This window comes from Marmota monax, unplaced genomic scaffold (genome assembly GCF_021218885.2).
Source record: "Marmota monax isolate L192 unplaced genomic scaffold, Marmota_monax_Labrador192_F-V1.1 WCK01_AAM20220418_F8-fsc00033, whole genome shotgun sequence".
NCBI lineage: Eukaryota > Metazoa > Chordata > Mammalia > Rodentia > Sciuridae > Marmota > Marmota monax.
In genome coordinates this window covers 1,612-145,790 of record NW_026694282.1, presented here as the reverse complement: position 1 = coordinate 145,790, position 144,179 = coordinate 1,612, and the positions used below count along the sequence as shown (strand labels likewise).

General features: G+C 35.2%; 1 protein-coding gene across 7 annotated transcripts; it reads left to right on the top strand.

The window, feature by feature from the left end:
• The first annotated feature begins 75,823 nt into the window (after positions 1-75,823).
• On the top strand, positions 75,824-139,906 carry LOC124108802 (multiple PDZ domain protein-like). Of its 7 annotated transcripts, none has more exons than XM_058586337.1 (11): positions 75,824-76,089; positions 99,284-99,353; positions 105,078-105,146; positions 106,587-106,753; positions 132,266-132,475; positions 132,867-133,006; positions 134,113-134,326; positions 135,039-135,167; positions 136,396-136,605; positions 139,297-139,411; positions 139,725-139,906. In XM_058586337.1, exons 3-11 carry the CDS (start codon positions 105,131-105,133, stop codon positions 139,889-139,891), a joined length of 1,368 nt encoding a protein of 455 aa, XP_058442320.1. In that variant the 5' UTR covers positions 75,824-76,089; positions 99,284-99,353; positions 105,078-105,130; the 3' UTR covers positions 139,892-139,906. The 7 variants fall into 7 exon arrangements, with proteins under 7 accessions (XP_058442320.1, XP_058442318.1, XP_058442323.1 ...); XM_058586336.1 differs by lacking the exons at positions 75,824-76,089; positions 99,284-99,353 and adding exons at positions 99,719-99,806; positions 102,146-102,192; XM_058586335.1 differs by lacking the exon at positions 99,284-99,353.
• The last annotated feature ends 4,273 nt before the right edge of the window (positions 139,907-144,179 follow it).

Here is a 144,179-nt window from a genome sequence, read left to right as displayed (position 1 = left end):
ACACACCTTATACTGTCTTGCTATCATGTATATGAATACTATCTATGAGTGCTCAATAAATCCTAATTCCACTTTTCTTCTCCTACACCATGTTTGCTGTCTTCAAGCAAACTCTACATATAACATAAAATTTAGAAACTGATACCGTTGTTTCATATGTGCTTTTCACCACAATCCTCTCTTGTGGACTTTTCTTTAGCTAGAGGAAGCCTTTGGTGTTTAGAGATTTGCATGAATTGCTACTGTTGACAGAAGGAATTGCTTTGATCTCTCTTGCATTATTACTTGATCCATTTGTTTCTTTTCTTTCTAGAAGTGCCAAAAAAAAAAAAAAAGAGAGAGTCTGCAATAGATAGAAAAGAACATTTGCTACAACTGTAATCTTATAACTGTACCCTGCCTTTAGCAAAACACAAATCTAGATTTATTAAATATAAAATGGTGGTAGGTCATTTTTAACAGACTTACTGAAATCTCTTTTTAAATAGTAAGCTCTCTGACATTTAAAAAAAATTATTAAAAATAACCCTTTTTAAAAAGTGTCACTATCATGTTAAACATTGGAAGCTATAGCAAAAATACTTTACATACACTGGTTTGCAGATAAACTGGTTCTATCATGAGAAGACTTATACAGGAAAAATAAGTGAATGAAAATTATTATATCATACATACTAGTACAATAGATTGCTTCAAAATTAATTTTATATTTAAATTTAATTAGGAACATACCCCAAAATGTTAAATTGTCTCCCCTTTTATTTTATTTCTGCCTATTATAATTCTCTTTCTGACATCCATGCTGACAAGGGTTGTAGCACTTCTGATATAGAACTTAGCCTATATGTCTGGAATATCACATGCTAGAGTTGTTTTGTTTCTTGTTTCTCCACAATTCATTTACCTCTTGCTATCATTTGCTAACTACACTCTGGATTTGAATTCCTGGTCCTTTATAGTAAACATATTACAGGTAATTGTTTATGTGATGAAGAAGAGATGATGAGGGTGAATCAGTCTATCCTATTATTTCATTGGCCCTAGAGGAAAGGGTGGAAAATAATAAATAATTTGTCTTTTAAGAGAGTAAGGAAGGATGATGACAGGCTAGAGCCTGGCAATACCTGATTTAAAATATATGTTTTCTAAATTCTCAGTGATTCAAACGGGATGATGCTAATGGCATGACTGAACAGCCAGATATTGGGGTAAATGGAGAGCCCACTGATAAGTTAAAATACACAAAGGAATCTGGAGTAGGACCATCTCAATCTAGTTGAGAAAATACACATCATTCAACAAATAAAATTGGAACAACTGAGTTCGAAAATAAATTGGACCTATAGTGGACACCTTACACCAAGTGGAAATTTCTAATTAGTCAAAGATTTAAATGTAAAACAAACAAACAAGAAATCCATAACATGTAAGGAGAAAATAATGGAGAAGTCATTAATACACTTGGCATAGGAATAAAGCATGGCGACCTTGTGATTTATGAGAAAGGACATCACTCCCTTTACACGCTCGGCTTCACTATCGTCCCACTCCCACCCCACTACACCAGTGGGTTAGAGGGCTTCAAGAGCAGATATTGCAGTCTTTCAATACCATTCCCGAATCAGTCTCAACCTAAGCACAATATATTAAAAAGGCCTGTCTTCAGCTCTAACTGGTTATATATAGAATAAACACTGATTTTCCCAGGCCCTCCCAAATGTAGCTTTTCATTTAACTGTGTTGCATTTGACAGCCTTCTGTATTTATTCTGCTAGCCTTTCTAGGTGAAGTCCTTTCTTAGAATATTTTTTTTAAAAAGTAAACAAATATTCATCATCACTATCATTAGCACATATAAACAGAATAAGAATTTGAATACTTATCTGATTTTCTAGGTCAATGTTAGTCTTACTCATCTTTGTTTCCAGAAAGGAATGGACTTTTCACAACAACAAAATAATTGTCCATCTTAATAAGTTTAATCAGAAGACCACAAACTGCAGCTGGGTATTCACTTGTTCATACAAATGATGTTTGTGCAAATATTTGGGTGATTACAACATGGGCTGTTTGATAATGATATATAGATAGTTATGAGGTTGCACACAGAATTCTTCTACCTTTTTGTTTTCCAGAAAATAAAATTTCAGTCCAAATAATCCTTAGTTTTCTTAATGAGTTCCCTATGAGAGTCACTCTTTGATTAAAAGAACTAAATTGGGGTGCTTGAAATTTCAGAGGCATTTCTTACTGTAAATTAAATAAAGCAGTCTTGGACTAGTGGACAATTCTAATAAAGTTTATAATGGGATTAGAAAAGGTTTCTTGAGTGAACCCAAACCCACCAACTATCTAAAATGTTTATATAGGACTAAACACCACTGATAAAATGTACACTTTTTTCAAGAGTAAACATGTATGGGCTAGAGAGTACTTGAAAAATTTTTTTTTAAAAAAAGCATATCCAAAATTAAAATTTAGAAAAATAGTAAAAGAAGTTATTGGTTTGGAAAAAAAATCACTGTACACATTAAAAAAAAAAGAAAGAAAAGAAAAAAAAATCTCCACAATTCATAGTAAGTCTAAATTACAGTTGGAAGGCTGCCAGCTAGTTACAGAGCACAGAAAAGGTGAAAATCTCCCAAACTAGAGTACAATTAATGCTGCCTGGGCTCTCTGGAATCCTTTCCAAATGTATTTCCAAATAAAAGTACTCTGCTTCTCTGTTGGACGCCAATAAATGGTAAAACTTAAACTTGGGAACTTACAACCCAGCAATAGCCAAGAGCTCATTTACAAAACACTATGGAAGGATCCATTTCTTCACATAACGTGAGAGAGAAAAAAGTTCTCTTTCTTAAAAGGGTCTTCCACTCATTAGACATTCTGCCCTTTACCATCCACAACATTTTGCCTTCACTGCATTGTAGCAGAATGAATATATTTGGTTATGAAACTGCATGATAAAGTTTCCACTTTGCCTGACTAAATTGTGTTTCCTCTTTGGTAGGTTTTAGACTCCCCCCACCACCACCTTTTTTTCAAACCACTGCAGCATGCTCAGGGATAAGTAATAAGCAAAGATAGGAGTCTGAACTTTAAAGCTGCAAGCAAATGTAGATTCTAGCACATCTGCCTCCTTAAACACAGGAAGTTAGAGTATCTAGTATCTAGAGTATCTAGACCCAGGAAGTTGAGTATCTTAACAAAAATCCTGCAACTAACTAGCTGGTGAAAAAAAGTAGGCTTTAATTCAAATTAATCAACATATTTAGTTATTAATAACTCACATTTGTTGGATGGTTTATTTGAGTGACACTGCTCTACATCCTTTACACGATTTCTACATTTTATTTCCACAAACACAAATAATCATGCATAACCTTCAGACAATTATTGGCCAAGTCAAACTAGTCCTAAATAGTGGAGAAAGAATATGAATCTATGTCTTAGGGGAGATATAATAAAACTAACATACCTGCCCTAAAGGGGAAATCCAGAAAAAAAATACTTTCTAATAATTCTAGCCTAAGTCATGTAGGATTATTCCTATCCTTTACTCTGGGAAGGAAACTGACCCATAGCTGGCAACGAACCTATAGAGGAGCAAAAATATATTTCTCTTGCCCTTCTTGGTCCATGGCTAAGTCCTCTATAACAAAAGACAGACTAACAAGAAACTTGTTTAGGTTTTATGTGACATAGGAGCCTTCGTAAGGAAATGAAGACCCAAAGAAACAGTTTAATTTATGTATTTTTATGCTAAGTCTGAAAAAGAAGTGAATAGTTGGAGAAATAAGATTGGATAAGGAAGACATGACCTAATGATAACAAACTGGGGGTAACTTATCAAGGCCTGTTTGTTCAGCATCTCTGTGTCCTTATATCTTAAGAGATGAAATTTTTTTTTTTTTTTTACTGTGGGCTGAAGGAGAGCACCTCTCACATGAGGATCTTATGACCTGCTTCAGAGGAAGGTCAAAAAATTCTTCCTAGGTTTTAGAAGCTGCTTCAGGGGAAAGAGTTGGGGAAAGATGAGAGTGACCTTCCTTCTAATGCAGTTTTTCCCAAATATCCAGCTTAAAATATTTGGGGGAAGCATGTTCTGAGCCCATCACACCTTTAAATTTAGCTTTATTAATAGTGAGCATATAATAATCGCAGAATCACACACAGATGCTCTGTGGGTAACCGAAACCCTAAACACACAACTACAAATTATTTTGTTATAACATCTGACACAACCATCTAATTCTTCAGTTGATACTTGGAAATTATCTTCAGTGTCAATTGGCTTAAATTGAAAATTAATTGTTAATTAATTCAAAAGAGGAATGAACGTTTCTTCAAGCTTGTTGTGTTACCTACAATAGCCTTGGCAAGAGAAAGAAGTTGGAAAGAAATTATACTATCTATAATTTACCTAATAAACATTAAGTAGAACATGTTATATAGAATTTACATGTGTAGAACTAAAGGAATTGTTACCATAGCATTATAATAGTCTTTAGTTGGTACCTTAAACTATATCTAGGGTTCCAGATACTGTAGGTTCACATTTCCATATAGACATATAATAGAGCTTAAAATTTTCAGGTACTCATTTTCCAATCTCTTTGCATGTAGAGAAGCCACATGAATTCTGGGTAACAAGACTAGGTCAGATGACCAAGGACAGGTCCAAGTCAAAAGATGGATGGGAAGAATGATTTGGACTTGTGTTAGCATTCTGTAACTACTGCAAATACTATGAATTAAATTATAAGGTAGAAAAGTTTATCTTGACTCACAGTTTCAGAGGATTTAGTCCATGGTTCCACGGGCCTATTGCCTTTGGGGCCTGGGGTGACACAGTACATCATGGTGAGAGGGTGTGGTGTAGGATCCGCTCACCTCAGAAAGGCCAACAAGCAAAGAGAAAAGAAGAGGTAGGGCCAGGTACCCAGCATCCCCTTCAAGGGAACACTCTCAACAACCTCACTTCCTTCCACCTGGCCCCACCTCCTAAAAGTTCCATCATCACCTAACAGAGATCAAGCCTTCGGGATTAGAAATCAAGCTTTTAACACATGGACCTTGAAGGCACACTTATCCAAATTATAGTAAACAGGTGGCATAATGATATTCACCTGAGAAGTATGTAAGAAAATGAACGCTGCAACTTTCTGTAGTCTATATGAAAGATCAGTGCTCAGTGCAATCCAGATATTATGAGAAACCTACCAGTTCTTAGGAGCCAAGAAACTGCAGGCTTGAGCTCTTCATGTGATCATACTGGGAAAGAAACCACATTGGTCTTAGAAGCTCTGCCTGTTACCCTGAAAGGCAATTCCCTGCTCCATTATTGTAACATACCTCAGGGTTCTATTTTTAACTGCATCATATAGCCTATAAAAGATCAGGTGATGGTCTTCCACAGAAAGGGAAATATTCTTAGGGACAACTGAGTAGAGAATGAATTGCTTCTGGGAATTTTTTTTCCCCCTAATGAAAAGAGATTCATGTTAAGTGAACTCTACTCTCCATTTCCTTCCTTCCTTCTTTGGAAGTAGAACATAAATCCTAAATTCAAGCAGAAATCTTATGACTGTATAGATCCAAAGAGGAATGAGCATGATTGAGAAGGATAAAAGATCCTTGATCCTGAATCACTTTGGTAAACTGTTAAGATCATCAATCCTGAGATCTCCCACTTCTAAACTTCTCAAGAGAATAAAAGCTACATTTGCATGCATTAATTCTGACATTTGTGTTTAAAACATGTTAAGTGATGCTAGTGACATGCTAATGCATGAAGAAAATCAGAAATCAGAAAGGAAAAAAATATTTCAGGGAAATAATCTCTAAAACAAATGTCCTCTAAAAAGTTTATGTCAGGCACTACCTTCTTTACCTTATAAACAGCACTTCTTCCAAAAATCTTCTGTAGTTAGGATTCTTAACGAAGGTCCTATCTGCATATGTGTCCTTTCAGCACTCATTGAATCTATAATTATCTCTTAACTGTCTGTGTTCTGTGACAAGCAATGCAATAGCAAGCTCCAGAAAAGCAGAAGCTCTGACTCAATCTACACTATATTTGTCATACCATACCCAGCATATAGCTTTAGTTGAATTAATACTCCAATTGGATTACTTGAATCTCTAAAAACCAACCTTAAGTATAAGCCATTAATTATGTGAAACTGTCTTCAGTGGTTTCTTCATTTCAGCTCTGTGACTTCCCCTTATAAAACTCTGTTGCTTCCTTTTATTTCAGTCTATCTTTGACTTCCTTAAAATTTTATGCTGCCCAAGGATTATAATTCTGATTTCTAAACCATGCCTGGTGCTGAAGAAAGGTATATGAGCCTTTGAGCTTCCGTTAATTATTTATATGTGGTGGATAATAGGTGCTTAATAACTATTGAACAAATATATACACAATGAGTCAATTGTGTGACTGTTGTAAAGTGGATGATATTTGAGCTTTATTTATTTAATATGTCAAATTGGGATTTAACCAACAAATCTTCATTTAGAAGCTCATATGTTCAAGGCAACTGATAATTAACTTTATCTTTCCACATCAATTTAGAGTTTTTATTTTAATGGTAGACTTACATGTGCTTTTTGTCATTACTTGAAAAATGTCCTAAATTTATGAGATAAAACTAATTAGCACATTAGTATATACTCATTTATTATAGCAATTAGGTGGAATCTTGGTCTCTGAAGGGCCTAAGATAACAATTTTGTCCCTGGAAAAGAGCTCCAAAACCTTACATTCCAATGTCCTCAATTTATGGTCATTTTAGTAAACTCTGGAATTTGAACAGAGGTATATTATTTTCTACTGCTGCTCTAACAATTTATCAAAAGTTTAGTAGTTTAAACAACACACATTTATTACCTGACAGTTGTGTAGACCAGAGGTCAGACAGATGTCACTGGAATAAAATCAAGATGTCACCTAGGCTTTGCTCCTGACTAAAGTGGGTTGGAAGAGGAGCCATTTGGGACTTTCAGAGATCAAGTTTCTCATTACAGATTTTCTCAGCTTTAAAACCACAAAGTTACATCTCTCTGACTTTTCTTTTTTTTTTTTTCCTGTCATTCTATCACTTTCTCTTTGCTGCTGGAAAAGATTCTTCACTTTTAAGAACCTATAAAATTAGATTGGACCCACCCCGATAATTCAACATGATCCCTCCATCTCAAAGATCTCCTTCTCCTCCTCCTCCTCCTTGTCCTCCTCCTCCTCCTTCTTCTCCTCCTCCTCCTCTTCCTCCTCCTCCTCCTTCTTCTCCTCCTCCTCCTCTTCCTCCTCCTCCTCCTCCTTCCCTTCTCCCTTCCCTTCCTCTTCTCCTTTTTCTCCTTCTCTTCCTCCTCCTCCTCCTTCTTGCTTGATATATTTGAGTCTTTCTTTTTATTTTTAAATTTGTTTTAATTAGCTATACATGATAATAGAATGTATTCTTAATCACATCTACAAAGTCCCTTTGCCATGTAAGGTAACGTATTCCTAGATTCCAAGGATTACGATGTGCACATCATTGGAGGGTCATTATTCTGTTTACTACAGCAGGATATACCTAACCATATATTAATTTGCATGCATGAATGGTTTACAGAGAGACAGAATTAGTTGTTGTGAAGGTACTGGAAAGAATATATTGGAGGTAGACAGGCAATCTAGAGACACACCTACTGAGAGAAAGGTTCAGGGTAGTGGTGGTGAACACAGCAGGAATGGGATGGAGGATGAATTAATAGAACTAAGTGGTCCTTACAGTTAGATTTAAGACAGCTAAATTCGTGAAAACTCAGCTTTGTGGTGAGGAGCATCTCTAGAGCATGAAATTGACAGTTCACATCTGAATGTAATCTGTGTATGCAATATTTTGGGGGAAAATAATATAGAATATATATATATATATATATATATATATATATATATATATATATATATATATATATATACCTATCATGTTCTTTAGCTCCCAGGTAATTTGGGTTTGGAGACCTGTGTTCATGACAGGAGAAATGAGGTCCAAACAACTGTGGGTAAGAAACTGAGCCATAGGGAAAACTTTATAGCTGGGAGCTCTATCAATGTGAAGCATCATCTGGAGGAGTATCCTGTGATCTTTGGGGGTAAAAGAATGGTCTACAGTCGGGAATAAAATGAATACCATAGACAAAAGAGGAGATGAGAGATTGGTAGACTGGTCAAACACAAATGCCATTTTCTAAAATTAAGAAAAGGTCGGGCTGGGGATGTGGCTCAAGCGGTAGCGCGCTCGCCTGGCATGCGTGCGGCCCGGGTTCGATCCTCAGCACCACATACAAAGATGTTGTGTCCGCTGAGAACTAAAAAAAATAAATATTAAAATTCTCTCTCTCTCTCTCTCTCTCTCTCAAATAAATAAATAAAATAAAATTAAGAAAAGGTTCTTAAAACCAATCTGCAAGTAGAAAAACAGAACCCAGAATAAAGATGCCCTCTGTTGAAAGAGGTTACATGAATTAGATTGCCTGCAAAAAAATTAGTTTAGCAAAGACCGGGGCCTCTATGGCACTGCTTCTAACTGGGACCCTAGAATATGATTATATCTTAGAGTCCTCAGTTCTCTGGAATATGTTCTGACATCTTGTTACTCTCCTGACTTGATATTTCAGAGTTAATTTATCCAGAGAAAAGCTGGCCTGGCTCTTCTTTGTAAGCCTTGGCAAGTTCTTAGTCTGTTGGTGGTATGGCTGTAGGCCCAATTCTCATCCAGCGAATGTAGTCAGTGACTACATGTTTTTGGTATGCAGGCCTGTTTATGTGTACCAGAAAAAGAACTTCGACATACATAAAGGAAAAAGCCTTTAAGGTATTTGAGCCTTATAACTACTGTTAAGTGTGAGGTGGCCTACCTCCTTATTACTGCACAGGTTTCTCTAATTTTGTTAATAAAAGCCAGATTCCTATTTCTATAGTTAGGTTATGACAATGATGAGTAAGAAGTGAAGAGAGCAGATGTGCAGAAATTCAACACCAGATAATGATATTTATCCTACAGTATCAGCATTAGATATTTGCAGTGAAAACATAATAAAAAGTGACTGAAAAAAATTTCCATTTGTTAATTCGGCAAGACTCAGGTTAAATAGTATTGTTCGGAATGCGGTCGATATTGACATTCTACCTTTCTAGAATGAAATCAGATCAGATGTAGACAGTATCTTCAACAGAATTAAGCACCTTTAAAAATGGAAAAAAATTTTAGTTCAACTATCCAGATGTTTGACCATATGGTGCCAAACATCTGCATATTCATTCTACACTGATTCAACTTTTGTTGAAATGTTTGAAAAATTATGTATAGGTGAACCAACTCAAAAAGATTAAACTTGGAAGGAGGTCTAGAGGTCATCTAGTTTCTACATTTTAGAGCTGACAGGAGAGTGAAAGAGCACCCTTCAGTGGTGGAAGAAAAGAGTTGTGTTGGTTTGCTGGGGATGAAGCCCCAAGAAGTGACCTTTACTGAATTTTGTTCATTTTCATCATGTTTGTTGTTAGGTAGGTAGTTGCTTGATTTTTAATAGTTGACTGGCTAGATCTTTGGAGGTGAGTGAAAAAATAAAAAGACACTGACCTAAGTTCCCAGAGTCAACAGTTTGCCTCAGAAAGGAAAAGATAAAAGTCTTTTTTTCATTTGCCACTAAAGTTCTACCCCTTTCCAAGGGCAAACGCTCATTTCCATAGGGTACATATAAAAGCAATTTAGAGTGCCTATCAATGGAAAATGTATTAGCTAAATTCCTTGGGCTTGAAATTAATAGGAGAGCTTTAAAATTAATGGGACTAGAAATATCATTGCTTTCACTTGCCATGATCTTTATGGCATCTTTATATTCTTAAAATACAATCTGTTATTATGAATCTCCTGTCTCTTCTCTTCAGATGATTTTGTGAATTCTCAAGATCATGAAAATACAAAAACTAAGGAATGATTCTTGTCCTCTGTGCCATACAAATGAAACTGTATCTAATCATATTCAGTTAAGCATCTGAGAAGCTAGAAGGCAATGTTTATGGAAGTTATAAATAGAGATGTTTCTTAAATTTTCAAAACAGAATCAAGTAATCTAGAAAAATATATGCTGTTCTTCTAAATATACTATCAGCTTTAATGCTGATAGCTTTAATTTAAGAGTTTAATAATTAAATTTTTATATAATTAGTAATCAGGGATTTGTTGAGGATAAATATAACTATAAATCCTTTGAAGGATGTGAAAGAAATATATTATTTTCCCCCTTTAACTGTAGTCTAGAAAAGCTAGATTCCAATGAAATTAAGAACAATAAAAAGTCTTATAATTATGTTCTAAATTGTATATTTGAATTTAAGAAAACTTTAGTTTTTCAACCAAAATAAAATACTGTGGGTGTATTTTTCATTCCAAGTTTGTAAATGTTCGATGAATCTCAATTTAAAATGGAAGGTTCACTGCGGGAATTATAGTTGGAAAAGTAACAGAAAAAAATGACTACTGTTTTACCATTTAAAATTACCAGGCCTTCCCCATAAGTTTTTCTCATTTGCTTCTCACAATAGCCTGTGAAGAGATAACTGAAATCCAGAGGAAAAAAGTAATTTTGTCAATATTACTAAGTGGAGGGTCAAAATTCAAATCCAGATTTGTCTAATTCCAGATCCTGTGTTCTATCATAGCTAACTCATAGTTAATTTTCATGCATCATGTTGTAGACACATCAGTGTTTAAAAGCATAATCACCCTGTAGTTGAAATGAGATGGTGAGACTGAGAGCTGAGATGAGTAGAACAAGCTTAACTTGGCCAATGATTCAGTGAATAATTGTGTCTTGGCCACTTAACTAGAATGGAGTCCACTTTCTCATTTATGAAACAGAAAATTTAGGTTGATCATTTGGAAAACGCATAGCTTCCAAATCAAATGAGTGCTTGCCTCGCCTCTAAGATGACAAATTGTAATGACTAACCCCATCCATATGCCAAAGGGATAAACATATTTCAAGCCAAACCTAATTTTAAAATAATATATTTGTCCTTTATGCATTTGATATCTAACTCTAAATAACAAATATGTGTTTTTGTCCATATTCAACCATACTACATCTAGGAAATTAAACACGTAGGGTCATCTTATTTCAGAAGGAATTCTCAAATCTTCACATAGACTCTTTTTCTTAATTGTTGTTTTAGAATTTAATTTGAGTTTTTAAAGGTGCATTTAAATTTTTCTTTTACTTTTTTATAAAGAAATGTATATAGGCTGTGTTAAAGATTTTGAGGGAATTTATAAAATAAGGCAAAAAGAATAAAAAACTGTGTAATACTATTGGATTTAGGAAATAATATAAATTCTTCTATGGAATGAAGACCTCTATCAATCAACCATTCAATGTGTCAAAGGAGTCATGAATATTAGATGAGGATTCAGTTTTAAGAGCTCACTTACTTATTGTTCTTACTATTTATTTTATTACTCAAATGAAAGAAATCTTTTAATTCTATTTTTAAAATATCTTTCCCATTTCAAACACTGTCCAAATGCTTTATAAATTAAGACTAATTTCCTGTCTGAGCTCTACAAAATTTTGCCAAAATACCCTGAGTCCAAAATCAAATAGCAAAACCATGAATCTGAAGGGGATACCAATGAGTCACCTTTCCTTACACTAACTCTATGTCCTTACCCTAACTCTATGTCTCTCATTCTTCTCCCAGGTCAGTTTTCCTCTCCCCAATTCAGTGGTTCTCCCAATTCACCAGTAAGCCATAATCTGAGCCTAGCAAATAAGCTCTTTCTGGTTCAATAATGTTCTTTGCTTTTATAATTCAAAGATGGCTCAAATTCCAGTCCTAATCACCATTTCTGTTCATTGGTGTCAAATTCATTTAAGTATCTATGCCTACTTCTTGAATGCCTACAATGGATTATTATTCCCATCTCAAGAGCTCCCTTGCTAGTTTAACCCATGCTCTTGTTTTGAATTGAGAAGTTCCTAATGCTATCTCTTTTAAATCACCAGGAAAATATAATTATTGTATAGTATCATTTTCTTAGCATATCTACAAATTTTAGTCTTACCATAATGTTCTATAGCATCAAAATATGTTTGGTAGTTGATCTAAGAATCATTTATTCTTCCTTTAATGAACAAGGCAGTATCTCCTCATACTTTTGTTATCAACAGTAGGGGTTAGGATGTGACTAGCTATGTAAATTTTAAGTATGTATGGATCTATTTGGAAAATTTGTTCTTTTTAATTTTATTTTGTATCTTAATTCATTTATACTCCTCCTTATTTTGTCCCTCAAAGTCCCAGAGCCTGCAAAGATATATAACATAAAACAATGCCAGAATAAAAGTGAGAGAGAAGAAAACAAACCAAGAAAGTTTAGTAGTGAGGTTATCATAAAAATGTAAACCCTAAAACCATTATTCACTATTGGACCAAAATTTTGATTTTATGTTTTCCTAGGAGCCAAAGTTGGAGGGCATTAGAAGGGAGAGAGATCTGATCCGGGTGTAAAAAAAAAAAAAAAAAAAAAAAGGAAAAGAAAAAGAAATGCAAGATCTCAGAAGAGGCGAGCCATAGTTAAAACAAAGATTGAAATTTGGAAGCTGTGAAGTATAACAATCACTTTTAACAAAATCCTTACTCTGAATACATTGAGTTCCCCAAAAAACTATTTCCTATGGTGGTCCACAATAAAGGCCAAAGGCCTTCTAACAGAATTAATTAAAGTAAAAAGAATGGTAGTAAGTGCAACACTGTGACAATAATGTAAATTGATTTTTGAATTTCCATTTAATACACGTATTACTCTGGCCTTTGACAACTACTGTCTGCATCAGGCTTCACATGTAAGTACTATACAAAAACTATAAACACAGTAATTTCTGCCTGCTGTTATTGATAAATGTTTGTCTATTTCTTATTTCTCCATTATATGTCTATTTGTTGCTTCTCCATTATAAGATTTATAGCAGTGTCTACATCTTGCAATCAATGCAAACATTGTTTTGTATGAAGAGGATATACACATTTGAAATTGCTGTTTTTAATCATCTTGACTTTTTGCCCACAATATTATGTCTTTTTAAAAAACCTTTTTCACATTATGACAGTTCATGAAACTAACAGTACAAAAGGGTCTCCTAGATGAGTCTATATACACAGGCAAAGGTAAAGGGCTCACACAGTTCCTGACATGTTTGTAGCATGCACAGGTAAAAAGGCAAAGTAATGTTCCTAAAATACTTGAGATGTTAGAGAGACATGTCAAAACACAGAGCATCTGGGATTGTCTCCTCTTTCCTGGTGAAATCAATGGAGGTAGGCCAGAACAGAACAACCCTCATGGCCTCCAGATATGTAATGTGTGCTATTTCTGATTTGAAAACTGAAATAGATTTTTAATTTATGATTGAAAAGATTGAGTTCACCTTTGAACAGCTTAGGTAAATTAGATTGCCCCCAAGTCACCCTTGAAAAGCTCCATCACCACCACCATCAGTTTCAATTTGCAAAACGGAGCCAATGAAAGATTCGCTAGGGGCACATTCACACACCTTGCCCTTAAATTATGCATAAATAAGAACCACTAACACCTCCAGCAGGCAAATGAATTTCAAAGTGCAGGGATTTCTATCGAGAATACCTTGTGCAAAAGTTCAGCTCAGCAGTGCCAGCAGGACTGTACTAATGAATCAACTCTGAACCCACCATAGAAATGGAACGAAGATCACTGCTTTGTTATGACCAATATTTTTCTGTGGTAGTAACTAGGATGCCATTAAAGTGTGCTTCTCTAAAAGACCTAGTGAACTTAACTTCCTGATACTAGATACTACATGTTTAAAAAGCCAGACAACCCCCCCCCCAAAAAAAAAGGGTAGATAATGCAATCTCAGCTAAAGTTCTTAATTTCCTTCCCTTCTCCAACAAAACTTATAAGGTTATAATGAAAAATGTCAATTTGCACAAAGATTTAGAAGGTAGCATTTGGGTCTATGAATTCTCATTAAATTAGTCCTATAAATCAGATTCTATTGAATAACTCTGAAAAGCAAACCTTATCTTATCCAGGAAAACTCACTGCATATATTTAAAACCTTATAAGTTTCTATTACTTATGCTATATATTGTATTAAGTAAGCCCATTTAAAGCATACACTTCAGCTTCCTTAAGCCAATGTTTTTACAAGTTCATGACCATGATAAAATGTATTGCTTTTCAGAATAAATATCCTTTATGCCTATCATAACTATGTTCTACCAATTAAATTACACCAACATTTATGGGACAAGTTCCCTAGAAACAGACTGTGTTTAATGCCTGCAGTGACACCTACTGGTAATGAAGGACACCTAATTTTTGAAGGTATTTGAAAATAATAGTATCCTGAGTTCAGACTTTGATTCTCAAGTCCTGAATTTACTACCTACACCATATTCTTTCCTTTTATTTCCTTTTTAGATGATTCAGTGAAGTCTATTTTTTTGGCCACAACATACATACATAATGTTTTATTTTAGTAAATAAGTATTTGTCATGTAGTAGTTTGCATTATTATATAGAGTATGGTAAAGAAATGCCTTTTCGGTTGGTAACAGATTGTTACAAATCATTTCATTTACACTTATGCAAAAGCAGATGTCTCTTCCTAACCAAGATGCCCATGAAAGATTGTGGTTCTAACAAAATGAGGAGAAAAAGAAGGAGAAAGAAACCTTTTGCAGCAATTGCAGATTTATAAAATGATCACCACTACTATTATCTTTGAAAGCCCCTGGATATATTCTCATTGATAATGTGGAATTATTTGAGGATTCTGTTCACCTAAATGCAAACTTCCTTTATTAATCTTCAGGACTACCCTCCTCAAATATGCCACATACCCCTTCTCTGACCATATTAAAATCCTGCTTCCTGTGACTATGCCTTCCATAATATATGCTTTCCTCAAATTAGCCAATCACATCCTCTTCTCCCTTACTCCTCTATAAAGTTACAGAAATTATTAGAAATCCTATGAAGCTTTTCCTGACCACTCCACTACCCATGAATTAGAATTCTCATTATTCATTGGTCTTTATGACATCATTAAAAACTGTTTCTGTCCTCTTTTTTAGTCTCTAATAACAGCAATTACGAATCATCCACAAAATGCTGGGAATATGTTAACCTGGATGTAATGGATTTCATTCTCATTATGACCTCTCAAGTTAGATGCTATCATCTCTACTTCACAGACAAAGAAGCTGACAGGAAGGTAATAGACTGACAAAAGTTAAGATTCTAAACCAAATCCATCTTGAATTCCAAATAACTTCTACTTCCACTATGGCACATAATTGTGTTTCAGTGAGATGTTTCCATCTGAATTCCAGATCTAGTGGCTGTTGGGAACATTTCATCTCCAAAGGCTACGGCTATCCCTCCCCTCAAACAATGACAGCTTTCTAGAAAGTTAGCACTTCCTCTACTAAACAGCATAGTTTCAGACTTTTCTGGTGTTGCCTAAAAGTTAGTTTCTGGAGGAGGAGACCTAAGGTAGTTTTTGTAAACAATATTATTCACTAGGTTCTGGATATCATCCTAGTGCAATGGTTCACCAGGTAACATTTAAAAAATATGACTGTTGTTCTGTATACTACAATGCTGTATGCATGTCATTAGGCATGTGTGCAACCCCACAAAATGTACGATTCCAAGAGTGAAACCTCATCTCAACCATGGACTTGGGGTGACAATGATATGCCAATATAGATTCATCAACTGTAACAAATGCATAGTTCATTCTAATGCTAGAGTTGACAGTAGGGGAGGTTGTACATGTGTGAGGATGAGGGTATATGGGATTCTATGTATTAATTAAGTTTATTAAGTTTATTAATTTCAAAACACTGCCAGTGCCTGGACCCCACTCCAGGAAAGTAATTTAGGATCTCCAGAGATCAGATCTTTGCATTAGTATGTATTCGGTTTCCCCCAGGTAACTTTTTTTTTTTGGTATTAAGGATTAAACCCAGGGATGCTTAACTACTGAGCCAGCCCCACCCCACCCCACCCCCCTTTTTTTTTTCAATTTTGAGACAGGGTCTCACTAAGTTGCTTAGGGCCTTGCTAAATTGCTGAGGCTGGCTTTGAACTTGTGATACTCCTGCCTCAGCCTCCGGAGTTGCTGGGATTACAGGCATAAACCACCACGCCCAGTCCCCTCAGGAAACTTTACTATGTGCAGCTGGAGTTGAAAACTGCTGTGCTAGTATCTCTTGTATATCTGGAGTGCCTATGGGCCTCAGGTTGCCTGAGAATAGAAGGCAACTAAGTCAGCTGAATTTGCCCATCCTGTAAACACTCTGGAGTTATCTCCATGGAGAGCCCTCAGCTTCTGTCTCCCTTATTATAATATTAATTGTAGTTTATGTTATATATATAATGTTTATAAAATAATCCATGTTGCTGTAAACAGACCATATCTGCACCTTATACAGCATACCACCACCTAACTCATTTGAATCTTTGTCCCAGAATCTGACTTCTGCGAAAACACTAGAATTGCTAACTGCTCCTGTGATTTTGATATCTGCCCCCAGATTCAGCTCTGAACTCTTTTTTTTATTTTTTATTTTTTTTAGATGAAGATGGACACAACACCTTTATTTATTTATTTATTTTTATGTGATGCTGAGGATTGAACCCAGAGCCTCATGGGTGCTAGACAAGCACTCTGCCACTGAACTACAGTCCCAGTCCTCAGCACTGAATCTTATATCTCTCTCCTTCTCTCTGCCATCATCTTTCATTAAGTAAAGATCCAGCTGTGTTTATTGAGATCATGAACTTTTCCAACATTATTTTCCTGCCCATGGGCAACACTGGCATACAGCTACTGTTAACCTGACAAAGGTTACATCCAGTTCAACATTCATGAACTTTTAACAGATCCTAATACCAAACGCATCCCAAGACCTCTTCCATACATGTGCATGCAATGCAGTTCCTAGGTTTGAATGAGTGTATTCAATCACAATTCACTTTATTAGATAGCAAGGTCTTTGAGGGCAGGAAATTGATCTCATTCATATTTACCAGCTACCATAGAACTTGATAAACCTTGGTAGATAACATTGTAAATGAATAAATCAACTTTTCACTTATCTTCCTGAGGCTATGAAATATGTCTAGAGAGTTAACAGTATCTACTGCCCTTATTAAAATATGTACTTGAAAGGTTGAGGTTGTGGCTCAGTGGTAGCACACTCGTCTGTCATGTGTGAGACACTGGGTTTGATTCTCAGCTCCACATAAAAATAAATAAATAAAGTAAAGGTATTGTGTCCATCTACAATTCAAAGAATATTTTAAAAAGTATATGCACTTGAACTACTTTCCCATATATGGCAGTGAGAGCTTCTACTAAATCATTCAAGTACTTCTTCAGAACACTCTTACAAGAGAATTATTATAAACTATTTACCAACTTTGTGGTCATTTGCACCTCATTCTAAGAAATCAAAAGGTGTACGTAAGGGTCATACATATCATTTTATTAAGCATTTTATTCAAATTTGGAATAATAAGTTACTTTCCAGTTGGAAAACGAGTTCAGTTTCTTAAGGCAAAACACAAAACCTACTATTAAGTCCCAAATACTTAGTATTCTGACCAACACCAAGTTACTTAAAGATGCAAACTACTTGTGGGGTTTATTATTATGTATATTTTGTAATAACATTTTTGTGCCAGATATGGGGCACATAATAAAGATAATAATTTTTGTTATTATCACTATTGACATTTTCATTACTTCCCCATAAAAAAATTTTTAAAGAGGATTTAGCCTGCAATTGAAATACGGTATCTGTCATCAATCTGCATTTATCTGGAAAAGTTTACAGTTTTCTAGATTATCCAATGGTCTTAAAATACAGTCTTTCATTCTTAAGAATACATTATTTAAAAGTGCATTGGCCACCATAGTTCAAAAAATGTTTTGATCATGTCAGGGAAGTTTTAATAAGGCAAATTATTTATATTTATCACCTATGTCAATCAACTAATATCTAAATGTTCTACAGATGTTTTATGAGGAATGGACAATCTTTTTTTTTGTGAGTGTGTGTGTGTGTGTGTGTGTGTTGCTGGGGATTGAACCCAGGGCCTTATGCATTCATGCAAAGCAAGCACTCTACCAACTGAGCTATATCCCCAACCCCAGAATGGAATATCTTAGTTTAGCTTGGCTACTAGGTCTCTATAATTGACACCTACATCCTAATTCTCAAAGAGATTTCTAATACCTGCCTTAGCAGTAGAGAAGGATCAGGCCAGCTCTACTTGATATAGAAATATTCAGACTTTGGATCAAATTCTGGCATATTTAATAAGCCCAAGATTGTTTTGATGCCCTGAAAGTAGAATATTAATATTTTGGAAAAGGGATGAGGCAGCCAGACAGACCAGATGTTTATATCTGTCTGTTTTTGGCTGTGATTATCTAAGTACAACCTCAAGAAAGGTCTGATGAATACTTGCTGTGGTGATGAAAGTTCCTGCAGTGCTTCCAGGGTTTCGACAGTTGATTTGCATCCCTGCCTGATGTTAGGATGCTGGTGGGGCCTATTAGTGCTATTTTATAATACATTTTCTATGTGCCTTATTTGGTATACATTTGAATGTGTATATGTACACACATAAATGTTTGTGCTTGTTATTTAAGATATTCCAAGTAAGGTTTAAAACACCGAAACCATCTGATTTGCATTTTTCAACAAGAACCAACATTTGTATGTATTTATGGAAACATTTTTGGCATAAGACTTTCTACTAAATTATAATAAAAAGCTTTCTTTATCACCCTGGGGAATCTGGCAATCAGCCTACCTCCTACCCAGATCAGTCTTCTCCACCTACTCCTGCTTTCTCCCACCCACTGTATGCATAACTCAAAGCTGTGGTCTTGCCTGGAGCAGGAGTTGGGGGAAAACAGAAATTAAGTGAGGAAGTCTGTGGTAACATGACTGTGAGTCCACAGTTCTCTGGGTACCTAGGAACCCAGAGAGTCACGAGCTATCATTTAGGTTGCTCGATTTTCACTGTCTGCAAAATGGACATGAAATTATTTCACATTTATGTTTTATATTTCAAAATTTAGTTATACCCCAGAAATTAATTGAATACAATTATGCCTATGGCCTAAGGCTGGGAGAACCACATTCCTGTCAATTTTCAAATTTTTCAACAACATTCAACCTATCTTTCCAGTCTAAAATGTATTATTACTGTTCCCCCAATTAAACAAGATGATTTTAAAATGTATAATATCATGGATTACTACCATTAAGATAATAATAATAACAATACACTTTCTTGAGTGCTTGTTGTTTTCCAGGTAGCAAAATTATTTAGATGTACACATTTTTATATACACGATTTCATTTAATTATCAAAATTCTATGATGTCCAGTATGTAGATGATAAATTTGAAAATCCAAGAGGTTAAAGTGACTTTTCTAAATTCACACAATTAGAAAGTGTAATAAAGACAGAAAGAAAGAAAGAAAGAAAGAAAGGAAGGAAGGAAGGAAGGAAGGAAGGAAGGAAGGAAGGAAGGAAGAAAGAAACTTAATCTAGTTGTGTCTTATTTAATTTACTTAACTTTAACATATACTCATTTTATTCAAATAAATAAATAAATCCCAAAGTATGTCTGTATTCTTAGCTACTATCCAGCCTCCTATGCTTCTGATGTTTTATTAATAATAATGAACACAAAAGTGTATGTTTTTCCCTGTTAGTTGAACATTTATTGTTTCCCTGTTATTTTATTAAGTGCTTTAATTTCTGAATTAATCTTTACATTCCTGGGAGTTGAGCATTGTTAACTGCAATAGGGCCTTGTCTCTGCCCATACTGGAATACTTTGGAAGTATTTTTGTCTTGTTTTGTTTCTATTTATTTATTTATTGTAGATGGACACAATGCTTTTACTTTTTTTATTTATTTATGTGATGTTGAAGATGGAACCCAGTGCTTCACATGTGCCAGGTAAGTGCTCTACCACTGAGCCACAACCCTAGCCTACAGTTGGAAGTTTCATTTCAATGTACTTCTTTGTTTAATTATATCCATCTATTTTAGAAATGGTTACAAATGGAACCTGTAGAGAAGGGAACTAAGTATCTGAAAGAATGATACATATATACAAAGGTGTTTTTAAAACAATAAGAGGAAAATACCTTGGATCTTTGGTTTAAGAGGTCATTTATTAAATAAGATATCAAAAAAGACCAAACCATAAAGGGGAAAAAAAAATATATATATATATATATATATATATATATATATATACACTTAAACATCTGAAGAGAAAAAATGCGCAGCAAACAAAGATACAGCTCCCTCTAAAAAGGATCAGATAAAATATATAGCAACATAATCAACATACAAAAGAGTTGTGGCTAGAATACATATGGACTACAATAAGAAGATTTTTTAAACCCAGTAGTAAAATTCAGAGAAAAGAATACCTATAAATATACAGATATTCTCATCTTCACTAGTAATGATGCTTGCCATACTCATCAGATAAATATTCAATAAATATTAAATATTAAAAATAAATATTAAAAAGTCAACACTACTTAGTGTTGAAGAAGACGAGGAAAATTGGAAGTATACTTCAGTAACAGCACAAATGGTCCAATCATTTTAAACGTACCACTATTTGGTAAAAGTGAAAAACAAATTCCTTATGACCTAACAAGTTGGATTCTACACAAATATGCTCCAGAAACATACAAGTATATCAAATAAAAATGATTACAACATTGTTTGTAGCGGTAAAATGTGGAGACTACTTAAACTTCTAATAGTATAAAGTATAAATGAATTTAATAGGATAAATTATAAATGAATTTAATAACAATTAAAAAGAGAAACTATTCTACATAGATCTCTAAATTTATGTTTTATCCAAAAAAATTTACAAAATTAGATATACATGAATATATATTTTTAAAAAGCCTGGATTTCTCTAAAATCATAATGGGGGTTGACTTTGGGTTAGAACAGAAATTGTGTCAATGGGGAAAACAAACTTCATTCAAGAATAATATTGAATTATTTAATACATATAAAAGGTAAAGCAAAATGACAAAAGTATCATGATTTGGTAATTCTGGTACAACTACAAAAATCTAGATTGAACCTTTTTAAAAAGGAGAAAAATTGATCTTTTATGAGTTTATCTTTTTATTTTTCAGTGGGCTCTGCTTCTGGGTAAGTAATTTTAGCAATTTGCTTTTCAAATCAATGAATGGAAGTCAATTCTGTTGATGCTAAACTCAGGGATAATTGGAGAAATAGAGGCTAGATCTCACCAGTTTAGATATTATATTATGTTTTTGATTAAGCTGTTGGTATGTCAGTACAAGAAATTTAAATATTCTATGCATATTTTTTAGGGCAGTACCGGGGATTGAACTCAGGGGCATTCAACCACTGAGCCACACCTCCAACACTATTTTGTATTTTATTTAGAGACAAAGTCTCACTGAGTTGCTTAGCACTTCGCAGTTTCTGAGGTTGGCTTTGAACTCAGTATCCTCCTGTCTCAGCCTCCCAAGCAGCTGGGATTACAGGTATACACCACCATGCTCGGCTCTATGCATATTTTTAAAGATATATATTTCTATCTATAATAATAAAGCTTTTCTAGTGCCTTGTTTAAAAATATAACAATAATAATGTATATGGAATTACTGCCAAACATCATGCCAATTATTGTAATTTTACTTTATCATTTGTATAACATCTTATAAAATGGTGCCCACATCTCAATTTAAAAGATATGAAAACTATTTTTCACATCTGTGAAGATACTAGTAGCTAGTTTATAGGGTTGTTCTAAAGAGTCAGTCAACATATGTAATGTTACACATATATAGTAAGCTAATAGTATTGATTTGAAATTAAGGGAACTAAGGCTCAGAGTGGTAAAATAGCCAGCCTGAAATCACAGATCCAATGACGCTTTGGTTAACTACTGTCTGAAATATCAGTTTGTTCTCTTAGAGCATAACCGTGAAATACCAATTTTCATCTACTAGAGTCTCAGAAATCTAAATTTTTCATTAAAAAAATATAGATAATATTGTTGAGATTGAGAGAAGCCAGGCACTCTAATACATGATTGTGAGGAGAATTAATAGAATTTCTTCAGGCAAAAACAATCTTTATCAAAATTTAAAATATGCATATCTTTTGATCTAGGAACTTCCCTTCTAATTTTATGCTTTCATTGCATAGACAAATGCTCAACAATACCTACCACATCACTTTAGCAAGCAAGACTGGAAACAACAAGTGTGATTATCAAATGTGGATTGTTTTTAAAATGTATGTTCATCCAAGAAAATACTCAGAAGCCATTAAAAAGAATAAGATAGATCCATGATATTGCTATGGAATTGTTTGTATTATATTTCACTAATTTTTTTTAAAAAAAGTGAGACAGAGATGAGTACATATAGCATGCTAGCCTTTATATAAAAATAATCATAAATGTCTATGCTTGAATATGAGTATCTTCTTATCTCTCTGGAAAGTTGCCCAGGAAACCAAGAGCAAGAGCTTTCTTTGAGGTGAAGAACAAGAAAACAGAAATCAAAGAAGGGAGGAAAATAAAATTTTAACTCTGCACCTTTTTGTACCACTTTTGGTTTTTCCCATATGTATTTACTAACATTCTAAAATTTCAAAAAATATATTTTTTAATTATGCATGTCTCTCCTGTTAAATGCTACATGAAAACATCATCTAAAGTCAATGTCTGCTGTATTATCTTCTTTCCCAAAGGAAGATAAGAGCTGGGAAAACTTAGCAAGAAGGAGACTGGAGCTGGGGTATGCTGGGAGGAAGTAATGGGGGAAAAAATAAAACAAAGGGGACTTATGAAAGAGAAGATAAGAATGGCTGAAACATTGAAATTCTGCAAAAGTTTAATCTCAACCCCTGGCCAGAGTCTATGCCTCAAAAATGGCAGCACAGATGCCAGCATTGGAACTTGCCACTGGAAAGGCAGAAGGCATGGAAACAGCATCTGCAAAAAAGTGAACCGAGTAGAGGTGTCCACACAAAAAGCTGCCTCTCATGGCTTGAAGGTTTTTGTATTTATGTTTCCAGATGGTTTCCACAAAAATACCAGACACACTTGATAAATCTCTATCTGGGAGCTCAAAAAAACAGATGGCTTACAACTGGACACCAGACACTCTTATTTGCAGTATCTGATAACATGGAGAATTAAAAAAAAGGTCAAGGAGAATTTTGTAAGCATCCCTCTAACCTTGAGCACTCTACTAGACCTGAAAGTATAGTGATAAGGTTGGGTAGATGTGGAGCTGATATTTCAGGACCCCAGCTTGTGGGGACAAGCCATACAGATATACAACTTATGCTGGTGCGGCTTATGCAAGCGGCAGCTTCAGTAATGGAATTGCATTGCCTAACATACAGAACTGATCGTAATTTTTTTCCTTAATCTTTTTAAATTTACTGCCATATGAAAAAGTAAGAATTTCTTGATTGGGGTGATAAAGAAATCACACTTCTATTTGGATGCTATAGAGAGAACATTGATAAATAACTATAACAGGAGAATTAGGAATTTAGCCATTCCTAGGCAGTAAGAGTTAAATATTCTGCTTACAGCAACCTTGGAATAAATGATGTTTTTAGATGTGCATCTTGTATATTCTATAGATATGTGGCATTTTTGATAAACCTTACCAACATTTCATTTTGCTATTTTGAGAACAAAATCAACTGCAAAAGCAATTTTTAAAGAAAAGGAAAGAAAAAAGAGAGAGAGAAAAGAAGAAAAAACAATTTCTTGAGGCCACTGGGGAAAACGCTTCTTAAGAAATGAAGTTTAAGTAAATAAATTAGTTTAAATACAGTTAAAAACAAACTTTTAACTTTCTTGATAATAAAATATTTGCTGATAAATTCATGCCAGGTGACTTTCTTTTCTTCACAAATAAGTTAGTTGGTTTTAGTTACTTTCTGTCTCACACTATGAATAAGTGTAATTCCTCAGTTTCACCATATAGTTGCTTGGGAATTTACTTTTCAAAATACATTAAAGAAAGTTTCCAAGAATTGTCCCAGACTCGAACTTATTGAACCATCTGCCAGATTAATTTTGCTTATCAAGCTTCTTTGTTTATTCTTTTGAGATGCTACACCAAGACTCAATCAGATTTACTTTTTTTTTTTCAAAGAAGAAACATAGATTGAGTTTTAACAGATGATCACATGTTTTAATTTTTGGAGTCTGAAATTCCCATTTGACTTTAATGAGTTCATTCAATAATGCTGGCTTTTACTAGACACTATACATTCTCACGCTTGCTTTTTTAGCTCTAAACCACAAAAGAATACTGGAAAGGAGAGGCTGTACAGCAAGCTTATTGTGGGAATGGAATTCTCACATGCCAGTGGGGCTGCAGTGAGGGAGCATCCTTAGATGGGAAGTAGGAAATGATGACAAATAAGAAGCACTTCAAAAAGCATATTCTTCACCATGGAATAAGCAACTTGCCTCTTAAATTCTAAATCTTTAATATGTGTAACTACCTTTGATAATAAACAAAATGTTATCTTTGCTAGATAGTGTCTGTCAGCATTTTGAATGAAAATGTAAAATTTAATATTTTCAGATTTTGTCTGTAAATCACATCCAATCAAGTAGAATTTCATTGAAAAGTTCCAGATCTTTGTAATCTTACTTCTGTTTATAATACCAGAGTCTTCAATGAGAAAGCTAAATAGTGTTTATTTTCATATGTCAATGTCTCAGCAATTATATGTTATGATTCTAACATTTGAAGTACTTCGAACTAAATATATAATCACTCATAAAAATATTAAATAAGATTATCCTCATCCTTAGGGGATATTGTGCTCAGGATTCTACTCTGATGGAACTGAATCATGAGAATCAAAATGAAAATCCAAGCTTGATATAATATAGTATTGCATTGTATGATGGGTATAAAATACTGGAATTACCAATTGATATAAATTGATGTCCTAGGCTTTAAGATCTAATATACATTATAATCACATAGGAAAGATTTTTATTGTGCAGGCTTCAAGCTATTGCCAGTTCTAAATCCAAGATTGATTGAATTGGAATTAGAAAAAAAGGGAGTAATTTTTTTCATAAAAAATCAGGGAACAGACATCCCATTCATTTTCCATTTTCTCTCCTCCAGCTCAAACATAATTCTTAGACATTATTCTGTGTTTTGCTTTATTTTTTGCTTTCTGTTCCTTTTTCTCTCACCCTTCCCTGACAAAACATTACTTCTTTTTTTTTAAAAGAGATTCCTTTATTGTTTTTAAATGGGCCTTTACTTTGTTCATTTATTTGTATGTGGTGCTGAGAATCGAACCCAGTGCCTCACACATGCCAGGCAAGCGCTCTAACACTGATGGTAAATTGCAGTAAACAGCACACAGGAACTCTGAGTGATAAAAATATACTAAGATTTCTCATTGTTCAAAGTGATTCATGCTTAAGCAATGTCAGGTTAAAGGTGTTACTTTTCCAGTATAAGTCTATTGGTTTAGATGCCTTCAAGTTATCTGCCATTTGGTTGAAAGCAATCTTGAAATTTTTAACATTAAATATTAGCAAAGTGAATTTAATTTGGGTTTGTCCAAGATTGAAAGGATAGTTTGTAGATAGCAAACTTCAAAAGACAATAAATCCAATTTAAAAACAAACATATATTAAAATGCAGAAGATAAAATTCATCAAACTTTCCTAATAAAATTCAGAAGATCACAAAGAGAATAATACTTCCTGAGCATAATGTAGAATATCAATGTTAAATAAATTGTCCAAAGCAAAATTATAGAGAAAGCCAAGAGGCATTCTCAGTAATATGAGAAAAATGACAAGAATATGTGCAATTCCTGTGTGCTATTTGCTTTCAGGCAAGATCCTGGTGGGAAACAGATGATACACATGCTGAGAGTGAGGAGCATTGCTCAGGCATGGGTAAGAGAATCCTCAGAGGATCCTGCAGCACCCTAGATTAGCGCAGGGAAACTATACTCAGGCCTGAAGGGCAGCTCTGTGGAGAGGATCCCAACAGGAATAGCAGCTTTTGGACACAGCCCACAGTACCAAGTAAGCAGGGAGGGACTCCTAGAAAGAAACTTCCTCTCTTGCTCTTTGCTTCCTGCCAGTGCCCTCATTGGCTGGCTTAGAGCAAGGTACAAACCAGGAAGAAAGCAGGAAGCAAACCAGCTTGCCCAAACACTGCTAAAAGTTAAATTCAGGTACAGATGGGAAAGCCTGCCTACAGAACCTGAGCTTTTAATTACCACATTATACTACTTCTCCCTAATCTTGAATTCCTGTTTAGATTAGATTTGAAGGGAAAGGACATTTTAATATCAGTGACAGCTAAAATCATAGAATGCCTCATTTCATAAGAATACCAAAATCATAAAATACATAGGAAACCTTAACAATATATAGGGGCTATGTAAAGAAAATATTTACTAAGGAATGTAAAATATTGTTTGAATAAATGGCAAGGAATAATATGCTCATTAGTGAAAACATGAAATATTATCAGGACACCATTTTCTCTCACTTAACCTAGTCCTTTTTTTTTGTTTTGTTTTGTTTTTATTAGGTACTGGAGATTGAATCCAGAGGCATTTTACCACTGAGCTACACCTCCAGCCCTATTTATTTATTTTAATTTTAAGACAGGGTCTCATTAGATTGGTTAGGGCCTCACTAAGTTGCTGAGGCTGGCCTTGAACTCACAATTCTTCAGCCTCAGCTTTCACAGTCACTGGGATTATGGGTGTGCATTGCCATGCCCAACTCCCAATTGAGTTCTTTGTAATATTTTTAAATTAAGTTTCTTTCAAGGTTGAATTGAAAGAAAACTAGCAAAAAAGAAAGCTAATTTTGTTTTCCTGAAGGTTATTGAGGGGGTATTTGCACATTCAATTGAAGAACTTAATAATGTTTCGATTATAAAGTATACTTTTTATCAGTAAAATTGGCAGATTTATTATTCTCTCTATTTTGCTTAGGACATCCACTGCAGAGTAGGATGTGATGAAAAGGACATTCTCACTGCTGTTGGGAAGCATAAATTAGTGGAAACTCATGGGATACAAACTAGTAATATGGATAAGAATGCAAAGTATGTTCATACTCTTTGCCTACTAAATCAATTTTTAATATTTTTTTAAGCAGGTGATTAGACTCCATAACAGTGTAGCTAGACAAGTATTCATAACATTATAATAAGTTTTTAAAGTAAACAACATAAATGTTTAATATATGGAATTCATTAAATAATTGAAAAGTGATGTGCTAAAATACCACATAGACTTTAAGGGCATTTGTTTGAATTTTTTGAATAGCATAAAAGTACTCTATATGTTTATGTGCATATGTAAGTATTTAAAAGAAAAAAATGCAAACTCTGTATAAATTTATTTCTAAAAATTACATCTTCCTCAGCCTGCACATGTAAATGGGGAAATATACAACAAAATGTTAACATGATTTTCCTTGGTGATCTATTTAGAATGATGTTAAATTTCTTCTATCTCTATATTCTGTAGACTTTCTTTGATTGAGAATAATCTCTAGGGGTTGGGGCTGTAGCTCTGTGGCAAAGCATTTACCTAGCATGCATGAGGCACTGGGTTTGATCCCTAGCACCACTTAAAAATAATCAAATAAAATAAAGACATACTGTCCATCTACAAATGCAAAAATATTTTTTAAAAAAGAATAACCTCTAAAACCAGAAGGAGAGCTATGTGCATATATATGTGTATGTATGTATGTACATAAGTGTGTATATGATTTAGGAAATGTTGAATTTTTAAAAATCACACAAAATTGCTAAAATTGATACTGAGTCAGTCTCAAGTACAGTGTACTTTATACACTGCTATTATTATCCAAGATATATTTTTTCATTAATTGAAAAATAATTATGTATATTTGTGGGTTCATTTCAGCATTATTCGCAATAACTGAAATATAAAACCAACTTAAATGTCCATCAATGGATGAATGGATAAAGAAAATGTGGATTGTATATACCATGGAATACTACATAACCTTTAAAAAGAAGAAAGTTCTGTCATTTGTGACAACATGGATGGAATGAGAGGACATTATACTAACTGAAACAAACTAGATACATAAAGATAAAAGCTATGACCTCACTAATATGTGGACTCTAAAATAGTCTATCAGAAACAGAGAGTAGAATAATAGAGGACATAGGGACTAACCCACAAAATTACTGTTATATTAGACAAAGGTGCCAAAAACATGCATTGGAGAAAAGATAGCGTCTTCAACAAATGGTGCTGGAAAAACTGGAAATCCATATGCAACAAAATGAAATTAAATCCCTAACTCTCACCATGCATAAAACTCAAAGTGGATCAAGGACCTAGGAATTAAACCAGAGACTCTGGGTCTAATAGAAGAAAAAGTAGGCCCTAATCTTCATCATGTGAGATTAGGCCCCAATTTTCTTAATAAGATTCCTATAGTGTAAGAATTAAAACCAATACTCAATAAATGGTATGGATGCAAACTAAAAAGTTTCTTCTCAGCAAAAGAAACAATTTGTGAGGTGAACAGAGAGCCTACATCCTGGAACCAAATTTTTACCCCTCACACATAAGATACTATCTGAGTACTAATATCTAGAGTATATAAAGAACTCAAAAAGCTAAGCACCAAAATAAATAAATAAATAAATAACCCAATCAATAAGTGGGCCAGCGATCTGAAGAGACACTTCTCAGAAGAGGATATACAATCAGTCAACAAAATATATGAAAAAGCCTCATCATCTCTAGCAATCAGAGAAATACAAATCAAAACTACTCTAAGATATCATCTCACTCCAGTCAGAATGGCAGCTATTATGAAGACAAACAACAATAAGTGTTGGCAAGAATGTGGGGAAAAAGGTACACTCATACATTGCTGGTGGGACTATAAATTGGTGCAGCTATTATGGAAAGCAGTATGGAGATTCCTTGGAAATCTGGGAATGGAATCACACTTTGACCGAGCTATCCCTCTCAGCGGTCTATATCCAAAGGACTTAAAATCAGCATACTACAGGGACACAGCCACATCAATGTTTATAGCAGCACAATTCACAATAGCTAAACTGTGGAGCCAACTTAGATGCCCTTCAGTAGATGAATGGATAAAAAAATGTGGCATATATACACAATGAAATTTTACTTAGCAATAAAAGAGAATAAAATCATGGCATTTGCAGGTAAATGGATGGCACTGGAGAAGATAATGCTAAGTCAAGTTAGCTAATGCCAAAAAAAAAAAAATGCTGAATGTTTTCTCTGATATAAGGAGGCTGATTCATAGCGGGGTAGGGAGGGGGAGCATGGGAAGAATAGATGAACTCTACATAGGGCAGAGGGGTGGGAGGGAAAGGGAGAGACAGGGGATTACAAGGATGGTGAGATGTGATAGACATCATTTTCCAAAGTACATGTATAAAGACACACATTGGTGTCAACATAATTTATATACAAACAGAGATATGAAAAATTGTGCTGTATATGTGCAATAAGAATTGTAATGCATTTCAGTGTCATTTATTTTTTTTTAATCAAAAAAAAAAAGAAAGAAACAGAGAGTAGAGAGGTACTTGAAACTGGGAGCAAGGGAGATGAATGGAAAAAGGGGAGATGTTGAGTGAAGAGGAAAAAGATTCAGCTACATTGGAGGAATAAATTTTAGTGGTATCTTGCACTGCATGGTAACCACGATTCATAATAATATATCGTGTAGTTCAAAATTACTAAAATAATGGATTTTTTATGTTCTCATCAAGAAAAAGTGATGTCACTGAGATGATGGATATTTCAATTATTTTCATTAACTCTTTCTACAATATATACATAGATAAAAACATTGCAGTTGGGCAAGGTGTGCACCTGTAGTCCCAGCCATACTAGAGGCTGAGGCAGGAGGGTTGCTTGAGTCCAAGAGTTTTAGGACAGCCTGAACAACATAGGGAGACCTAAAATAAAATAAAATCACATTTTACCATGAGATGTTGCTTCACACCTGCTTTTATCAAAAGTACAAATGATAAGTGTTGGAGAAGATGTGGGGAAAAAGGAAACTCTTGCATACTGTTGGTGGGAATGTAATATAAAGTTTCCCCAAAAAACTTAAAATACCATATAATCCAGCAATCCACTTCTGGGCATATATTTGAAGAAATTGAAATCATATATTCAAAAGCTATCATCACTCCTGACTTCATGTCAACACATATGTTTTTGTAGAAGCAGGAAATTAAAGTGGATCTCTAAGTGAAGAAAAATTATAAGGATAAAAATGACACAGAAGACAAATTTTCAGTATTTTTCCAAATTAGGTCAGTTGTTTTAAGTAGCACCTAAGTAACAGAACAGTTTTTTTATCAAACAAAATTTTGGAAATGTAGGACTATAACACCTGCAAATATTTTTTCAATAGATAATATAGAATTGAATAGTTAATAAGGGGGAATTTTGTAATGAGAAGTACCACCCTCCTGATACATGAACCTGGGACAAGTAATAAAACAGTATTTTCTGAGGATTTAGGAAGATGGCGGCGAGGGGAGTGCATTGCCCCCGTGTGCTGCTTCACTGTGTGGGAGTATGACAAGTCAGGAGGGCTAAAGGCTATCTTGTTAGGAATTTCCAGCAATAGTGGGGTGCTCCGGAACCTGGAGGAAGGATTTCCATCGCACGAGGATCGGCTACGGGGACTCAAACGCGAGAGGTTTGTCGCACGGAGGGTAACACTGCTTATTCAGCAAATCGCCCGCGGCTAGAGTCTGCAGCGCGCGCTGGGAAACGAGGAGATAGCGACGCAGGGATACAGCGCTGCAGTTTCTGCCAGCCGTGCAAGCACCGTACTCAGGGCTGAATTCTGGGTTCGAGATGGGGGAAGGAAGCGGTCCATCTCGGTTCTCCACACCGGTCAGACCACAGAGGAGGCCAGCAGCCACCATGTTGGAAAGCTGACATCACCATCCCTGTTTTCGACTGACCACAGCTCATTCAGCCATAGAACAGGTAATTTCAGGCTGCCATTCGCCTGCGGCTTGCAGACAGATTGCTAGGGTTCAGTGCCTGGGTGCTTCTTAGAACCTGATCTTATCGGAGCGAACACCGAGCGCAGGGCGGCCGAGTTCCGGCTCCCGGAACCGCCCTGGCCCAGGGCTGCGGAGCCTGCGGAGGCTGCTTCTTGGACCCTGCTCCTATCAGAGCATACACCAAACACTAAGCGGCCGAATTCCGGCTCCCAGAACTGAGCCCGCGGGGACTGCTTCTTGGAGCCTACTCTTATAGGAGCTTACACCGAGCACGGAGCGGCCGAGTTCCGGCTCCCGGAACTTCCCTGGCCCTGGGCTAGGAGCCCGCGGAAACTGCTTCTCAGTCTGGGTCCTGCTGAGGGCCGGTCAGGACTCACCCGTTGCTTTGGTTGCCCGGCAAGGGGAACGAAATGCTGCCATTCGCATAGGATACCAACATGGCAGAGATCTGATGTCATCAGAAAGCGGCAGAGGAGAGAACTTCATCAATACCAGCGGCGACATAAACAGTTGGTCTCCTGGTAGGGGGGGTGAGGCACAGACATCCGAGTCTCCTCAATTTGTCATCGAGCCAGAGGGGAGGAGCCGGGCCGCCGCCAGCGCCCAGAGCAGGCCCAGCAGCTCGCCAGTGTGGTGACCGCATGACCCCAATTGGAGAGGGGGCGGAGCGGAGCTGCCACCCGCACCCGCAAGGTGGGCAGACCCGTGACCCAGTGGTACATGGGCATGGTAGGAGGGGCAGGGCAGAGCCACCGTTCGTGCTTGCAAGGTAAACAGACCTGTGACAGCCTGGCGGGTCAGGCCCAGTGGCCTGCCAGTGTGGTACACACGTCACCCCAACTGGAGTAGGGGCAGAGCAGATCCTTCTCCCACGCCCGGATCAGGCCCTGCCGGTGTGGTGGCCACATGACCCCAATTGGAGTGGGGGCGGAGCGGAACCGCCACCCATGCCCACAGGGTGAGCAGACCTGTGACCAACCTGCAGATCAGGCCCAGGGGTCCGCAGGCGTGGTAGGAGGGGCAGGCCGCCCCCGCCTCCAAGGTAGGCAGACCTGCAAAAGACCAGCGGATCAGGCCCAGGAGCCTGCCGGCGTGGTACACACACCACCCTAATTGGAGTAGGGGCAGAGCAGAGTCACCGCCCGTGCCAGGAACAGGCCCAGCGACCTGCAGGCGGGGTAGTCACGACACCCCAATTGGAGTAGGGGCAGAGCAGAGCCGCCACCCGTGCCCGAAAGGTGGGCAGATCTGCGACCGACCAGCGGGACAGGCCCAGTGGCCTGCCGGTACGACAGACACGTCACCCCATTTGGAGTAGGGGCAGAGTAGAGCCGCTGCCCGCGCCTGCAGGGTAGGCAAACCTGCAATCGACCGGCGGATCAGGCCCGGTGGCCTGCCGGCGTGGTACACTCGTCACCCCAATTGGAGTAGGGGCAGAACAGAGCCGCCGCCAGCGCCCAGAACAGGCCCAGTGACCTGCCTGCGTGGTAGCCACGACACCCCAATTGGAATAAGGAGAGAGCAGAGCCGCCGCCCGCGCCTGCAGGAAAGATACGCAAGCAGTATGAAAAGACAAGGAAAGAAAGGACCACAAGCAATGCAGGTCAACGCAACTTTAGAAGAGGTAACAGCTGCAGCACATGGAATGTCAGATAAAGAATTCAGGATATACATGCTTCAGATGATCTGGAGTATCAAGGAAGACATTAAACAGCAAAATCAGACAATGAAAGATCACTTCGACAATGAATTACGCAAACAAATCCAGGAAGCAAAGGATCAACTATACAGGGAGATAGAGGTTATAAAAAACAAACAAACAGAAATCCTAGAAATGCAGGAAACAATAAACCAACTTAAAAACTCAATGGAGAATACTACCAGCAGAGTAGAACACTTAGAAGATTGAACATCAGACAATGAAGACAAAGTATTTCGACTGGAAAAGAACATAGACAGCTCAGCAAGACTGTTAAGAAACCATGAGCAGAACATCCAAGAAATATGGGATAACATTAAGAGACCAAACTTAAGAGTCATTGGGATACAGGAAGGTACAGAGCTCCAAACCAAAGGAATGAGCAGTCTATTCAATGAAATAATATGAGAAAACTTCCCAGACTTGAAGAATGAGACAGAATCCCAAATCCCAGAAGCCTACAGGATGCCGAATGTGCAAAATCATAAGAGATCCACACCTAGACACATTATAATGAAGATGCCCAACATACAGAATAAGGAGAGAATTTTAAAAGCTACAAGAGAAAGGAAGCAGATTACATTTAGGGGTAAGCCAATCAGGATAACAGCTGATCTTTCAACACAGACTCTGAAAGCTAGAAGATCCTGGAATAACATATTTCAAACACTGAAAGAAAATGGGTTCCAACCAAGAATTGTGTACCCAGCGAAACTAAGCTTCAGGATGGAAGATGAAATTAAAACCTTCCACGATAAACAAAAGTTAAAAGAATTTGCAGCTAGAAAACCATCTCTTCAAAACATCCTTGCCAAAGCATTACAGGAAGAGGAAATGGAAAATAACAATGAAAACCAACAATGGGAGGTAGGACAGTAAGGGGGGGAAAATAATCAAAGAGGAAAACAAACCATGTTTAGTAACAGAAATAAACAAATATGGCTGGAAGAACAACCCATATCTCAATAATAACCCTAAATGTTAATGGCTTAAACTCACCAATTAAGAGACACAGGCTAGTAGAATGGATCACAAAACAAGACCCAACAATATGCTGCATACATGAGACGCATTTGATAGGAAAAGACATACATAGGCTGAAGGTGAAAGGTTGGGAAAAATCATATCACTCACATGGACTTCGGAAACAAGCAGGAGTGTCCATACTCATATCAAATAAAATAGATTTCAAGCCAAAGTTAATCAAAAGGGATAAAGAGGGACACTACATACTGCTTAAGGGAACCATACACCAACAAGACATAACAATCATAAATATTTATGCCCCAAACAATGGTGCAGCTATGTTCGACAAACAAACTCTTCTCAAGTTCAAGAGTCTAATAGACCACCATACCATAATCATGGGAGACTTCAACACACCTCTCTCGCCACTGGACAGATCTTCCAAACAAAAGTTGAATAAGGAAACTATAGAACTCAATAACACTATTAATAACCTAGACCTAATTGACATATATAGAGTATACCACCTAACATCAAGCAGTTACACTTTTTTCTCAGCAGCACATGGATCCTTCTCAAAAATAGATCATATATTATGTCACAGGGCAACTCTTAGACAATATAAAGGAGTAGAGATAATACCATGCATCTTATCTGATCATAATGGAATGAAACTGAAAATCAACGATAAAAGAAGGAAGGAAAAAGCATACATCACTTGGAGAATGAACAATAGGTTACTGAATGATCAATGGGTTATAGAAGACATCAAGGAGGAAATTAAAAAATTCTTAGAGATAAATGAAAACACAGACACAACATATCGGAATCTATGGGACACATTGAAAGCAGTTCTAAGAGGAAAATTCATTGCTTGGAGTTCATTCCTTAAAAAAAGAAAAAACCAACAAATAAATGATCTCATACTTCATCTCAAAATCCTTGAAAAAGAAGAGCAAAACAACAGCAAAAGAAGTAGAAGGCAAGAAATAATTAAAATCAGAGCTGAAATTAATGAAATCGAAACAAAAGAAACAATTGAAAAAATTGACAAAACTAAAAGTTGGTTCTTTGAAAAAATAAACAAAATCGACAGACCCTTAGCCATGCTAGCGAAGAGAAGAAGAGAGAGAACTCAAATTACTAGCATACGGGATGAAAAAGGCAATATCACAACAGACACTTCAGAAATACAGAAGATAATCAAAAACTATTTTGAATCCTTATACTCCAATAAATTAGAAGATAGTGAAGGCATAGATAAATTTCTTAAGTCATATGATCTGCCCAGATTGAGTCAGGAGGATATAGAAAACCTAAACAGACCAATATCAATTGAGGAAATAGAAGAAACCATAAAAAGACTACCAACTAAGAAAATCCCAGGTCCGGATGGGTATACAGCAGAATTTTACAAAACCTTTAAAGAAGAACTAATACCAATACTTTTCAAGCTACTTCAGGAAATAGAAAAAGAGGGAGAACTTCCAAATTCATTCTATGAGGCCAACATCACCCTGATACCTAAACCAGACAAAGACACTTCAAAGAAAGAAAACTACAGACCAATATCTCTAATGAACCTAGATGCAAAATCCTCAATAAAATTCTGGTGAATCGGATACAAAAACATATCAAAAAAATTGTACACCATGATCAAGCAGGATTCATCCCTGGGATGCAAGGCTGGTTCAATATACGGAAATCAATAAATGTTATTCACCACATCAATAGACTTAAACATAAGAACCATATGATCATCTCGATAGATGCGGAAAAAGCATTCGACAAAGTACAGCATCCCTTTATGTTCAAAACTCTAGAAAAACTAGGGATAACAGGAACATACCTCAATATTGTAAAAGCAATCTATGCTAAGCCTCAGGCTAGCATCATTCTGAATGGAGAAAAACTGAAGTCATTCCCTCTAAAATCTGGAACAAGACAGGGATGCCCTCTCTCTCCACTTCTGTTCAACATAGTTCTCGAAACACTGGCCAGAGCAATTAGACAGACGAAAGAAATTAAAGGCATAAAAATAGGAAAAGAAGAACTTAAATTATCACTATTTGCAGATGATATGATTCTATACCTAGCAGACCCAAAAGGCTCTACAAAGAAACTATTAGAGCTAATAAATGAATTCAGCAAAGTGGCAGGATATAAAATCAACACGCATAAATCAAAGGCATTCCTGTATATCAGCGACAAATCCTCTGAAATGGAAATGAGGACAACCACTCCATTCAAAATATCTTCAAAAAAAATGAAATACTTGGGAATCAACCTAACAAAAGAGGTGAAAGACTTATACAATGAAAACTGCAGAACCCTAAAGAGAGAAATAGAAGAAGATCTTAGAAGATGGAAAAATATACCCCGTTCATGGATAGGCAGAACTAACATCATCAAAATGGCGATATTACCAAAAGTTCTCTATAGGTTTAATGCAATGCCAATCAAAATCCCAACGGCATTTCTTGTAGAAATAGAGAAAGCAATCATGAAATTCATATGGAAAAATAAAAGACCCAGAATAGCAAAAACAATGCTAAGCAGGAAGTGTGAATCAGGCAGTATAGCGATACCAGACTTCAAACTATACTACAGAGCAATAGTAACAAAAACAGCATGGTACTGGTACCAAAACAGGCGGGTGGACCAATGGTACAGAATAGAGGACACAGAAACCAATCCACAAAACTACAACTATCTTATATTTGATAAAGGGGCTAAAAGCATGCAATGGAGGAAGGATGGCATCTTCAACAAATGGTGCTGGGAAAACTGGAAATCCATATGCAACAAAATGAAACTGAATCCCTTTCTCTCGCCATGCACAAAAGTGAATTCAAAATGGATCAAGGAGCTTGATATCAAATCAGAGACACAGCGTCTGATAGAAGAAAAAGTTGGCTACGATCTACAGTCGGTGGGGTTGTGCTCCAAATTCCTCAATAGGACACCCATAGCACAAAAGTTAATAACTAGAATCAACAAATGGGACTTACTCAAACTAAAAAGTTTTTTCTCAGCAAAAGAAACAATAAGAGAGGTAAATAGGGAGCCTACACCCTGGGAACAAATCTTTACTCCTCACACTTCAGATAGAGCCCTAATATCCAGAGTATACAAAGAACTCAAAAAATTAGACAATAAGAGAACAAACAACCCAATTAACAAATGGGCCAAGGACCTGAACAGACACTTCTCAGAGGAGGACATACAGTCAATCAACAAGTACATGAAAAAATGCTCAACATCTCTAGCTGTCAGAGAAATGCAAATCAAAAACCACCCTAAGATACCATCTCACTCCAGTAAGATTGGCAGCCATTAGGAAGTCAAACAACAACAAGTGCTGGCGAGGATGTGGGGAAAAGGGTACACTTGTACATTGCTGGTGGGACTGCAAATTGGTGCAGCCAATTTGGAAAGCAGTATGGAGATTTCTTGGAAAGCTGGGAATGGAGCCACCATTTGACCCAGCTATTCCCCTTCTTGGTCTATTCCCTAAAGACCTAAAAAGAGCATGCTACAGGGACACTGCTACATCGATGTTCATAGCAGCACAATTCAGAATAGCAAGACTGTGGAACCAACCTAGATGCCCTTCAATAGACGAGTGGATAAAAAAAAATGTGGCATTTATACACAATGGAGTATTACTCTGCATTAAAAAATGACAAAATCATAGAATTTACAGGGAAATGGATGGCATTAGAGCAGATTATGCTAAGTGAAGCTAGCCAATCCCTAAAAAAACAAATGCCAAATGTCTTCTTTGATATAAGGAGAGTAACTAAGATCAGAGTAGGGACGAAGAGCAGGAGAAGAAGATTAACATTTAACAGGGATGAGAGGTGGGAGGTAAAGGGAGAGTGAAGGGAAATTGCATGGTAATGGAAGGAGACCCTCAGGGTTATACAGTGGAGGGGGTAGAGAGAGAGGAGGGGAGGGGAGGGGAGAGGTGGGGAGGGGGGAGGGTGGAGGATGGGAAAGGCAGTGGAGCACAACAGACACTAGTATGGCAATATGTAAATCAATGGATGTGTAACTGATGTGATTCTGTAATCTGTGTATGTGGTGAAGGTGGGAGTTCATAACCCACTTGAATCAAAGTGTGGAATATGACATGTCAAGAAATTTGTAATGTTTTGAACAACCCACAATAAAAAATTTAAAAAAAAAACAGTATTTTCCTAAAGTATATTTTTAAACTCATGAATTAGCTAAAATTTAGCAAATGGCACAAAGAAGCAGGATATGAATGATTAAGGGAATACCAGTCGGAAAATAAGATTACTAAACAAATAACAAGGGATAGTCTTTTTAAAAATATCTAATTACTGTTATTAATGTATACTTTATGTGTGCAAGTACTACATAGATACAATACAAAATTAATAGCTATATTGAACAAATTTATGGAAAGGAGCTTGAAAGTTTTCTTTTAAATGACATCTCAACTCCTATTTATCTCCATCAAGATAATGACTATTAATAGTAGATTGAAGCCCATTTATTTTTTTTTTGAGGGGGTGAGTACAGGGGATTGAACTCAGGGGCACTAGACCACTGAGCCACATCCCAAGCCCTATTTTGTATTGTATTTAGAGACAGGGTCTCCCTGAGTTGCTTAGTGCCTCGCTTTTGCTGAGGCTGGCTTTGAATTCATGATCCTCCTCTCTCAGCCTCCCATGCCCATTAATTTTTAAAAAGCAAAAATATGATCAAAATGAAAGTTATTCTATGCTTTAACTATTTACCTAAATGTCATAGAGATCTTTTCATGTCAGTATATGGAACTTTGTCTCATTTATTTTAATAGCAACACAGTACTCCATATAAAGGTAATGTTCTGAAAGGCAGCGGAGCACAACAGACACTAGTATGGCAATTTGTAAATCAATGGATGTGTAACTGATGTGAATCTGCAATCTGTGTATGGGGTGAAGGTGGGAGTTCATAACCCACTAGAATCAAAGTGTGGAATATGATATGTCAAGAAATTTGTAATGTTTTGAACAACCCACAATAAAAAATTAAAAAAAAAAAAAAAAAAAAAAAAAAAAAAAAGGTAATGTTCTATAGTTTTTTTTAACCATACCTTCCTCTTTCTACCCATACCCCAGCTGAAGGACTTTTAATTTGTATAGACTTTTCTTGTTTGAAACTTCTTGCCTCTGAATGTCATCATAAAGAAACTTAAGGCATATATAAAAATATTAATTTGGGAAAGAATAAAAAAATAAAATGGCTAGATGAAGGCATATGATCGCTTGAAACTGTAACAGATACTACCAAATTTGGCCTACAAAGTAAGTAATTCACTTGCTTACATTTCAATAGCAAATGCTATTTTCTTATACACCTTCACCAATGTTTAAAGTAAGCCTTTAATTGACAATTAAAATTTTATGTATTTATGGTGCATAACATGATGTTTTGAACATGTATACATAGTGGAATGGCTGAATTTAACTAATTAATATATGAATTACTTCACTTCATTACCATTTTTTGTGCTGAGGACATTTAAAATCTACTCTCAGCAATTTTCAAGTACACAATACATCCTTATTAACTATAGTCATCATTTTGTAAAATAGAGTTCCTAAACTTAATCTCCTGGCTAACTGAAATTTTTTATACTTTGGCCAACATCTTCACAATCCCTCTTTCTTGCCCCCACCCCCTGATAACTACCATTCTATTCTCTGCTTCTGTAAGTTTTCCTTTTTTTTAGTTTTGGGCAAGGGTGAAAGTTGTTTTGCTTTGGTTTTCTATTTTTGCAGTGCTAGGGATGGAACTCAGGGTCTCACTCATGTTAGGCAAGTTCTCTACCATTGAATTAACATCCCTCGATTCCATATGTGAGAACATACAGTATTTTTCTTTCTGTGCTTGGATTATTTCACTTAACATAATGTCATCCAGCTATCACAAATGACAGGATTTCCTCCGCTTTTTAAAAACACTGTTTAGTGTTCCATTGTGTCTCTGAACCACATTTTCTTTATCCATTCATGCATTGATGGATACAGGTTGCTTCCTTATCTTTGCTATTGTGAATAATCCTGCAATGGATATGGAGTGCAGATATCTCTTTGTCGTACCAATTTCATTTCCTTTAGGCATATACCCAAAAGTAGGATTGTTGGAACATACTGTAGTTCTGTACTGAACTTTTTTTTTTGAGGAACTTTTATACTGTTTTCCATATGGCTCTACCAATTTACATTCCCATTAACAGTGTACAAACATTCCTTCTATGGCCTCCACATCCTCTCAACACTTACTTTTTGGCTTTTTTTTTCCCCCAGGCTTTTTGATAGTAGTTTTTCTAACAGGTTAGAGGTGATATCTCATTGTGGCATTATTCTGCATTTCCCTGATAATTAATAATGCATTTTTTACATACCCCTTGGTCATTTGTATCTATTCTTTTATCTATTTATCTATCTGTAACTACTCAGGACTTTTGTTTATCTTTTAATGGGTTTATTGCTTTGGAGTAGTTTGAGTACATTATATATTTTGGATATTGATTCCTTATCAAATGTGTACTATGGAAATATTTCCTTCCAATCCAGAAGCTTTTTTGGTGTTTTACTCTGTTGTTTTCTTTTTTGTAGAAGATTTTCAGTTTGATTTAATTCCATTTATCTATTTTTACTTTTGTTGCCTGTATTTTGGGGTTCATATCCAAAAAGCAGAGCAGTGGGTTTTCCTGTATGTTTCTTCTATAAGTTTTACAACATCAGATTTCACATTTAAAGTTGTTAATCCATTTCAAGGTGATTCTTATGTACAGTGTGAGATAGTACTCTCATTTTATTTTTCTTTGTGTTGATATTGTTCCTCAGATCATTTACGAAAGAGATTGTCCTTTTCCCACTGAATATTCTTAAGTTTTTGTTGAAAATCAATTGACACAAATGCATGGGTTTATTTTGGGGTTCTCTATTCAGTTTCACTGTTCTATGTGTCTAGTTTGAAGATAGTAGCATGGTTTTTTGATTACTACAGTAGATTTTTTTAATTTTAATTTTTAAATTTGTTTTAATTAGTTACACATGACAGTACAATGATCTTGACATATCATACATTTGAATCAGAGGGAGTATAATTTCTCATTTTTCTGAGTGTACAGGTTGTAGAATCACATTGGTCATGCAGTCACATATATACAGACAGCAATAATAATGTCTATTTCATTCCACTATCCTTCCTTCCCCCCCCTACCCCTCCTCTCCCCTCCCATAACTACAGTAGATTTTGAAATCAAGAAGTGTGATGGCTCTAGTTTTTGTGTGCTTGTTTCTTAGGATTACTTTGGCTGTTTGATATATTTTATCTTCCCATATGAATTTTAGGACTGACTTTTCTATTTCTTGGAAAAACATCATTGAGATTTAATGGGGATTGCATAGAATTTGTAGATTGCTTTAAACAGTAAGGGCATTTTAACAATATTAATTATTCTAACCCATGGACACTGGATACCCACCCATTTTTTCATTTATTTGTGTCTTCAATCACTTACATGAATGTTTTATAGTTTTCAGCATACAGACCTTTTAACTTCTTGACTAAATTTATTCTTATTTTATTTTTTATTCTACTATACATGGAATTGCTTTCTTAATTTCTTTTTCAGTTAATTTGTTGTTTGTATCTAGAAACCTTCCTGATTTTTATGTTGATTTGTATCCTGCAATCTTACAAAATAAGTCTATTAATTCTAACAGCTTTTTTGGTGAGGTCATTAGGGTTTTCTGTAAATATATGCATATATATATTATGCATATGCATATATATATATATATATATATATATATATATATATATATAATCTGCAAACAAAATAATTTAACCTCTTCCTTTATTTCTTTCTTCTGCCTAATTGCTCTGAATAGGTCTTCTAGCACTATGTTGAATAAAAATGACAACATGGTATCCTTGTCTGTTCCTGATCTTAGAGGAAAAGCCTTTAACTTTTCATCATGAAGTACAATGTTGGTCTTTGGTTTCTCCTATATGGCATTTCATGTATTAAGGAACATTTCTTTTATAACTATAATTTCTTGAAAGTTCTTGTCATGAGAGGGTATTGAATTTTATCACATGCTTTTTCTGTAACTATTGAGATGATCATATGGTTATTGTCCTTCATTTTATTAATTTGATACATCATATTTATGGGCTTGCATATATTGAACTATCCCTGGTATCAGAGTAATTTTGTCTTCATAAAATGAATTTGAAAGTGTTTTCTCCCCTTCAATTTTTGGAAGAGGTCGAGAAAGGCTGAAATTAATTCTTTAAATGTTTGGTAGGATTCAGTATTGAAGCCAGCAGATCCTGTTTCAGTCAACTTTTATGCTGCTGTGGCCAAAAGCCCTGACAAGGACAATTTTAAGGAGGAGAAGTGTATTTGGGGCTCATGGTTTCAGAGGTCTCAGTCCATAGATGGCTGATTCCATTCCTTGATCCCTGAGATGAGGCAGAACATCATGGCACAGATGTGTGGTAGCAGAAAGCAGCTAGGAACATGGCACCAGGGAGCAGTGAGAGAGATTCCCCTTACCACAGACAAATTACATAACAAAGGCATATCCCAGGGACCTACCTCCTCCAGCCACAACTGACCTGCCTACAGTTACCACCTAGTCAATCTCTATGAGGGCATTAATGAACTAATTAGGTTTAACAAAACAAAAAGAATTTTGTTTTGTTAATATCCAATATCCAATCATTTCACTTCTTACCTTTCCCATTGTCTCACTCATGAGTTTTTGGGGGACACTGCATATCTAAACCATAAACCATAACAGCTCCTTTTTTTTTAGAAATTAACTTATTAGACTGAAATTAGTAATGATTTAAAATATATTCAACAATGTAACAGCTAAATGAATTATTGTATTTTCACAGAGTAGATAATTATGTAGACATTAAATTAAACCAATTCTATCAATAATTTTTTTTTGGGGGGGGGTACTGGGGATTGATCAGGTGCACTTAACCACTGAGCCACATCCCCAGCCCTTTTTTATATTTTATTTAGAGACAGGGTCTTCCTGTGTTAGGTCTTGCCTAATGCCTCACTAAGTTGCTGAGACTGGCTGTGAAATCACAGTTCTCCTGCCTCAGCCTCCCGGGTCTATGGGATTACAGGCGAGCACCACCACACCCAACTATACCAAGAATTTTTTATGTCATAAAATGTTAAGTTAAAATGTTGGAGTTTAGGGTGAAAAATATGTGTGCAGCAGAGGTGGTTTCATTTTACACATTTGTGTGCATGCACATGTGATTTAAATATTAGAGCTACCAGATTTAGAGCACACACTATAACCCAGAACTCTTTTTAAGTGTTTCACAAGATCTGTCATTTTTTTTCCTCTCTCCAAATTCACCCTTTTTGCCTGAACTGTGAAAATGGAATTAGGCCCTTTAAATATTTTTCATTTGTCATCTAATGCATTGTTAAACTGTAGAGAGTGCTGTCAGTAGAGAGTGCTGGAGAGAGATTGCAGAAGGAAAGAATTTTACTTCCTGTTTCTGTGGCTTTTCCAACACCTGACTCCAGCAATACTAAATGCCCAGCAGCTTCTCTGGTCACAGCCAGATCATCTTTAGAAAGATTCAGATGAGGAGAGGAGAAGGACTCTTTGTTGGGTTCTCTAATGAGGATGACATTTAATGCCCATGAGAACTCTGATACCTAGGGTAATCTATTAGATTATAGATTATAATCTCTGTTATAAATGGGGAAACCTATGAAATCACATAGATAGAAGGTGATGAAGTCAAATTTAATCTAAGCACATTGGCTCCAAAGTACATACTTGCAACCACTGTTATATTGAATTCTGAAATATTGAGTATGTACCCACAGATAACATAAAAAGACAATGGGAAGAAAAAGCAGGTACATGTAAATTGTTGTTGGTTGGATGTGGTGAAAATTAGAGGAGGCTCCTGTTATTGTTATGCAATTTCCAAATTTCTTTCAATATGCAAATATTCATTTTAACATCAGAAATGCATATATATTTAAGCTAAGAAAGAAATTCTGAGGAATCCTCTGTAGATGATGTACTCACATGCATCCGTGCTGCCAATTTAATAAAGTGCAAACTCACCAAAGCCTCCTTTCATTTCTAAAGCCTTTACTTCAAGTCCTTCCCTGATATACAGGTGCAATATACATCGCTGAGAGCTTAATTCCAAATTTCAATAAGAGCTCTGCCTACAATCCATTCAACACTGAAGCAAGAATAACTACATCTAAATTTTAATTTACATAATTACAATCCCACACAAATAAAAAGCATTCATTATCATTGTGTCTGGCTCCAGTTTGTATCAGTCCCCAGACTATACAGCTAATATTATTAACAGTGCAAATGTAAAAAAAAAAAAAAATCAAGAAGCTAAACTATGAACATTGTTTCCCAATTTCTAGTTTGTAAAGTTCTCCAACATTTGTCTCTTTCTTTCTCTTTTACAATCTATTCGCCATGAATTCTTTATATCGCACTAACATAACTTGCTCTGTTTTTCCATTGATTATAGTATAAGCTGTAATATTTTTTCATTTTTCTTCTTGAAAAATAATTCTTTTATGAGATGCCCTGACAGTCTGGGGAAAATGAATTTTCTAACATTACTGAGATTTCTAACCCCAGAAATTTCAGTATCAACAGCAAGACAATTTTTTTTTTTTTAATTTTACAAGAGGGGGAAGAAAATTGAATCTACTTTCTCTCTCTCTCTCTCTCTCTCTCTCTCTCTCTCTCTCTCTCTCTCTCTCCTATAGTGAACTGAACCCAGGGCCTTGTATCTGCTAAACACATACTCCATCACTGACCTGCATCCTCAGCCCCATCTGTATACTTCTATACACTTTCTATAACACTTTTGGCATAATTACCTCTAAGTTAAAACCAAAACATAAGCAGACAACTTAAAGAAATCTGCAACTACTTGAAAGAACTTCAGGTCAAAGCCTGAAACAGTGGGGGGTTTTAACTTGTAAATTATGTATCCCAAAACAGAAATTTTAGCTTTTTCTTTTCTAATTTAGAATGTTTTTAAGCTGTCCCACAGACTACAAAGTTTACAAGAATCATATCATCATAGGGCATCCTACTGTTACTCATGGCTATTCTTTCTGTTATTAATTTTTTATTTATATCAGTATCAGACATTCCATTCAATAAATATTTACTGAGTCACAATTGATGCCCAGAAAAGAGCAATATATATTTTATTAGATGGTTAATACCAGCATAATTTGTTTCCAACAAACATGAAAACAATACAATATGCTTTTTAATGGCAAAAGCTTATCCTCCATACTAAAAAACTGCTCAAACCATGTAATTATACATGGCTAAGAGGATTGACTTATTTCTTGCCCTATTCACACTTCTTTTCTGTTTTCATTCTTTGGGTTCTACTTTTGTGAGATCCTCATTGCACTTGACTTTCACCACCTGACCTGGGAAGTTTTTCATATATAATGACCTCACTACTCTGCAGAAAATTCTTACCACTCACTATATCTGCAATTACTTATGTGTAAATTTAAAGTATTTTTCAATTATATTAGTACAACGATGTTTTCCTTTTTTGAAATGCTCTTTGCTAACACTAGATTCTGGGTGTGTGTGTGTGTGTATGTGTGTGTGTACCAGAGATTGAACTCAGGGGCACTTAACCACTGAGCCACATCCCCAGCCCTGTTTTGTATTTTATTTAGAGACAGGATCATATTGAATTGCTTAGCACCTCAGTTTGCTGAGACTGTCTTTGAACTGGCGATCCTCCTGCCTTAGCTTCCAGAGCTGCTGGGATTACAGGTGCATGCCTCCTCACCTGGCAACACTAGATTCTTATTACTAGTAAAAACTTTGTTTTGTAATTGCTATTTTTATTATAGGCCTCTGTGTATCTTGCTTATGTCTTCTTTGTTTTCCTTCTGCTACGGTTTTCAAAGGTGTGTTATTATTCTACTTATCTATAGGAAGGTGGTCACAAATTCTTTGCTAGAATCTTTTTATTAAAAAATGACAATTCTGACTCCCCTCTTCTTTTTCTTTTCTTTTCTTTTGACTCCCCTCATTTTAACCACTTTCATACAGAAGTGACATTCTAGGACTTCTGAAGCTAAGTCATAAAGAGCCCTTCATCTGTATCCCAGATCTCTTGGAGCATTCTATCTGGGAACCCAAGCTGGGCACATGATCAATTCAGCTAGCCTGAGGCCAGCCACTGTTGAGACACTGTGGGTAAGTGCTCTGGTCAACAGTCCCTGTTAATCTCACTGTCCATTCATCCCTGCTGAGGGGGCAGACAGGCCAGTGAAAGTACCGACCCTCTAAACCAGCCTATGCATTAGAGTAATACCACAGAGTAACTTCTATGTGTGCCACACAGAATGAAATAATCATCCAGAAAAGGTCAAATCCCTGACTTACAAAATCATAAGACATTAAACATCGGTTGTTGTTTAAGCCACAAAGTTTGGGAGCATTTTGTTCTGCAGCAGTCGATAACTGGAATTTTCCTGCCTGATTGTAGAAATTTGGTGATTTTATTCATTAAGTACTTCATACCAACTTTTATGTCAGCAACACTAATATGGTAGGGTTATCATAAAAATCCTGCTTTTAGCAGAATAAAGTGAAATGCAGAAACATTACTTCATCCAGCAAAATAGTATTAAAGAATGTCCACTTGATCACTTTATTAAAGGAATTTACAAATTCAGTTCAATTAGAAAAATATGTCCTGGGCTGGGATTGTGGCTCAGCGTTAGGGTGCTTGCCTAGCATGTGCAAGGCCCTGGGTTCGATCCTCAGCACCATATAAAAAAAATAAATAAATAAAATAAAGATATTGTGTCCAACTACAACTAAATATATATTTATATTACAAAAAAAGAAAGAAAGAAAACTATGTCCTGGCAGAAGAAATTGATTCTTTATGGAATAAAGGTGTTCCCTTTGCTCAGTTTTACTTTTAAAGGATAAAACATTTTCCCCAAGCAAACCAGAGGAGATGAAGGAACAGTAGAACAGCAGAGAGGTTCAAAGCACATGTGGTTTATCAGATAACAGAATTCCTGATTTCTAGAAGCCCTTTGTTTCTGGTATCTCTGTGTGTGTGTGTGTGTGTGTGTGTGTTTTCCCTCCAGGCAAGAAATGTCTTTCTTCCTGCCTAATCATCACTATTTCATACTTGCATGTGAAGGATAAAATCTTCCCTCCTAAACTGAAGATAAGAAGAAAACTGAGGAGGTACACTAGAAACTGCACTGTCATCTCATCTAAGTTGAAAGATGAGCTCTTTAGAATCCTATAGAAGAAGAACACAGCTCACTAAGTTCATTGCTCCTCATTGTGATTCCCAGACCAGGGTAAGCATTAGAATCACCATCAAAATACTTTTTTCAAAAAATTTTGGTGTGAGATCTGAGAACATTTATGTCTAATTTTAACAAAATTATTTCAGTGTAAAAAAAAAAAACACCTCAAATTGACAAGCAAAAAAATTTATTAATTCACTTAACTGAATAGCCTACTTTTGAACACCCTCCACAGTCCATTTTGTGCTGTTATAACAGGATACCTGGGACTAGGTGATGTATTAAATTAAATATATATATAACAAACCTCTGTGTGTGTGTGTGTGTGTGTGTGTGTACACACAAAGAAGTTTGTTTCATACAATTTGGGTAGCTGGAAGTACAAAATCCAGAGGCCTGAATCTGGAAGAGGCTTTCTTGCTGTGTTATCCCATGATAGAAAGCTGAAAGGCAGAAAGCACAGGCTTGAGAGAGAGAGAGAATGGAAGGGGATGAACTCATCCTTTTATCAGGACCCAGTCCCTAGACAACTGACTCACTTCCACTATAACAATACAATCATGAGAGCAGATCCCTGAACATTTAGGCACTTTTTAAAGGTTACACTTTTCAACATTGCATTGGGAATTAAGTTTCCAACAGTGAACACTGGGAGACATATTCGAACCATAGCACTGTCTATGTTCCCTCTCCCATACTTTCCAACATAGCTCAGTATTCAAGTTTACATTTCTACAAGTGTTTATGTGCCATTGATAGATGAGCCATGTAAATATTCATATTTTTAATTCAAATAGAAACTCTCTTTCCAGAGGTTTTCAACTTCTCTCAGTCTTTTTCAACTATATAAAGACTTCATTTCCTCTTTTTTCATCTGGACCACATTGAACTTTGAACATAGTTATCATCCTGGGAGATCCTTTCTTCACTCTCTTGCAGTCTCTCTGGCTTGCATGTCTTCCTCTTTCCTGATTAACTCCCTTCTTTTGGTAAATGATAGATAATATTCTGAGATACTCCCTGCCTGAAAAACATTGTTAGACACTCTTAGTGATGATACATAGATAACTGGGCTCAGAATTATTAACTGGAAATCTTATGTGCTTAAAATGTAAAAGCAGATCTCCTTTGTCATCTAACTCCCAGGATTGTTAATGCTAAATCCAATAACATTGTGATACATTATCTTTTATGTGAAATCATCTTTTCCCTTTAGTGGCTTATAAACTCTTATCTTTTCTTCCAAATGTTCAAAATGTCATGATTATGTTCCTTAGTTTAGATCTATTTTGATCTATTTTGCTATCAGGAGACTTTGAAGTCTGTCAATTAATGACCTTTAGTTCTGAAAATTTTCTGACATTATTTACCCAGCAATTTTCTTCACTGTTTCCTTTGTTCTGTCTCTGAAAATTGGAACTTCCCAGACTGATCCTCTTTTCTCTTTTCTAGTATAGCTCATATTTTGTAATGTGCCTTATCTCTTAGTAGATTTCAACATAATAATCTAAGTTTTTTAAAACTTAAAAAAATTATACCATTTCTTTTATTTTCAAGACTTTTTTCCCTCTTTTTTAAAAGTCATGTTATTTTTTAAGGAATTGAATCTATTTTATTTTTCTTTTGAAACATGTTTTGTGGGGTTTTGTTTTATTTTACTGGCATGTCCTTCTCCTTACTTGGTTTCTTCCAATTCACTTCTTATTCTGGATAATTATGTTTCTTTTACATGTTTATGACTTTCCCCAAACACCAAATGTTTCTTGACTTCCCAGTAGTAGAATATATGATCATTCACCCCAAATCCTATTTTCCCTCCTTAATTGAGAATGATAGATACCTTCCATATAGAGCTATCAGCAATTCCTACCATCCTAGTTATTTCTCCTGCCTTAAATATGCACCAGCTTCACAATTAGCTTTGACCAATAAAATTCATCAAAAGTGATGCTATGCCAGTTCTAAGCATTGGCCATAAGAGCCCTTCCTGACAACTAGATTTTAACTCTCTTAAGGTGCTCTCACTACCACGAAAGAAAGCCCAGACTAGACCATTAAATAATGGGGAGACTACATGGAGAGATAAGCCACGTGGAGAAGAACCAAAGTAACCAAATTAAGAGCCAACATCAGCTGTCATATATAGGAAAGAGGCCATATCTTGCATGTTTAAGCCTGGTTGAGCTCTAGGCTGAATGTACCCATCTTGGTGACTATGGTTGACACCAAAGAGAGCAGAAGAATAGCCAGCCAACCTTTAGACACCATGAAAAATAATATATCAACACACATTGTGGTAGGTCACTAAACATTAGAGAAATAGATAACTGATATAAGGGTTATTATATATCCCCACTTCATGATATTAGGCTTAACCATGTAACATATTTTACAAGTTGTATCTTTGCTTCCATTATATTTACTATGGTTGATTATAAATAAGGAAGAAATTGAGTTTGGATTATTCATTTTGAAATTATATATTACTGATCAGGATTTGTTCCATAACTGGAGTGTTTATATTTGAAAAATGGGAGAATCTCCTATTTTGGGGAGAATATAAGTGACATCTAAAGAGGCACAGACAATTCACTGGGGTTGCATTAGAAGTTTTCCTGCGTGCTACTCCTTCAACACCTTACCTAAGATACTAGACTCAATCACAGGTTTATACTGTGGTCCCTCAATCTTTATTGACTCAAGTGACTGTGGTCTGGGACTTTTTGGATCTTTGTGGGCCGTCTTACTAAAGCTCAAGTGGAATCTTATGAGATGTATTACATCTACCAAAGGGGGGAAAAATGGAAAGAAAAGTATTTGCTTTCTCCTCCTAACGTACCCATAAGAGACTTCTTCTAATCCTGAAATATGAACCAATTGGAGCAACTAGAAATAATAAAGAAATTTTAGATTTTTTTTCTGAAGGTGGCCACAAACATCCCTCTAATATAACATGACTTAATACCTGGTGACTTTTCCATTCTTCTCATAAAAAGGATCTCTTTACCACCTCTCCCAAGTACCTATGCCTTCCAGTTGTAAATATTTGTAACAGGACGCTGCTCAAACTACTGTTCCTCTCATTCAGAGGTGATTCTGGGTCATTGTGCTACATAATCTTACTTTACTGCAAGGAAATTGAACCACTGGAACTGGCTCATGAAAGTATCTATTCTGGTAGCTACAAAGATAATAAATAACATTATCACTACTAAAGAATTCTAACAAAGTAACTTTGAAACATCTTTATAATTTTGAAAAACATCTGTTACTCAGAAGACATCTAGATGCTCTAAGTTTAAGACCAGTTAGTATATTATATAACTGTTTCACACTTGTCATTACTACATTTTAGATCTGAATTAAAAGGAAATAGATATTTGACTATTTAAAAGCAAAATAGAACCAAGCCACATTTTACTATAGAAAGTTATATAAAAAATCTTTTGTGTTTGTTTAGCCTCTGTATATTTTATCAGAAGTTTTGTTGTACTTACTATGGTAAAACCTAAAGCAATTGTTTTAAGATCATTTTTGCATAATAGTAAAAAGTATTTTAATGGTTGTAATTGCAGCATCCTCTTAGTAGTTGTTAAAAAAAATCTCAAAGATGATAACAGTGTAATCCCTGCTTCTACATTAAGGAGCATATTTTCCCCAAGATACTAATACATAAAGTAGAATAGTAATAATAGGTATGTGGAAATGTGTACTCAGGGAAAGATATAACCTTTTAAAATTACTTACAAATGGAAATTCATGCACTAGGCCTGCCAAAATACATTTCATCACAACTAAAACTAATTTTATTCTTGCAAATACAATTACAAAAATATCAAATGAATTCCAAGTAGTAAACTTAAGATAAAGTTTCCTAATTTCAAGTTCACATACTAACATTAATCATGTTTCATAAACTATTTCTCTAACACAGTAGTTTTCAAACTATCTTATAGAAGTGGAGTATTTCTTCAAAGGAAATTTTATCCAGAACACCAACTGACACAAAACAGAATAAAAAAGAAGCATCTCTATATTAGAGTGATGGGGGGGAAGTACAAAAGTACCCAACAGACCTACTGACCCCAAATTTCACCAACTGGTTTTTCAGAGGAATCAATTAGGCACTTCTGAGAAACTACTAATGCTCTGTTACCTCATTTAATAGACATTTATAATATACAAAAATTATTAAATTATTCTGAAAATAAGAAGCCCTAAGGACTATTGCCAAAATGTAACAGTTTAATCTTTCACCAAAAATACTCATCTACAGACAGGCAAGTAGACAAACATAAGTATAAAAACCCCACAATGTTCAACAAAGACCTACCTTCTTCTTTCTTCTGTGTCATCATTGGTATACGCTTTTATCTTAAAGGTCACTGCATGGTCCAATGTGGCTAGTAAAGACCCATAAATCTTAGCTTTATTCCAGTAATAGAAAAGAGAAAAATAAAAATATTAATTGATGCAAAAACAACCTTGAAAAACAGCCAGATTCAAGAGCAGTTAGAACCTTACATTCTTGGCAAGCTCAGCAAGACTGCATAGATGCTCAGACCCATGATGTGTTGTCTCTCCCAACATCCATCGCCATCCCAAACAAATTCAGAGTTCTGTTACTAGGAAGAAGGAAGAGATGAAATCACATATAAATATAGTAGTCTGTATCACATAAGCTTGCTGTGTTTTCTGATATTTCTTTGTTATGTAATGACTTTACTTTAATAGAAATTTAAATAGCAATATATTCTAAAGTATTATGATAATATATTCTATTGTGATCTGACATTCTGATGAAGTTACTTTTAGAACATAAATATGTCTTTTAGGTATATGTCTCCTAAAAGCCTTTGATTCATTACGTCTTTGATTTGGGACAAGAAGTAGAAGTTTTTTGTGTGTGTTGATATTCCCTTTATTTTATGAAAAGGGATTATTTTGTTGATGTCTTTGAGGTGAGCAAAAAAAAGACGAGTATCAAGGAAAAAACTCACATACCCAGCCTCACTAATTGGCTTAGTATCTCTATTAGAATAGAGTTTAGGGGGCTCGGGTTGTGGCTCTGTGGTAGAGCACTTGCCTAGCATGTGCGAGGCCCTGGGTTCGATCCTCAGCACCACATAAAAATAAAGAGCTAAAACAAAAAAAAGAATAGAGTTTAGAATAACCTCAAGAATATGTGCTTCAAAGATTTTCTTGGACAGTGGTGACCAATATACTTCACATAATTGCCACATGGAAAGGAATAATATTAGAATGGTCTGGGGGGCTGGGGATGTGGCTCAAGCGGTAGCGCGCTCACCTGGCATGCGTGCGGCCCGGATTCGATCCTCAGCACCACATGCAAACAAAGATGTTGTATCCGCTGAAAACTAAAAAATAAATATTAAAAATAATTTCTCTCTCTCTCTCTTTTAAAAAAAAAAATCAGAATGGTCTGGGGAAAATGGGTGAAAGTGCCATAGCAAAGAATATGATCCCAGGAATTTTCACTGCCTTCAGGCCCTGCCCAAAGTGCTTGGGAGATAAATCTCCCATCACATATGGCATATCTTCAGTTGGGAAGCTCCATCTTAGGCCAACTGCATAAGTAACCCTCCTGAGAAGACCAGGGATACGATCATTCTTTATTCCCATGCAATGCACCCATACAAGTAAAGCCATAAAGGCTCAGGTGGCCACAGCAGAGAATTTATGTCCACCAGAGCCACAGTCTCATGAGAGTATTAGGAGCAGAAGGAGAACTCAAGAACATTGATAAGACATACTGAAAGAAGACTGAAAGCGGCTATGTTCCTGTATACAAATGACTCACCACCAGATTGGAAACAACTAAGATAATGGGGGAGGCTGTAGTTCTGGGTGAGTAAGTGGGTTCTAAGAGCCACTACAGTGCGATATGGTCTACATTTTAGAATTTACTCCCAGGCTGGTAGAGTGCCGACAACCTATGCTTTCACAGATTCATTATTCTACATTAGCAGTGTCACAGCAAAGATTGAAATAATGATATTTTGCTTTTCTCATGAGTATTCCTATGTGGTTAGGTTTTACTATATTTTCAACAGTTCTACTGATTTGCACTAATATGTAAACACATACACAATCTTGAAAATATATTTTAGCCTTTAAATTTAGCTTGTATTTGGCATATTTACAGGCCTTTCTAAAATGAGTAATGAAATATCTTGATAACCTACAATAACTTACAAAAGCTTAACTCCAAATTGATTTCAAATTCAGTTTTCATTTCATCTTAAATTACTGTAGAGCCATTCAATGTGACACAGATTTAGGTTGTTGGGAAATAAAGAGTATGTACTCTACAAATGTCACATCAGGAAATAATATTAAATTAATTATAAAATACTAAATATCATTATTCCATTCAATAAAATAACTGTGCTTCCAAGAAGATACTCTAACTTACAAGCTTTTAAGTTATTTATACGTGTCAACACATTAACCATAAAGTAATCAACATCAAAGTTCAGAAATTATTCAATGTTCTGTGAGAAACTACAAAGTTTTCACATATTATAATTATACATTCTGACAAAGAATCTTATCTAGATTATTCACACTGTTTGAAAACCAGTAACTCCATTCAATAACTCTATGAGTAGGGAAGAAGATCAATTAATGAGTAGGAAATCCATCACTAATTTTAATTCTATGTAGACTAAGAGAAGAAACTCAATTTCTTTTTAACAGTTTCTTTATTCATGAATGTTGATATTAATGACTACTATTAAGAGTTAATGAAAGATTAAAGATGTTGCTTGGGATCTGCTGACCTGTTTTGATCTATGTAAGATGAGCTCAAGTTCCAATTTTGCAGCACGTGAATGTCCTAAGCCTTTTTGGGAATTTCTACAAATTCCTGGATGGCATTTGGACTTCCAATCCCTGCTTATTCTGAAGTGCTAGTTTCTCTTCCACATCATGATGGTACATCTGTAAGAACTACAGTCTACATGCATTCACAACCATTGCACACATACAAAGTTTTCATAGCTGTAGATCTACTAAGGATTTGCAGTCAGGGAGAGGATAGAGAACATTATATCAAAACAAGGCAAGTGGTTCAAAATGAACATTAGCCATCCTTGGAACACCAACAAGAGATAAATTTCTATTATTTGTTACTTTGCATTTTCCCTTAGCTAACACGACTTGATTGACTCTTCTTTCTCTCCTCCTTCTGTATTCTGCTTTCTTCCCTTCACCTCTCTCCCTGCAGTAAAAGAGAGGACAGACAGGAGAATGGAGAGAAGCAGGTGCATGCTGTCAGGTTTTGTGAGCCCTCATTAAACTTCTCAGTTGCTATCAGACATTTTATTCCACATAGCTCTTTGTCCAAAAGTTCTGGAAACTTTTCCCTTTCCTGCTCCATTAGACCAAAAATTGTAAAAGACTCACAGTTACTAACCTGAACATACTACCTTGTCATTCAGGGTATTTCCATTCCCTGACTAACCCTTATTATACTGTCTGGTTATTAGAACCACTATGGATATCAAATACATTTAAGCTTCAGGACCTTCTTTTGGTTGGTCTCCCAATGTGGCTATCTGCAGTATTTATTTCCTAACTTCATTCAGGTCTTTACTCAATTTTCCTGGGACTTTAACAGTTATAGTACTGAAAGTTCTGTGCTCAGAGACTTCCCTCTATCCTAGTCAACCTGGGACAGTTGTTTATACTGCACTGAAACAAAGCTCTGAGACAAAAGACACTTTCTCACTGTTGCATGTATCTTCTGTAATTAGAACAGAGCCTAGGATTTGGCAGCAGCATAATAAATGTTTGCCGAATGAACAAATGAATGAATAGTTGGGCAAGATCATAGGGTAAGTGCAGCAGAATATGGTCTTCAACATTTAAGAGTTGAAATTGCTGAAAGAAAACTTGGATTTTCATACAATTCTCTACACAGGGGACCAGGCAAAAAACAGAGTTTATATAAGTTACTTTAATAGAATGAATTTAATATGAGGAGCAAAGGTACAAAGGTATTGCCAAGTGGGGAAACCAAGATAATCATGGATACTAGTTATTGAAGGAAGCATCTAGCACCCGTGGATGAAGGGACAAGAGGTAGGGCAGGGTTTCCGGAACTGAGATCAGGGTCAGTGGAGGTTTCTATATCTATACAGAGGGAACAGATATCACCAAGGATCAAGACACTGCCAGAGGCTACCCAAAGCAGAGAGAGAAAGCAGAAACTGCAAGCTAGTCAGAAGCTACTTAGTCAAGAAACCTAAACATAGCAGAGATAGTTAAGAAATACATCCTAGGGCTGGGGCAGTAGCTCAGTGGTAGAGCGCCTGCCTCACATGTGTGAAACACGGGGTTCAATCCTCAGCACACTTAAAAATAAATAAAGATATTGTGTTCATCTACAACTAAAAAAGAAAGAGAGATAGAGAGAGAGAGGAAAAAAAAATACAACTTGGAGAACACAATTAAATGAAAGGACAAATTTATATGTTGCCGTATATACATTTAGACAACACATTTAAAATTGTTGTTATAATGGAAGCTACCTGGATAAAAATTAATTAGTCTAGATTATTAAGGCCATTAGATTCCCTAAAATTTTGTTAAAAACAAACTAGTTTCTGCCTTCCTTGCCTCCTGCAAAACAAAACAAACAAACACAACAACACCCCAAAAACAAAAGCAAATATAAAAACAAGAAAACTTCCCACCAAGCAAACTTATGTAGTTTACTAAGATATTTAAATATCATTTATTTATATAATATCTGTTTTTTTAATCCCTATTGGGTTCTCTTTTGATAACTAAATTAGGAAATGTTTGGGCAAGTATTATTAAATGCTAGTTATTATCACCAATGTATAGAAAAATTAATTTATAGAATACCCTCAACTTTTCAATACATTTTACCCAGGGCATTATCTGTATACCTTAATCTATTTTTCCAGCATTGACTTTTTTTTTAATCAGTTTTTCAAAGATGAAATGATGCAAGAATGAACAAATATAATAAAAGGAATGTTTTTTTGTTATTACAATTAGTTTTGAATTGATTTGTAAAACTTTCAATGGAGCCACAAAACATTTTTTCCTAGCATCATTTCATTATTAATTTATAATTTCATTATCTGTGCATATTATTGTCAAAGAATATGGTATGAACAATATTTTTATTAAAATTTATTTAGTCTTTTTTTGAGATATATATGCATATATATATATATATATATATATATATATATATATATATATCTTTGTGAATAGTTTATATATGTATTTTCTCTTTCAGATAGTTTTATATAATAGATTATTAAAATTTATTAGGTATAGCATTCAGATATTTAACATTTCTGCTTATTTTTTATCTCCTTGGTATATCAATTTTTGTGAGGAGTGAGTAACAATTTCCAACCATTAAAATAACAATTTGAATAACTGCTTTATATATTTAAAATCTACATTATTAGGTGCATATATATTTATAACTATTAAATTTACTTCTTTTTTTTTTGCTAGCTTAAACATACTTTCTAACCCTTGACTTTATCTTAAATTATATTGTTAACTTGAAAAATTGATATTCCAGGTCATTTTTATGTTTGTCTCTATGTTAAAATGCATATTTGTTCATTTTTTTCCCATTGGCTTTTTAACTTTATCTTTATCATCCCATAATAAAAAAAGAAGCACTTTAACATATGTTCACATTAGTGTTAGAGTTATAACTTTTTCCTTTTTGTTCTTATATCTGTTTTGGTATTGGGATTCACACATGATAGGCAAGCACCACCAAGCTATACCCCCAGACTTTTTTACTTTTTATTTTGATAAAAAGTGACACTAAGTTGCTGAGGTTGACCATGAATTTGTGATCTTCATGCTGCATTTCACCCATGTGGATGGGAGCATATAGGAGATTTCTACCAGCCTTCCAGTAGCTGGGATTACAGACACACTTTTCCACAGCAGACTAATTGTTGGGCTTCTTGTTGTGTTTTGATTTTTTGTTTTGGCAGCTATAAAATTTATCCTTCTTTTCAATAGATTATACTGGCTTGATGTATTTTCTTTCTTATATTTCTGTGTCTTCTGGTTTTGTTGTTCTTCATATTGGGGTACTTCTTCCAAGCATGCTCTCACTGTGAACTGAAACAATAAAATTTTTAGAATCATTTGATTGAAATTATTATGCTTTAATTTTGAACAACACTGGTAAACTACAAAATTTAGGCCCAAAGTTATCATAGCTTGAGTGCTTTAAAAATATAATCTCATAGTCATCTTGCCTCCAGGATTGCTCTTATGTCTGATTTCAGTGTATTTCTTTTGTGTGGGGGGTGGGGGAGTAGGGTGGTCCACTCTTTCTCTCTGGAAGCTTCTAGAATATTCTTTTGTCCATATACTCTTTTTTAAAAAATTTAAACTTGTTCCAATTAGTTATACATGATAATAGAATGCATTTTAATTCATTGTACACAAATGGAGCAATAGAATGCATTTTAATTCATTGTACACAAATGGAGCATAATTTTTAATTTATCTGGTTGTACATGATATAGGGTCGTACCACATGTGCAGTTACACGTGTACCTAGGATAATGATCTTCATCTCATTCCACCATCTTTCCTACCCCCACCTTCCCTCATCACCCCTCCCTCCCCTTTGCCCAAAGTTCCTCCATTCTCCCCATGTCCCTCCATGTCCATATATTCTTAAACTCAGTATAATTTCATATATGTGGTAGTTTTGCTTTCTTTTCTTCCCCATTTATAGTCTACAGACTCTTTAGTCAAAGTCTTTTCATTTATCTTTAATTTTAAGAGATTATATCTAACCTTTTCCCAACTAGTCTCTCTTTTTTCCCTCTTTCTATCTCTGGTCACTATTTAAACCTACAAATATATTGGTCCTTCTACCTCTATCTTCCACATAGCTTAATCTTCTATCTCATTCTCTTCTCTCAACTTCTATTGCTCTATCTTCTCCTACCAGCTTCTTGGAAAGTTTCTTAATCTGATTTGTCAACTACCTACTCTTTTCTTCAAATACATCCATTGTAAACTTTATTCCATTTATTCTTTTTATTTTAATGTATGTTTTATACCTAATATTGACACATTTCTTTTTCTAATTGTTTATCTTTTTGCATATTACAAGTATTTTCCTTTGTCTTTTTTTTTAATATTTATTTCTTTTTAGTTCTCGGCGGACACAACATCTTTGTATGTGGTGCTGAGGATCGAACCCGGGCTGCATGCATGCCAGGCAAGTGTGCTACCGCTTGAGCCACATCCCCAGCCCTCCTTTGTCTTTTTAAATATATTGGGTAGCATATGCTGCTGTTGTTGTTTTTTAATAGTTATCTTTCTCATTTGTCTACTTATTTTGTCATGTGAACTTATGTTTGCTGGAAATATCAACTCAGTAATCTCTCTGGTGATGGAAACAAAAAAAAAGGCCATATTATAATAATTGTCAGTAGACTTTTTAAACGAGAAGGGGATGAGCTCTCTGGAAGAGTGTCCCAGGCCTATAGAATCACTGTCCCTCAATGGTCTTTGCTATCCTTTCACCAGGTCAAGTCCTGATCAATGGTCAACACTTTACCTCTTAGTGAGAATCAACATTGGGTCATTTGGGGTTGTAATCTACCAGTTCTGAGGCTTTAGAGAAGGAAAAAGATTAGAAATAAATGCTTGAGAGAGACTGGGCCATTTTTTCTAGCCATTCTTTTTTCTTTTTCTTTCTTTATTTTTTTTTTTGTGCATCCCTTGCAAGCTAAGTTCTTGCTGTCAATTTCCATAGTAAAGTGGCAGAAGGACAGTGACTGTCCCAAAGAAACAGTGTTGAGAGGCAGAAAATATTCCTGCACCCACAGTATCCACTTTGTTTCTCAATACTGTTCCCCTTTAGCAAAATGGCCAATTCTAGGACAAAGACAAAGAAAGTAAGATAAGCCTGGAACATCTTCTTCCAGGAAGCAAGAAAATGTTAAAGGTTAATGTCATCATCTCAGAAATGCACAGGAACTCACTTGCAGGAATTACCACTGGAGAAATTTGGGCCCACTTGAACATAAGAAGAACAATGACAATAATGAATCACAACATTTAAGTGTAAATAAGTAAATACTTAATAATGCATATTAACAATTATATCAAATAATATAACCAAAATATATTAATGTTCTACATGTTAACCCATAAGAAGATGCAAAAGAGAAAGAGCACAATGGGAGAAAAAAACTCTTATTTACATAAAAAAGTATAGCTAGGGATCATAAAAAGAATGATAGAATTAGAAAATCACAGTTTCTAATACAATCTCTCTAATAAGATATTCACCCAAAAATTATTAAATTAATAGATTAAATTTTATTGGGAAATGGGTGTTCCAATTTATAATATTATAGATGTATTGTTAATTACAAAGAGAAAAACATACACTTACAATGGAGACATTTGCTGTTATCCATTACCCAAGTGGCCAAGCTTGGTATTATCTATAATGGACAGCCTGATACTATAACTTCTTCATATAGTGCAGTTACAAATATGTATCATTTACAATACTTTTTAGCAAAGATATTGAGTTCTATATAAATGTAACAATAGAATCTGATAAATTCAGAAGTTGAGTGTTCTGTACACCATTGGTCTTTATATCTCAAAGGGTTTACTCTCTTAAAAAACAGAAAGGCAGGATTGGTGGTAGTAATGTGACTATTTTAAAAAGACACAATACCAAAATGCAGCCCTACTTGGATACTGACACCTTTAAAAGTAGCTGTAAGTGACACTTTTAATATAGTTGTGAAATTTGAGTATGGACCATATTTTGGATACTACAATCAAATGAATGCTGATTATTTTAGATGAGTCAAGGATGATGTTGTTGTGTAGGAGACTTCTGTGTTTTTCCTGAGGGACTACATGCTGAAATATTTAAGAATATAATTTTGGTGTGTCTGCAGCTTTCTTGAGAATGACTTATCAAAAGTAAAGTGTGTGTGTGTGTGTGTGTGTGTGTGTGTCTGTATCAAGAGAGATGAAATGGATTTAGCAAGGTACAAAGAGTTAAATCGTGGTGGTAGGTATGTAGACATTCATTATACAGTTTTTGTATTTGTTTTAGCTTTTTATTTTTCTTCTCTTCAGCTTTGGAGGAAAACAAAAAAAAAAAATCTCAATCCCTTCCACATAAGTGATCTGCAGCTCACTTACCCCAATTTCTGCTAATTCTCACAGACCAATGCTTTTTTAAGTTGTTGCTGCCTTTTAAAATTATTAATTTCTGAACCTATGTTTTCCTCTTGATGCTAAAGGATTTGGGCCAGCGGGTAGTAGCCATCCTAGATTTCTACCTGAGCAACAGAGAAGTTAGGTGATACTTCTTTTTTAACTATTAAAATAAAAAGTAGCTATATTACATCTTTTATTTTTCTTTCTCTCTGAGTTTCTTTAGTAAGTCTCATCATTATTACACCTTAGAATCATTATTTTTGAATACAAACAACAAAAAAATGATGCCTAACTTGATACTTGGTAATCTGAATTTTTTCAAAGTTTCCAGGGAATTCTGACTCACTTAAAACTGCTCTAAGGTCAGACTGCTTCGGTTCAAATTCTAGCCCAACACTGGTTTGGGCTTGGTACAGTTAACTAACCTCTTTAGGCCTTAGATACTCAGATGCTACCTCTAGAGCTTTACCTTCATCATTCTCCCAGCTAATACACAGGGGAATTCACTCTGATATAACAAATATGTTTTGCTTATGTGAACTCACCAATTCCAAGATTCATTAACAATTTTACAATCTAAACCCAAAAGGAAATAATTAGCAACAGGATAAGGAGGTAGATATTTGGGTTCAAATCGCTCTTATAATCACCTCCTCGCTTTCAACATTATTATTACCTTCATCATCATTGTCACCATCACCATTAGCATATTTAGTTATTGATGGGCACTATTTATTTACTCAGGATTGTGTTTACAGTTTACAAAGATTATTTCTCTGACTCTCTGCAGTATTGTGAGATATTACTGTCATCTTATTCTAGGATAGGCAACAGGCTTAGGAAAGTTAAGCGATTTGTTCAAGACATTTCTAATCCAGAACCCGTTTCTTACATCCTGCACTGCGGCCTGTTTTGCATAAATTGATATTACTTCTTATTCGGTATATACCTGTTCTCTTGTTTCGCCACTTTTGTATACTGTAATCTAGGCTAAAGAGTCCATTCACTTTGTATTCAGGGCTAAATGACCAATACAAGCAAAATGTGGTCACCAGGTGCTATTTGTAGCAATTGCTTTTTGTTTGACTACTCTTTCTCTGCCCCAGTTCATTCCCAACTTCAGTTTCAGTCCTGATTCTGATACTTAACTACCTTTCCTGTGTGTCACCCTGCTCTGCCTCTGGACTTGACCTTTATACTGGCTTTCTGAGTCCTGAGTCAGTCATCCCTTTGTCTCCTTGTTGTTGAGAGTACTTTGATGAGCTGACTGGACCATAATCTTTCTGCACTTGGTACTGCACTATTTAATTAAAGAGGAAGGGAAAGCATACCACAAATAACCACATTTTAGTGTAAATGAACTACATATTCCCCATACCCCCAGTACTAGAGGTTGAGCCCAGGGCCTTGTACATATGACGCAAGCACTCTACCACTGAGCTACATCCCCAGTGCAAAATGAGCAACCTTCAAAAAACAATGGTAGTGTTATGAAAATAACTGGAAAAGCAGTTTGTTTAAGCAATGTCCACAAGATAAAAGCAAAGACAATAATGCTAACACAATCTTTTGGAATAATGTTGAGTTATGCAATTTCCATATAAACCTATAAAAAGCCAGACCCCTTCTTTTAAGGTTGAACAATTCTAAAGGGCCATCTTGTTTTATAGCACACCATGGAATCTGTTAAAGCCTTTGTCACATACTAAAACATTCAATGCCTCCCTTTGCACAATTCTGTCACCCAGGTATTGACCCAAGGGTTAATCTCCAGTAAACTTTGCCTTTCCTAGAGTCTGAGTAATGGCAAAGAAGTTGAAATTATAAACTAGATACAACCTAAATGCCAAGCTTTCAAGGTACAATCATTTTGATACAAAAATAAATTTTCTTTCTCTAAAGGACTTGAAGACATCTGTCTCAAAAAATAAAAGTAATATATGTATCCATATTAGTCACCTTTGAGTTGCTGTGAGAAATAGACCTGGAAAGAACAACCTAGAGGAGAAAAAGGTGATTTGGGCACAAGGTTCAGTCCATGGTTGGCCAATTTCATAGCTCTGGGTTTGAGGTGAGGCAAAAAATCATGGTGGAAGAGAGAGTTGGAGGAAAGCACTTCAGTTCATGAAAGGCCCATGAAGCAGAGAAAGAACTCTGCTTACCAGAGACAAAATATAAATCTCAAAGGCATGTCCCCAGTGACCTACTTCCTCCAACCACATCCTACCTGCTTGTAGTTACCAGTTAATCTATATAAGTGGATTAATTCACATTAGTGGATTACTTCACTAATTAGGCTACAGCTCTCATAATCTAATCATTACTTCTCTGAACATTCTTGCAGTTTCACACATGAGCTTTCGGGGAACACCTCATATCTAAACCATGACAAGGGAGAATAATAAAACACTTTCAACAAATTTTCTCTGCAGAAATACTATTGAGAAGAAATTATCAGGGAAAAAAAACCCAATATAAGAGAAAGAACTAGCTAAGACAATTTTTTAAAAATTTGAATTACATCAAGGAAGGCAATGTACTTCAGGAATAGTTGGGTAAAAATGGCCTTAGAGCAATTCAAAAGCATGTTTTTGATGGATAAGCCAGGGTTAGTGGGTTCTTCATTCTCATATATTACTCTGCAGAAATGTGAGACCTAGAAAAAAAACCCTTCAAGCAAGATGTAAAAAGCTAAAAGATATCTGAAAAACTAAGTTGGAAGAGCTAGGCAATTAAGAAACTATAGCCAGCTTCACTAGTTTTCTCTGAGGAGGAAAGGAAATGTCCCAAGAATTTGATTCTGAGAGCCCACATGTGTAGAGTCAGAAAGGTTCAACTAGGGCTTATAGTTGAATATTCAAATTTTGTCCAGATACACAATCACCCCATGAACCTGGAAGTCATCTTGGATGCTGGTGTTTGGGTACTGGAGGTGATTGTAAAAATGGTAGGAGATGTGGTGTCTGTGGCAGCAGTGGTGTATGTGGACAAGTACAAACAGTATGGTCTTTTTTTGTATGCAGTATATATAAATTTGGGGAGATATGTCAACAGGAAACCTGAGAAGCCAAGAATTCAGAGATCATGGGAAATAAGTTGTAGAGAATTTATTTGGCTAAGAAATGGGCCAATTTTATAAGGTACAGATAAGATTCTACACACACGATGAAATGAAATCAGACTTTGAGGAAAAAACATTTGAAAAAATTCTTTTTAGTTATACATAGCCATGATATCTTTATTTTGTTTATTTTTTTTAATGTGGTGCTGAGGATTGAACCCAGTGCCTCACATGCATGAGGCAAGCGCTCTGCCACTGAACCACAACCCCAGCCCCTGAAAACCGTTATTAACATGGCAATAAAGAAGGAATATCATGTTCTTGTTTGTAGTTATCTCTCTGTGGTAGACTCATTCCTTCCCCTTTTTTTCTCAGAACTCCAAGATTGGACCTGGCTCAATGCTTAAAACACACTGCATTTGACCTCAAAAAGAAGAGTGAAAGGATATCTCGTCCTGAAAAGATAATTTCCATCTACCTCTTTGTTTTTTATGGATCATGTTCTTACCCATCTTAAAACCCTCTAATAGCACTTGAGTGCTCTTAAAATAATGCCATTGAGGGTTTTGTTTTTATGGACATGAGTGCAGCAGATCTTCCACATTGCCATTGTCCATTCACATCTCCTTCCTCTCTCTTTGGCATGTGACTGCCTTGGTAGCAGGAACCAGGCCATTTTCTTTCTTTCTTTTTTTTTCTTTTCTCTCCTTCTCCTTCTTCTTCCTAGAGATTGAATCAGGGGTGCTCAAACAGTGAGCTACACCTATAGCCCTTTTAATTTTTTGTTTTGAGACAGGGTCTCACTAAGTTCATGAGGGTGGCTTTGAATGCTTGATCCTCCTGCCTCTGCCTTCTCAGTTTCTGGGATTATAGTCATGTACCACAGTGCATGGCATATTGTTTTGTTCCTGTGATGATCTCAGTGCTTGACTTACATCAGGTACTCGGCTATCAGTCATAGAAGATTTGAGTGGTAGCCATTCCCTTATTACCATCCCTGCTGTGTCTAAGGATATTAATTACTTAAAAACAACAAAACTAGAGCAGAGGCTACAAATCAGCCTTAAGTTTCATCTCTAGCTTGGATACTTGCTGTTCTGTGTGGTCACCTAGTACTAGGTTTCTCTAGGTTCTAAAATTCTACCAATCTTTAGAGCCAGTACAGAACAGTTCTTTAGTTTACTTCATTTTCCTCTCCTCCAAGTTTATCTGATGTGTCTAAGTAAAAAACAAACAAACAAACAGTAATTCGGAGTATCTATGTGCCCCATATAAAGTTATCACACAACATAAAAATTATATACATTACTCTCATATCACATTAATGTCTTTATAAATATTATCTTCTTATAATAATATTATACATTGCTCATGTAATCTCAGTCTTCACATTTTATCATTCATGTTTTATGTAATCTAATTGCAACATAAAGTAAAAGTCTCAAAATTTAATTAGTGTCAGATGTTAAAAACCCTACACTTGTTGAATAAACTAGAGCAACTTACTTCAAGAATTGAAATATTTTAAAAGTCCATGACAAGGATTATGGAGATTAAGAGCCAAAATTCAGAGAATATTATAAAGCGGCAAAATCTTCTAAAATGAAAACAAATATTCCTTTGAAACAGTGTTGCTTATTTATTCATTTGTGCTTATCAGAATTTACATCTTACTCTTACTCTTCTTAACAGTGCAATCACATTATTGAACCAGGATTACTAAAATGCACCAAATTCAACTCTGTATCCTTTTTAGAAAATCTAATCACTATGTTCATTAAATATGTTATCCTCTAGCACCAAAGTAAGACCTTTCAGAGATTATAGTTGTTAGTTTATGGGTTAAATCCTTCATTTTGCCAATATTTTTTCAATATTTACCAATATTTAATATAATTTTTTCCAGCTTCAAAGATCATAAGTACAAAATTAAGAATTAATAGACTAAGAACTAATGGGGAAAGCAAAGACTTTAAAGGGTATTCACAATAATATCAATGCAGCATATATTTGAAAAGTATTTTATTTCTGTATTTTCCACTTTTCCTTTTTTTTTTTTTTAGTTGTAGATGGACACAATACCTTTGTTTTATTTTTATGTGGTGAGGAGGATTGAACCCAGTGCCTCACATGTGCTAGGCAAGCACTCTATCCCTGAGCCACAACCGCAACTCATTTCCTTTTTTCAAGCCAGCTTCCAACTTCTTCAAGGTAGCCAACATATTTAAGCTTTAAATAAAAACCATATAACTAACTTGAATTAGCTTGATAAATGACTCTAGCTGACTGGTTGCATTTTTAAAGGCAATTTCAGGGAAAGAAACACAAGTTCCTAGCCACTGTGGTTAATGCTCTATGTATTTACCTCTAAAACATAGACTTCGTAACATTTAAAAATGCTGCAACTTATAAGAAAAGATGGAAATAACTCCAGATACTATTAAAAGAAAAAAATAAACTACAAATTCCATTTGATTTGTCTATTGAATTATCCAATATTCTAGATTGCTATTCATTGCAGCATGTAAAAAAGAATTTTTCTATTGGGGAGAAAGAAAGCTATCAGAGTTTTGGGGAAAGAATAATAAGAGTGCTTATTATGAAAACATGCTATAAAACCACAACGATGAAACCATCGTGATGAAATGTGATATGAGACAGTTGGTATTTGACTGGCATTCTGTATGTGGCTCTCATATAGGTTGATAGAAGCATTACCAAAGTCATCAGGGACACTTGTGTTGTCTAGGATCTTTCATGAAGTCCCAAACCTGGAGACCTTAGGGATATTTGAAGTGATAAGACACCCCCAGCACTTCTTAGAAATATAACAGATTCTCCCCCTCTACCATCATCCACTTCCAAGCTACATTTTTAAAAAAAGAATTCAAAGGAGGATTTTCTAAGTCAGGCTTCTTCGGAGGAAATTAAAGAGATTACTTTGTGGGGCTGGGGATGTGGCTCAAGCAGTAGCCCGCTGGTCTGTGGCATGCGTGCGGCCCAGGTTCGATCTTCAGCACCACATGCAAACAAAGATATTGTGTCCGCCGAAAAAACTAAAAAATAAATATTAAAATTCTCTCTCTCTCTCTCTCTTAAAAAAAAGAGAGAGAGAGAGAGAGTACTTTGTGTTTCTCTTCCATTCTTCTTAATTTCTTTACCTTATTCCCAAACAAGTGAAGGGAGCTTCAGAACAATCACTCACAGAATCTGCATATTCTGCTAAAGGGGAGGCATTTCATCTCTAAGGCTGAATGTTCCCTGAACTGTTAAAAAAAACTAAAAATAACCCAAATCAACCAAACCAAAACAAAACTTAGACCTTGTATGGTTCAGCTATTATAACAGAGCATGGTGAGAATGAGAAACTTGGTCTGGGACCTCTGGGGGAATGGTGAGTACAACCTAACGCTCTTAGACACATGTGAAGGTGGAAGCTTGCCTAGAATTGTCTGGGATAGTAGATCCAAGACAAATTTGCAGATTTGGGTTGGGCTGAGTTGCTGAGTTTCTCTGGGACACCACGGATGCTTGATAGGTATTAGGTCTAGACTAGCCATTTTGAAAGGACTTCACAAAAGATATGTAGACCCTATCAGGAAGAATCTGTGTAGGTTGTACTAGGGAAGCAAGAGTTGAAGGGGAGTATTATGAGGTCAGCAGGAATGTATATCAGCCCCATAACGGGCAGAGATCCAAGGAGTCAGAGTGGAGGAGGTCTTCAAATAGCTCACTAAATCACCCCATAAGAGAAAAGTGGGTCTTTGGATATCTGCCATGGAAGGCAGTTTTTAACGCTGAGCCAAGTAAAAAGATATTTTTGCTCCTTTTCATCTCATTTCCAGCTTCTTGCCCTGAACTTTAGGAGTCAGAAACAGCAGAGAGTAAATTGATAGGTCAGAGTGAATAAAACACCAAAATATCCAACTAAACCTGAGGGAAAAGAGAAGCTTTAAATTGGATATATGATGAATTATTTTCAAAATTTTAATTTGGTCACAAATTTTTAACACTGCAAACTAAAGACTATTTACTTTTATCCCCAAATGATTGCAAAAACAGTATAATTCATGGTGATTTAAAAGAACATTTATAAATCCCTTGATACTTCTTTTATCAAGAGATAGAGTTTGGGGCTGGGGATATAGCTCAGTTGGTAAGAGTGCTTGCCTCACATGCACAAAGCCCTGGGTTCAATCCCCAGCACCAAAAATAAGTAAATAAATAAATAAAGAGATAGAGTTTGGCTCCCCTATCCTGGTATCTGGTAAACACTTGTGACTGCTGTAGTATATTAAATACTTCAGAAGTAACACTGAATTTCCAAGGCTAGATTAGATAAGGCATGAGGCTGACCTGCCATTATTCTCTTGGGAATTTGTTTGGGGACTCTTCAGGTGCCGTAGAAGAAATTGATTTCTCTGAGGTCACCATATGGAGAGAGCACATGCAGAGATTATACTGAAGGTCAGAGACATACACAGAAGTAGGGATACAGAGACAGAGGCTCAAGAACTGGGGGTGGCAACCCAGGAAAAGCAAGTGGATTGAGTAAAGCACTTCCCTCAGGTACAAAACAAACAAAAACCCCCACTAATCAGGATAAATCATATTTAATGCAATATTTTTAAAAATGGAAATCAATGTAAAGAAATCCATGATGAATAAACCACCAACATTTTAAATTAAAAAGGCCTCAGTATAATAGTGGTTGTTCTGTTTGCCCCTCCACTATGGCTCAGCAAGAATTGCCTAGAAAGGATGCAAGGAAACTTTTTGAGGTGTTGAAAATATTCTATATTTTGGTCTGTTCAGTGTCTCCATGGATACACACACACACACACACACACTTGTAAATGATGAAACTAATTGAACTGTATACTTATGATCTGTGTGCTTATTATTTATAATCGTACCCTGTGCTTGAATGTTTAGAATAGGACAGTGATTCAGTTGAGCCTAAGGAATGCTGGAGAAATGTTGCAGGATACTTTTGGTATTATTTACTTAGTCTTTAAAGGGAAAGCAATTGGAATGTATGGTCTCAACATCACTCTGTGTGAATATAAGAGCTGCAACTGCTGTGGCTATCTAGTTACAAGCTTAGATGGACGCTAACCCTGGGAGAAGGGCAGAGCTGAAAGAACCAGAGATATGGGGGCCAGGGCCCTCATTCAACTATGCCTGATCATTGCATTTACTTTGGAACTTTCTAGTTATAGAAGCCACTTTGGATGGGACTTTCTATTACAAATTCAGAAAGACACAGAGAACAATGGCTAGAAGGAGTAGGGCAGTAGCAGCTAGCAGTAAGTGAGCAGAAGACATGATGACACAGAAGTGGAGTGCAAATAGCCTAGAGTGCTACCATCCACCACCTGCCACCCAACAAGTACTGTGCTAGCACTGGAAGAGAACAGGGAAAGAGACAGACAAGGTCTCTGCTCTCATAGGCCTATATTCTTGCTGGTTGGGAGACAGGAAAGGAGATCAGAATGATTTTATATAGTGGTAAGTGCTGTAACGATAATATAGAGCAATATGAAGTGTCAGGGGGACTACTTTCATTGGAAAGTTGGAGAAGTCTTCTCCACCGAGGTAACATTTGATTAGTGATCTGAATCATGAGAAAAATACAACTGCTTGAAGCACTGAAGAAAAATCTTTCTTAGGTTAAGCCAAGTAGCACATTCCTGAAAGACAAAAAACAGATGAAGGACTGTACCTCCCTAAGAACTTTAAGTGTGAATAAATCACCTGGGAATCCAGTTAAAATGAAGATTCATATTCCCTAGGTCTGGGATGAGGTCTGAGATTGTGAATTTCTAACAAGCTTCCATTCAATGCAAATATGTGTGGTTTATAGACCACACCTGGAATATTTCTTCCAAAGTGCGGTTTGCAGGAGTCTACAAAGCAATTGAAATTTAACATTTATGAATTTATTGCATTTTAAAACAGATACAACATCCAAGCATGCCATCCTTTTTCTGGCAATTCATTTTTTGTGCATTGGTTAGTGATATGTTGGAAACTAAAACCACAAAACCAAGACCAAAACCAAACCAACCAAACAAAACCTAACCCTTTACAGAAAGTCTGAGAAATACTGCCCTAGATTAAGAGTGCTACTGTTAAGGAGGGAGCAGATCTAGCTGCTAGAACTGCAGAGCGGCAGGGAACTTTGAAATACCAGTTGCAATGGAGAGTGGAAATAAAATGACAAGTACCAAACCTGAGTATGGAACAACTGACATTATCAGTACACGTTCACACAGACGCATTTCCCTCCTTCTCTCATGGCATTTGCACATATTCTGCAGGAGCTCCTGGTAGCCAGGGATCTACTTCTCAGGCAAATACCCAGTAGTGTCTTCTCTAAGGACATCCTACAGCTCCAGAGCAAAGACTTTCTTATTCTGGAACTTACGGATCCCTGGGTAGGATGGCTGTCCATCAAAAGTGAAGTACATGAGTCAACAAGCCTTCCCATATGCAGAGAGCCCAAGTAGCTGTTCATTACCTTATTGTTAAATATGAACAGACATCAAGGATCACTAGACTTTCAAGGAGCCAAATTAAACAAACATTGTTAGAGATGGAAGGAAAGCAAGATACATAGGGATAGGAGCACATTGAATTATAATTACAGTAGAATTACACAGACTGTAAGAGAACCTAGTCTCTAGAACTACAGCCTCTAAAATGATCTTCCATTTTTCTCCATGTGCTTGTGCTGTGAACAGATACCACACTTCTCCATGACACCTGGTTGTTCAATGACAGACATTCTTGTCTTCCTGGTTTTCCCAGCTATCCTTTATATTTTTCTATATTATGATTTAGTGTATATTAAGATATACACTTAATCTCAGTGTAAATCTTGAAATTTAAAAATAGCTGTCTGCCTCATGGTGAATGGTTAAATGTGTGTTTTTTATCAGTTTGAGTACTTTTACCTACCAGTAACAGAGAATCCAGTGCAAACTAGTTTAAGAACTAAAGTAAATTTATTGACTCATATAAATGGAAAGACAGTAGATGGAGTATATTTCTATTGAGATGTGATCCAGAGACCCAAGGGTGCACTTAAAAACTCAACTTTTGCCCTGTATTCTTTTGGCCATCACAAGGAAGAAGTATTATCTAAAGAGACTGTACAACATGAACAATTTCTTTTCTTGCTTTTGTTGCTTATTTTTCTTAATTTTTTTTTGACAATTGACTTATGACTTCAAAGTAGGCCCTTTGAGGAAGAAATATTTTGTGGTGAGAGATTCCATAATGTAATTTTAGTTTCTGTAAACCTGAGACAAAGATACTGAAATGGCATTTAATTTTGTCTCCCCCAAATTAACCTAATTCCCATACTCTCTTCTGTAATTTCCTTACTGCATCAGAATTCTGTGGGTCCAAAACAAATGAATTCAAAGTCAGAAGGTCATGTCCTCCAAAAACCTTTTCTTTTATCTCTAGAGAAATGACACCCAGTGAAACACACTGCTGATTTTAGAGCCTTTATCTCTCTGTAAACAGTTTGTAATATGAAAAGAGACATATTACTCTACTTGTTCTCAAAAGAAAAATAAATTTCGCATTTTTCTCATGCCTGGGATTCTCTTTTAGCTATTTTTTCCTCCTAATGACTTTCTCCTACACACACACATATATATATTAATTATTCTTCTTTCTTCCTTCTATATCTTCTCCGGATGTCTTGTCTATTTTCAATAGAGAAAAAAACTAAAGATCATTTGAAATGTTTTTTAATTGACAAACTGAAAAACAAAAGCAAAAACCATTTTTTTTGAGAAACTAGAGGCCAATTGAAACCATAAAGTTAGTCAGCCAATAGAATATAAAAGTCTTTCTGCAAATTATAATAAACCAGAGCTTCCATGTGTTGTACGTTAGATAACTCAAAGGCAGAGGGAGATGCACATATGCCATCTAGTTTGCACTTAAATGAAACATTATTAATAAGAGTCACAGCTGGTTGAAGGTGATGGAAGTAGTCCAGTGTCCCACAATTAAAATTTCCCCAAATCACTTGGTTCTTGGGAAAAGGTTTGGTTCATATGGAGTGCTGACTCTGAGGTCCTGCAAAAAGATTTACTTCTTAGGAAAAGCAAAATGAAGACTGTGTGCTTAAAAGGTGATTCTTGATGTATTGAAAATTTAATCTCCCTTATCTTTATTTTCTACACACATTAAAAAATTGGAGCAGACAACCTTGGTCTTTTAATTGTTTTAGAATTGTAGAGGAACCACAAATATAGAATAATATTATATGCTTAGTTTGTGTTTTATGTGATAAATTATAATGCAACATAAGTTAAATCAATCATGAAGTCCCCAAGAATTTTCACCTTATAAAAGTGGTCTGAATATTACTTAAATTTGAGAAAAATAAATGACTGTGGAGAGTGCCTCACTAGGGATATAGGTAAAATGCACTCAGTGTTACTAATTTTTTCACCTTTAAATTCTAGATGCTCTGATCAATGTGAAGTAGATGAAATTACTAATCTGAACATGTGAGATAAACTTTATTTTACTACAAAGAGCAGAGTAGCCTCTGCTTTGTCTGCTTTGGCATTCTCTGTAAAATTTTTTCTTCAATTTCTTCAATCAAAAATTGTAAACTAATCTAATATCCCATGCTGAATTGTTGCTTCTAGAAAATCTTGGTATTTCTGGGTTAGTATAAGTAGAAGAGAATAGAGAAATAACTATTTGTTTGGATTTTAAGTGTGTTCCAAAGGCTTGGTACCCAACTTAGTGCTATTGGGACGTGGTGGACTCTTTGAGAAGTGAGAACCAACAGGAGGTCTTCAGGTCAGTGGGGTCATGCCCTTGAAGGAAACCACATCCCTTTCCTCTTCCTGTATTTTGCTTTCTAGTCATGAGTAAGTGGTTTTGCTCTTCCATGCTCTCCCACATGATGTACTGCCTTGCCACAGGCCCTAAAACAAGAGAACCAAGAGATCACAGACTGACACCTCCAAAACTGAGTCAAAATAAGTTGATTATCTCAGGCATGGGTTATGGTGATTGAAAATCGGCTAACACATGTGTTGACTTCAAAAGTTTTACTTCTAGCTTATTTACCATCTAATGGCCAAGGATTCTTAAATTTGCTTGAGTGAAATCACTTCATCAGTGCTAAATCATTTGTGTAAGAACTAATCTCAATAAGATGGTTTTTGTCTCTCAATATACTACTGTGTAAAGACAGCATGTGAGATTTATTTTCCTGAATGAGACTAGAACAAAAGTGCCTTTTGAACCATGTTACATACAGTCTCTTCCTTTACTCTCATTTATTTACAATAAATCAGGAATTAAACTCCTCAGACTTGCTTTGAATATGGTGTTATGGTTTCTTTCCCTACAGTTCAATACAACAAATATCATTTTCACTTTTAGTAGCTAAAGGTTTAGTAGCTAGTAGGAGAAAAATGACAGCTAACATTTCATGAAATTATTGGCTTTGCATTTGAGAATGATCAGCTTTGAAAACTGACAAATCCAAGTGTTTTGCTACTCAAAGGGAAGGAGCCCTTTAGAATTTCTAAGCAATAAAAAAAAACAAAAACAAAAACAAACAAAAACCAAAACAAAACAAAACTTCAAATGGAATACCTTGAGATAATTCTATGACAAGAACACCAAAATTATACAGGCGAATTGTTCATTCTCACAACCATATATTTATCCTACGCCATCTGATCACCAATCAGGTGTGAAGAATTTTGCTAGACTCTTAAAGTGAAAGGGTGATTTGGCCCCGCTATCATGGAGTTTATGCTTTAAGTGGGAAGAGAGACATTGAGAAATTACATAAGTCATTATAAAACCATCTAGCTAGAAAGTATGACAAATATTACGAAGCAAAATTAGTGAGGATGTACCACAATGGGTTCATTATAATTTGTAGGAGAGTTAATGTACTACTCACAGATACACTGAACTGTTTATAAAGACAAAGCTTGAGCAGAAATATCATGCTTTTGTTTTGGTAATCCATGTTTGAGACAAGCAAACAAGGAAGATAAGCAAACACTTGGATATACAAAGAAGCCTGTATTGAACATATAAATTTAAGAATCCTTGGCTGAGCTGGGCATGCCTGTAATCTTAGTGGCTCAGGAGGCTAAGCTAGGAGGATCGAGGGTTCAAAACCAGCTTCAGTAACAGCAAGGTACTAAGCAACTTAGTGAGATCCTATCTCTAAAAATAGAGCTGGGGATGAGGCTCAGTAGTTGAGTGCCAAGTTCAAATCCCGGTACCACACACGCACACACACAAAAAGAAATCCTTGGCAGTTAGATGGTAAACTGGAAGTGACAATTTAGATGGAGCACTTAAAACAGAAGTGCATTCATAGTTGTGTCTTGAGGAATTTCAGCATTTAAAGTTTGGAGAGAGGAGGTAAACCGGCAAAGAAGACAGAAAAATTGACTGATAATGAAGGCAGATCTACATGGAAACTAATGAAACTTCATATTCTAGATCCTTCTCTTGCTTGGCAGGAGCCCCAGCAATGTGTTTACATGTTGATGTATTATATAAAAATTTCAAAAGATATTTCTGTTATAACTATCAAGGCCTACATATCTGCCCCTAAGAGGAAGAAGCAAAACCAAAAAAAGTTTGATTGAACAAAAGTAGAGGTGGGATAGGGTAGGGAGGTGTAGAGGTAGGGACTCCAAAAGGAGGGTGTTAAACAGCTGTGAAAGTATGAGAGGTCAAGGAATATGAGAAAATAAATATATCCATTAGATTTAGGTAGCAGAAGGCCATCAGCATCCATAGCAAGAGCCCTATCAGTGCAGTGATGATAAAGGAAAACAGGATCTCCTTAGCTGATAAATTTGAGAAATTTAGCTGTAAAGGGAGAGTGAAAAAGGTGGAGAGCGATGAGCTGTGAAGGAGGGTCCAGTCCGTCTCTTTCCTTCTAAGGTGGGGAGACTTGAGAATGATGATGGAAAGATTACACAAGATTGAGATGTGTTGAAGATATAAGGGAAAAAGATAGTTATTCTCACTAACTACATTTTCAAGGGATCCATAGGTGATGAATGTCCAAGGACTTTGAAGAAATTCAGTCAAGAGTTTTCATTTCCTTGGTGGGCAACTCTACACTGATTCATGTTTGTGAAAATATAAGGGACCTTGGGCTGATGCACTATCTCCACCCAGGGCAAGCAGCTAACTCTATACTCCACTCTCAGCAGCAAGTAATTTATGTATTTTTGCAGCTTGCTCAAAATATCCATTTATAAGCTCAAGTCAACTTCCCTCTGAAGCGCTGTATATTTTATAAACTGTCATTCTCTTTAAATATCTGATGAATGTTGCAGACATGCAAATTGATTTTTTTAGTAGCCAAAACAAAATTACAAGTCTGCCAAGAAAGAATAATACTTTTACTCAAGTTGAAAGACATTCTTGGGCTTCTGAGTATCTTTTGATTGTATATTCTAATATTAGATACATGTCATGAAAAACAGTAACTTTCTTGAACAGAAAAAAAACTTGTGGGATACAAAAATTGAAGATATCAGAAAAACAATTTTAAATGGCACAACATAGAAATGAAAGTCTATTCTTCCCAGTACTATGCGATTCTGAACATTTCTTAATATTTTCTGTTTCTGTCTTTTAATTGGATCATCAAACTAAGAATGCATACTGACCTGCTAGAAGTTATTCACAAAGTGAGACTACTGTCCTCAATCCTGTTTCTCACCATCCTATATATCAATATGCTACTCATGCAGAAGGCATCCACAGTCCACAACAATAAAAACCTGAAAGACTAGTTACTAGAGGCCACAAGTACAAATACGTTGTTAAATTCAGTAAACAAACAAAAAAGGACTCCCTTTAAATGTGAATTTTAGATAAACAATGAACAGTTTTTTTTAGTGTAAGTATGTCCCAAATGTTGCATGGTATACTTGTACTAAAGAAAATCATTTAAAAGAAAAAATCTGAAATTCACATTTATCCGGGCGCCGGGTATTTTATCTGACAACCTCTCTGTCACAGGTACCCCAGACCAAAGGCCCTGGAGTTGGTTTAAAACCCAGGACGGGCAGGAAAGGCTGAGCCCCCTGATTGGCCAAGGCGCGCCCGCCGCCCCGCGGGTCGCAGGCGTCACCGCTCTCCGGCAGCCCGGGCCCCGCCGCCACCGCCTCCACCGCAGCCCCGGTCGGCGCAAGTGCGGCGCACGCTGGGGGAGGGGGAGCGACAGAGCGCGAGGCTGGCGTCGGGCCGCCGGCTGCCGGCCGGGCGAGATTAAGTTTCTCGGTCACGCGTGAGTGTCTGTGCGCGTTTCTCCCCGGAGCTGCTCGCCGCGCCGTTACTTCACAAGAGGAGAGAGCAGCGTGGGCGAGGCGAGGCAAGGCTCCTCTAGTCCCTGGCGACCCCAGTTCTCCAGCCCTCCGCCTCCGTCCCCGCCCGGGGCGGCCGCTGCGAGCCGGGTAAGCGGCGCCTGGCCCGGGCCCGGAGGCCGGAGCGCGCCCCCGCGTCCTGCGCGCGCTCCGGCCGGGAAAGTGCGCGGCGCTAAGGGTTCGGCGCGCGGCGGCGGCTGGCCGGGTGCGCTTGCTCCACCCCGCGCGGCCCGACCTCTCGGTGGAGCCACGGTCTTCTGGTTTTCTAAAGCGATGGAGTCTGGAAGTTTCCTTTGCTTCTCTACTCCCCCACCCCAACCCGCCCCCTTTTTGCACATACTCTAAATGGTTTAAAAGTTTTTTTCTTCCCCTCGCCTGGAGAGGTATAGTAGTGGTGCCAAGAAGGGGGAACCCCGGGGCCTGGAGCGCGGGCCGGGCCCTCCGGGGTGTGGGAGCCTGTTGCTTTCCGCTGCGTGTCGGCGCCGGGAGCTGAACGACCCCCCGCCCCCCCCCCCCCGCACCCCCCAGTTACGCAGTGCCAGGTTTTGCTGGATGGGAGTAAGGGGTGGGGTAATGCTCTGTACTGTCGTCTCTAGCCTTAGAGTGGGGGTCCCCGAGGCGAGCCGCTAATTGGTACTCGTTCCTCCCGACTCTCAGTGGCGCCCTTGCCCTTTCATCCGCTGTTCCCGTTTGTGGGGGCTTTCTCCCCCTGCCGCCGCCTCTTTTTACTCGTTGACTGGCCTCTGTGCTTAGGGGGTTCATTGTCTTCAGTTTCGCGGCCCTGAGATGCTGGATGTTCCTAGGGAAGCACTGCCTGGGAGACGCTTTGTGTTTCAGGGAGTTGTGCTTGTGTATGGGGTGGTGATGGTGTAAATTTTTGCTTGCATTCTTTGCAGAGGCACAAAGGCCGAGGTATTCTTCCCGGGGATCACATGGAAATTCAAGCTGGAGTAGTGGGGAGGAGGTGGGGCCGGGAGAAGGCAGCCACTACGCTGGGGATTTGAGACAAATAGAGGGTGTCGGACATCGTGTTCCTTCTCCGCAGGCCTGACTGCGGAGGTTGCACTGATAGGGAAGACCCGGACAGTGAGTGCTGGGTGCCTTTGTGCGGAGGCGGTTGCGGGTGGAGGTATAGTGTTTCCTGTGTATCATCAGATAAGAGGACCGTGACTTCACCAGCCTCGGAGGAAAGAAAACCTGTCCCTGTTCTTTTATGTCCGGAGGGGAAGAATCTGGAAAGTAACCAGATCCCGCCTCATCCTGCATTGATAGACAGCTGTGCTGTAAACATCCTCTTAGTGTTTCCGTGGATTTTCTTCATTTAGGTTGCCTTTTATAAATGACAGTTAACTAACAAGGTGATGGTTCTAGGGGCTTGGAAGTTTTTACCTGTTGAATGTGATTGTAGGTGATTACAATGAACTTTTTGTGAGGGTCGAATCATTTAAATTTGTATAAGATATGCTTTAATGTCTGATAGAATTTAGGTAAATAGTTGCATTTAAAACTAACCAAGCCAGGCATGCAGTACGATGGTGCAGGCCGTACTCCCAGTGACTGGTGAAGTCTAGACAGTGGGATTGCAAGTTCAAGGTCAACCTTGGCAATTCAGAATTAAAAAAAAATAAAATAAAACAAAATAAAAAAGCGCTGGGAATATAACTCTGGAGATGTAGCCCGCGGATCCCAGCCCCAGTGCTACCCAAAATTAAGCAAATAAACAATAAACTCTTAACAAAGAGACTTGAACTTCAAATATAATCCAGAACTCTGGATTAATGCATCTGTGCCCTTGAGTGTCATATAGTTTGGGGTACCCCTCAACTCTTCTCTAGTTCTTCTCTCTGCTTCATTTGCTAAAATAAACAAAAACTAATAATTCTTAACATTTTACTAATAGATCATATGTGTATCATGTCTCTTACATATGTTCCTTTTTCTCCTTGACTTCTTTCTGTATTTCTTTTCACTTCCCCTCACTTGCTTCTTTTTTTTTTTTCTCCCTTTCCTTCACTCCTTCTTTCTTTTATCATTTCTATCACATAGATTTGGCTCTGCTGGGTTTTTAAGGGTGTCTGTGTATTTCACATGCCTTTTAAATATAGGTGAAACTTTTGACATTTAATTTTGCATTGACTTAACCCTGATTGACACTTCCAGCCTGTAGCTGATTGGGTGGGGAAGCTCTGATTTACTTATGTGGAAGAAGTGGACCCATTGTCTTGAATTAAGATTAAGAGCTTTTAGAAGCTCATTAAGAACAACGAATGGCTTGGAGGGAACTATCCTGAGTTAGAAATCCATATTTTCTCTACATTACATCCCAAATCTTATCATAGGCTTGACTCTTTCAAGTTGAATTGCAGGTCAGTTCCATTCATTGGATATTGGACTGGATGTACTCAAATACAGTATGTTACAGCAAACAGTAGAGATCTTGTACTTCAAAGTGAAGAAGCAGATGACTTCCTAGTGAATTCAAGATTGCTTAATGGTGTAGGTGAATAATGATATATTCCCCAGTTACATGTGCTTTTAAAAGATATCTGTCCTGAAGTAGAATTGCATATGATAATAGTTAAATTGTTTCATACATTATCAACTTCATACTTATAACAAGAAATATTATTTTCTCTTATGAATTAGTATTGTGCATTGGAGAGCATTTACATATAGTTGGGAAATGATGTTTAGTATGGTAAAACCACAGTGTTGCAATTAAATAGTTTTAGTGGCGTTCCATGGGTGGGAAAATGAATAAGGTGAAAAAGAAACCACTTTGGATAATCAGTGCTAAGAGTCTGTTCCCTTCCTGTGAAATATTTCCAGAGAAGGAATGAGGTAATTATTTGTTTAGTAGGCAATAATAAATGGATTAGGAGGTATGTAGCATTGGATTAGACACTGTGGAGAACGCAGAATATAAGATACTGCTCTGGAAATTTACTGTCTTTGAAAAATAGACAAATGAGAAAGAATAAAAAGGTTTTACATGAGCAAAAGTTACAAAGTTTCTAAGTAGTTCAACATAGGGTTGCTAGCTGGCCTCATTGAGGTTCTTATGAAACAAAGGGGACTTCTGTCTTCAAATAAGAGTGGGAAAGTGAAGGTTTTTATTTTATTTCTTTTTGTTGTTGTTTTTGTTTTTGGTATGAAGTATAGCTTACATCTAGTTTTTGCATTGAGAAGTGGTTATGGTATTGGGAAAGAGGTGGGGAAGTAGGTAGGCAGCAAGAATTGGAGTAGATTTCCATTTGGATCTTTCTATAGTGGAAATGAAGGTTTGTGCCAAGGGAAGAAATTTGGCTGGGAAAGGACAATTGATGAACAGCTGTGAGGTATAGACTGAGTTTTGTTTTTATCCTTTTGGATCTGCCCATTCCAGTGTTTCTTAGTTCTGTGGAATACCTTTAACATCCTATTTCTGCCAATAGTCATTTCAAGAAAATCTACCCCTTTGCTAGGTTGCCCCTAAAAACTCTTAACAGCTTCTGTTGCCCAGTTCCAAAGCAATTTTCACATTTTTCTAGGTATTATAACAGCACCCCATTTCTTGGTACCGCACTATTTCCTGGTACCAGAATCTGTTAGAGCTAGCTACCATAGAGTAGGTAGATGGCTGAAACAACAAATTTGTTTCCTTACAATTCTGGGGCTGGAAATCTAAACCAAGGATTGGTTCCTCCGGAGCCTCTCTCATTGGCTTGTGAATGTCTGTCTCTCTCCAAGTCTTCACATGGACTTTCTTTTGTGTATGTGTGGGGCCTAATCTGTTCTTATTAGTCATATTGGATTAGGAGTCACCCCAAGGACCTCATTTAACCTTTAGTACTTATTTAAAGACCTTGCTTCCAAATGTAGTAACATTTTGAGGTATTGGGAATTAGGACTTCATGAGTTTGGGGGGATTTAGTGGACACACAACTGACTGGCAGCAAAGTTCCTAAAGAGAACAAGGCTGTAAATTGTCTAGACCCCGAAGAAAGGATTGGCTCAGGGTAAGGGAGGGCGATCATGGAGAAGGCTATTATGGTAGTCTAAACAGTATTGTGGTAATTTGATGCTTGGAAAGAAAGGGAAACTTCTATTTGAGGAAAAAGATATTGTATCTTTGGCTTGAGCCACTTGTTTTCTTTATCTAGGTGTCTCCTGGGAAATTGTGCATTAGTTTTCTAGTGTTTTATAGAAAGCATTCATTTCTTAAAATACTTCTTATTTCTTAAAAATTATAAAATGTTGAATTAGTTAAAGATGAAATATCAGTATTTTGAAAATCTCAATGTTTTCTGTGCCAGATTAAAACAATATTGTCCCTAATATTGATTAAAAACTATGTCCCATGCCTGATTTGGGGTCCTAATATTTGGTATATCCCCACACCCCCGGAAATTTATTCACCTTTTTGGAAAAATATAAGATTCAAAAGGCAGTTTATATATCATAGAAAATAACAAAAACTTTTAAGGTGTTTAAATTATATTTGATGAATTGGGAAAATGTTAAAGCTGTTCCTCCAATGGTGGCTGAATTAAAAAAAATAAATAAAAGGAAACTAAAATTCTTGCTTTCTTTTTTTCTTCCTGTCTGCCTGTGGCAGTTGAATTTTCTTGTTTAAGGAATTCTTGTATTATTGTCTTTTTAGTTTCATTTGTATCTCTAAAAGCAACAGTCCTTGTTAGTTTTCTTATAAAACATTTTACCTCCAGATCTGCCATGCTGTAAATAAATGCATGATGGAAAAGTGAGAAAAGAAACATTTGTAAGAAAGATGAAAAACAGAAACATCAACTAAACACACAAATCTTAAAAACCTATTTAGGTTGTGTTGGCGGTTTAATGTCAGTAGTTGGAGTAGGTATGGGATAATTTACCATTTACTCTATTGTTTACATTTTAAAACCACATTGATGATAAAATATGTAAGATAATTGTTTCTTTTTAGTAATTCTTTGATGATAAAACTAGCATATTTTAAACATATGAAAGATAGACAAGTATAAAGAAGACAGACACAAAAATATTTCCTGTAATTCTGTCACCCAGATGCTGTTTCCAAAAAAATCTCCATATATTTTGGGAATGAGGATGTGTAAATTATTTTGATGTAAGCAGTCAATAGGTAGAGCTGTTCAACAGTAGATTTTACTGATTGCTTTTTTATTCAGTGAGGATAAAGTGACCTGGGATTATTAAACAACTGTACAGTTTGAACTGACACTAATAGCATTTTTTTGCACCAAGGTGTCTTGACTCTTGAGGTATAATAAAGTGCCATGTGGCACACAAGACACTAGGTAGAAATAAATTTAAAAAATACCATCTCTGCTTAAAATTAAATGCTAAACAGCCATTAATTTCAGAATAACTTTGTTATTACTTAATGAGATAGCCCCTGCAATGCCTTCTTTCAGGAAACTGGCTGTAGAAAATGGATATGGTAACCTGTTATTCTGTGCTCATAGCATATCACTAACCTAACGAAACCATGATGACAGACTCATTAAGGTTAAAAATGATGTTACAATTTCAGAAATCCTTTCTGTTGTATAAAGTATGCATAGTTTTGCTTCTAATTTGCTAGGATCCTGTCTGTCCTTTGGGGCCATTAGAACAAAATACTGTAGTTTGGGTAGCTTATAAACAACTGAAATTTATTTCTTACAATTCTGGGAGTTGGAAAATTGACAAGGTGTAGGCAGATTCCCTGTCTGGGGAAGGCCACATTTTTGTGGTTCTTATGTGGTATTTCTTGCTGTGTCCTCACATGGTGGAAGGGGCAAGGCAGCTCTCAGAGGGCTTTGTTGTTGTTTTTGTTAACTATGGATTAAGCCCAGGGCCACTTAACCACTGAGATATATCCCCAGTCATTTAAACAAAATTTTTTTTTTTTTTTTTTTTTTTTTAAGTTTTGAGACAGGGTCTCACTAAATTGCTTAGGGCCTTCCAAAGTTGTTGAGAGTGGCTTTGATGAATTCTCTTTTACAAAGCAGTGATCTCACTCATGAGGCCTCAACCTTGAGGACCTGCTTACCTCCCAAAGACCCCATCTTCTAATACCATCAGCTTGGAAGTTAGGATTTCAACATGGATTTTTTTTTTTTGGGGGGGGGGAGGGGTCACAAACATTTGGTCATAGCAGACCCCTTAATAGGTCCTACTTTGTCTAAGACATTACTAAAATTCATGAAGCTTAGGTATTACTCCCCTCCACCCCAAGTTTCCCAAGGCTATTTCATTTTAGTTGAAATCAGGCATGAAGTCTGCTTCTGAACAACATTCAGAACAACATGTTAGGATTGGAGGGGCCTCAATGGTAGAGTTCATTGGAGGGTTGCCTGACCCCTTTCCCTTCCCAACCATGTTTACAATTTTTCAGAGAATACAGAATGTTGTCATTCTCTGCCATTTGGAAAAGTATAGCATTGGTGCTTCTTTATTCTGATATAATTTGTTGAATGTATATTGGATTAGGCTAAATCTCAAAGTATTTTTAGGTCTGTTTTGTAATTTAAAGTTAAGTTCAGTGAGCATCTATTGGGTGTTAAACTCAGTATGTTCTGGCTTCACTCTTTTCAGTGAGGGAACAGGTTCTATTTATTTTCTTGCAGTATTATTTATAATTGACATACACTAAACTGTATATGTGAAAATTGTATAATTTGTTGAATTTTGGTTCATGTGGAACATCCGCTCAATCAAGAGTGTCCACACTTGAGTTTCCTTATGTGCCTTTTTATGCTTTCCTAGCTCCCTTATCTACTTATGTCCTGAGTAACTACTGATCTGCTTTCTGTCACTGCAGATTAGTTTTCATTCCCTAGAACTTTAAATAATGGAACTTTTTCCATTGTCTCATAGTATATTCATTCTCAGTTTTGTCAGGTGAAAAATTTTATCTTACATTCTCTAATTGAGTTCTGTGAATTAAACTGACAAATGACAGAGTAAAAGAAAAAGGCATACAAATTTAATTCATGTTTTTAATTTTATATCCAGAGGGCTATACACAAACAAGTGAAGACCCAAAGAAGTTGTTTGACCTGGTGGCTTATATACTATTTTCATAATAAGAGTTGTTCTCTTCTTACTCATAAAGGAGAGGGAAACATCTTTACTGATAGAAATATATATCATATTAACAGAGGGAACTTTTCGCCTTATTTTTGGACAGAAAGGAGGGCAGAAAATCCTCTTGTGTCTTCTTTTTGCCAGTTATTTTCAGTTCAAAGAAATCCTTATGTCAGAATGGTGTATTTTGGGGTGGCATGTGCTGATCTCCTTCACTTTTAACTGACTTCTGTGTTTGATAGTGTTTATCAGTCTTCCTACAGTTAGCCCCTTTTGTTAAGCATAGGATTTAAGTATCCTTATTGAATGTCACTTGAAGTTTCAAAGTGTGTAACCAATTGTTTTAAATACACAACTGGAATTTTATAATAAAAGAATTTAAAATATTTAATGATATCAGGTGATTAAGTAAAATCAAATAATACAAGATCAGTGACTATTAAGGCTTTGGATAAGCTTTTATATCTTACCTTCTGAAGGGTCTAAGCCAAGCACATATTTCGTTTTGAACCCAGTGCTATATTTTCACTGTATGCCAAATTCTCTTTACCTATGTACATATTTTTAGTAGTTCTTAATACTTTTTTTTAGATTTGTCTGTCATGCCTTTTGACAAATTTATATTACAGTCATATAGTGAATTGAATAGCAAAGAAATTGGGTGCCAGGATTATACAAATAATTGCTATTCTGTATATTCCACCTGAGATTATTGAATATACTGAGTTGGAGGGGGATGATCTGGAAGTCTAACTCATTCTAGATTACTGTGACCAATAAAAAAATTCTGTGAGCCACGTGTTTAATTAAAAAATTTCTGTTCACTACAGAAAATGAAAAAAAAAAAGCAGTAGTTGAAGTCAATAGTTTCTCCAAAATGTCATCATTTCAATAGGTAATCAATACAAAAAATAATGAGGAATTTTACTTTCTTATATTTGAGAGAATAGCTTTAAAGTCAGTTGTGTATTTTACATATAGGCTCACCTCATTTAGAATTAGCCACATTTCCAATGCTTAAGAAATATTTGTGTCGCTTGGTGGCCACATATGTACTGGTCAACACAATGTGGATCAAATATCTAAGCCTTAGGCACAGAGCAATCAGGAAAAGAGATGTCTTCATTGTATTGTGTAAGCATGTTATGGTGACTGGAACATTTAGGCTTTGAGGTCCTTTCTGATCACTTAATTGAAATTGTTGCAAACAGCAACAACAGAACACGATTTGAAGCATATGTATTCTCTGTTGTTGCAGAAGCAAAAGTTGGTTATGATCTTAAAAATATTTAGTCCTTGTGAGTACCACAGTGAAATACTGTTAATGAGTATAGTTAAATAGTAGATCAGTCAATTAAGAAGGAAACAGACCTGTTTATAGAAAGAGAATGAGACCTTTTGAACTGTTTTCAGAGACAGAATACCAGTTGTCCTGAGATGACCCAAGTGAGTCCCACAGAATTACATATGCTAGCTAAATAGGGTACCTTGTTACATTACCTATGATATGATTTTTTTTTTTTTTTGTGGTGCTAGGGATTGAACCCAGGGCCTTGTGCATGCAAGGCAAGCATTCTACCAACTGAGCTATATCCCCAGCCCTTACCTATGAATTAGTAATTAGGGGATTGAATTGGTCTATGCTTATTTATCTTATATGGCTAAGGTTCACATTCAAGTTCATATTAATTTGTATTTCCTTATGCAATTTCCCTTATCTGAATTACTTGGAATCTTGCCAGCAAGATATACATTGCCATCCCTTGCTGATTTTCCACAAGAGTATTCTCACTCAACGTAGGCTACCACTGACTGACAGGCTTATCAGCAGATTTAGACAGTAACATCTCTTTGCTATCAGAGGAATACAGGTTTTTCTCTAGCAAGTCTATATTATAGATTACGAAAAACACTGCTCTTATTGTGGAGAATTTTATTTTCTTCTTGGGTGTATGCATATTCAATTAACAAAGATCTGTAGGTAAATTTTAGTTTAGTGTGGAAGTGAATAGAGAAGCTCATAGCAAATTTTACTTTATTTTATTATTATTATTTTTAGATTAGTCTGTTCTATAATATGTAGACTTCATTAGGTTTTGGAGCTTGCCAGGTATGTTTTTGATTCCATGGGAATTTTTAAATTTACCTCACAAACTATTGAATATTATTTAGGTATTTTGATCTTCCCTTAGATTTAACTTGACCTTTATTAAGGTTATATTTTGGTAATTTGTTTTGAATAGATATAGGAACCAAAGTTATATCACATGACACTGACTTAGCTTAATAAATAGTAATATTATGATTTGCCTGATATTTGACTGTAGTGAGGACTTTCATGAGTATTGTACCTAGTTCAGTATGATCAAGCATGAAGGAATTCTATTATTTCTAACAGATTTTTGCCACCAAGATAATTTTTCTGTCATATTATATTTTTAAATATCCATGTTCCTTGGAGTTCTAATCTCAGTTCTCCCTCTTTATTTATTTATTTATTTATTTATTTTTAATTTATTTTTTTTGTTGGTTGTTCAAAACATTATAAAGCTATTGACATATCATATTTCATACAATAGATTCAAGTTGGTTATGAACTCCCAATTTTACCCCAAATACAGATTGCAGAATCACATCGGTTACACATCCACATTTTTACATAATGCCCTATTAGTAACTGTTGTATTCTGCTACCTTTCCTATCCTCTACTATCCCCCCTCCCTCCCCTCCCATCTTCTCTCACTACCCCATCCACTGTAATTCATTTCTCTCCTTGTTTATTTTCCCATTCCCCTCACAACCTCTTATATGTAATTTTGTATAACAATGAGGGTCTCCCTCCATTACCATGCAATTTCCCTTTCTCTCCCTTTCCATCCCACCTCATGTATCTGTTTAATGTTAATCTTTTCTTCCTGCTCTTCCTCCCTGCTCTGTTCTTAGTTGCTCTCATTATATCAAAGAAGACATTTGGTATTTGTTTTTTAGGGATTGGCTAGCTTCACTAAGCATAATCTGCTCTAGTGCCATCCATTTCCCTGCAAATTCTATGATTTTGTCATTTTTCAGTGCTGCGTAATACTCCTTGGTGTATAAATGCCACATTTTTTTTATCCATTCATCTATTGAAGGGCATCTGGGTTGGTTCCACAGTCTAGCAATTGTGAATTGTGCTGCTATGAACATCGATGTAGCAGTATCCCTGTAGTACGCTCTTTTAAGGTCTTCAGGGAATAGTCCAAGAAGGGCAATAGCTGGGTCAAACGGTGGTTCCATTCCCAGCTTTCCCAGGAATCTCCATACTGCTTTCCAGATTGGCCGCACCAGTTTGCAGTCCCACCAGCAATGTACAAGAGTACCCTTTTCCCCACATCCTCTCCAGCACTTGTTGTTGTTTGACTTCATAATGGCTGCCAATCTAACTGGAGTGAGATGGTATCTTAGGGTGGTTTTGATTTGCATTTCTCTGACTGCTAGAGATGGTGAGCATTTTTTCATGTACTTGTTGATTGATTGTATGTCCTCCTCTGAGAAGTGTCTGTTCAGGTCTTTGGCCCATTTGTTGATTGGGTTATTTGTTTTCTTATTGTTTAATTTTTTGAGTTCTTTGTATACTCTGGATATTAGGGCTCTATCTGAAGTGTGAAGAGTAAAAATTTGTTCCCATGATGTAGGCTCCCTATTTACCTCTTTTATTGTTTCTCTTGCTGAGAGAAAACTTTTCAGTTTAAGTAAGTCCCATTTGTTGATTCTTGTTATCAACTTTTGTGCTATGGGTGTCCTATTAAGGAATTTGGAGCCCCACCCTACAATATATAGATCGGCGCCAACTTTTTCTTCTATCAGACGCAGAGTCTCTGATTTGATATCTAGGTCCTTGATCCATTTTGAGTTAACTTTTGTGCATGGCGAGAGGAGGGGATTCAGTTTCATTTTGTTGCATATGGATTTCCAGTTTTCCCAGCACCATTTGTTGAAGATGCTATCCTCCCTCCATTGCATCCTTTTAGCTCCTTTATCAAATATAAGATAGTTGTAGCTTTGTGGATTAGTCTCTGTGTCCTCTATTCTGTACCATTGGTCCACCTGCCTGTTTTGGTACCAGTACCATGCTGTTTTTGTTACTATTGCTCTGTAATATAGTTTTAAGTCTGGTATCGCTATACCGCCTGATTCGCACTTCCTGCTTAGAATTGCTTTTGCTATTCTGGGTCTTTTACTTTTCCATATGAATTTCATGATTGCTTTATCCATTTCTACAAGAAATGCCGTTGGGATTTTGATTGGCATTGCATTAAACCTATAGAGAACTTTTGGTAATATCGCCATTTTGATGATGTTAGTTCTGCCTATCCATGAACGGTATATTTTTCCATCTTCTAAGATCTTCTTCTACTTCTCTTTTTAGGGTTTTGTAGTTTTCATTGTATAAATCTTTCACCTCTTTTGTTAGGTTGATTCCCAAGTATTTTATTTTTTTTGAAGATATTGTGAATGGAGTGTTTTTCCTCATTTCCGTTTCAGAGATTTTGTCGCTGATATACAGAAATGCCTTTGATTTATGCGTGTTGATTTTATATCCTGCCACTTTGCTGAATTCATTTATTAGTTCTAGTAGTTTTTTTGTAGACCCTTTTGGGTCTTCTAGGTATAGAATCATGTCATCTGCAAATAGTGATAATTTAAGTTCTTCCTTTCCTATTTTTATGCCTTTAATTTCTTTCGTCTGTCTAATTTCTCTGGCCAGTGTTTCGAGAACTATATTGAATAGAAGTGATGATAGAGGGCATCCCTGTCTTGTTCCAGATTTTAGGGGGAATGCCTTCAATTTTTCTCCATTGAGAATGATGCTAGCCTGAGGCTTAGCATAGATAGCTTTTACAATGTCGAGGTAAGTTCCTGTTATCCCTAGTTTTTCTAATGTTTTGAACATAAAGGGATGCTGTACTTTGTCGAATGCTTTTTCTGCGTCTATTGAGATGATCATATGGTTCTTATTTTTAAGTCTATTGATGTGGTGAATAACATTTATTGATTTCCGTATATTGAACCATCCTTGCATCCCAGGGATGAATCCTACTTGATCATGGTGCACAATTTTTTTGATGTGCCTTTGTATCCGATTCGCCAGAATTTTATTGAGGATTTTTGCATCTAGGTTCATCAGAGATATTGGTCTGTAGTTTTCTTTCTTTGAGGTGTCTTTGGTTTCGGAATCAGGGTGATGTTGGCCTCTTAGAATGAATTTGGCAGAGCTCCTTCTTTTTCTATTTCCTGAAATAACTTGAAAAGTATTGGTATTAATTCTTCCTTAAAGGTTTTGTAAAACTCCACTGTATACCCATCCGGTCCTGGGCTTTTCTTGGTTGGAAGTCTTTTGATTGCTTCTTCTATTTCATCTATTGTTATTGGTCTGTTTAAGTTGTGAGCATCCTCCTGACTCAGACTGGGCAAATCATATGACTTAAGGAATTTATCGATGTCTTCACTATCTTCTATTTTATTGGAATATAGGTTTTCAAAATAATTTCTAATTGTCTTCTGTATTTCTGTAGCGTCTGTTGTGATATTGCCTTTTTCATCCCGTATGTTAGTAATTTGAGTTCTCTCTCTTCTTCTCTTCGTTAGCATGGCTAAGGGTCTGTCGATCTTATTTATTTTTTCAAAGAACCAACTTTTAGTTTTGTTAATTTTTTCAATGGTTTCTTTTGTTTCAATTCGTTGATTTCCGCTCTGATTTTAATTATTTCTTGCCTTCTGCTACATTTGCTGTTGTTTTGCTCTTCCTTTTCTAGGGCTTTGAGATGAAGTGTGAGCTCATTTATTTGTTGGTTTTTCCTTTTTTTGAGGAATGACCTCCAAGCGATGAATTTCCCTCTTAAAACTGCTTTCATTGTGTCCCATAGATTCCGATATGTTGTGTCTGTATTTTCATTTATCTCTAAGAATTTTTTGGTTTCCTCCTTTATGTCTTCTGTAACCCATTGACCATTCAGTAACATATTGTTCATTTTCCATGTGATGTAGGGTTTTTCCTTCCTTCTTTTATCATTGATTTCCAGTTTCATTCCATTATGATCAGATAAAATACATGGTATTATCTCCACCCCTGTATATTTACTGAGGGTTGCCCTATGGCATAATATATGGTCTATTTTTGAGAAGGATCCATGTTCTGCTGAGAAAAAAGTATATCCACTTGATGATGGTTGATATATTCTATATATGTCAGTTAAGTCTAGGTTGTTGATTGTGATATTGAGTTCTATAGTTTCTTTATTCAACTTTTGTTTGGAGGATCTGTCCAATTGTGAGAGAGGTGTGTTGAAGTCACCCATAATTATTGTGTTGTGGTCTATTTGATTCTTGAACTTGAGGAGAATTTGTTTTATGAACGTCGCAGCACCATTATTTGGTGCATACATATTGATAATTGTTATGTCTTGTTGGTGAATGGTTCCTTTTAACAGTATATAATGTCCTTCCTTATCCCTTTTTATTAATTTAGTCTTGAAGTCAATTTTATTCGATATGAGGATGGCCACCCCTGCTTTCTTACGAGGACCGTGTGCGTGGTATATTTTTTCCCAACCTTTCACCTTCAGCCTGTGTATGTCTTTTCCAATCAGATGTGTCTCCTGGAGGCAGCATATTGTTGGATTTGTTTTTTTAATCCATGTTACCAGCCTATGTCGCTTTATTGGAGAGTTTAAGCCATTAACGTTTAGAGTTACTATTGATATATGGTTTGTACTTCCAGCCATGTTTGATTATTTATCTTCTTTTTTTTTTTTTTTTAAATTTAGTTTGTTTCTCCATGGTTAGCTTTCCCCCCGCCCTCTGTCTTTATAGAGGCACTTCCCACTGATGGTTTTGGTTATTGTTTTTCATTTCTTCCTCGTGTAGTGTTTTGCTCAAGATGCTTTGCAATGCTGGTTTTCTGGCTGCAAATTCTTTTAGCTTTTGTTTATCATGAAAGATTTTTATTTCGTTGTCGTGCCTGAAGCTTAATTTTGCTGGATACAGAATTCTTGGTTGGCATCCATTGTCTTTCAGTGTTTGAAATACGTTGTTCCAGGATCTTCTCGCTTTCAGCGTCTGTGATGAAAAATCCGTTGTTAACCTTATTGGTTTACCCCTGAATGTAATCTGCCTCCTTTCTCTTATAGCTTTTAATATTTTCTCTTTGTTCTGTATATTGGATATCTTCATAACAATGTGTCTTGGCGTTGGTCTACTGTGATTTTGTGTGCTCGGTGTCCTGTATGCATCTACAATTTGTATATCCGTTTCCTTTTTTATTTCTGGAAAGTTTTCTGTAATTATTTCATTCAGCAGGCTACTCATTCCCTTGGTTTGAATCTCTGTACCTTCTTCTATCCCGATGACTCATAGGTTTGGTTTTTTTATGTTATCCCATATCTCTTGGATGTTTTTCTCGTGGTTTTTAACCAGCCTTTCTGAGTTGGCTAGGCTCTTTTCAAGATGATATATTTTGTCTTCATTATCTGATGTTCTGGCTTCTACTTGCTCCACTCTGTTGGTGATACTCTCAATTGAGTTTTTAATTTGGTTTATCGTTTCCTTCATTTCTAGAATTATTGTTTGGTTTTTTTTTATAATCTCTATCTCCTGATAAAGATGCTTAACTTCTTCTTTTATCTGTTTATGTAATTCATTTTCAAAGTGTTCTTTCACTGTTTGGATTTGCTGTCTCCTATCTTCTTTAAGGTTCCATTCCATTTGTCTAAGGTATTCCTTGAGTTCTTTATATGACCATTTTTCTGCTGACTCTAGGTCCTCCTGAATATTTAGGCTGTCCTTCATTGTTTGTACTCCTTTTCTTCCTTGCTTTTTTATGCTGCTCATGTTACTTCTTGTTCTGTTTGACTGCTGAGTTTCTGTTTACTCTTATAGATTTATTTGATGCTTGGGAGGAAAGATATTAGAAGGGAAGGGAAGAAGTCAAATCCACTGCTGATTACACACTCAGCTTCTCTGCCCAGAGCGAAGCGAAAGAGCTGCTGCACAACTTTTCATTTCTCAGGTTGTACACAATGTAGCGTCGAACCATATGTTCAGTCATAGATATACCAGCTGCAGTAAGCCCGGGATCATGATGAGGGGCAGCGGCCGCAGGCGCATGGTGCCGGCTAGCGTGGCGTCTCAGGAGCTGCGCGCCCTCGCCTGCCTCTTGCTCATCTCCACTTCTGGGGGCAGGACTGAGGACGCCTGGGACTGAGCGCCGCACTCTCCCTCTTTTTTTAAACCCTGCCTTCTTGACTGACCTCCTTTATCTTCAGCAACAATTTAGAGACCAGTGATTCTTCAGGGCCTGACTGCTTAGATGCACATGTGTAACTGATTCATTCTTTCAGCATGTAGTTATTGAGTACCTACTTTGGGACAGCTACTATTTTTGATGCTGAAGATATATATCAACAAGAGAACAGGTAAAGAACAAAATAAAAATGCCTATCTTCTTGCAATTTAAATTCTCTTATTTTCTATTTTATAGAAGCATATTTCAAATGTAATGTGTCCAAAAGGAACACATTTCACCTCTTTCTCTAAAAAGTTGTGACTTTTTCTTCCTACTGTTGTTCTTTCAACAAACAATGACAAAGTATTTCCAGTGCCCAAGATTAAAAACATGAAGAGTTAGCTTCTGTTGCTGTCACTCACTGCTTCCCCTGGCCCCAAGCACTCATCTAGCAGTCATTGAGTCCTTTTGGTTCCCTCTAATGAATGCACCTGTTTTGCCTGCATCTCCTCTCTTTTGCTTGCCATTGTCTTAATCTAGGCTCTCCTTGTTTTTTCTCTTGGGCATTTTGTTAACAGTTTAACATTTGGTTGTGGTGCCATTTTTTTCCCCTTTCTCTCTGTTGTGTTATTTACACTATTGCCAGAATTCTTACAGAAAATAAAATTTCAAATCCTCCCAATGCTTCTCCCCAATGTCTGTATACTCTAGTATGCCTGTGGGTAAGGTCCCAGGCAGGTCATGGAAGTATTGCTTTCCTAGCTTCTTTCATTACTTCACTCAGAATTGCAGCCCCACTGTCATTTAATTCTCTGGGTTCCTTATGGTTTCCTAACCTTAACAGATAACCCTTCCCTCAGCAAGAAATGCCTTTCCCTCTTCTGGCTTTCACTCATACTCATCTGTTGTATGCATCCTTCAAGATGAGGGTCATGTGTCAGATCTTTTCAAATTCTTCCTGACTCCTGTTGATGCTATTGGGTTCTAGCACATGTTTCAGTGTTAACCGTTTTCATTCAGTTAAGCTGAGAAGTTGGGTACCTGTCTTCGTTCTTTTTTGTCGTAAACTTTGGTGATAGAGGTAGATGAAAATTTTTGGGAGCTTGAAATTTATAGAATTTGGATGTTCTTCTTAAGTAACAATTTATGACATAAAATTAGATATGAAAATGTTTATTGGGGCCAGGGGTGTAGCTTAGTGGTAGAATGGTCACCTGTTATACATGAGGTACTGTGTTCTATCCTCAGCAGTATGTGCATTTGCGTGTGCGCGTGCCACACACAAACATACACAAATATAAAGTATTTATTTGAAGATGAATAGAAGGACTCTGTGTCTTCATGCTAAACTCCCTGTGACTTATGTTTAGGAAAATGTAAGTGGTCAGTTACGACTTGCTGAAATAATGCAATAGATTTTTCAAGGTATGTAAAACATATCATTATCTGTACATATATCAGTATCTGTATATATCAGTATCTGTAAAATATATCAATATCTGTTTCCATAGTTTTACTTTTTTGCTATTGATTTTCTAAAAATTAGGAAACAATGCCAGTTAGCCAACTGATGCTAATACTGTTGACAACTCAGTACAAGGAAATTTACTCAGCTTTAATGACTTGATTTACTACTTGATGTGAAAAAGAAAATAAATTACATTCTTCCTTTGAGATCAAATTTTACTTTGGTGGAGGAAATATTGAGTTTCTCCTGCAAATCTGAATCCATAACCTCAGTCAGCACCTCCTGTTGGTCTGGTGAATGCTAAGGAATTTTCTGAGGGCTTCTTTTGTCTTCTCCATGCAACTTTATCTTTGTATGTGTTCTTTCTTTTGGCTTTCTCCCCTCATCTCTTCTTTCTTTCCTCCCCTATTTATCTGTGTCTTGCCATATATCAAACCAGTTTTGCCAGGTATGGTGCTGTATGCTTGTAATCTCAGAGACTCAGAAGACTGAGGCAGGAGGCTCACAGTTCAAAGCCAGCCTCAGCAATTTGGGGCGGTCCTAAGCAACTTAGGCAGGCCCTAGGCAACTTAGCAAGACCTAGTCTCAAAATAAAAAATAAAAAGGGCTTTAGATATAACTTAGTGGTTAAGTGCCCTTGTATTCAATCCCTGGTATCAAAGAAACAAAAAAAATAACCTAACTCCCCAACCCCAAACAAAACACCCATTTTCTTTCCATCTGTCTTCTTTAGTAGATAACTTATACAAAGTGTCAGTACTTTGACTAAACTCTAGTTTGCAATTGTCTGGTTCATTTCTGCTCCTTTGAAGGAGTTTGAACAGGTAAAGAACAGGTAGAAACCCTTATTTGTCAAAAAGAGGTTTTCATTTATAGAAAAGGTGTTATAAAACTGCACTGCATAGGTAAAATGTGGTATAGTTTGTAATGTAATTGCTATCCCAGAAATGATGAATTTTGATTTGTATTAAGTAGTCACTGATTAAATAAGCCGGCATAAATCGATAACAGAAACAACAAAATAAATAGGTGTTTAGATAGTAAATAAGATATAGAATAATAATAATAGCTTTTATGTGCTTATTACTTCCAGGCATTTTGCACAAGTTATTGTTACTGCCCACTTTACAAAGGAAAGGGCAACTCAGAGGAGTTAAGCAACTTACCTATAATGTCACAACTAGTAAAATCACAGTGTTTCTTCAAAAGAACTTTATAAAGTAACTTGGGAACTGTGAAAACAAAGGTGCCTTGAGCTACTTAATCTGGAGGTAAATAGCTGTTTTCTTTCCTGCATTATTATTATTAGATCCGAAAACTGTGATTTGGTGCAGAGGGACTTGCCTTTGATGCTGTTCCATCTTGGGTTGGATTTAAAAGTTACTTTTACTTACAACCATCATGTATGTAAAGGAAAACACTATCTTTCTGAGCCTCAGTTTTCTTATCTGAAAGTGGGAGTATCAAAATGCATATGTATAAAAAACGCATGTTCTGCATAAGAAAACAGGGTATATGAAAACTATTTTATAAGTAGTTCATTTCAAACAGTAAAAATGATCCCAATTTTGAAGTTAAAACTTTCACTTGTGGAAAATATTTTGTCCTTAGGAAGAATCATTATTATAGTAGATGTAGTAGCAACTAATTCTTAAATGCAGTTTTATTACTGGTTGTTAGTGAATAGCATTTTTTGAAAGCCCCAAATAACAGATTGTTGCTTCAATTTGTAGGTTATAACCAAGCCTACGTTTTAGACATTCCAATGATAAAAACATATTTGGAAAGTTCTGCATCTCCAAGGGAGTATTAGATGGCAGATTTGTATCTGAGGAATAAAGTTGCTTTTTTAAATCAGCAAAACACTATGAAAAATTGACAAGTTTGTTACTTAAGGAATCCAGTCAGAGTAGATATCCAATCTGATTGAGTAACTTTCAATCCTCCATTCTTATTTCCTTCTTTCCTCTTTTCACTCTTGGTTCTCAAATCCTCCTGCAGCTTTTCAGTATATATAGACTTTTCAGTACGTCCTACAAAAATAGCTATAGAGGCTGGGTGCGATGGCGCATGTCTGTAATCCTAGCGGCTCCAGAGGCTGAGGCAGGAAGATGGAAGTTCAAAGCCAGCCTCAGCAACTTAGTGTGGCCCTGTCACAAAATAAAGGGCTGTGGACATGGCTCAGTAGTTAAATGCCTCTGGGTTCAATCCCTTATACAAACAAAACAAAACAAAAAAACCCAAAAACCTATAGAAATATGATTGCTTAATAAATGATCTGAGTTAGATGATCTTGATAAAGTTATCTCTTTGATCCTCCATTTACATATTTGTAAAATCTCGTGTTAACAAGTTATGTGTTTGGGAATCATTAAAATGCACAAAATTTTCTTATATGTTTCAACAATTAAGCATTGATAATTCCAAAATTTGTTCTGCCAAGTGTATTTGAAGGTTCTGAATTGCTCCATGAAAAGTATTGTGAAGAATAGCCTCAGAGCAAGAGTGATCACTCACAAGCCCTTCATAATACCTGCAGGGTGCTTTTCTGCACAGAGCTGGAACTCAACCAAGAGGGCTTGCAAGTCACTAGTTACCACAAGCCCACTTACAGGAGAGAAAAACAGCCACATTAAGTACTACTCCAGTGTCTGTCCCAGAGGACTTCTGATCAGAAATTTGAGACAGCTATTTCTTGAGTAAAGTTTGTAAACTTTGTCTTTATTTATATCCAAACTCAGCAAAGGGAAATTATGGAAGCCACAAACTGAATTTTGAATGCATGATTGATGGGGAAGGACAAAAATATCTAATTATGTATAATACTTATAGCTCAGTAATAACTAAGTAGCTCATATGATAGATGATACTCTTCATAATTTTTATAGGAAAGATTCCAGGATGGAAGAAATAATTTGGAACAATAATATGGAAATGGTGGAAGTACAGTTACTTAAAGAGTTATAGGGAGCCAGGCCTGGTAGTGCCTGCCTGTAATCCCAGTGACCAGGAGGCTGAGGCAGAAGGATTCCAAGTTCTAGACCAGCTTCAACAACTTAGTGAGACCCTGGCTCAAAATAAAAAAGGACCAGGGATGTAGCTTAGTGGTGAAACACCCCTAGATTTAATCTTCTGTACCTACCCCCCATACCCCTTCTCAAGAAAAAAATAGAATAAAAAAGGAAAGATAGAAAATGACCTTTGGAGAATAGTGTAAACCTGAGGTTATTGGATAAGGTGGTAAGTTGAAACAGCATTGTTAATATTCTGGTCAACTCTCCCACCTCCTCTTTCCACCTCCTCTTTCTTTATGGGTATTGGAAAGTTTGTCTCTACTCACCAACCTTTAGGGCTTTCCACTGAAGAATCACTTGGTTACAAATGACAGTGCCAGTTATTGTTTTGTCTAAATATTGTCATTAAGATCTCCTTAACTGAAAATCCTTCCTTGAGTGGGCAGTTGAGAAATAATAGACATCTCGTTACCGTCTGTTCCCTCTTATTACAGTTAAGTTCAAACATAGACCAGTTGCCAGCTGAGTTTCTGGGTCCTGTGGAGAAGCTTTGTGTAGTCTCGCTTTTTAGAAGCACCAAGGACACAGTCTGCCCAGGCTTCACTAGGGAATTGCCTCATTTCAGGCAGGCAAAAGGCAGGAGCCTGAAATAATTTCTCTGGAGAATTTGTTGCCAGTGTAGGAATTACACCTGAGAATTCTATGCCACAAAGTTAATTCTTCTGCATGTTTTAGGTCACCCCCGCCCCCCCCCCCCCCCCAAAAAAAAAATATATTGTGGCTAGAGTGAGAGGCTGGCTGCCTCTGCAATCTGGCATTGGCATGTTGTTCACCTAGAAGTGCAGCCCTTGGAGGAATCCCTGTGCCTGGTTCTGTCCAAGAAATATGCTTGGTATGTTGCATCTTGGCCCTTAGCACTGAAAATGTGGTAGCAAATAGGGGCGAACTGCCCAACAACCTAAATTCCTTTTGAGTTTAACTAGGGAGTGAGAACACAGAAGAGACTAAATCTTCTTTATCAGAAATATGTAAATCTTTTCCCCGAATCACTATGATTGGTGGGAGTTAACAATTTGAAGGGAGGGCACTTTGCCCTTTGGAATCTTCTAAGAGAACTTTATGGATGGAAAATATGTGAAAATGGGGGCCCAGTGAAAAGGTGTGGAATCCATAGTTTTAATGTATATTTTGGACTCTTAAAACAATTATGGACTCTTTAAACAATTGGAGGGTGAAGGACATAAATATGATACAATGGACTATAAATAGAATTGATTATCTAATATATTTTTTATAATGAGAAGTTATAGTTTAGTAATAGCAGCAGCCTGAGGTTCTAATCTCAGACATACCCCTGATTTATAGAATCCAGCCTCAGTGAGGTCTAACTTGTGTAGCTGTGAGCTACATGTTTGAGATTCCTTTCAACTCAAATTGACTTTGCAGTTGAGTATAAGCAACACATAAAGAACTTAACTCAGAAAAATCACAAAAAAGTAATTTAAGTGTATAATTTTGGAAGTGAACATGAACTGATAACATGTCTTTATAAAACTAGTATCAATGTGTTTTTGATAATCTGCAATTAAGGAAAGAACATATATACTTTTGAAGGAACAAAGAACATTTCACCTTAGGCCAGGCATCTTTAAAAAAAGAAAGTAATTTTCAAAACCAAAGCAAATTTAATGAGCAGGTTTGTTAGTATAGATACATTTGTTGTGTAAGTTTGCCTACTTGTAAAATGTTTTAATTTCTATATCCTATGTGTTTTCCTTTTAGATAGGATTTTTTCTCCCATTACAAAAGTCCTGACAACAGAAATGAGATAATACTATTTTCATCAAATTTCTTTAAATTTTATGGATTCGTGATCAAAATATTGTTTATATAATGGTGTATTAATATGTCACATATCCTTATTTTTAGTATTATCTTACACGTACTATGACTGTTGATTATATTGAATTGCCTTTTGAATATACATGAAAGATAACATGAATCTCTTTTAATTGAAACAGATATATATTTCTCTACTCTTGGGTTTACTCATCATTCCTGAAGGTGCGGTTTTGGTTTAGATTATGTATATATCCCAAAACAGAACATCAACAGTTGTTGAACATTTTTTGCCTGGCTGCTCTCTGACATGGAGTTGGCAAAGGCCATAAGCATCTGCTTCTAAGTCTCATACCTAAAAAGCTCGATAAAACTAGAAGCAGAGTAGCCACCCGAAAATCAAAGTAAATTAAAACTGAAAATGATTCTTCGTTAGATACTAATTTTTGAGGAAATCTTTTCATATTTCCTTTTTTTTTTTGCTGGAATTAAGTAATCTAGCTTGAAGAAATTATTTATTTGGGACCATTTACCAAGGGTAAAAAATTTCCTGAGTAATTTAGTAGTTTGCAGTGAAATATTTTTTTGATAAGGAAAGATGGCAGGGAGAATTTTAAAAAATATTGTGAATTTTAAAGAAAAAATATGTTCATCTCTAATTTTTGTCCTCTCCCACAGCAGATATTGATAACATTTTCATGTATTTACTGCCAATAGCTTAGTTTTAAAAATTTTTTTTAATGAAAATTTTCAAATGTACATAAAGGCAAGCAGAAGAGTGCAGTAATCTGGTATCTATTCTTCATTTTTAATAACCTTCAGTTCATGGTCAGCTTTGTTTTTTCTTTACTCTAAGCCATTTCGCTGTCCATTTCCATTTTTTTGAAGTAAATTGCAGATATTGCACCATTTGGTCAATAAATATTATAATCCGCTTACTTTTTATGAGTATACTTTAAAACATGAAAATATTGCTTTCTTAAAAAAATAGAGGAAGCTAAATTCCCCCTTTGACATGTTTTGAAGCTAGTCCTTGTATCTGTTCGTCTCTGAAAGTAACTATTGCTGTGATTTCAGAATGTGGGCTTTTAAGCCATCCTTAAATATGATGAAAGCAAATATGTGTATTTATGTAACATATATTATTATGTATACATTTAAAATTTAGATAAGTTGTATCAAACTATACTTATTCTCAAATCTCAATTTTATCTTCAAAATCTGGATTACAAATCCATTCTTTAGTAACTCTAATATTTTCATAGTTATAGTAAATATAGATATCTAAATTTATTTTAACTCTCTTATTTGTGTTTCTTGTTGACTGTGCTTTTGCTTTTTTCTTTATTCTCAATCTTTTTTAGTTTTCTTGAGTATTTGTTTGTTTCATCTTTTTTTCCACCTGGTATATCAATTATATAGAGTCTGTATAATTTCTGTTATTTTAATGGTACCTTAAATTTTTAATATGCACATTTGGCTTATTTTTCTAGTGGTGTTTGGAGTAAGAGCATTTTTATTTTCTTTTTCTTTCTTTTTTTTTTAAAGAGAGGAGGGAGAGAGAGAGAGAGAGAGAGAGAGAGAGAGAGAGAGAGAGAGAGAGAGAGAATTTTTTAATATTTATTTTTTAGTTTTCGGCGGACACAACATCTTTGTTTGTATGTGGTGCTGAGGATCGAACCCAGGCCGCACGCATGCCAGGTGAGCGTGCTACCCCTTGAGCCACATCCCCAGCCCGCATTTTGATTTTCTATAAATGTAGTTTTTTTTTTTAGCCAGAAGTATTTTCATTATTTGTGAATATTGGTGACAGAACTGTGGGTTCATTTATGTAATGAACTCTCTGATCCCATGTTTTTGGACATTGGGCTTATTCTTTGTTTGGTTATAGCTTGTGGCTTTTCTCATGCTCTTACTAAAACTGAATAATTCATGGTATTTTATTCACTCACAGCTGTAACTTTACATGCCTTGTTTTTCTGATATAACTGTTTCCCAATTACGATTCTTAATTACCTTAGTGCTCTTATTAAAATTGTCTTTCCAGCCCGGCGAGGTGGTGCACACCTGTAATCCCAGTGGCTCAGGATGCTGAGACAGGAGAATCGCAAGTTCAAAGCCAGCCTCAGCAAGGACAAGGCACTCAGCAACTCAGTGAGACCTTGTCTCTAAATAAAATACACAATCAGGCTGGGATGTGGCTCAGTGGTCCAGTGCCCCTGAGTTCAGTCACTGGTACCAAAAAAAAAAAAAAAAAAAAAAAAAAAAAGTCTTTGCTAGTAAGATCTCAGATTTTTATTGGAAGTGGAGTTTCCAAATCAAAGGAGGAAATGTGCCAGCCTTGTTACCTCTTCCTTTCCCTTTTCTCACCCATACCAATCCAGGTACAACAAATTTTGCAGTGCTCAGGAGGTACTTCTCACAACTTCTGTCTTAACTCCTGCCTGTTTTTTAGGCCTTCAGGAAGTTTTCCCTGACTCCTCAGTGTGGCATTTGGGTCCCCTTTTTGTGTTTCTGTATTTTAATAGTCATCTTACTGTTTTTTTTTCCCATTCACTTATATTGGGTTCCCAGACTGAGTCCTCATTTCTCTAATTCTGCCACCTGATAGTATGCCCATCATGTGGGCACCTTGTGTGTATATTGAATGGGTTAATAACAGAATTTGAGTTCTCTTCTAACCCAATAAACGCCTCAGACTTTTTACTTTGGACAAGTATATGGCTTCATAAATGGAGGATAAGAATATCAATGAAAAAGAATATCTATATATGAAGTATGTTGATAAGCGAAATTTCCTTGATAGTTAATTTTCTTTGATTTTTGGGGAACAAAATTGAATTAATAAATTTTATTCTTACTTTAGGCATTTGGAAATATTTAGAAATGACAACTTGAAAATAAAAATTGTGCTCAGGAATACTTTTTCTGATCAAAGCCTATAATAAAAATTGTGCTCAGGAATACTTTTTCTGATCAAAGCCTATAAGAATGAGAGCAAAGTTAAAAAGAACAGATGCTAAGAAAAGGCTGATGTTTTCTGCTGATAACAACATGATATTGGTGGATACCGTGACGTTTCTTTCCTTTCAGAGCAATAGTTCAGTAGTGTTATCCAAGGTAGAAATTATGACTGAAGGTGTAATATTGCTGTCATTACCAACTGAATTGATAACAAACTACCTGTAAACAGCTACAATCTTGCTTTTGTCTGCTAACTTCAGTAGTGCTGAGGCTGCTATAAATGAGACTAATGCTAAATTTAAGCCAATAACAGATGATGAACAACTTTGACAAGCTACAAACCATCACAACAAGCTTTTTAAATTTTGTGTTCCTTATTCTGTCAGAATTGTTTAGAAAATTGTATGCATTTGGGGCAGTTTCTCTTCATAGAGTTATTTTTAGCACAAAACATATTTCATTTGTTCATTGCCATGAAATCTGCATTGGACAGATTTGTGTTGTTTCAAACACTGATTCTTTTCTACATAAAAGCTGTGTCTCCATGTTACCAGTACAACTTGTTGGAAATTAAAAATGATTAGGCAATTACTCTGTTTCTTTTCATCAATAAAAGCAAATACTCAGTTTGATTTCTCTCCCCTGCTGAAACTGATGTTATCAACCAGTTGTTGGGTAATCATATGGTCACAGGTAGAATCTTTAGATTTATTAAAGATTTGGTAATGTTGTCATTATATTTTGACAGGAAGCTCTCAGGCCTTAAATTAAAATGTTGTCTTAAATTTAAAATTTCTAAGCAAATACATATATAGTAGACTTGCCATATGGAATAACAAATGCCCAATTAAAGGTGAATTAAAGCTGGGCATTGTGGTACACACCTGTAGTCCTAGCTACTTGGGAGGCTGAGGGAGGAGGGTCACAAATTCTGAGGCCAGCCTTGGCAACTTAGAAAGACCCTGTCTCTACATAAAAATAAAAAGGGTTGGGGGTTATAGTCCAGTGGTAGAGCATCCTATGCAATTCCCAAAATCAACACAACAACAACAACAATAATAACAAACAAAAGTATTTCAAATAAATAACAAAATTAGTTTTTTTTTTAATATAACTATCTTCTAAGTACTGTATAGGTTATTCACTAAAAAAAATAATTTATCTGAAACTCAGATTTAACTAGGCATCATGTATTTTTATTTGCTAAATCTGAGCTATTCTATATTAAGATAGAAAGCTGAAAAAGAATGCAGTGCAAAATAGGTTTCCTTCAGTGTCCTCTGTTCCTGTCATAGTTTACTATTAGCCATAAAACTTGCAGAAATATTTTATAAACTTGTGCCTATTATGCTTTTAAAAACAAACATGTACCTAATAATTTTTCTTGAATAAGCATTTCCCTTATATTATACAAGTTGTAGCAATTTAATGTATTATACTGCACATTTTTTAAAAAATTGACAATATATTTATATTCATATGCTTTACACTTGGGTCCTTATTTCTTCCTTTCATTTCACCTCATAAAGGGCAAGGTCTGCATGGCAATTTTGAACTTGGAAAAGGGAAAAATGTGGTAAGATAAATTTTTCCTCCTAATGAGGGGCAGCATATTGTAGGAGTTAATTGTGGGCTCTGGAGCCTATCTGCCTGTACTCAAACTCTAGATTCATTACTTACTAGTGGTGTGATTTAGGCAAGTTTCTTAGTCTTTTTATGACTTATGTAAAGTCAATGGATTGTATGACTGTTAAAGGATATAACTGGATAGCATGCTTCAGTAAGTGCCTAGCATTTTGTAGGTGCCCTGTTTGCTGTTATTATTGCTGCTTCTGCCCCCATAGTAGTGTAGATCTCCTGGTCATCTCTACAGCTCATTTCTACTGCCTCTTTGATTCAGCATTGTCACTGCTAGCATGAATTGCCCAGGAAGAACCTGGGCTGCTTCTGACCTATTGTTGGGTCTCCTATAAGACTTACCCTATGACCATGGTCTGCTTTTATGACCCAGGTAACCTTATATTTCCATGTAGTGTTGAAATGGGTAAAAAGAGAAGGGAGATGGTAAGGTGGTGAAAGGGTGGGTGAAAATGAATTTGCAGTTTGAAAGAAGTAGATTTGATCTATCTTAAAAGTTCTTCAATTACAAATGATTTATATATAATTAGAACTGAATTTACTGGGTTTTGGGGATAAGGATAAGGGACATAAGAAAAACCCTTTTTAAAAAAACCAAACAAACAACTTATCTCTTTGGCATGGTTGTAAATAGTGAAATCCCCTGTAAACTTCAAAAAAGCTATGATTTTATTTTAGGGACATTAGACCAGTACAGAGAAGCTATGAAACTGTACTATGTTTTATCACTGAAATTCACATATGTTACTGTTAGCTCTCTCCTGGGAGACACTGTCAGCGACTTGCAACAGGAGTGGCTTTTTTTTTTTTTTTTTTTTAAACTCTTACAACAAGTTTCTTGAGGGGTGGGTAGTAGTGTAAGTAGCTCTACATCTGCATTACTGACTTCTTGGTGAACTTTGGATGGCCGTGTTTTTCTCTGTTGGGAACTTCCTGCCCAACTTTCTCTGCAGACTCTTCATAAATCAGTGGCTATATTCATAGGCTACCTTTCCCCCACGTCATGAATAGTGCCTATCTTTCTGAGTTAATTTTTCATAAGGTAAAGTGGATAGAGCTAAGTTTTATTGTGCATACCAAACATTAATATATATAATTATTTTCCTTCTAAAATTTATTAATAAGATTTATTTGTAAATAGATCTAGAGTCAGAAAAAATATGCAACTTAACAAGGACAAACTTATTCATGCTTCTTCATTGCTTTCATGGTTCCTCTGTCTATTTAATTAGATACATGTTGGTAGACTTGGGGTCTCCTGACTTTTAGGTTTAATTTTTCAGAAGTTAATTTTTTTCAGAGGGTACTTGCTATTATGATATTTTTTGAAAGAGTATTGTAGTTTCCTTATAAATAAGAATTAAAAATATCGCAAATTTATCTTTAAGTTCTCTGTATAGTGCCTCATGAATATATACTGTCTTGCATGGGAATGCTAACCTATATGGACTCAACATTAATCCTGAATGTATATTTTATAATTATGAGTTTTTTGTAAGCTGGAAATTAGCATACATTATTTATCTCATTTATCACAAGATACTCAATGAATAAGTTTATATTCTATAAAACCAAGGTTGAGATGTTAGGCTACTTGCTAAAAGCTACACTGTTATTTAAGTTTTAATTCTAGGTCAGAGCCAGTGCCCTCTCCTTGATACTAGGGCAGTTTTAAAATAAGTGCCACTAGTTGAGCTGTTTGACTATTTGGAATGGAGTTGGTGTTTTTAGACTACTGTTCTATATTGGGATAAGGAAGTTAGCAAGTACTATTTTCTGTTATTATTCAGAGCAAATTGTAGGGCATTGATGTTCTATGCATCTGCTCATCTACATATATCTACTTTTTGCCAAGAATCCTTTCCTCTTGAAGAAGTAATAGAGGGCAACTTGGTCTTTCTCAGAAAAATGGCCTGTCTCACCTTCCAGTTGAAGAATGAGGATATGTGGTGATAGATTCCTTCTCTGAGAAGACTGACACCTGGTTAACTCAGGATTTTCTGCGAAGCAAAGGGTGGTTGTACCTCTGGAGACAGTTGTGCAGAATTGTATAGCAGAGGCTGATTATGGTTAGTGATGTGGATGTTGGCTGTGCATATCTGTACCCAGGACTTCAAAGTGTCCAATTAAGTGTTTCCAGGGAAAGATAAGATCTATGTGAAGATAAAGAAGGAATTGAGAAGGTATTTTTAAGTGGAAAGAGGAGAACATTATAGTTAGAAGGATAGTTTAAAAACCTTTGAAAAATTTAAGCGGGCACTCTCTTTTATTCAGTTTTTAATCCATGATTTAATGTATTAAAGCAGTATAGTATTACCTGTACTGCTTTGGTGTCACAGTTCTTGTCTAATTGGTATGTATATATCTTCCCAGTTAAGGCTGTGAGCATTTGAGGGTAAGATCACAAATTCATTTATCATTTTTGCCTAGAGAATTTCATATGCAGATTCAAGTAAGCTCCTTATTCTGTGGTTAAGGATCTGTAAATTAATCCAAGATTACAGTGGTCTGTGCTGAGAAGCTCTTCAGGAAATATTATAGAAACTTGTACCATCTTATTTAAAACAGAATTTAAGCTTTTCTACTTATTATTGCAGTTAACATGGGTATGTGCATATCATTTTGAGTAAGTTCTAGAGTGCTGACTTTTTTTTTTTTTTTTTTTTTTGCCTGTAATGGGAACTATGTGAAGTTATATCAACAGGAGTTAATGGTCAGAGGAATTACAATGGTATCAAGTGCTATTTAGAGTATTTAGTTTTAGAAGAAAATTACAGTTCTGAGAAAACGTAACCCTTTCATTTTATGTCCTTTTTCCCTCAGAGTTCCATTTTAGTTGCTGTTTGAAATCATTTTAGAGAAGAACTTTGAAAGAAATGTTGGAAACCATAGGTAAGACTTATTCTTTTTTTTCTGCATTTTTAAAAGTTGAAACTCCCTCCGTTGGGATCTTTGAGTACGATATGTTTTATATAGCAGATTCTATCTGTGGTAACTTAGATTTAAAAGGTTGTTATCCACTAACATTGTGCCAGGATAATACTTTTCTGTATTTGATCAGTCTCATGTGAAGTGTTACAAAACACACATAATTTGTACATAAAAATAAATATGACATTCTACCATTTATGGGTCTTAATAAAGCTTAATGTATACCTAATTCTAATTCATGAACCCAGTTGTAGTTAATATTTGTTTCTGGATTACAGGAGAAAATTTATTAGTATTTTAATATTGAAAGATGACCATTATTCTTGTATTTGTGGCTGAATTGCCTCTGAGCTCTTGGGGGTGTGTGTGTGTGTGTGCGCGTGCGTGTGTATTTTACTGGGGATTGAACCCAGCACTCTACCACTGATCTGTACTCTCATCCCTTTTTTAAAATAAAATTATTTTGAGACAGAGTCTTGTTAAGTTGCTCATTGTGGTGGCAAACTTGTGACCCCTCCTGCCTCAGCATCCTAAGTAGCTGGTATAACAGGCATGTGCCATACCTGGTTGAGCTCTTGCTTTTACTTGACAAGGAGAACAGTAACAATCTCTTTAGCTGGTAACTTCATTGAAGGCAATTTAATTTCCTCATGAGATAATTTAGGTTGAAATAGCTAGATTTCCCATGTTTATGTGTTAATCCCTTCTAGATAAACTAGTTTATACGTCTGTTTACAAGTATATCAGGTGTGGTACATATCTGCCATCATCAGACATAGCAGTCCTGTACGTATTCCAGGTAGCTTATCTATTATAACTTTTTGAAGGTATCTAGATTTTACTCTGTCACCTTGATGATTACGGTTGATGCTTAGACAGCTTCATGTTTTAAGGGTAGGAGGAGAGTCGATGGTTTTTATGAAAGAGTTGAAACAGCTCACATTGGAATTTAGAGAGCCATCATGTGAATTGGTTTCTGTGACTAGTTGTATTCAGCACACAATATAACCAATTTCTTGCTTTCAAAGAAACTTTCTTATAGGAGCCTTCAAGGTTTGTGGGGCACATTTCCAGTTACATGTTACATGTTACACCCTTTCTGTTTTATCTCCAAACCAATCCCGTTGGTTTGAAGCAAATGTAAATATAAAAAATACTGTGTAATTTGCTGTTTAATTTTGAGAGAAAATATTCAAAGTATTAAAAAGTGCTCAGTCTTGTACTTTTTGTTCTTTTGTACTTTATTAAAATTGTATACTTTTGTAAAACTTTTTACTCAAAAAAGACAATTTTGTGCACTTAAGAGGCATGATTTGAGAATTTCCACAAGCATGGGATCCTTATATGCTTGATATGAATGTTTTGAGTCCTGTTATTTACTAATGCTACTCTTTGGAATAGATAAAAATCGGGCCCTGCAGGCAGCAGAGCGCTTGCAAGCCAAGCTACGAGAACGTGGGGATGTAGCAAATGAAGACAAACTCAGCCTTCTAAAGTCAGTCCTGCAGAGCCCACTCTTCAGTCAGATTCTGAACCTTCAGACTTCTGTACAGCAGCTGAGAGACCAGGTAGGATATCATTGGGGTGTTCACAGCATGGCATAGATCTTGTGAAAGGATTGTTTTTTTCTGAAGGCTGATTTTCGAATGTGTTAATGAATAGTTATTGAAGTCATTTAAACCTCCAAACAAGACATTCAAATTCACCATGGCTTTTTCTTCCTAGTTATTTTTACAGTGGTTGTTGCCGTATACTGTAGATGATATGACATTGTGTTGAAAGCTGTGTGGATGCTGAAGAATGAGTTTCTACAGGAAAAGGGGATGATAAAAGTATGTTTGGGGTAGATGGTTGTAGACTTGGTTTCCATCATCACTAAGGCTCATTGTTCATGTGATCTTACTCATTCAGATTCGGATTTGAGTACGCTTGTAAGATTTCAGATAAGCCTAGATTTGCATGTGTAATCATGTGTGTAAGGAAGGGAAATCACCTCTATTTTGACAGTAAAAGGAATAATTACATTGTCATCAGTTAGAGGAATTGCAATTCTCACTTCTTAAAAGAGTGTAAGTAGCAATTGCTTCTATGACAGCATCAGATGGTAGAACTTCTAAATGTAACACTGTGTTTCTCCTGTAAAAATTATGAGCATTAAAAGTTGGAGCATTTATACTAAAATTGAAACGTATCATAGTGACAGAGTGAAAACTAAAGTCAGATGTTCTCTGAACTTACTTAATTTAATCACTATTTCTCAGATTTTTAAAAAATATTTTTAAAACAGTTCATATCCTCATAAGGTTTGAAGTTAATTATGCCTTCAAGTTCTCATTCTCATGTTTTTAGAATTAATTTAATGGTTATGGATGACTTGCTAGCAAATATCCTGCCTTAAAAGATTAAAAAAGAATCTTGAAAACTAGTTTCATAATACAGTGAAAGAATAGCTCCAATAAAAATTTCCCAAATAGTGCTGGAGGTGTACTCAGTGGTAGGACTGTGGGTTCAATTCCCAGTACGATAAAAATATCAGAAGACAAAAAACAACACTCAAAAGTGTGCTAAATGCAAAAGGTAAAACAGTAGTAATAGAAAAGGAATTTGTTTAATGTCGTGTTAACTTCTTAATCTACATTTGTATATTTGTAGCCCCTCTAAAATAAATCAAGAATAATCTTCAGACATATGTCATAATTTCTATGTAATGATTTTAAAAGTCATGATCATGAATTTTAAAAGGTGTTTTTGTTATTTGTAGTGTGTTTATCCCCTTTGTAAGTTATGGAGATACTAATTTTCAATTCTAACTTTCAGAACAAATTGGTAAACTTATGGAGAAACCACCCTCTTGAATGTAAATGTAATTATGATGGGAATAATCATCTGGTTTTTCAGAGTATAGAGAGGTTGAACAGATATCTTCTATTTATTGTATTGTATGGAAATGTGATTAAAATGGGAAGGAAGTTAAAATAAATAGAGTATCAACAAGTACACCACTAGTCTAGTGAGATAAATCATTATTTTCCTGCTAACCAGCCTTACGAATGACAAAGAATCTTTTTCCCTCCTGTGTCTGATGAAAGAAAGGGACAAATGGACCTACTTGCTAAGCTTGATTTAATATTTTCAAATGAAAATAGGATATGGGCTCTATTACTATTTGAGTCCTACATGGTTCACATGAAAACTACTTGGAAATCTATTGAGCATAATAATAGAGGCTCAAGTTCTGTGACTAATATATGCTATGATTTTGCTATTTTATTAATAATGTATTTAAGACTAAATTGTGAATTCTGAAGGCATGTTTTACATATCTGTGGATTTTGTGTCCTTAGTCACTCTTTATGTAGAAGAGAAAGCTAACAATAAAAGGGACCATGGAAAGTATCTAGCCTGGAGAGGTTAAGTGATTTGTTTTTAAGGGTAAAGCCAGAACTAGAATTCAGTTTTCTTGGCTCCCTGGGCTTCTTTCCCCCTTTTAGGCTTTGCAGACTATCTTATATCTTCTTTTCAATGATAGGAATTTGATCCCTAAATGTCAAGAGTTTCATTTTCACAATTCCTCAATTTTTGTGACTTTTCACTTTAATCTCCATTTTTTTTTACTAATTCAATTCTGTTTACTTATCAGTATTTTATATATGATTAAAATAAAAATTTAAAACTATGTAATTTTTGTATATTAAAATTAAAATATAAATATTCTAATTTCATCAGATTTACCAATCGCTAATTTATTAATATTTATAATTTAATAACTAAATATATCTAAGGAATAAAATTTGTTTCATGCATTTCAATCAGTGGCTACCCAAATCTGACCATTGCCTAGCTTTTACTTATTACCTTATATGTAAATTATATTTTCATATGTATAATTTTTATATGCACAACAGGTGCAAGTTACTGTTTCAATTTTTTTTTTTTTACCATCACTGGAAAATTTGATCTGTTCAGTTCTTCCCCTCTGTCATCCATTCTCCTGTCTTTTAGAGAAGCAAAGGGAGTTAAATAATTGAAAAACCTGAGGTATATGCAGCATATTGGAGAACATGATCATATTGTTGCATTAATGACAGATGCTAATATGCCACGTTGAATTAAGCCTACAATTTTTTCCCTCAGATCCTTCTCATTACTTCTATTCAATAATGTTTAATTTTTCCAATTTGCTGCTTCAGTATTAAGACCACCCTTAGAAATCAAACTATTTCCCTTTGGCAAATTAAACACTTGACAGGTGTGTAACTGAGAGGGCAAAAAAGCCATGCCCTGAAGGGATGTGCTATTTAAATATTGTCAAAAATATTAACAGGTCTGAGAATATAATTGATGCCTCTGTTTAACTCTGCCACATTGTGTATTGTTCTATCCGCCAGCTAAAAGATGTGTGCTATTAAACCTGAATAATCTCTAATAGCTCCAGTTCATTTCCTGCTGCACGATTTCTGTTTAAATGAAGAGAAAAAAGAGAACTGTGAATGTGTGTCAATGATCTGTCAAATGCAAATTCTCAAGTAGTGTCCTCACTGTCACCTAGTCATCACAGCTAATAACTATGGGGCTTAATGCGTATTCATGACAAAAATCCATCTATTGTGGGGGAAATAAACACGTTAGCAGTTTAATAATAGAAATATGTCAGCCTTGAGGATATTGGATTTGCATATTTATTCTGTGAAGTTTCTGCAGTCCAGTATAGGTGATGCTGCTTTCCTGATTAGTTAATTTCCTTGTCTTATAAATTAATCATAGGCGCTAAAATAATCTTCTTACTTTAAGTAATTTTTCAGAAAACTGTGAATTAAAATTATTATTTTCAGTAGAAATTTAGGATCAATACCTAGAAATCAACATTACCAAGATTATTTTTAAAAAGATGGCAGTAGAGACCAGTTCTAAGACAGGAGAAAAGATATGGATATCTCAGGTTGCAAAAGTTGCTTATATGAGAAATAAGCCTTACGGCACAGAATATTCAAGATATCTCTCCTTGTTTCTGATCTCTAGACTTTTTGGCCTATGACATTTGATTGTTTTGTTGTTATTTAATAATTAAAGGATTCTAGCTCATTTGCTGTCCTTCCATACAGTGCTGGCTTATATATTTTTCATCTAGAAATATAATATATATACACGCAAATTAAGTCAGATTTTTTCTTTGGAAATTTATGACATCTCCTAAAATAACTTAAACACATGGTGGTTTGTATAGAATCAACTTTGGAATTACTGTTCAATGTTGATTAGTGAGATTTTTTTCTCATTTTTTATTCTTGAAATGTAGTCTTCGTGGTGTGACATTTTCATTGTTTATTTCTGTATATTTCTTTTTAAAATTTTTCTTTATTTTTTATATTTATTTTTTAGTTATAGTTAGACACAATATCTTTATTTTATTTTTATGTGGTGCTGAGGATCAAACCCAGTGCCTCATGTGAGCGCTCTACCTTTGAGCCACAACCCCAACTCTATTTCTGTATATTTCTAAGTTTTACTTGTTCACATTCCAAAAAAAGAATATGAAACAAAGAAATGGATGATTCAAAGATAAACCTAAATAAACTAAATAATAATATCATAGAACTAGATATACCAAAGACCTAGGGTTGCTGAAACCAAGTAAATCATTTAATTTCAGTTTCCCAGAAGCAAAGACAAATAAAAAACAACTGAAGGATTATATGTTCATTGTGAGACTTTGTTGAGTGAACCTAATCTTCTCCTGACAATAGGAGGGAGGGTTATCACATGGACACTTTGTTGAACACTTAAAATCAATGAAACCTTAATGAATAATAAGATGGAGGTTCTCACTATCTAGAGAGGAAAACAGAACATAGAAAAAGGAACAGGTGAGTGATGGAAGGAGAAGGAACTTTGACTTAAGGTAGATTTTGCAAAAGGAGTAGGAATTTTCGGCAGATGTAGGGAAATTATTTCAGGTAGAGGGTGAAGTGTTTATAAGAGTATGCAGCAGTTGTTTTCAAGTGAGTGTGATTTTTATATTTTCCTTCACCAAGAAGTATTTGGCAATGTCTGGAGTCAGTGGGATTATGTGGATTATTATAATGGGTAGAGGTTAGTGATGCTGCTAAACATCCTTCAGTGAGCAGCACAGCCTCCCACTGCAAGGAATTATGGGTTTATAAAGTGTTCGTTGAGAAATCCTGGTATAGAACTATGTACAGACATATATTATCAAAGCAGTTAGATTATATGTGGAATATTGGCAGGAATGGAAACTATAGAGCCAGATTGTGAAGGACCTATTGAGGTAAGTGTTTTTTGGGGGGTGGTGGTCATTATTTCCTTGATGGTACTCTAGGATTAAGTCCAGGGCCTTGCATTCAAGTACTCTACCACAGAACTACATTCCTAGGCATTATTTTCATTCTTTTATACCCAACTTTCTGGAAAATTATCACATTTATCTTTTACTCCTTCTATTAAGTATAATATTTTAGCAATCATTTTATGTTTTATTTGCCTACATCTTATCACTATGGTAATAAGTCTAACAAAATTATGTTAAGAATTTTAACATTTTGATAAGTAACATGTTTGATTAGAATTATCAAATATGTAAATTGGCTGGGCATGTTGGTGTGTGTCTATAATCCCAGTGACTTAGGAGGCTGGGGCCAGAGGATTACAAGTTTAAGAACAGCCTGGGCCATTGAGTGAGACTCTGTCTCAAAATAAAACAATCAAAAGGGCTGGGATTGGGGATGTAGCTCAGTGGTAGTGTGCTGCTGGGGTCAGTCTCCAATACAAAAAAACAAAAAGAAAAGAAAAAACCGCTGTTCTTTAAGGAATTCTTCTTTCATCTTACTAATATTGAGAATACAGCATGACATTCTGATTTAGTGATAACTTTTCTGCCAGAGGGCACAATGAGGGGTGTGTGTGTGTGTGTTTTGTGTGTATCTTTTCTGATTCTGTGTCTTAAAACAGGAGCAAAAAGTAAAGATATAGGTAAATATTGTGTAATTCAGAGGGTTAGTTTTGAGTTTCTGAGGTATGCAGGGATTGTTAAGTAGAACATACACTGTCCTGAAGCATAACTGAAGAGGATATTCTGTAGATAAAGATTTATAAGATGAATAAATCTAATTCATGATCAAAATGTTGAGGTATATGGCTTTTAAGTAGAACATGAGCAGCTCTGATAATTTCTTATATATTTTTAGATTGATGGAAAAATGAGAAATTTTGATAACTGAACATTTTGTTGCTGTTTTGACTTTGGTAATATGCAAGATGCTATTTAGTGTGATTCATGTCTTAAACAGCAGAAATGCTTGTATACCCTAGCTTTATTTTATTACTTAATAAATGGTAAAACATGGCTCCCTCTCTATAGTTTATAATTTGAAACTTACATGAAGATGATTCATCTGTAAGCTTGCCATCAGTAAAGGGGAAATGACTACTGTCTCTCAAGAATGTCTAGGTTAAATTATGACTTGGTGTTGATGAGAGGAGGGAGGACAAAAAGAAAATATACCTTGATCCTATTAACAGAAATAATTGAAAAATGGAATATAATTCTTTCAGTGGATGTTGCTTGTGAAAATGCAAAGAGGTCTGTCTTACCTCTGAAAGAGTTTTATGATAAAGCATTGCAGTTGCCCAATAGGAAAATATGTACTATATTCTTGAGACTATACTATAATGTACATTATGTAGAAGTTAAGAAAGAAGGAGTGATTCTTATGTTTTTAGATTTACAATGAAGTTTATTTACTGTAAGAATTTCAAATACTTTATTTTTGGTACAATAACAGCTTTAAAATGTTTGTTCCTGTAACTAAAAGTTTGTAAATATAGAGCCATAGAATGGACTAAAATTCTTGTTTTTTTACTGGGCAAGAAGACACTGTTCAAGTTTTTTCTATAGTGCTGGATTAAAATGCAACACCATCTTGCTACTGGGTATGCATGTGTGTCTGAAACAACAAATGGTGCTAATTGTATGGTATTTTTGTGACAAAGTTAAATGGTCTTTGGAGAAGAAAGAAGAAAATATGCAGTTTACTGGGTATAACCTAAGTGAGTTTTTTAATCCAAGAATTTAAGAATATTTGAGATTGTTTGACATTTGAAGCTATAGCAACAATAATAAAAACTCTATGTATTATGGACTTTGTTCCATTTAACTAGTCCATCAGTATGAGGTAGCTTTTATCCCCAGCTGTCCAACAAGGAAATTGAGGCTTAGAGATGTTATGTAACTTAAGCAGGACCACACAATTATTCACTGGTAGACTTAGGGGAAGAATTCATGTCTGTCTGACCCTAAAGCCAGTGCTTTTTAATTTTTAATTTACACCATTTCTGAATTCTCTGTTCTCTATGTAAAGAAACAAATAAGATGAAAACAAAAACAAACAGAAACAGTTAATGGAATGCTTAAAGAGAAATGGATTTAAAGTAAAGGTCTTATTAAATTCATTAAGATCTTCCATTTCTCTTAAGTTTTTCTCCCAAATTTTATCAGTATTTTCAATATAAACCATAACTTTCATCCTTATTTTATTTATAATTATGCTAGATTATAAAAGTAAAGGAAATGAACTGGTAAAGATAATAGTGGAATGGAGAGGCAATATGGCAAAATAACATGAATCGTTATGTATTTATTCCCATATGATTACACTTGTCTAGTTTTTATTTTATTTTTCTTCCAACCAAATTATGAAATGTGAGTCAGTTTTATTTGCCTTCTGGAAATGTGGGACTGCTAGGAAAAACACTGCAAAATCCTAACATACTGTTTGCCTAAATTTTCAATTTCTAAATTGCTATTTGTCTTGGCATTTTAAATTGATTAATTTACTTAATTTTGATACTTTCTCTGCATTGATGTAGAAAATTTTAATATATATTGGTAAGAATATTACATTTGTTCAAGATGTGTCCCTGGAATTTTTTTCCCCTTGAAGTTTGGCTAAGAAAATACAGAATTGTTCAGATTTAAATAAAGACAAGATATTCTGCAAATATGCATAAACACACATGCCTAGACTGTGGTGTATAGGCTTTGCTCCACTTGCCATTTGTTAGCAAGCATAAAAAAGAGCTTTAGAATTGCATTTTGCTTTTCTTTTTAAATTTTTTGTTTGAAGTTCACTTACTATTTTGGGAGTAAAATCAATGCCATGTTCATCTTTGAATACCTTGCACCATCACGATATTTTTGTCAAGCTCAAAAAATAGTTGCTTAATTAATTAAAGAATATGTGAGTATTCTTAAATAATGAAAACTGTTGTACATTGACTATTTGTCATTCTTTGCCAGAGAACTAATTTTTAACAAAAATAAGTTAACCAAATGACTTAAGTTTCTTTGGAAACCTTCAGTTTTCCTCTTGCTAACTATTGAAGAGGTGTATTATTCATCATTATCACCACAATTAAACCATACTTAACATGTGTTCAGTTCTTACCATGCTTCAGAAATTTTTCTATCTATAGGTATCTGTTTCATTATTATGACAATGCTATAAAGGAGGTAGCATGATTTTCCTCATTTTATAGGTAGGGAAATGGAAGCACAGAGAGATAACAGTGGAAGGGCTAATGACTGAACCTAGGTAGACTGATTCCAGGGTTGAGGACTTAATCATAGAGCTCTATTTTTTTTTTTTTAATTTTATTGTCTTCAATAGCCTAATGAACAAATTTTAAGGATTTCCTAGTGGTTGAGGGCTTTTGGGGATTATCTGATCTCCGATTGTCTACTGATTATTGAAGACACAACCCAGATTTGTGTTTATATGTGTGTATGTGTGTGTGTGCGCACATACATATATACATACACACAACATAATTCTATAATATTATGTAATATAATATACATTATATATTGCCTTGTCCTGTACAGCCCTTTACTAAGTTTCCTGAACCCGGCAATGAGAGGATGAGGGAAAGAGAGACACACACACACAAAAAAAAAAGAAAAAAAAAGAGAAAAACTGGGTCTCAGTGGATCAGCCAAACCCCTGATGAGGGAAGACTGACCAGGAATAAGCTCAGCACTTTTGTTATTATAGATTTAAACATGAAAAGGTTTTATTGTGAGAAAGTTTCTTCAAGATAAACAGAACCAAAGTTGAGGGTACAACAGCTCAATTAAAATTAACTTACCAGCTTTTGCCCATAATTCTCTTCCCTTGGGCAGCTGGTGTTTGAACCTGAGGTCAATAGCTGAATAGCTCTGTGACTGGCACAAAACCTTTTGAACAGGGTGTCACCATAGCAACTGGGCAATCTTATGAGCACCTTTGCACTGAAAAGTTCCCAAGAGAGGTATCGCCTCTGTCTCTGGGCAGTTCAAAGACCCATAATTCATTTGCTACTCCCAACAATATATTTTATAAATAATGTTATATAAATAATACAAATATATAATCAAACATGTATATATGCACACACATATTCCTAACTGAGCCTTTCTTTTTTCTTTTTAGTTGTAAAATGGGAACTAAGTAACATGAATTTGGAAGGTGTAAAGCCCAGTGGTTGAAATTTAATATTCTTTTATTTTTTGGTACTGAGGATTGTACTCAGGGGCACTCAACCACTGAGCCACATCCCCAGCCCTATTTTGTATTTTATTGTGAGACAGGATCTCACTGAGTTACTTAGCACTTCACCGTTGCTGAGGCTGGCTTTGAACTTTCAATCCTCCTTCTTCAGCCTCCCAGTGAAATTTAATATTCTGAAGCAACAGTTCTCAAACATTTTGGGCTCATGAACAGTTTATATTCATAAAAATTACTAAGGACTTCAAAGAGCTATTGCTTATGTAGTTTATCCATCAATAATTAAAGAAATTAAATTTAAGAAATGTCTTAAATATTTATGAATTCACTGAAAAATAATCATGAAATCCATTTTATGTTAAAAAATCAATGAGAAGAGTGACATTGCTCTATACTTTTGCACATCTCTTTAATGTAAAGCTAACTAGAGGAAAACTGTATCCTCTAATCTGCTTCTGTATTTAATCTGTTTGTATTTTTGATCTTTAATTGCTATATATGGAGGAAATCTGGCCTTTCACAGATGTATAACCTGGAAAGTGAGGAGAATAGTTCTTTGACAGTATATCAAAACTTGCTGTGAAGCTGGATACTATGGTCCCTGCCTGTAGTGTCAGCAACTTGTGAGGCTGGAGGCAGGAAGATCACTTTTGACCACAAAATTGAACCTAGCCTACGCAGCATAGACCCTGTCAAAACGAAAAAACAAACTTTAGTAGTTCCATCCTTTTTCTTCCTTTCTTGTTTTTGTTTTGGTACTGGGAATTGAACCCAGAGGTTATGAAGCTACATTCCCAGCAACATCCCCCTTCCCTTCTCCCTTCCTTTTTTTTTGAGACAGAATCCCACAAAATTTGAGGCTGAGGATGGCCTCAAACTTGTGATCCTCCTGCATTAGCTTCCCTAGATAGTGGGATCACAGGTGTGAGTCACCACATTCAGATTCAAATGTATTCTTAAAAGTTAGCTGGAATATGGAATTGGAAATAAAATTAATGAATACTTTGTATTCTGTTATATAAAGTCTATTTGTCTATTTTTCTCTTTGATTTTTTTCAACCACATATAATTTTACATCATCTTGGTCTTTTAGAAAATTCAAAAAATTGCAAAAAAATCACATTTCATTATATAATATCAAAAAATTATACTTGCTAATGTCACTTAAGATTGTATGAATAATGTTCTTTTTTGGTACTGGGGAGTGAATTCAAGAGCACTCAAACACTGAGCCACATCCTCAGCCCTATTTTATATTTTATTTAGAGACAGGATCTCCCTAAGTTGCTGAGGCTGGTTTTGAACTCATGATCCTCCTGCCTCAGCTTCCCAAGCTGCTGGGACAAGGCGTGTGCCACTGTGCCTAGCCTAGACCTTACTGATGTCTTTAAGATACAGAAAGGTGTCAAGCTGAGGGTGGCAAATATAAGTGTTCCTAAATTCTAATTTCCACTTGAAAGTTCCAGTTTTATTTTTGGCAACAATTGCTGCCAGCTGTTTTCCTCAAAGTGACAGGCTTACTTTGTTTATTTTTAAGAAATTGTCTTACAAATATGCATAATCATAGTTTGATTTTTAGTCATTTTCAGATATACATGAAAAAGTGGATAGTTCAGCATGTAACTCAAAAACAACTACATTTCCTCAAGACAACTTATGATTTATATATTTTTTTTTTACCATTTTTAAACAGTATTGAAAACATATAGATTCAAAGATCAAGATATAATAAAGTTAACAGCTTTTACTCATCATTAAGAACTTTTTTTAGGTGATCTAAGGGAGGGCAAATAGACTATTGCTCTTGATGAGGGATGCTAATGAGACTTTGGTTATTTTTTTCAACCTGTCATATATCTCCTTACCCTATTCAATGACAGAAAATAAGAATAATGTCAACAAAGATTTAACAAGTTTGAAAAAGAAACCATCATTTAAAAAATTAGAATCTCTGTGAAATCTCAGGGGTTAGGTTAAAAAATCTTGTTATGTTTTATTTAGTTGCACAACTGAAGGGTTTCTTTTTTTTTTTAAGTGGTAAACTAAAAGTTTCTTTCATAACGGTAATGAAAAGAGTTTGAAACTATGACTGTTTTAACTTCATTTTCCAATTATTACCCAAGTTTTCACGTATGTATGTATTTTATGAAATTGGGGGAAAGAGGCTGGATCTTTTCTCTTAAGAGTATTTCTAAAAATTTTAGTGTCATTTAGGCCTTCTTCAAAAAATTGATTTATAAAATACAACATGAAGTACTTTGCACATGCTGTCGGCACACACATCTTACTTCAATTTGCCTGGTAATTGATTTTAATAAGTATCTTCATTTCTAGTTTTAGGAATGAAAATCTTGAGTGAAAACTGAAATATTGTAACCTGTTAAGTGACCATTAACTCCAATTGACAACATCATATAAAATGCACATGGAGTTTTGTAAATTATCTTGTTATTTAATATACCATGACAGTCAGCATTGCTTAGACTGATTAGTGATCATTTGTATGTACCTTCCTAAGTATCAAGAAGGAAAAATCAAGTGCTCTACATACTCTTTAATTCATTTCCTTCTTTAGGCTTTAATTGCTCTTTGCCTTCCATTTTCAGTTTTATATCTGGTAATTTAATCCCCCCCCTCCAGCCCGCGCTTTATGCCTAACATACTCCTTGGGAGGAATGACTATTTTGAATTTTCACACATAAATAGATAATTCAGTTTTATGTAAATTCAGTCTTGAGTATATATGCTTTGTGCCTGGCTTGTTTGTCTTAACTTAGTTTTTATGAGATCATTCATGTTGTTTAATGCAGGTGTATATATATCTTTTTGCTTTTCATTGTGTGCATATACTAGTATGTGGAATTTTTTCCCCCTCAGATCTTATATGTTATAAATAAATGCTCCTTTGAACATTGTAGTATACATATTTCAATGTTTATTAAGTATGAATTTATCTAGAATATTTTTACTGAAGAGTGAAAGTTCTGGGTGTTAAGGTACATACAGGTTGAGTATCCCTTACTCAAAATACTTGGGGCCAGAAGTGTTCAGATTTTGTATTTTTTTTTTAAAAATTGCAATATTTTCATATACTTAATGACATTTCTTGGGGATAAAACTCAGGTCTACATATAAAAATCATTTATTTCATACCTTATACATGTAGCCTGAAGGTAATCTTATGCAATATTTTTAGTGCACCTGTGTTTTGTCTGTAACCTATCATATGAAATCAGGTATGGAAATTTCTATTTGGGCCATGATTTTGCTTCCCCAAAAGTTTTATATTTTGAGTAATTTTAGATTATGGATTTTCAGATTAAGGATGCTCAATCTGTAATCAGCTTTCATAGATTCAGCCAATCTTTTTCTGAAGTGGTTATAGGTCTATTCTTTTAATGTAGTAAGTGAAAATTCTTGTCATTCTATGTCATTGCTTTTACTTGGTACTGCCAGCTTTCAGTGCACTTTTTCCATTTTTAGCACTCAGGAAGTTACATTATAGTGTACCATGTTATTGTTTTAATTTATGTTTTATTAATGTGCTGAGCGTTTTTCATTTGACTGTTGATTATTTGGATATGCTACTTTGTGAGGTTCCTATTTATTTTTCAAACCTATTTTTCTACTGGTTTGTCATTTGTATTGTTTGACAAGTGTTGCTTATATATTCTAAATAGAACTTTTGTGCTTGACATTTGCATGGCAGTGATTTTCTCCTACTTTGTGTTATTTCCCTTTATTGTATTTTTTAATAAACATTTTTTTATTTAAAAAATATTTTTTTCAAATTATTTCCTTTATGGATATTGCCTTTATTGTCTTACTTAAATTTTTTCACTATACCAAGAATAAAGATGTTTTCTTTTCTAAATTTTGGCTGTGGTGTGAAGTATATGTAAAGTATTTACATGTATAATTTTCCATTTGAATATCCATTTGACCCAGAACAAATATCAAAAAGACCATCCTTTCTCAATATTTATCCCAGTATTGTTAAACAAAAGATCGTATTTGTGTGGTTCTGTTTCTAAACTCTGTTGTGTTGATTTTTTTCCAAAAAATTGTTCATATTTTAAATAGAATAATTTTTAAGTTTTATTTTCTAATTGACTTTGATAGGAAATATAGGTGATTTTTTTAATATTGATTTTATGTCCTCCAACTTTATTGAATTCACTTAGTAATGCTAGCAGTTTATCTGTAGATTCATTTGGTTTTTCACTGTATATAATAATGTGGTCTACAAATAATTTTAGTTTTTGTTTCTTCAATTTTAATCCATATACCTTTTCTTTCTTTTCCTTGTCCAATGGAAACCTTGAATTTAATATGAACTAGAAGTGGTGATAGTATGAATTTTATCCATTATTTGTTTCTATCTTTTGAGCTGTTCCTGTTTTTCTTTTTTTCTGATAATGCAGTAAGTAAAATAAATACTTTTGAATGTTAATTCAACCTTTTATTTCTGGAATGTCCATCTTGGTTATAATCATTATTCTCTTAAGAGAATTTTTTATGTTAATATTCTTGCTTAGTATTTTCCTATCCATGTTTAGAGAGATTACTTAATAACTTCCCAGTATAGTAATGTCCTTGTGGGGTTTTAGTGTCAAGGTTATGCTGGTCTCAAACAAAGGGTAGAGAGCAGTCCCCTTTTTTGTGTGTGAGTTTGTATAAAACTGGTGTTAATTAAAGGAAAAATTTTGGAAGAATTTATCAGTGAAACCATCTGGACCTATTTTTATTTTGTTTTGAGGGAGGAAAATTTTTAATAGTGAATTCAGTTTTATTGATAGATACAAAACAATTGACATTTTGGTAAATTCATTCTCAAGGAATTTTGTTTCATATATTTTCAAAATTTTTTTGGCGTAAGGATATTAATTACATACTCATAGAGTCTAGTTACATTCATTTTTTTCATTTTCTTTATTGGCAAGTTATGCCTTTTGTATTTCCCCCCTTATTAATATTGCCAGAGGCTTATCAGTATTATTTATTTTTTCTTCTCAAAGGCCAACTTTCAGGTTTGCTAAATGTCTTTATTGCATTGTTTTTCTAATTTTCATGTTTTTCCCTGACAGAGCTCATTTTTTTCCCTTCTCTGAGTTATGTTTCCTTTGTTAACATATTGAAGTAGATGCTTAGCTCATTGATTTTTAATTTTTCTTTTTTCCCTTATACATTATATCTATAAATTTTTAAGTATTTCTGCTGCAGTCTGGCTGGTTACAAATCACGAGCCACTGAAGCAGGAACAAACTTTATTTCTGAACTCCACCAGCACACTCCACACACACTCCCCGGGAACTCTCCCGAACGCCATGTGGCTCCTCCAGGAACACACCACACCAACTGGAACTCCCACCACTGGAACTTCCCCAACCAATGGGAACTCTCCAAAGTAGCAGGCCAAGGCGAACAGCAGGGATCTATTATACACAGCTTAACATAACCATTATCATCTCAATGGCTTGCTGGCATCACCTCTCAACCGCTCCATTCTGGCAAAAATGCCATCATTTGGACTCGGCTATGGCTCTCAGCATCTTACCCCTTCTGTTTAATTAAACACCAAGCATGTGGCTTAGGGACCTTGCCTGTTAGGCTGTCCAATACTACATATGGTTCTTACCCGTCATAGGATGAGCTGACCTCAAGGCGTCAGCCTCCTGTCTTAGGTTGATACCACTGCAATTGTATCTTACCTGTCACTGACTACCCGTCCAGCATACAGCCATACTTGTGGATAGGCCTATGCACCAGTGGGGGGGGGGGGTGAGGTTCTTTGCCTCACCTCTGTTGGCCCCCAAATTTGGCCTTTGCTCCAGTGGGGGGGTGAAGTTCTTTGCCTCACCTCTGTTGGCCCCCAAATTTGGCCTTGGTGCCAGTGCGGGGGTGAGGTTCTTTGCCTCACCTCTGTTGGCCCCCAAATTTTTAGACCATCACTAGCAGAAGGGAGGAGGATACACAAATGCCACCACACCAAGCCAATTGATGGCTTCTTTGGAAAAATTGTACCACTGGTGACACCATCAGCAAAGATACTCCAGCACTACCACAATTTGCTGCACCAACAGATAGTTCACAATGCATACAAATGATACATAGTCCAGGCAAGTTCTGCAAGCAGTTCAAAGCAGAGGAATCTATTAATATGTTCATTTCCTCCCAAAGTAAATTGATTCCTTGATTGAGCATCACTTGTTGAGTTACATTATTCATTGATGCATCAGTTTATACAGTTTGTTGTGATAGCTATCGAAGAAGCTGTAGTTTGGTTTTCTCTTTGTCTTCACCGGCACTGGGATGAAGATAGGAATTCTGGCAATGATGGCTAAAAAAAATTATGTAACATTCCAACAGGTACTAAGAAAACAATTTTCTGAACAATTTACATTATCCTGAACAGAATTATTAAATATAATGAAAAGGAAAGGTGAAGTAAACAAACAGATCTGTTAACCTCCTTTTTTGTTCACATATTAAAACAATCCTCAACAGCTGTTTACCCAATTTAAATTAAACCATTTAAATCACGTGAATAATAAAAATATTTGGATCCATTTTTTCATGAGCGCTCCTCATATATGATATATGGACATATGCACATACAGACATACAACACAAAACAGAAGTGTGCACACATAACACAATACATACAACACATAACATAATAGTAAAGGCCTTGTAGCTTTTCACAGGTGAAATCTCCATTGCAATGTTTAAAAACTCCACAGTCAAAAAGTAGAACTGATCAGAAAAACATTAACCTAGGTCTGTATGAGCTCAAAAAATAAAATAGAACTTTATGATGTGGGAAAAGGCAATAATAAAATAGATATTGAAAAAAGCATCCTGGTTACCACCTGGGTTTGACTCTTTTTTGGATATCCCTTCCTCTTTTCTGTAACTTGCATAATGGGTCTGAAGGTATTCCCATAAGCAACCCCCAAGGTTTTTTACATTTGAAATAGGCTTTAATGGTGTTCATTATTCATTAGCCTCCAGGTGTTGGAGAACCACTGTCACAGATGTAAGAATAGCCAAGCTGGAGCTCTGGATATCAGCTGTTATGGATTTGAGTCAAATCATCTTCTTTTTTCGTTTGTAGAAATTGCTTTGGTTAGTCTCTCTGGAATCCAAATTGGCTGCTGTTCTCCCTGTGGAAACACACAAACAGAACCCTGACTCCAGACAATCACTGGGTCAGGACCTTTCCATTGTCCTGTTAGAATATCCTTCCAAAGTACCTTAGGCTTATGTACATTTTTTGGACACATATGCCTTTCTGCAGCACTAAGCCCTGATGAATCCAAATTTTAAAAGTTTAGAGTAAAAAGGGTTATTTTAAGTTTATCTTTGGGGGATATATATCCCTTTTCAATTCCCTCTTTTTGCTTTAATTAAGTACATTTTAATAGTTTGATGAGCTCTTTCAACTATGCCTTGTCCCTGTGGATTGTATGGGATTCCTGTTATATGAGTAATGCCAAATGATGAGCAAAATTGTTTAAAAGAGGTAGAAGTATAACCAGGACCATTATCTGTTTTGAACTGTTTTGGAATGCCCATAGTGGCAAAATTTTATAAGCAATGAGCTATAATATCTTTAGTTTTATCTCCAGCATGAAGGGAGCCCATCAAAAATCTGGAAGAAGTATCAACTGTAACATGCAAATATTTTAATTTTCCAAATTCTGGCAAGTGTGTGATGTCCATCTGCCAAATATGATTGGGTATCAGTCCTCTAGGATTGACTCCAAGATTAACTTGTGGTAAAAAGGTCACACAATTTTGACATTGTTTTATTATTTGTCTAGCTTGTTCCTTAGTTATTTTAAAATGCTTTTGTAAAGTATTAGCATTCACATGGAACCTTTTATGAAAATTTGTAGATTCTTCTAGTGTAGAGAAAATATGTATGTCATGTGTAGTTTTATCTGCTAAATCATTGCCCAAACTAAGGGCTCCAGGCAATCCTGTATGTGCCCTGATATGTCCTATAAAGAATGGATCTTTTATGTCCCAGATTAGACTTTGTATAGTGGAAAACAAAGAGAAAACAGTAGAGGAAGGGGAAATCCTACCAGCATCTTCAAGGGATACTATAGCATTAACTACATACTGACTATCAGAAAATAAATTAAATACAGAATCTTTAAACATCACAAAAGCTTGTAATACTGCATTAAGCTCTACCTTTTGAGCTGATTGTTTGGGTACTAAAAATGTAAAAGTTTGATCAGGGATAACTACTGCTGCTGTACCATTATTTGACCCATCAGTGAATACATTTGGAGCATTCATGATAGGTGTTTCTTTGTCATTTTTGGAAAAACTACAGGATGCGAAGACCAAAAAGACAATAAAGGATTAGATGCTAAGTGGTTATCAAATGATACATTAGATTTACACATGATTATTGCCCAAGTATTTAACTCATTAGCTAACTCATCAATTTGATCCATAGTATATGGAGTAATAATTTTATTGATAGAAATTCCAAACACTCCCTTTGCTGCTTTTATTCCTTTGAGTATTAATTGTCCTACAGCCTCAGGATACCTAATAAGAATAGTGTAAGGAGAATAAAATAAATGTATCCACAATAATGGACCTTCTTGCCAAAATACTCCTGTAGGAATATTTTTTGTTGGTAGTACAATATATAATAAAGGCAAACTTATATCAATTCTATCCAAATGCATATTTTCCATATATGTTTCAATAATTTTTAATGCCTTTCTTGCTTCAGGCGTCAACATGCGGGGTGAATTTGGATCTGATGGACCTTTTAGGATATCAAATAAAGGTCCCAACTCTCCTGTTGGTATGCCTAGATAAGGCCTTATCCAATTTATGTCTCCTAATAACTTTTGAAAGTCGTTAAGTGATTTGAGTTGATCTACTCGTATTTGAATTTTTGGTGGACGGACCATGATTGAGGATAATCGAACTCCTAAATAATTAATTGGAAGATTTAATTGTACTTTATCTATTGCTATCTCTAGATTATAATTTTTTTAATAAATTTGTAAGTGTGGCATAACATTTTAGCAATGTGTTTTTATCTTTATGTGCTAATAATACATCATCCATATAGTGAAATATTTGTAGTTCAGGATTTTGATGTCTAAGTGGCTGGATTGCTTTGTTAACATAAATTTGACACATAGTTGGGCTGTTAGCCATCCCTTGAGGGAGTACTTTCCATTCATATCTCTGATCAGGACCTTCATGATTCAGTGCAGGTATAATAAATGGAAAACGTGGACTATCCTCAGGATGAATTAGAATCGAAAAAAAAAAAAACAATCTTTAATATCTATAGCTAAATCATACCAGGTTTTTGGCAAAGCAGACAATTGAGGAATCCCTGATTGAGCAGGTCCCATAATAACCATCTCATTATTAATGGCTCTTAAATCTTGCAATAATCTCCATTTACCAGATTTCTTTTTAATGACAAAAGTGGGAATATTATGGGAAGATATTGAAGGTTGTATATGTCCCTCCGCTAATTGTTGTTTGACCAGGTCATGGGCTACTTGTATCTTTTCTTTAGTCAGGGGCCACTGAGGAACCCACACTGGTCTTTCTGATTTCCAAGTAATTTAGATTGTCTCAGTGGCCCTTTCTGAAAACCCGATCCATGTCTATTTATACCTTGATCTATTTGAATTGGTACTGTCATACCTTGTTCTTGTTCTCTTAATCTTTTTTCTTTCCTAAAGCCTTGTCTAGCCCTAGTAGTGGGCGCATTAGGATTGATGTTATTTGTTAATGTCAAACCTAATTGACCTAGGACATCTCGTCCCCATAAATTTATAGGAAGATGATTCAATACATAGGGCTGTATAGTTCCTTCACATCCTTCAGGATCCTTCCAATCTAATACCATTGCACTTCTATGGGGATTAGTTGCCACTCCAAGGCCTCAAAGCGTTTGAGTGGACTGTTGTTGAGCAGCATGTATTTGGAGAAATTTTTTTTTTTTTTTGTCTGAGAACTTTGGTCTTTTACTTTTTAAAGTATTTAACCCTTTTATGTTTAATGTAATAATTGATAAGTGTGGTTTCATTTTTCATGTTTTTTTCTTTTTTTGTATTTTTCATTTTCTTTCTCTATTAGTAAATTATTTAGCTTTGTTATTAGTTCTTACCCTAAAGACTATAGCAAGTATCTATGGTTTATTTGAGTCAGCTTTAAAAAAAATTTAATATTGATATTATTAGAGATTTTTAGGGTTTTGTTTTGTTTTTTGCAGTACTGAGGATGAAACCCAGAACCTTTTGCCTACCAGACAAGTGCTCTCTCCAGTGACCTACATAGCTTGGAATTTTCGAATATAATATAGAGAATTCCAGTATATACTTCAGGTTTTTTCCAGTGCTTATATCTTAACAATAATATACAATATCAAAACCAAGAACTACCATTGGTATACTACATTATGTCATTATCTCAGTTTGTATCATTTTTTTCCACTACTATTTATTTGTGTAACTTATCACCACAATCAAGATCAATTTTAGGTTTCTTTTTCAGATCTATTCTTCAACGCAAAGATCTCCTTTATTCAGCTGTTATACAGTTCCTTCCCATACTATATATACCTAATCCCTGATAATCTTTAATCTATTTTTCATACCTATAATTTTGTTTTTTTAAAAATGTTGTAAAAATAGAAAAATTTCAGGTTTTTTTACACTTAGTGTAATACTCTAGAGATCTATCTAGTTGTATATATTCATATTTTGTTGCTCAGTAGTATTCCATGATAAGGATATCCTACTGAAGGGCATTTTTGTTTCCAATGTTTCACTGTTATATAAAGTGGCTAATATGAGAATGAAACACTTTTGACAGAGTTTGCTGTGTAAATAAGTTTTTATTTATGTGCAATAAGTATTCAGAAGGGTGTATGGTAAATGCATTTTAATTTTTCGAAAACTATGAAACTATTTTTTCTTTAGAGTTGTATCATTTTACATTCCTACCAACAATGTGTAAGCAATCCAGTTTGCCTACATTCTCACTATCCTGAGAGGTGTATAATGGTATCTCTTTGTGCTTTAATTGACATTTCTTTAATATGTAATGTTGTGTGAACATCTTTTATGTACTTATTTGCCATGCATGTATTCTCTTGAGTGAAATGTCTGTTTATTTTGCTCATTTCTAACAGGATTCTATCTTTTTTTAGTTAATTGAATCTCATAATTTCTTCCAGATGTGAGTCCTATGTCAGATCCATGTATCTTTGACAGATTTGACTCTACTTTAATTAGTACTGTTACCACTTCCTGGAAGTCGCAAGGAACTTAAAATACTTTACCTCTGTTTATCCCACTCTTGCTTTTGTGTGGCTGTATTATCTAATTTCCACATATATTTAAAACTTTACAACTTTAGATCGTGTACTCTGTTAATTAATTTCTACTAATTGGCTTGTATTTTAAACCTTTTTTATACTCAGATCTTTTTGGGCATTTGGGATCTTTTATCTGAGATCTTTTTCTTCCTGCTCCAAAGTTCACTTTGGTATTTCTTTTGTACAAATATGAGGCAAAGGAAGGGGTTTGTATGTGTGTGTGTGTATTTTGTGTAAATGCTGGGTATTTTATGCATGGATTGTTAGGTTTCTTTTTTCTTTTTTGGGGGGCTACCAGGGACTGAGCTAAGGGGCACTCAACCACAGAGCCACATCCTCAGCCCTATTTTGTATTTTATTTAAAGACAATGTCTCACTGAGTTGCTTAGCACCTTGCTTTTGTTGAGGCTGACTTTGAACTCTTGGTCCTCTTGTCTTGGCCTCCCGAGCCACTGGGATTAGAGGTATACTCTGCCGTGCTGAGCTTCATATCTTGTTTTTTAATTGTTCTATTAATTTCTGTCTTGTATGATTTTCCTTGAGAAGTATGCTATTTATTCTTCTTTCAAGAAACGGTGCCCTTTACTCTTGTGATACTAAATTTTTCTCTGGGTTGGTTTTTATTTGTTTACCATGTCATGTTGTGGTGGCTGGCATCTAAAATGAACATCAATAATCCCTTCCCCTTCAGTGTGGATTGGATTTACTGCTTTATTTTGCCATCAAAAATATATGTCAGAAATTTTGGTGTACACCAAAATTTATATATATATATATATGTATATATATATATATATATATATATATATATATATATATATATATATATATACACACACACACACACACATACACACACACAAGTACCTCTCACATGCGAGGTAATAAGCACTTTACCACTGAGCTACAGCCTCAGCCCTATATTGGTATATTTTTGATACCTTTACTTTTTAAAAATATTTTTAGTTGTAAATGGACATAATGCCTTTATTTTATTTATTTATTTTTATGTGGTGCTGAGGATTGAACCCAGTGCCTCACACTTGCTAGGCAAGCACTCTACCACTGAGTCATAACACCAGCCCACCTTTACTTACTTTTTTTAAGGGCTCTTATACACATTTTGTAATTTTTCTCAGTGGAAAAGGTACTCTGATTAGTTATTGTACAGGGTGAGCCTAATTGTGTATAGAACTAAAGAGAATTTTTGTTTTTTTGGAATGTTGTTACTGAAGCAGCATTGTAAGCACAACTACAAGCTAATCCTTTAGGTGGAAAGTTACTGTCCCTTTCTCCTAGTGAGGCTTGTTGGCTTAGGGTACTACACTCTTATCTACTTAGGTGTTCTGTTTTGTCTGCTTCTTTAGCTCTTATCAGCTAAGGGTACATTTGACAAAAGTGATTTTTTTAAAGCTATTTATGCCATTTATACTATAACTTTATGAAGTTATATATGACATTTTCTCTATGAAAATTTAAATTCTTTTGAAAACTATGTAGGTGAAATAATAAAGCAATTGTTCATGGATTTATTTTATTTAATTAAACTGTAAAACACTAAGGATAAATCTCATAAAAATCTAGAATTTTTTTTTTTTTTTTTTTATTGGTACTGAGGATTGAACTCAGGTGCAATCAACCACTGAGCCACATCCCCAGCTCTATTTTGTATTTTATTTAGAGACAGGGTCTCACTGATTTGCACCTTGCTTTTGCTGAGGCTGGCTTTTAATTTTCCCATCTTAGCCTCTTAAGCTGCTGGGATTATAGGCGTTTGCCACCATGCCCAGTTTGGAGTATTCTTTTCAAAGTGTTTCTCAAGTATGTTCAAGAGTTTCTTTCCTTTTTTTTTTTTTTTTTTTTCCTTTTTTTTTTTTTATGGTATTGGGATAGAACCCAGGGTTTTTCAACCACTTTTCTACAACCCCAACCCTTTTTATTTTTTATTATGTGACTGGGTCTCACTAAGTTCCCTAGCTGCCATTGAATTAGTGATCCTCCTCCCTTAGCCTCCCAAGTAGCTGGGTTTACAAGGCATGCCCACTCATGTGCTTCTTTTAGGGTGTTTCTCCATCTTAAATAAACAGAAATTAGAATAATACTGTATTCTGGGAGTGTGATTTATGTATTAAGAAGATAGAGACTTCTTGTCTTTGGACCCATATTTAAGAAGATCTCATCCAAACTTCAGGATATTTATGACAGATTAGACATATATTTGCTACATTAAAATATAAGTATCAAGTTTGATGTATATATGTATATATTTGTGTGTGTGTATATATATATGTATATATTTGTGTGTGTGTATATATATGTATATATTTGTAATTTGATATGATTTCTGCTATATCTAACCTCTTGGAGGAATTAGTTACTGGTTTGAGCTTTATCTTGTAAACGTGTTTCTACTATACTTTAAATTCTGAAAGGCTGTTATATTCTACCCTTTCACAAAGAAAAAAAATTCAGACTTTTTAATTGAATAATTTACATAATTTTCACTTAAGTTTGGTTTTAGGTAATATACTAGTTAAAGACCATAAATTAATATGTTTTTTTCCAAGTACATACAAGCTCTTTCTAGGTTCCAGTACTCAGCCAGAGTTAAACAAAACAGATAATTATTTGGTGACCCTTGCTCATTTGCTAGCAACTTTCATAAATTATACAGATGTTTATCTCTATACAAAAATCACCAGATATTTGTGTTTTCTTTTGGTTATTTTGTATTCTATAAACCGAGGATGAGAGTCAATTTCTTTCTTTCTTTTCTTTTTTTTTTTTTGAGAGAGAGAGAGAAAGAGAGAGAATTTTTTAATATTTATTTTTAGTTTTCGGTGGACACACAACATCTTTATTTTTATTTTTATGTGGTGCTGAGGATCGAGCCCAGTGCCCCGCGCATGCCAGGCAAGTGCGCTACCGCTTGAACCACGTCCCCAGTCCTCAATTTCTTTTTATTAAATATTTATAGTGGGTGTGCTCTGAACAAACCTATCAAGCCAAATGTGATTCATTCTTGTTCAAAGAGATTGTAGTTCAGAAAACCACTTTAGTACACAGTGACAACAAAATCAAAAGGTATCTTGTGCCTTTTCCTATGAATATAAATTTTCAAATTTAAAAACATGACTTTTGATGGTTTAAGCGAAAGCTTTTATATATGTGATCCATTTTAATTATGTAACCATTGCTTTTACATTTACATGAAACCTTAAGAGCAGCAGGAATAGTTATCTATATTTGTCAGGCCTTTAACAAATTAGGAAAAGACACTTGATATTAAATACTGTCTCATGATCATTATTTTTACTATTGTGCTCCTACTAAGTTTATTCTTGGGATGCCTCCACACCTGGTCTCTTGTAATATCAGAGCTTCTACTTCAGTGGATTTTTTCTAATTGAGTATCTGTTCTCAGAATGTGATTTGTCCATTCCAGCTTACTATAACAAAAGTCCAAATGTTTTTTCCTTTGTAAGCATACCATAGGCGTTAGGACCTGGTGTGTGGGATCTTCAGCCTGTCACAAATTTCGTTATGCCATCTGCTTCAACCTGAGTGGGGTGTCTTCTGCTGTCAGACTTTGCTGAAGTTTCCATGGCTCAGGATTAAACAAAAAAAATCAATCTTGGCATAAAAAGCTTGTTTTTGAAAAAATAATTGATTATGCCTACTGTAGTTTTAAAATTATCATTTGATAGGATTCCCAAAAGCCTCCTCTCAACACATTGATCTCTTTTTCATCCATGATTATAGATAGCTAACACAATAGATGAATTATTGGTAACTTTAGTAACAATGAATTTTCTGTTTTAATTTTTTAAGATAGGTAACACCATCCTATGGATGGATTGTGACTTTGTGAAATATTTTGATAGCTTTGATTGATGGATTCTATGAATCTCTTATCATATTTCCAGAAATTGTATTTTATGAGTATATGCTTTATCCATACTACAAAGAAAATAAGAACAACTTGATGAAAACAATGTAGGTCACAAATTACTTATTTTATTTTTAGAGAGAGAGAGAGAGAGAGAGAATTCTAATATTTATTTTTTAGTTTTTGGTGGACACAACATCTTTGTTTGTATGTGGAGCTGAGGATTGAACCCAGGCCGCATGCATGCCAGGCGAGCGCGCTACCGCTTGAGCCACATCCCCAGCCCAACAAATTACTTATTAACGATGTGACTGTGTAATTTTGTTATCAGTAAAAAGAAAATAATGACAACTTGAAAAATTGTTTGGGAGACTGGATCAACATAGTTTCTTAAAAAACAGATAGTTTATTCTGTAAATGTATATTGAAGAACAATGGGAAATGAGGACCAAGGAGAAAATAACATAATAAGATTCTTCCACTGGAAAATTTTACATTCCAATTTTCTTCTATTGATTAGGATGGATGCTCTATGAACAACAGGGTATATATATATGTTAGGGGTTGTTAAGTGCTATTAAAATAATTAGGGTGAGCTCAGGAAGCAAGATGGTGGATGCTATGTTGAATAGAGTTGACAGAGAGGGATTCTTAAAGGTAAGGTTGAGCACAATTGAATGAAATAAAAGAGAAAGCCTATGGATATTTGGGGAAGGATAAACCTGTCTGGTAGAGTGAGCAGCTTGGCAGTTTGGACAGTGACATCAGTACAGCTGAAGATAGTAATAGGACATACTGCTATGAGATGAGGTAAGGGTGATCCAAGCACATCATTGATGTAATCTTTCGGATACACAGTTACAGATAAAAAGTCACATTCATGACACCCTGTGGAAGTATAACATGAGTGTTGACTATTTGCATTGCTGTGTCAGTTAGTTAGCTTTAATTTAGAGCTTACACACACAATTATAATCTTTCAAAATGTTACTTTATTATTTAATGTCTTGTACCAGGAGTTAGATATACTGCAAAGTGTGAAGACACAGTCCTTCAAACCTCCATCTCTGCCCATCACTTTTGACACTGATAGGAATTAATGTCTAGTTCCCAGGTTCAAGGTGAAAGTACCTCCAAAACACCCACATTCTGACACCAGCTGCAAGTTTGGGGAGTTCCCAAAGCTATCCTTGATAATTTCATAATTCATTGTAAGGTGTATTAATGTTAATAAATTCTGTATTATTCTTAGGTTAGCATTGCAACTTCAACAACTTCAAGTGTTGAATATGCCCACATTCCTCACCTCAGTTCTGTTACAATTCCTACTGTACAAAATGAATCACTTTTATTAACTTCAAATAATGGGAATCTGGAAGCCCTCACTGGACCTGGTACTCCACATATCAATGGGAAGTCTGCATGTGATGAATTTGATCAGTTGATCAAAAACATGGCCCAGGTGAGAGCATTTCTTCCTGTTAGGTATCTTAGAATGCATCTTAAGAATGTGATCAAGTCCTGGGTTACTTAAAAAATGTAAAGGCATTTATAACATGTAAAAATTTTGGTATGAGAAGAGTTTGGATGGTTCTGAGATTTTTCTATTGTATATTTTGTTTTTTAATTATCAAATTTTGAGTATTATATGTTATACTCCAGAAATATTCCTTGAGAAAAAGAAAATATCCTGTTCTAGGAGATAAGTGTTCAAAATTATCTTAGAAAATAATTTTTCAGTTTTGTCTTTTTTTTTTATTCCCATAAACAAAGTAATACCATTTAGTCATAAGATGGAAGTCAACTGCATTAATTGGCTTTTAATTTCATTTCTTGCTTTGTTTTCTAATCAGGGTCGCCATGTGGAAGTTTTTGAGCTCCTCAAACCTCCATGTGGAGGCCTTGGGTTTAGTGTTGTGGGACTCAGGAGTGAAAACCGGGGTGAGCTGGGTATATTTGTGCAAGAGATACAAGAGGGCAGTGTGGCTCACAGGTGAGATTGTCCCAGCGTCTTCTCTTGTTTTTGATATCATAATCAGAAAATTTGATCAGTATGGGGAAATTTAGAAAAGCAAAAACAAAGAAAAACAAACAATAATGAGAGTTGAACATGACCTGATATTAACCAGTTTGGGGAAGTCATTAACATTTTGTGGTGAAAAGCAAGTCCTTTGAAGTAACTGTAGCTTTTAAATAGTATGAATTTATTTTAGTAAGGAAAGAAAAATTTGAGGAGAATATTTTCATTGTTAATAACTGGGCTTTTTTATTAGATTTAAGAATTGCTGTACTAGAAATGAGTGATGATAATTTGAGCTGTGTTTTATAAATATGCTAAGAGAAATAAAGCAATATATGTATCTATACTTTGATTTTTAAAAGATAGGACCATCTAAAATACAATGAGTAGGTTGAATGGGCAGTTCAAAAAACAAACAAAAAAACAAAAAGAGGCCTTTTAAATGGAGGAGTTGCTTAGGAATGGCAGTAGAATTATCTTAAGAAAGTTGACCACCTGGAGCTAAGCATATATTTTATTTTTTCTTAAGAAGTATTTTATTATTTTTCTGTGTCAGTAATTTCTCCATCTAAAATAGACCTCTGAAGAAGACCATGCTTTATTTTATTGTGGATGCACAAGAGGTAAAAGCCGCCCATATAATTCTTATTTATTTGTTCTTTATAGATATATATGATGCTAGAGTGTATTTTGGCATTTCATACATACATGGAGTCTAACTTCCCATTCTTGTGGTTTTACATGATGTGGAGTTACACTGGTTGTGTATTCATATATGAATATAGGGAAATTCTGTCTGATGCATTCTACTGTCTTTCCTGTTTTCATCTTCCCTCCCTTCCCCTTTGTCTAATTCAATGAACTTCTAATCTTCCCTTCCCTTGTTGTGGGTTAGCATCCATATATTAGAACATTCTTCAAGCATATACTTTAAAAATGGAACTGCAGGAAAAAGCTTAAAAAGTGTGGAAATTTAAAAATAGGATTTAAAGTAACCTGAACATATATGCCAAAGAAGCTTTTTCTTTCTTGAGAGCTGTCAAATATCTTTTTATCACCTTGTTTTTCACCTCTGACAGAGATGGAAGGCTGAAGGAAACTGATCAGATCCTTGCTATCAATGGACAGGCACTTGATCAGACCATCACACATCAGCAGGCTATCAGCATCCTGCAGAAGGCCAAAGATGCTGTCCAGCTAGTTATAGCCAGAGGCTCCTTACCTCAGCTTGTCAGCCCCAGAGTTTCCCGTTCTCCATCTGCAGCCAGTACAATTTCAGCTCACTCAAATCCCGTGAGTGCCTGAGATTTTCAAACAGAACAGAACGTACTTTTCTAATTCTTTTTAGTTGTGTACAGGTTTCTAATTCCTATAGGTTCTTTGTATTTCTTGAATTTTTTTAAAAAATTCATATCTCTCAGCCTGGAATATTTGTCATTTAATTATGATTGTTTGCAGCTTCTAAAACAGCCTTTTCTTTGTATAGTTTTTTGACATCATCATTCCTCAAAAACAACAACAAAAAAAAGAAGTATGGTTCTTTCACAAAATTGACTTTTCAGTAGACAGATACAATCTTGACTTTGCTTTATAAATTATACAATTATATTGTTACAGTTGGCTGTCTGTGACTTTAAGAAGTCATGTAATTTGGAATTTTTCCTGTAGGCAAGATTCAAAGGAAGACATTCTTAACACATGACAGTTTTTTTCCTTTATCTTTTTCTATTTTTTTTTAAAGACATTCTACAGGAGATATTGAAAAATCAGTGCTCATCATTAATTGGGAGGAAATGTAAACATTTTAATGATATATTAATAAAAAATAGAAATAAATGTCTTTTGAAAGAGAAGTATACTGAATTAAAGGGTATTCTTAGGGCTCATTGTATTATCTGAAATAAGTTATTTAATACTAATAAAGTGATCACAAAATATCCATTGTGATGTAAAATTTTAGTGTTTCATAAAATTTTAGAAATTCTCATAGGAGCTTTGTCTTTAGGTTCATTGGCAGCATGTAGAAACAATTGAACTGGTGAATGATGGGTCTGGTTTGGGATTTGGCATCATCGGAGGAAAAGCAACGGGTGTGATAGTCAAAACCATTCTGCCTGGAGGAGTAGCTGATCAGGTAAGCTACTCCAATAGGTCTTCATTGATGTTTACCCCAAAGTATGACTTCATCTTTTATACATTCTGTTGGAAAGAAGAAACTTTGGCTTTAAATAATGTCAAAGGAGAAATACTCTTTGGGGAGAAATACTTTTGAAAAGGGACAATGAACTTGAGTTTCAGATACAGACAATGAATTTAATATTCCTTAGAACCACAAACTTAAACCAAGGTTATGGTGAACTACTATATTGATTATAACACTTCATTTATAAAGTTCTTGTTGTTACATGTTTGTTTGAATGTAAACTAGAAAGCCAGGTTTATAAAACATTGATTGTATTCATAAATGAAAGGCCTATTAATGGAAGCCTTTTCATTAGGGATTTAACAATAATATAATAATATATGACATTTTCTTCCTTTAAGACATTAGCATATAGCAGTATCCAATAAAGTTGATAAGCTTTGAGAAATCTATCTTATCTATACTTTATCTTCAATATAGAGCTATCCTCTCCAATATTATTAAATTCAAATTTAAATTCATTAAAATTAAAAGAGATTACAAATCTTTTCCCCAGTTGGACTACCATATTCCAAGTGTTCCACAGCCAAGGGTTGCTTGTAACTGCTGTGTTGGACAGTGTGAAAGTTCTGTTATTGCAGAAAATAGCAGCAATTACATGGAGGCTTATAAGACTAATTCTCATGCCTCTTGTCTATTTGTCTTTTATTTCACTAGAATTTCACATGAAAGTATATTCTTTTGATGTTTATAATTGAAATACCAAGCGACAAAATTATGAGATTTATATAATACTCTATTGTGGTTCATAACATATTTTGAATAATATGTACTATATTTGCCTAGTAACTTCATACTTAATCTTTGCTTAGGACTTTTCTTGTTTCTGTCCCTGAAAAAACAAAAATCACAAAAAAAGCCTTTTTTTTTTTTTTTTCCTGCTTGCATTTAGTGATAGAAATCAGAATGACAAGTTCATATCAGCCCATCAATTTAGGGAGTATTTGTGAATTTTATTTACTTATATCACACTGAGTGGGCTGGAATAGTTCAGAAGACAGTTCATGTTACATGTTCAGTGTCTCATGATTGCCATGTTGTCATCTCATTGCTATCTTCTTTTAGTATTATTCCCTCTCCCTCATTTAGGATTTCTCTGATGGAGTTACAATAACAATACCCTAATGATGCAACCCACCACCCCCTTTTTTTGGTTCAGCATGGGCGATTATGCAGTGGAGACCACATTCTAAAGATTGGTGATACAGATTTGGCAGGAATGAGCAGTGAGCAAGTAGCACAAGTCCTTAGGCAGTGTGGAAATAGAGTTAAGTTGATGATTGCAAGAGGTGCCATAGAAGAAACTACAGCACCCACCTCTTTGGGCATCACCCTCTCCTCTTCCCCAACATCTGTGCCAGAGATGCGGGTAAGTAGATAAAAACAGTTAATGTGAATGTCAGAGAAAATAGCACTTAGATGACAGTGATATTGTTTTAGAAACTAGACTTACTTATGTTTATTATTGGTGTTAAAAATGTAACAAAACTTAGGGAATTTTGTAGAGATGCTTCAGCATTAATAATATTTATTAATCAGGAGTAATGTTTAAAAGAGATGAAAAATACTTGCCTAAAAATGCTGGGTGACTATTTTACTTTTTTTTCTCTAAGTAGCCAATTTATGAGGGTAATGTTTTGAAGTATGGATGAAATATAAAGAATTATGTACTACTAATACCTAAAATGTTGAATTATATTTTTCTCTTAATTAGAAGACTTTCTGTAAAATGGGTCAGTTCTTTCATTCCCATTTGACAGCTTTCTTTTTAGTATTTATGTTTTGTTTTGGAAGTGTGGAGGCTGAAAGTGAGAGCAGGATTGCTGGCGATGAATAAAGCTTTTCAAAACCTTCAGTTTTATTGTTTTAAGGTATGCCTGAGAACTGTTGATCAGATATGTAATGAAATGAGTGGTCATTGTTCTTGACTCAGTTACATAAGCTTTTAGACAAATGTTATACCTTAAGTTTATAAGTTTTTGGACAAATGTTGTAACAGAAACTTTACTCATAGGTGTAACATTCTGTCTTTTCCCTTAACTTGATATGAAAAAAATCTGGAAAATTTCAAAATGATTGAATGGTTTAAACTATCATAACTGGTTTACAGATTGTAAGACTATAGTGGCTAAAATATCAACAAAATAAATTTATCCATAAATATCTTAAATATTTAAGAAAAGAATTATACCAATTTCTAAATAAGATTTATAACAAATGCAAATCCTATATTCCTTTCTCACAGTAATAATATGTTTTTATCTATTAAAGTTGTTTCTATGCATTTTCTATAAAATCTTTCTTCAAATCCGAATCTCTTTCATAAGCCCTTTAAAACTTTATTAGAACACTTGAAATTTCCATGATTCTGTTGTTTTTAGGATTGAGTTTGGTTGCTATTTTTTGCAAAGAGAAGTAAGAAAGAAAGCTTGTTTATGAAAGCATTTAAATGGCATTCTTTTGTGGTAAACAAAACATTTTATTCAGCAATATATAAATGAATGCAATACCGAAAACTACTTGATGTAATTGAAAGCTTAGAAAAATATCTATTCTGTGCATATCATCATTTCTGAAGCTTGTGCCCCTTTTAAAACCATTCGATAGTCAAATTGCCACCCTCTAAAATAGCACTCGCATAAGTCTTATTAAAAATAGAAAACACATTTGTTTCAATTGAAGCAGATTTCATCCTGTCATTTTCTTGTAATTATATAAACTTTAAACTTTTGCTAAGTTTGCACAGATAATTATGTGCAATGAAAAAATAAATCAAACTTTACTGAAAAATTTATCTCATTTAGGTGGACCAACAGTGGGATATATTCAGTTTGTTTGAAGAAAATCAGAAATATTATCAGCTAGCCCCAAGCTGCATGTTGATTAGAACTCAGAGTCTTGATTTTGTCATTTTCTTCTTAGGGTTCTCTGTAGAATTTGCTTACGTCACACTAATGCATAGTCCCAATAACTTATTGATGACATATTATACCAGTCCACTAATGCTTAATGTGGGAAAACTGAGCTTTCAGTCTACTGTATAATGAATAACAACTCTGCATGTTATTAAAAGCTTACATCTGTGGAACCTACTTCCAGCTGTCATTCCAGGAAGGAGGAATCCTAATGAACAAAGGATTTTCATAGTAAAGTCTGAATTTACCAAAGGGCAGTTTAAAAGACTTCCTTTATGCATTTTATTGATTTTCAAAATGAGTCATCAGCCTATTTATAATAAAGCTGAAGGATAGATTTATCCATATTTGTGTTATTAGAATCAACTACAAACTTCGGATAATAATAGCAGCTAACATGTAGGCACTGTGGCTGCTCTGTTCTACTAGAAGTGGTCCATACAGTGTGTCATTTAAGAGTAGCAACTCCACAATAAGTGTTAGGATTTGAATTCTACTTCTACTAAGTTGTTAGCGATTTGTCTTTAAAATAGTTTATGTGCCTGTTTTCTCATAGAACAATTGATTCAGTAATTTTACCACCTCATGGTATAAAAGGAATATAAAACATATCATTATAAGGAATAATAAATTAAGATGTCAGTTGCCTCTTACATGGAAACTGCTTAATAAATAGTAGCTGGACTGGTTGTTGTTACTCTTCTCCTGTTAGACAGTTGTGCAAACTAATGTTTAGAAAATCTAGTGGCAAAGCTAGGTTTGTATTTGTTGATCTGAATTCAAGACTTGAATTCTTTCAACTGAGCCACATTTAGACTCCTTCAGAAATGAAGATGTGTCATCTATGAAAACAGAATTTGTTAAGAAAAACCCATTTAATTAAAAAAAAAAGTGTGTACAAACAGTGTATCTCTCCAATAAGGGGAGATTCAATCTTAACATTCCTTTCTGAGTAAAAATGTGATTCTCAGTTCATCAATGTTGCATGATTGAAGTAATAATCTCTACTGTAACTCTCTAACAGAGTTCTCTGACACCTTGTTATGTCATATTATTCCTCAGTTAAAGCTATGGCTTTGTGAACTTGTTTTTTTCTTTTTTTACATGTTTATTTTTTGTATATTTATTTATCGATTTTATTTCAGGTTGATGCTTCTACTCAGAAAAATGAAGAAAGTGAGACATTTGATGTGGAACTCACTAAAAATGTCCAAGGATTAGGAATTACCATTGCTGGTTATATTGGAGATAAAAAATTAGGTAATTTTACATCTTAAATTTTTTTTTAAATTTGGGAATTGCCTCTAGTATCTGTGTCTTATGAAATATTTAATCAACATTATATGTTTTCAAATAGTTTGGTAAATTATTTGAAAACATCCTTAGAAATAATTTAGTGTAGGTAACTCTAAACAAACAAAACAATTACCTTATCCTTTCTACTAGAGATTTTGTTTGTGTGGCTTTTTGATAGTTATTTATTCACAATTAAAGCTTTTTATTTGGAGAATGTAGGATGGATTTTTTTTAATGTGTTTGTAAATAGCGAAAAATAACCTATTTCTAATCTTAGAACCATCGGGAATCTTTGTAAAAAGCATCACAAAAAGCAGTGCTGTTGAACATGATGGAAGAATTCAAATTGGAGACCAAATTATAGCAGTAAGTTACACATTTAATAATAGCTTTGTCAAATTTCATGGTCGAGAATGCATTTTCCTAGTTTATACTCAGTTCTGAGAAAACAGTTAACTGTACTGATTTAATCTTTTCTTTAGTGGCTTGAGGCTCTCATTACAATTATCCTTTTTATTATTTTGTGGAAACAAAATAGCATTGGATAGAAGCTCTACTGATCTCAATTCTAAAGCAAAGGTTTTTTTCTTAAACAATTTCTGATACTTTTGATTTCTGGTTGTAATGAATTTCTTACTGTTACTATTACAGTTCTCCTTGGAGATACTACAAAGGTAAAGACCAGATGTAATGACCATCAGTGTATTTGAGTCTCAATTTGGGATGTGTGGCATTTGTTTTATCAGCAGAATGATGCTCCTGCTTTGACTCCCCGGGCAGAGAGCACCTTTTAGCTCTAATATAAAAGAATAACAAACAGATTCAGCCACTTTTAATTAGATCAGTTCATCATGCTATTGTAATGACATCAGTATATATGTCTGTTTGAGGCAGTGTATAGAAGAATCTAACCTTCAAATAAGTGTTCAGTAAATACTAGACTTCACAAACCGCTTCCTGAAACACAAATTCATTAGTCCCATACCAGTTGCTTCCTAATTGAAATAAGTTTAGTGAAAAATATATATTATATAGTCTTTTAGAGATTCACTGTGTACCTTGAAAAACTGAAGACTCTGTGAAGTCCTGCAGTAGAGAAACTTGTTTACCTCTTTTACCCTGATGGTTCCAAATATTATAATTGTGGAATCTTTCTTTCTTTGGAAGACATCTTGGGTAATGCTGATTTATCTTCATAAGTATTTGTGTATGCTTAATTAAGCCTATTTTGGTTTTGTTCCTCAGGAATCTTAATGATAGTGAGGTGGGGCACAGATAAAAGAGTCCTTGAGTATAGCAACATTATGCATGGTCCATGGAAACAACCAGATGTGTAAGGATCAATGAGTGGATAAGCAAATTTGGGTATATTCATACAGTGGAATGCTAGTCAGTCTTTTAAAAGAAGGAAATCCTGTCACTTTCTATAACATGGATAATTCTCAAGGATATTATGCAAAGTAAAATATGCCAGTCAAGAAAGACAAATTTACTGTATGATTCCACTTATTTGAGGTGTGTGAACTAATCAGACTTAGAGAAATGGAAGGTAGAATGGTGTTACCAGAGGCTGGGGAAAGGGCAAATGTGAAGTTGCTCAGTGGAATAGAGATTCATTTTGCAAGATGAAAACGTCCTATAGATCTGTCATAGAACAATGTGAATAAAATGGTTAAGATGGTGAATTTTATATATTTTTTACCACAATAAAAAAAAGATATAGGGTTCTTTTATCTCTGCCTTTTGAGTCTAATTGCATCTCCCTGAGTCTTCTTGAGTATAATTATATGAAGCTCCTACCTACACACTTGTTCAAGTCTTGAAATCAAGTTGAGTTCACCACCTCGTCTGGCTACCTGCTAGAACTGGTTTCCCTAGTGCATCTCCATTTTACCATGCAATACAAATTAGTCCCCTTGTGTTTTTATTTTAAGGGAAAGGGAGGGAGAGAGACTAAATAGATAGAGAGTCTAAATTCATATATGATGCTGAATTAAAAGTTGAAAATTTGACTAATTTACTTTTTCTTCTGTATCTATATTAGTTCATCAGAAAGTTTCTTAAAAACCAGTTTTATTGAAATATTATTTATATGCCAAGAACCTCACCCATTTAAAGTATATGTTTCAGTAGCTCTTCATATATTCACATTGCTAGAGGTTCATTATCACAATCAATTTTAGAACATTTTCATTACTCTAAAGAGAAGCCCCCTACCCTTTAGCAGTTGCTCCCTAATTTCCTCATCTTCTCTGCTCTAGGCAGCCACCAGCCTACTTTCTGCCTTTGTAGATTTGCCTATTCTGAGGCATTTCATGTAAATAGAATCATATAAGATTTGGTCCTTTGTGATTGACTTCTTAGAGTGTTTTCAGGGTTTGTCTGTGTTGTAGCATGTGTCTATTCTTTATATTCTTTTATTGCTGACTAATAGTCACTGTATGGGTACACCACATTTACTCATTCATCATTGGATAAATATGTGGGTTGCTTTCACTTTTTGGCTTTTATGGATAATGCTGCTGTGAACATTCATGTACGATGTTCTGCTTTATGTATATTTTCATTTCTCTTGGATATATACTAACGAGTGAAATTGATGGATCTTATCATAATTCTGTTTAACCATTTAGCTAATTGCTTGTACATCATAAACATTATATATGTGTGTGTGTATAATTTTTATTTGTGAATTTTAAAAGTTAATAATAATTTAAAAGTCACAGACTAGTGCAGTAGTGATACAGACTTCTGTTCAAAGAATATATTATCTCAATGATTTATGGTTTGTTGGATAGCAAACAGTTAGTATCAAACTCAGCAATGGTCTCTTTTTTTTTTTTTTTAATTTTTTTTTGTAGTTGTAGATGGACAGCATGCCTTTATTTTATTTATTTATTTTTATGTGGTGCTGAGGATCAAACCCAGGGCCTCACACATGCTAGGCAAGCACTCTGCCACTGAGCTACAACCCCAGCCCCGAGCAATGGTCTCTTAATACTGTGTTAAATTGCATATAAACACTCTTGCTTCTTAAATGCTCCTTCAACCAATTACAACATCTTACTAGTTCTTTCATTCATTAACAAGTTAAAATCTTTGGCAAGCCATTTTGTATTTGCCATGATTTGCATTTCTGCAAATTATATTTTAACACTATTCACTGAATAATTCATGTGAAATAGTGTTGTAGATGTTTGGATTTGAAGCTTGGTAAAAATGACCACTCTGTGGTATAAATGCACCACCAGTAGTTAAATTTTACTGTAATCACCTCTAAGATACATTGCAACAAATGATATCAAATGAATCAAGATGGGAAACCCAAAGAACCATGGGTTTCAGGGAGAGAGACTCAAATGGTAGGTACTCAGATATTCTTCCTTTCTAGGATGAAGTGCTGCCAAAATACAAGAAGTCCAGGGTTGGTGGGAGGTCTTGACCATATTGCCTCATACTTTTTTTTTACTGAGCTATGTTTCCTGTAACTTGCACCAAGTTCTGATGTAGTTTCTGACTATATTACTTCTGGTATCTTCTTAGCAATCTTTTTGAAAATTTCTTTACCTACAAAATTAGAATAAGGAAATGTCACTTGTATGATTGTTTAGGAGAACCAAATAAGATCTTTATTTAAAATATCTGATGTCATACTTAGCACATAAGTAAGTCCTTCATTCAAAATATCTTATGTTATACTTAGCATAGAAGTACATTTTAATTAATTAAGGCGATAATTATTTGAGGGCCTAAAATGGTTACATCTTGGAAAGAGTCTCACAGTACTTTCTCTCTAAACCCATCATTATCTTCATTCTTATATAAGTGGAATCTCAAATATAATTCCTCTTAGGCAAGGTCAATGATAAAGGAAATTGTTGACTCAAAAAATAGAAATGCCTTTTTGTTTGGAGTGTTTTCTTATATTCAGTGAAATCACTTGCTTTCCTTGTCATCAGTATTTTGAGTTTTACTTGACAACTTCTAGCAACATTTTCTTACTTCAAAGTTAGAAGCATCTGTAAATCCTGGGGCGCTTATGTAATACTTTAGATCATGCATTAATTTTGTGCAAAATATCACCATCTTGTGGACTTTTGGTATATGGTAGTTGCATTTTCACGACTGTAGTCTTTTTTTGTCTATTTGTTCTATTTTTGTTGTGACAGCAGCTATTGGAGCTATAGTCTATTTTTATTTTGTAATTGTAATATTGTGAGAAGACTGAGAAACTATTTCTTACTATTTTTAGGGAGTATTGTTTTATAACTTAAAAGTACTTTATTCTAAAATTCTTGTTTCACAGACTGTTCTGTGTATGTATATGGTTTCACTATAGGCATTACAGGGCAGGAAATAGAGTAAACATTCTATTCCTTCCTCCCCCTTTTCATTTGTTGGTATTCTATGTAATGATTATTTGAAAAAAGGTCTATTGTGTTTTCAAAAAGTTGACAAGCTTGTTAGATAAAATTATTTTATTATAATTAATATTAATGATAATAATTAACTCATTATTATTAAATTATTATTATATTTTGATATTCAGTGATCCATGCCCAAACCATTATGACTGATAAAATATTAAACAAATATATAAATCAGAAAAAGTTTCAAGTGTGGCTTTTGAATTTCTGTGACTTTGTTAAGAGTTTCAGGTTCTCTATAGGTAATGGCTCTGTTGGAGGAGGGCTTGGCAGTCTACATTGAATATGCTAAGGAGCCTAGGTCT

What these genes read in the sequence shown, in the direction of transcription:
- LOC124108802 (XM_058586335.1), top strand. An exon ending in CTGGAGGAGTAGCTGATCAG is followed by an intron (nt 135,168 to 136,395) that starts GTAAGCTACTCC and finishes TTTTTGGTTCAG; the next exon opens with CATGGGCGATTATGCAGTGG. An exon ending in TATTGGAGATAAAAAATTAG is followed by an intron (nt 139,412 to 139,724) that starts GTAATTTTACAT and finishes TTCTAATCTTAG; the next exon opens with AACCATCGGGAATCTTTGTA.